Source organism: Cervus elaphus, chromosome 6 (genome assembly GCF_910594005.1).
Source record: "Cervus elaphus chromosome 6, mCerEla1.1, whole genome shotgun sequence".
NCBI classification, from domain to species: Eukaryota; Metazoa; Chordata; class Mammalia; order Artiodactyla; family Cervidae; genus Cervus; species Cervus elaphus.
Genome location: NC_057820.1, coordinates 32,421,330 through 32,526,173, shown reverse-complemented (window position 1 = coordinate 32,526,173; position 104,844 = coordinate 32,421,330). Strand labels below are relative to the sequence as shown.

General features: G+C 37.6%; 2 protein-coding genes and 1 non-coding gene across 6 annotated transcripts; 1 reads left to right on the top strand and 2 right to left on the bottom strand.

Annotated features, from left to right (window-relative positions):
* Positions 1 to 6,083: 6,083 nt before the first annotated feature.
* TMPRSS11A (transmembrane serine protease 11A) lies at positions 6,084 to 60,554 on the bottom strand. 4 transcript variants are annotated; one of them, XM_043906625.1, is made up of 10 exons: positions 60,405 to 60,554; positions 50,087 to 50,208; positions 48,280 to 48,398; positions 27,686 to 27,753; positions 25,578 to 25,738; positions 21,212 to 21,250; positions 19,093 to 19,264; positions 14,448 to 14,707; positions 10,175 to 10,317; positions 6,084 to 8,328 (listed from the first exon to the last, which is right to left on the bottom strand). In XM_043906625.1, the coding sequence occupies exons 1-10, from the start codon at positions 60,413 to 60,415 to the stop codon at positions 8,167 to 8,169; spliced, it is 1,257 nt and encodes a 418-aa protein (XP_043762560.1). In that variant the 5' UTR covers positions 60,416 to 60,554; the 3' UTR covers positions 6,084 to 8,166. The 4 variants fall into 4 exon arrangements, with proteins under 4 accessions (XP_043762560.1, XP_043762561.1, XP_043762563.1 ...); XM_043906626.1 differs by having other exon boundaries at positions 48,295 to 48,398; XM_043906628.1 differs by having other exon boundaries at positions 48,280 to 48,356.
* Positions 60,555 to 69,694: 9,140 nt separating this feature from the next.
* Positions 69,695 to 103,697, bottom strand: LOC122696179 (transmembrane protease serine 11G-like). The gene is made up of 10 exons (XM_043905858.1): positions 103,627 to 103,697; positions 85,410 to 85,531; positions 84,665 to 84,783; positions 83,306 to 83,373; positions 82,518 to 82,678; positions 78,026 to 78,064; positions 76,926 to 77,097; positions 75,690 to 75,949; positions 73,419 to 73,561; positions 69,695 to 71,274 (listed from the first exon to the last, which is right to left on the bottom strand). Exons 1-10 carry the CDS (start codon positions 103,635 to 103,637, stop codon positions 71,113 to 71,115), a joined length of 1,257 nt encoding a protein of 418 aa, XP_043761793.1. The 5' UTR covers positions 103,638 to 103,697; the 3' UTR covers positions 69,695 to 71,112.
* On the top strand, positions 85,716 to 85,822 carry LOC122696694. Its single transcript, XR_006341824.1, has one exon. It is a non-coding gene; the product is annotated as a U6 spliceosomal RNA (small nuclear RNA).
* Positions 103,698 to 104,844: the final 1,147 nt, after the last annotated feature.

Sequence of the window (104,844 nt, the reverse complement as noted above, 5' to 3'; positions counted from 1 at the left end):
TGAAGTATAGCTGATTAACAATGTCGTGATAGTTTCAGGGGCACAGTAATTGGATCCAGTCATACATATACATGTATCCATTCTCCCCCCAGCTCTCCTTCCACATGCATATATAAAACATCATGTATGTATATATAATATATATACATGCAACATTAGCATAACATAATGTTATGTTAGACTGCCACATAGCTTTTTGTTTGTTCAAGATTATTTAAACCTATATTTAACAATCCAGTTGATTTAAATTAACATCAGTGTACTAACTTTGTATGAGTAATGAACTCTTTCACCAAGCTGTGAAATATGTGGTAGGGAGGTACTTGAACAGAGTTTGAGGTCATTTGGAACCATGAAGGTGCATCATAACATCCTTTTGACACAAAGATAACAATTCTCACTTACTGTTTAAATAGCTTGTACTTGAGTTGTTTTTTTTTTTTTTTTCAGTAATACTGGTGATTTTCTACTGATTCATCCTTACTTGTTTTCCAAGGCTTTTGAACAAGAACATTTAATACTATGATCATTTTGAGGATTAGAAATAGTCTGTAGTCATGGAACAGGGAAAAGCTACCAGCTCACCTTGGAATTTAGTCTTTTTTTTTATTTGTTTGTTTTATTTGTCTGTGCTAGAATCTGTTGATCTGACTTTTCCCAGAGGCATCTAAATGAGAAGGAAATAAGGAATGTGGCTGAATTAGGAGATGGCGTAAGCATCTCCTATTTGATGGTTAGGTTCTTAAAATGACCCCATGAAAGGCAATGTGAGGGCTAGGCTGTTTTTGGAGTGGTTTTCATGAAAAGCCAGAAGAAAAGGTTGTGCCTTTGTACCAGGAGTAGTGTTCATTGCATGAGAGAGAGAGAGAGAGAGAGAGGAAACAGAACTGTGGTCAGCCGTGGTGTGACTTTTGACCTAGAATGGTCTCCATCCTACTTCCCAGTTGTCCCTCCATGAAAAGAAAGAGGAGCTTCGGGTCTTGGCTGCTGCTGCTGCTGCTAAGTCACTTCAGTCGTGTCTGACTCTGTGCGACCCCATAGACGGCAGCCCACCAGGCTCCTCCGTCCCTGGGATTCTCCAGGCAAGAACACTGGAGTGGGTTGCCATTTCCTTCTCCAGCGCATGAAAGTGAAGTCGCTCAGCCGTGTCTAACTCTTAGCGACCCCATGGACCGCAGACTACCAGGCTCCTCCGTCCATGGGATTTTCCAGGCAAGAGTACTGGAGTGGGGTGGCCATTGCCTTCTTCTCGGGTGTTGGAGGCCCAGCTAAAGGCTTGTGCTGACCTCCACTGTGCAGTGTATCGTGAGCCAGATTATATTACTGTTTATAGTACAGTTACCCACTCCAGTGTTCTTGCCTGGAGAATCCCAGGGATGGGGGAGCCTGGTGGGCTGCCGTCTATGGGGTTACACAGAGTTGGACACGACTGAAGTGACTTAGCAGCAGCAGCAGCAGAGTACAGTTTCAAGAGGAGCACTGATAGGAATCCTGAATGCTGTCTCTATCCAGACATGATCCCAGCAAGATGATTGACAACAGTTTAATATGTGGGAATCGTCAAGATTGAGTGAAAAAATTTAAGGTTCCCCAGTGAGTCATTTCATACTTTTCTGCTTTGGTCACTTAAACAAAGCAGCAATGAGCTTCTACATGGCAGATCCTCCTGAGATGATCCTGGGAGGCCCAGAGTGCAGAGGTGGTTGGTCCACTCTGTGAGGGCAGTTACCACATAATTCAATCAGAGAGGTGCTCAATCTACTGTTTTTTCTGTACCATGATGTTACCCTAATTGATCATTATAGCCCATGCAAAATATTCAACAGGTTATGCAGTAATTTTCAGGGGCCCTGTATATGACATAACATCGTCTATATGCTTTAACCCGTAACACCTGTTTCAAGGCGAAACACAGTGTAGGGTAATCTGAAGAACTGCTCTTCAGTTCTGTCTTTTTCTGACTCCTGAAGCCTACGTTTTTATCTTTGATTTTCCCTCACTTTCTAAGTGACATTTGGGATTTCTTTTCACTTTTTTTTATTGACTTCTGGTGTGGGAGGAGTCTCCTGAACCTAGAAAACAACAAAATCAGTTTAAAAATGTTAGTTTATCACTTAAATCTTGAATACTAATGGAAAGGAAAGGACAGGCATATGGATAATTAACGTTGGTGAACCAAATGTCATCTTTTTTTCCCTGAAATTCCAATCCTTTTATTTCTGTGAGCATTCAAAAGTAGATATTGTATGTGAATTTTAGTTTTATCTTTGTTATCTCTCATTGGGCAAATTCAACAAAGATGAGCCTAAACTGCAAAAATACAATCATGGAGATCTAAGGTGACCTTTTGGAAGCACCCATATTTGTGAGGTCCATGAAAGAAAAAAGATGAAAGGACAGTCCTCGTAGATCAAATAAAAACACAAAAAAGAAAATGAGAGATGTGCTTTTTAATCTTACCTCCAAATATCCCTATGGGTTTGGAATGTGCTCAGTTAAGGGAATATGGGGCAACATTTTTGATTTAGAGGGTCTCCTGAAAGGTTAGTGACTTGTCTTACTGTGTTTTAATTGCTTCTAGTATAGACAGAGAGCTGGAACTCCTTAGAAACATTCAAGAATATGCTAGATGGGGCCAGCACAGATTAGAAAGCAGTGTAAAAGAAAGTGAGCTGAGGAAAGCAGTTAGTAACTGAGAACTGAGCTGTCTTTCCTTCATAGAAATCATAATTAGCCTGTTAATTTATTCTTTCATGAACCATAATATACACAGATTATTGTCCTAAAAGCTGTAGGGAATACAAAAATGAATAAAGCAGTCTTTAGCCTAGTGGAACTTAGTATGTTTTTAGAGATAATAAATGTACATAAAAGTTATAATACAAAGTGAAGTATGAGAAAAGCTCTAGGGAAAGAAAAAAAGCATTCAAAAAAACTTTGGATGAAGAGTAATTTTTATTGGATAGTAAAGGTATTATTGATAGGGTGATATTTGAGCTAGATCTTACAGAGTGAAGAGAATCTTGCATAACCTACTATCTATGTGTTAGGAAATAAAGAGTAAAATTCAGTGTCACAAGAACATAGAACGAGTGAAACAAAATTTTACTTGGTTGTTGGCAGATTGTAAAGGGCCTTACAAGCTATGGTGATGTGGATTTATACTCTGTTTATCAGGCAAAGGGGAAGTCAGTGGATTTGAGGGCATGGGAATAGCAGTATTTTACAGGGTCATAATCTAGCTGTGATAAGTCGCTTCAATATGTCCAACTCTTTGTGACCCTATGGACCTTAGACCACCAGGCGCCTCTGTCCATGGGCTTCTCCAGGCAAGAATACTCGAGTGGGTTGCCATGCCTTTCTACAGGAGATCTTCCCAACCCAAGGATCGAACCTGAGTCTCTTATGTCTCCTGCATTGGCAGGCAGGTTCTTTACCGCTAGCACCACCTGGGAAGCCCCATAATCTAGCTACAGATTGCTAAAAATATAGTTTGAAGGTAGGGAATGTAGTGGGAACAGGTGAAATCATAACACTATGGCATTAATAATGGTGAATGATTATTCCAGAATGTGTTATAGGAACCACAGGTTAAAACCTGTTATTAATAGATTGTGAAATCAACTTAGTTGGTGGGGCAAGCATTTTTAAAAAGCAAAATAGAATATAAACATTACATTTTATTGTATTTAGTAAGAGAGGCATTGTTTTATGAATCTTGTTTCTATTTTTAATCTATATTATGTATTTTGTTACATATTTATGGAGCTGTGATATAAGATATATTTCTTACTGTGAATTGCAGTCATTGTAGAGACATTCTTACTAGAGGATGTATTCATAGAAAGCCTGTCTTCATAGCAATAGCTGATCGTGCTCTATGAATTTGCTGTAAGTGGGAGTATGAGAAACTCTCCAAGTACATTGTTTGTGAGGAGATCACTCTACATCTGAAATGGTCACTGATTAAAGTATCTGTCACTTATTCTGCCATTCCTTTTAGGAACATGATAGTGAACATACAGTTTGACCAGCAGACTATAGTTTTTGAATAACTGTAAAAATTTTCAGATTATCTCTGGCATTTTTGAAAATAATCAAATGCCTTTGGAATAATAGTTCTCAACAAGGAAGAAGTTCACCCCTTATGAGACATTTGCCAACATCTGGTGATATTTTCAGTTACCAATTTGGATGGAGTTGAGAGAAGTGTGTTTCAGATGTCTAGAAGGCAGAGGTCAGGGATGCTGCTAAAATTCTACAAGGCACAGAGTAGCCTCTCAAAACAAAGAATTATCTAGTCCAGAATGTCAGGAACGCTAAAGTTGAAAAATCCTGCTTCAGAGTGACCCAAATTCAGTTCAGTTCAGTTCAGTCGCTCAGTCGTGTCTGACTGTTTGTGACCCAATGGACTGCAGCACGCCAGGCTTCCCTGTTGATCACCAGCTCCCAGAGCCTACTCAAACTCACATCCATCGAGTTGGTGATGCCATACAACCATCTCATCCTCTGTCATCCCCTTCTCCTCCCGCCTTCAATCTTTCCCATCATCAGAGTCTTTTCCAGAGTCATTTCTTCGCATCAGGTGGCCAAAGTATGGGAGTTTCAGCTTCAGCATCAGTCCTTCCAATGAATATTCAGGACTGATTTCCTTTAGGATGGACTGTTGGATCTCCTTGCCATCCAAGGGACTCTCAAGAGTTTTCTCCAACACCACAGTTCAATACACCAAAAGCTTAGCTTTCTTTATGGTCCAACCCTCACATCCACACATGACTACTGGAAAAACTGTAGCTTTGACTAGACAGACCTTTGTTGGCAAAGTAATCTCTCTGCTTTTTGATATGCTGTTTAGGTTGGTCATAGGTTTTCTTCCAAGGAGCAAGTGTCTCTTAATTTTATGGCTGCACTCACCATCAACAGTGATTTTGGAGCCCCCCAAAATAAAGTCTGTCACTGTTTCCATTGTTTCCCTGTCTATTTGCTATGAAGTGATGGGGCTGGATGCCATAATCTTAGTTTTCTGAATGTTGAGTTTTAAGCCAACTTTTCCACTCTCCTCTTTCACTTTCATTAAGAGGCTCTTTAGTTCTTCTTTGCTTTCTGCCATAAGGGTGGTGTCATCTTCATACCTGAGGTTATTGATATTTCTCCTGGCAATCTTGATTTTAGCTTGTGCTTTATCAGCACGGTATTTTGCTTGATGCACTCTGTATACAAGTTAAATAAGCAGGGTGACAATATACAGCCTTGACGTACTCCTTTCTCGATTTGGAACCAGTCTGTTGTTCCATGTCCAGTTCTAACTGTTGCTTCTTGACTTGCATACAGATTTCTCAGGAGGCAGGTCAGGTGGTCTGGTATTCCCATCTCTGTCAGAATTTTCCACAGTTTGCTGTGATCCACACAGTCAAAGGCTTTGGCATAGTCAATAAAGCAGAAACAGATGTTTTTCTGGAATTCTCTTGTTTTTTTTGATGATCCAAAGCATGTTGGCAGTTTGATCTCTGGTCCCTCTGCCTTTTCCAATCCAGCCTGAACATCTGGAAGTTCATAGTTCATGGACTGTTGAAGCCTGGCTTGGAGAATTTTGAGCATTACTTTGCTAGCATGTGAGATGAGTGCAATTGTGCAGTAGTTTGACCATTCTTTGGGATTGCCTTTCTTTGGAATTGGGATGAAAACTGACCTTTTCCAGTCCTGTGGCCACTGCTGAGTTTTCCAGATTTTTTGCTGGCATATTGAGTGCAGCACTTTCACAGCATCATCTTTCAGGATCTTAAATAGCTCAACTGGAATTCCACCACCTCCACTAGCTTTGTTCGTAGTGTTGCTTCCTAAGGCCCACTTGACTTCACATTCGAGAATGTCTGGCTCTAGGTTGGTGATCACACCTTGTGATTATCTCGTTCATGAATATCGTTTTTGTATAGTTCTTCTGTGTATTCTTGCTACCTCTTCTTAATATCTTCTGATTCTGTTAGGTCCCAAACTAGTTTGAGTAACCGAAGCTAGTTAATTAAAAGAAATGTAATTTTAAACAAAAGTTGAAAGAAAGATTTATTCAATTGGCCTAACACAGATTCAATGATATTATTTGTAGAATGCTCTGATCACCAACTTTATTATTAGATTTTAAATGATACACCAATATTTGCTTATATGTGATCCAGGATTAAATGTTTCACAAGACTATTTAGAAACACAAAGTTATAACTCTAAGATCGTTCCTTGAATCTTAACACCAGAAATCAGAATTGTATCTTACCACCATAATATTGAACAATTTATATGCCTATGTATATCTTTATGTATGAAGAAGCAACTTTATCCTTAAGTGAGTTCTGAGAATTGGCAGCCAGCTGCCTTAGTGAATCACATCATTTAAAATTCTTGAGTTTCTTAATTTAACACAGATTCAGTAGACTCACTGAAATTTTTATACAGCTGATGATTAAATAATATAGATGATCATAAAGATACTTTGTAAGAAAAGGGTATGTGAAATTGGTGGGTCCTAGGCCTTGGGCCCTAGGCCCATTGGGGACACAAATTACCTACAGCTTCACTAAGTCATTTACTTCTCCTGGCTGCAGTTCTCTGAACTCTTAAGTGTACTGGCCTACAGGACTTGGAGTGTTTCCTGCGCTTCAAATACCATGAGTCTATCTTATGGATTAATTTCTATGGTGAATAAATTTTAAATCTCCTTTAGATTATTTTAGCATTATTTTTGTGCCTTATCAATAGCACATGAGGGGAATTATAAAATAGCTCAATTTTCTGATGGCTTGGTTTATAGTTGGGTTATATGAGTAAATGATGCATAACCCTGATGTCTAACCAGTATTGTCACACAGAGTAACAGTTTCTACAAAATCATCATCTAATTGTATTAATATTATGGAATACATGAGCGTGACTCTCTTAATATCTTCATGAGACACTTGGTGGGTTCATTGGCTATTTCAAATCACTTTGGTCATGTCTTCTGTATGGTAGGTCATCAAAATCTACATTTATTAAACTAGCAAAAAATACCTAGTATTTCATGGTTGCAATAGGCTATTGCCACAAGCCTTAGGAGACAATTGGCTACAGTAATACAAAGGAATAAACTTTTATACCGGAGTGAGTAGCCTATCCCTTCGCCAGAGGATATTCCCGACCCAGGAATTGAACCAGGGTCTCCTGCATTGCAGGCAGATTCTTTACCTGTTGAGCTACGAGGGAATCCCATGTGGAAAGATAATGCTCATTAATTCTTCAACATATTAACAGATTCTCAATTTTTTCTAGGCATTTAATCTTAACAATAATTTACAAAGCTTCCCCCTGGTGGTCAAAGCATGTAAATGCACCTATAAAATGTTCAATTTTTTTGTGCCATTGTTTTGGGACAGCTCCTGAAGTTACTATCACATTCCCCCAAATATTTGAAACAAAAATACATTTTTGACTAGCTAGTTACTGTCTATATTTATCAATCATGCTTTTCTGGGAATATCTGAAGATAGGGATATTCTGTGTGTGCACATGTGTGTGGGGTATGTGTGTGTGTTTATGTTATCTTTATCACTGAAAAAGCAGGGAGATTTCACAGCAGACAAAGGTTAGAAGATCTCTGGCTTGATTTATCACCAGACTTTGTTTCTTAGATATAACTTTTTAAAAAATTAAAATCCTTCCAATGGATTTATAAATAGAAAATATGTAAAATCTCTTTGGAAAACATGAAGAACAAGAAAAAAAGGGGAAAATAAGTATTTGTGAGCTCTGGAGAAATGATAGAAAATTATACACAGGTTTCCTAAACTCTGAGAATTTAAAAAGTTTCTTGTTTAAGAAGACATCCCTAACAAAGACACCCTAAAAATGTTATGGATTATCCTCAAAAATTTGCATTGCTTCTCTTCTATATTCTAGCTCACTGACTTAAAAAGCTCCCTATCTCTGTTGTATTTTTTAAACCAGGCTAAACTGGCTCACTACCTTATAAATTTAAATCCTTTACAAATTGGCCATGGGGTTTTTGGTTGATTAAAGTGATTTGGAAATAAATCATGTCATTTAATCTCACTTCATTGTACTACAACCACAGAATATATGGATTCTCATGCATGTATGACCTGCATACAGCTCTCAGTGTTTAAGTTTTACAGCGAATTAGAGGCCTGTTTTTGAAGTAATCCAGTTTCGGTAATAAGTCACTTTTGTGTAGACTCCAGGTTTGTTTCTTTGACCACAGTTATCTCCCCAGCTCACAATTCCAATGAGATACCAGGTATCTTTAAGGTCCTTTCCAACTAAAGGTCCCCCAGAATCACCCTGAAAAGAAAAAAAGAGAAAGAAAATGAATTAAATATGAAACTTATTACTTTAGATATTTTGATGAACCACATATTTTATTATTAGAAAGTATATTTATAGACTACCAATTATAGGATAATTCATTGAAACATGGGTTTCAGCAGTTATAAAAGCCTTAAAGTTCAATTTCCACATTAAAATTTTTTTTTCAGTTTTATAGATGTATAATTCATGAATAAAATCATATATATTCAAAGTGTACATTGTGATAATTTGACATATATACTTTGTGAAATGATTACCCTGATCAGGTTAATTAACACATCCATCACCGCACATAGTTACTTGGTGTGTATGTGTGCAAGTGTGCATGAGCGTGTGTGTGTGGTGAGAATGCTTAAGGTCTACTCTTAGCAAATTTCAAGTATACAACACAGAAAGTCAAGCTGTGGGGTTGTTTTTTCCCCTGACTCCAAGTAGGGTGCCTGGGCTTCTGTTTAAACAGATAGACCAAAGTCCTCCCCATGAACCCTAGTAGCCGTCCGTGGATTCCTGCTTCCATTGTGCCTGAGTCCCTTCCTTGATATTTCCCCAACGTTTTTATGACTAGAACTGCCTAGAGCTGCCTTATTATGCACTGCATAGTCACAAGGCAGGAATCTCACCTGTGCTCCCCAATGCAGTGAAAGCTCTTTATGACCACCAGTCTATCCAGAGACTTACCACTAAAATCACCATTCGCCTCGATTCCCATGTCCTCTGTGTTCCAGTCACCGCCTTCCACTTGTCTGTCATAGCATGCACCTCTCTGGAATCCCTGAATGCTAGCTGCCTCCCTCCACACTCTTAGTGACTGGGGCTAGATGTGAACCAGATTCTGCTCTGGCCCAGCCCATGATTTTCTGACAGAGGTGGCCTATGCGCTGTAATCTGTGGGACTCCGGGCAGGGTTTTCTGCCTCCTGATGACAATACAATTCCCATCATTTCACCATGTGGAATCACCTCCTTGGAGTTTTCAAGAACCCCCACGTGTTCTTGTAAACACTTATAAAGCAAGTGCCTACAGGATGAAACACATGTTACAAATGCATTTGTCTGAAAATGTACATGCAGGACAGATGCTGGACAGGAGGAGGGCCCTGGAAAGGGGACTAGATACAACTTGACCTCACACACCTTCTCACCGTTAACTGCTTCTCACTTCTCATCTTCCTTAGGCTGAGACCCAACAGATTACTTGCAGTTGCCTCAAATATGAATTGTAATTTCACACCTTCATAACATGGCTATGCTTTATCTCTTCTCTATAATATTCTCTGCTTATTCTATAACTGGCTGAATATTCTTTATCCTTCAGACCTCATTGAAGTATTATCTCTCTAATATTTGTTCCAAAGATGTTCCCTTCAAGCTAAAAATGTTTATTCTCCACACCTGAAACTAATACTATATTGTAAATCAACTATACTTTAAATAAAAAATTGTTCTCCATTATATAACTTATTACATCATTGTTTATTGTTCATGATTATTTCCTTTCTAGATGTTAGCTCTTTAAGGAAAGAGACTCTGCTTTATGAAACTCTGGATTTCTGGTATTAGAATTAAATTTTATTGGTTAGTTTGATAACATCAAGGAAGCTTTTTGGTTATTTTGTTTTGCTTTAATTTGTTTGTTTTGCTTAATAAAACATTAAAATGTTTGTGTTTGAAATTAGCATTTATAAATTTTTGCATGGACATAATCTCTGGATTTTACTATATTAGTAAAATATGCTCTTTATATTAAAGAGCATAGAATATTTTTGAGCCAGATAAATATTTTTGAGTTAATGACATCAAAATAATCTCTCTCCACCTACCCTGCAGGCATCATATATTCCTTCCAGATATCCAGCACACATCATTCCAAATTTTATATCACTGCCATACACATGTGGCTGCTTGCACACATCATCACTTATGATTTTCAGTCTGGCTTCTCGAAGATCATTTTGGGATTCCCCTTAAGAAAAAGCAAAGTAATTTCAGTGTTTACAACCAGTATTCTTAGCTAGAATGAAGTGCAGACCTTTTTATTTCAAGCTAAAGTTGTCAATCCTAAAAGAAATCAGTCCTGAATATTCATGGGAAGGACTAATGCTGAAGCTCCAATACTTTGGCCATCTGATGCAAAGAGCCGACTAATTAGAAAGGACTGGGAAAGATAGAAGCCCGGAGGAGAAGGGGATGACAGAGGATGAGATGGTTGAATGGCATCACTGTCTCAATGGTCGAGAGTTTGAGCAAGCTCTGGGAAACGGTGAAAAACAGGGAAGCCTGGCATGTTGCAGTCCATGGGTTTGCAAAGAGTTGGACATGACTGAGTGACTGAACATCAACAAAAATTGTTAAACAAGATGCAGTTAATATAAGCAGTTCTTAAGGAAAAAAGTTCTACTTATTCTCTGGAAAATGTAAATGAAATTTTTTTTTCTCATTTTAAATACCTATACTAGCAAGGAAAACATTTTGTTTCTTTTTTCTGGAAAGCCTTTGTACCTTTACTTAAAAACAGTCAGTTTGTATATTTAGTAAGGTATTCATTTTTTAAAATAAGTTTTTATTTGTAGATTCCAGATTGTTCCCAGAAACTTTGTAGGCCTAGATAGTTTGGGCTTGATAAAATAGCTATATATCTTTATTTTATCCTTTACATTTTATGGGGAACTCTCACACACATAATGACATGCACGTAAAGGCAATGATTTCATTATGTATTATAATTTTGAAACCCCAGGTCATAAACTAGAGCCTGAGTTACAGAAACCAATACTAATGCAGAAGACAACCATTTATGATAGAAACCAATGATCTTACAAGTATTCAGGGATTCTTTGTGTCAGCCACACGCTGATTGGGAAACTGACCCTGCAGTAGACAAAATCCTACTGTGATCCCCAAGATTCCTATGTGATCTCTTTTCCCCTAGGTCTAAGTGGGATCTGTGAATATTATGGAAGTCATTTTCATGATTAGGTTATATTCTATGGCACAGGTGAGGGAATATTGAAGATTAATTAAGATGTAGTCAGCTTGACATTGAGTTCATCAAAAGGGAAATTATCCAAGGTGGGCCTGACCTAATCGGATAAGCCCTTTTAAAAGGGATTTAGGCCTTCTGCTGAAGCTCCAATACTTTGGCCACCCGATGTGAAGAACTGACTCACTGGAAAAGGCCCTGATGATGGGAAAGATTGAAGGCAAGAGGAGAAGGGGATGACAGAGGATGAGATGGTTGGATGGCATCATGAACTCAATGGACCTGAGTTTGAGCAAGCTCCTGGAGTTGGTGATGGATGGGGAAGCCTGGAGTGCTGCAGTCCAAGGGGTTGCAAAGAATTGGACATGACTGAGCGACTGAACTGAACTGAACTAGGCTTTCCCTGAGTTCAGAGAATTTTCCCCAATGGTGTTGGAGAAAGCAAGCTGCCATAAACTCTGTAGGTGCAAGAAACTAAATTCCATCAACAACCAGTGAGCTTGGAAAAGAGTCATAGATGAGACCTCAACCCCAGCCAATACTTTGATTGCTAATTTGTGAGACGTTGAGAGGAGATGCCAGCTATGCTATGTCTGGATTTCTGACCCATAGAAACTGTGAAATAATAAATGCATTTTCTTTCAAGTTGTTAAATTTGTGACAATTTGTGACACAGCAGTAGAAAACTAATAATGGACACTATTTTCTCTAGAATATCAATTCAGGATTTTTTCTGGACAGGTATTTGCTAAAATGTTTAAAAATGCTCAAGATATTCTGTTCTTTGAGTACAATTAGTGTAATTTTTTGGACTATTACATTATCAATTAAAAATAATTCATGCCCAGTGCTGGGAAAGGTAAGATGAAATGCATATTATAGGTGACAGAGTAAATTCATAACTTTTTAATAAAACTGATTGGCAAGGAGTTATAAAAAGCTTAGCCTACAAATCCTGTACATCTCTGAACTATTTCTTAAATATCGTGATAATGCTTAATGACATTTCCCAGAAAGTATTGATCTTTTTTCAAGGAATCAGTTTTTAAATTCAATATTTTCCATTTTTAAATTTTGATTGTATTCATTGCCATTCTTACTTATATTATTTCCTTCCTCGTGTTTATTTTAGGTTTATTTTCTCCTCTTTTCTAGTGTCTTAAAAGGAGAGCTTTCTTATAATACATGCATTTTGCTATGTTTCCCTGTCTCTGTATTGTTTTAGCTGCATCCTGCATTCATTTCATTCTATTAATACTTATAATTATCTTCAAGATTTCCTCTTTTATCTACGGATTATTTAGAAGTGTGTTGTTTAATTTTTAAGCATTTAGAGATTTTCCTATTATCTCTCTGTTACTGGTTTTTAGTTTGATTGCATTATCATCAGAGAGTGTACTATATATGATTTCCATTCTTTTAAGTTTGTCAGAGACTGTTTCATAGACCTAGATATAGTGTATCTTGGAGAATGTTCCATGGGTGCTTTAAAAAAGTAGGTATCCTGTTGCTAATTATAGTGTTCTACATAAATTAGATTCTATTGCTATTCAAAAACTATTATGGCAGATATATTTCTATGCCAACCTTAGACTCCAGGTCAGAAATTATTTCTTTCCATCAAGCCAAAGGGAATCTGAGATGCTCCCCTCATCAAATGAAGAATGCAACTCTATTTTAAGAGAAGATCCATTAGAGAGAGAGAAGACATATTATTGTCAGGCTTACAGCTCCCTGGGCTTATTAAGCTATGGATAATAATTTCTGTGATTGGAAATATAACCTTAAAGAAACCACATGGGACATCTGGAGAAAAATCTAAAGACCATCAAGCCCATCATCAACCACATTAGTGAAAGGTATTCCTGGTTCTTTAGTGAAGAATAAGAATTAATGATTTATTCTTTAGAGTTTATTGTATATTAATAAATTATATAGAGCTCTGTGAATGAATTTTGTCATTCTCAAAAGATCCTTTCTTATCGTCTCAAGCCTAGAGTCAAAGAAACCCGGTCACTGTTGTTATATGTATGCGCCTGGACCAGATTTTAGAATCCAGAATGTGTCTAAGAATGTTTTGAAAACCTTAAAACATGAAGCCAATTTTATTTCTTAGGAGATTAGTATATCAAGTTAAATCATTTTAGAGAGATCAGTGGAAGCTTTATTATCAGAGATGATTTGTCTCTATACACTATTCTTACCCCTAATCACTCTTAATTAGCCTCTTTAGTTCTGAAGCAGATTTTGCTGCAATTGGAGATTATAGCTGAGCAAAGGAAACATTTTTGAGGTGACTGAGAAAAGTGAAACTAAGTGACGGAGCAAGCGAAGGGGAAGGGGAGGTGAAAAAGAGAGGAGGCTCAAAGTGAAGGCGTCAGAGTGAAGGTGGGCCTGCGCATTTTAGCATATCTAGTGTGTACCTGCATTGCATGGCACAGACAGTGGTACCTAGAGATAGACCTTAGTGTTTCTGAGGGAACCTTCTTTCCCTTGATATCTTCCTTGAGGCCTTTCCTGTTGGAGCTGTCTTTCCCTCATTACCTGTGCTTCTGACCAGGCTTCCAGTCACATATCTGCCTTTCTTTCTGTAGGCGTAAGAGTAAGAATTGAGTCAACCAGTCAGTCTGGTACCCCTGGACACAAGCTGGGCCAAAAGAGACCTTTTTCAGGGATTAACATAGATTCTGGCAAAGAGAGAGACATGTTCTTCTCTGGCATCAGCTAGGGCATGTACACGCTGAGCTGCTGTTGGCCGCCCTCACCACTATGTGGCGCTAGAATCCCTTGTAATGAAGGTGCCCCGGGGAAAACCGAACCAACCCGTGGAAAAACCCGGAGTCAGAGCCTGACGACGTCACACAAAGTCCTGAATCCACACCTATCTGAAGTCGGACTCATCTCACCTCTTGATTCCAAGTTACAAGGGCCAAATTTGCCATAATATTATTATTTTTTACTTTAGTTAGTTTGGGTGGAGTTTCTGTCACTTGCAAAACAACAGCCTTAATCCAAACTGTGTGGAAAAGTCTGACAGGATATTACTGATGGACATTAAATAACATTGCCATAAACAGAGCTTAGAGCTCCGTGATTCGTTTTTAGATACCCACCACCGTAAAAAAGTGCTCCAAATCCTGTGATATAGACAGTTGAATTTGGTTGGAAGGACGCAGAGGCTTCTGGCAAACAAATTCGACGGATGTCATCAGTAAAAGTGACTCTGGGAGAGAACTGCACAACGGCAATGTCGTTCTCTCTTGCTGGGAAGTGGTACCTCTCATGGACAATAATTCTTCTGATGTTTCTTTTCATTAACGGAGGGTTGATTTTTGTTCCAAAGCTAACAGTCCACTGATGTGGGTTTGCTTTACTGGAAAAGTTTAGATATGAACAGAATGTATGAACTGCATTACAATAATTTCATGTAGGCTATTAAAAAAGAAAATTCCACCCTAATACACTTGGATTCAATGATAGCTTTCTTTGACCATACTGCTACTATTTTGAAAGATAAAATATATACAAAGAGCATCTTTGAGCCGGAATCCAGTACAGAATTATTGAATTTTAGAACTGTAAAGCCTATAAAATGTTGTTCATTCATTTCTCCAGTAAATATTTATCGATCATCTACATGTTGAATCTTATTTGAAGTGCCAGGATTAAAGTGGTGAACAAGTCAGAAAAGCCCTTGCTGGTGGGTACATTTGATTTCAGGGAAGGAAAAAGAGCAAAACGAATGAATAGATCAATAACTTACTGCAGCGATAAGGACTGTAAATAGGGCAGTGGACTAGAGTACAAGGGGGTAGTTAAATAAGTCACTTTTGAGAACATGGCACTTGGGTTGAGACATGGTTGATGAGCAGTCAGCTTTGGGAAGATGGGATGATAAGTTTTCAGGCAAATACCTCAAAACAGACTGGCTGCAGTTCAGGACACAAAGGAAAAATGGTGGGAAATGAAGTTAGCGAGGTAGGCAGGGGCCAGATTTTAGAGTGTTTTATAGGTCAATCAAAAGATGCTTCCTCCTTGGAAGAAAAGCTATGACAAACATAGACAGCATATTAAAAAGCAGAGACATCACTTTGCCAACAAAGGTCCAGATAGTAAAAGCTATAGTTTTTCCAATAGTCATGTATGGAGAGTTGGACCATAAAGAAGGTTGAGTGTGGAAGAATTGATGCTTTAAAATTGTGGTGCTGGGGAAGACTCTTGAGAGTCCCCTGGATTGCAAGAAGATCAGACCAGTCAATACCAAAGGAAATCAACCCTGAATATTCATTGGAAGGACTGATGCTGAAGCTGAAGCTCCAAGACATTGGCCACCTGATGCAAACAGTTGACTCACTGGAAATGACCTTGATGCTGGGAAAGATTGAGGGCAGGGAGAGAAGGGGGCAACAGAGGGTGAAATGGTTGTATGGCATCATTGACTGAATGGACATGAGTTTGAGTAAACTCTGGGAGATAGCTAAGGACAGGGAAGCCTGGCATGCTGCAGTCTACGGGGTTGCAAAGAGTAGACTTAGATTTTATTCAAATAATATGGGAATTCACTGGATGATTTTAACTGAGAGACTAACCTAGATAGCATATTAAAAAGCAGAGACATAGCCAACAGAGGTTGTCTAGTCAAGGCTATGATTTTTCCAGTGGTCATGTATGGATGTGAGAGTTGGACTGTGAAGAAAGCTGAGCACTGAAGAATTGATGCTTTTGAACTGTGGTGTTGGAGAAGACTCTTGAGAGTCCCTTGGACAGCAAGGAGATCCAACCAGTCCATCCTAAAAGAGATCAGTTCTGGGTGTTCATTGGAAGGACTGATGCTGAAGCTGAAACTCCAATACTTTGGCCACCTCATGCGAAGAGTTGAGTCATTGGAAAAGACCCTGATGCTGGGAGGGATTGGGGGCAGGAGGAGAAGGGGACGACAGAGGATGAGATGGCTGGATGGTGTCACCGACTCGATGGACATGAGTTTGAGTAAACTCCGGGAATTGGTGATGGACAGGGAGGCCTGGCATGCTGCGATTCATGGGGTCGCAAAGAGTCAGACACGACTGAGCGACTGAACTGAACTGAATGTAGTCTCATTTACATTAAAAAAATCACATTGGTTCTTTCCAGAGAATAGACTGTTAGAAGGTAAAAGTGGGTTAGGTAAAGCTGTCAGAGGTCCTTTGAGAGATGATTGTGAGTGACTTCTAGCTTGTGGGCTTGAGCAGTTGGTGGATCATGGCACATACAGGGACTGGAAAGATCATCTAGTAATGAAAGGTCATCTAGTAAAGCCTTTGTTTTATACTTAAGGAAAATAGAGCCTAGATGTTTTAAATTATATGCCTAGTATCACATGTCTGTTTGCCTCTCTCTGTTCTTCATTGGATACCATCTCCCAGTAAAATCTATTATTAATAATAAGATTAAAGTTCCTTGGCAACTAACCATCTCCTTGCCTGCCTCCTGAGAAATCTGTGTGCAGGTTAAGAAGAACAGTTAGAATTGGACATGGACAACCGACTGGTTCCAAATTGGAAAAGGAGTATGTTAAGGCTGTATATTGTCACCCTGCTTATTTAACTTATATGCAGAGTGCATCATGTGAAATGCCAGGCTGGATGAAGCACAAGCTGGAATCAAGATTGCCAGGAGGAATATCAACCTCAGATATGCAGATGACACCACACTTATGGCAGAAAGCAAAGAACTAAAGAGCCTCTTAATGAAAATGAAAGAGGAGAGTGAAAAAGTTGGCTTAAAACTCAACATTGAAAAAACTAAGATCATGGCATCTAGTCCCATCACTTCATGGCAAATAGATGGGGAAACAATGGAAACAGAGAGAGACTTTATTTTCTTGGGTTCCAAAATCACTGCAGATGGTGATTGCAGCCATGAAATTAAATGACACTTGCTCCTTGGAAGAAAAACTATGACCAACCTAGAGAGCATATTACAAAGCAGAGACATTACTTTGCCAACAAAGGTCTGTCTAGTCAAGGCTATGGTGTTTCCAGTAGTCAAGTATGGATGTGAGAGTTGGACCATAAAGAAAGCTGAGTGCCAAAGACTTGATGCTTTTGAACTGTGGTGTTGGAGAAGACTCTTGAGAGTCCCTTGGACTGCAAGGATATCAAACCAGTCAATCCTAAAGGAAATCAGTCCTGACTTTTAATTGGAAGGACCGATATTGAAGTTGAAGCTACAATACTTTGGCCACCTGATGCAAAGAACTGACTCCTTAGAAAAGATCCTGCCTGATGCTGGGAAAGATTGAAGGAGGAGAAGGGGAAGACAGAGGATGAGATGGTTGGATGGCATCACCAACTTGATGGACATGAGTTTGAGCAAACTCCAGGAGTTGGTGATGGACAGGAAAGCCTGGAATGCTACAGTCCATGGGGTTGCAAAGAGTCAGATATGACTGAGTGTCTTAACTGAACTGACTCATGTTACTTAACAAATTAAGTGAACTATTAATAGCATCATTGAAGAGGAATAGGCAAAAATACAAATGCTGTGCATAGAGATACTTGTTTATCAACCTAATTATTTCTTTTTTAAAAAAAGATTGAATTATATTTGATGTGTAATATTTTGGGCTTCCCTGGTGGCTCAGACAGTAAAGAATCCACCTGCAATGCGGAACACCTGGGTTTGATCCATGGGTTGGGAAGATCCCCTGGAGGAGGATATGGCAATTCCCAGTATTCTTGCCTGGAGAATCCCCATGAACAGAGGAGCCTTGGGGGCTGTAGAGAGTCAGACACAACTGGACGACTATTACTCACTCAAAATGTTTTAGGTATGCATCAAATGATTCAGCATTTATATATATTCAGCATATATACTCTTTTTCCAGATTCTTTTACACTCTAAGTTATTACAAGTCATTGAATATAGCTCTCTGTGCTATACGGTAGGTCTTTGTTGTTTATCTATTTTGTATATGGTAGTGAGTACCTGTTAATACCAAAGTCTTAATTTATCCCTCCCCACTCTTTCCGTTTGATAGCTGTAGGTTTGTTTTCTATGTCTGTGGGTCTGCTTCTGTTTTGTAAATAAGTTCACTTGTATCTTTAAAGATTTCACATACAAGTGATATCATATGATATTTGTCTTTCTCTGACTTACTTTGCTTAGGCTGATAATCTCTAGGTCCATCTGTGTTGCTGCAAATGGCATTATTTCATTCTTTTTTATGGCTGAATACTAGTCCATTGTACATATATACTACATCTTCTTTATCCACTCATTTGTTGATAGACATTTAGGTTGCTTCCATGTCTTGGCTACTGTAAGTAGTTCTGCAATGAACATTGGGGTGCACTTATCTTTTAGAATTAGAGTTTTTTCTGAATATATGCCCAGGAGTGGGATTGCTAGATCGTGTGGCAACTCAATTTTCAGTTTTTTAAAAAGGAACTTCCATAGTGTTTTTCATACTGGCTGCACCAATTTACATTTTCACCAGCAGTGTAGGAGGGTCCCCTTATATCCAAACCTTCTCTAGCCATAATTTCTTTATTTAAAACCCTAAGGACCTGATTAGCATATACTCGGATAGTGATTACTACCCCTACGAACTTTCCAAATAAGTTCAAGTACAACACTATACTTTAGAAAAAGACGTGAAAGATGCTTTTCTTATTGTACCTCAGCAATACTTGGGGACGTTGATTATTACTCAGAAGACAATAAAACTCAGATGGTTTTTTAAGTAATAGCAGTGAGTTAACATCAATCACTTACTTCTTAAAGCAGTGCGCTGCAGTAACAAGCCAAGTATTGCTAATCAAGGTGGCCCCACACTGATGTATGTTATTATATTGAAGTGAAGCTTGCCAAGGCCAGGCAGCCTTGCCCGCGATCTCTCCGGACATTATTCTGTTGCTTACTAATGGAACAGCTCGTTTACCACAACCTGAAAGAGACGCGATCATTAATTGATAAGAAATGTCTCTATAACTCTTGGTACAGAGAAATTAGTAGAGTGCTGCCGTGCAATATTTGCATCTGTCGTCATATAAACATGTACAATATTAATATCCACCTTCTGTATTTCCTCCTCCTTGATGTTTTGCTCACTCCCTCTCTTTAGAGAATGGATATACATTGTCCACTGAAGCTATGTAAGTCTGAGAAGTATTGACATACCACAAAGTGTGTGTCTTGAGGACTTGCAGTGTCAATTATCCAGATGTTCTGGGAGCTCCTGCTAAGATTATTGTTTCCTAGTTTTAGGTGATCCCACCATGTTATTTTGACATAAAAGTCCTCAACAGAAGAACTGATCAGAGAAGTAACTGCCAATTCCTTGTAACTCCTCTCATACATTTTTCTGAGTGACTAGTTCCTAAAGGGGCATGGTTAATGCATCACGACCAGTCTCTTACTCTTTAGGGTGGAGGATTCTATGTTTCCACATAAATATCACATTCACTATAAGTGGGGATAAATAAGTACTCTATTATGTGCGTCAGATCAGAGATTAGTTTGCTGCTTAGGATTCCCGCTTAAGAATGAAGCCTGTTTAATAATAATAAATAATAATAAAATAATAAAGCATGCTGCTAATAAAGAAAATATGGTAGATTCAATTTTTATCCCAAAAAATTAGGTATCAAAGAGGAAATTCACTTTACTGGTGCTGATGACACTCCTGGGGCCAGTTGTTGAGAAATCCCCGTCACTGCCATCTCTAGTTTAGACTACTGTTTTTCTCAGAGGGAGGACTGCACCAGCTTCCCTGATCATCTCCTTAACTCCAGTGTTGCTCCTCCAATCCATTCTCCACCCTGAAACCTGGGTGGCCTTTCTGATGTGTCTAAAACCCTTTAGTGATTTTTCATTGCCCTCCAGATAAAGTTGAAATGTGTTAGCATGATTCTGGTCCTTGATGACTATTAAGCACACCCCTTTCTCATGTCCCCAACCCCCAATCCTGTATTACAGCCACACTGGCATTTTTCATTTACAAGAAGTGATCGCATTCCTGCTTTTCTAAAGACATTTTTACATACTATTCCCCCTGCCCAGGACATTCATCCCACTTGTCACTTGATTTGTGGTCCTTCCTTTCTTCTGTCTCAAGGATCACTTTCAGACCCCGCAAGACCAAGTCAGGTTAGCTGACTCTGTGGATTGACTTTCACTGCACTATCTCTGCAATAGCATTTATCATGCTCTTTTAACATTTCCTGGTTGATTTATGTCTTCCTCCAAATACAAACCCCTAATTTTAAAGGAGGAATCATGTCTTAGTGACACTTGTATTCACTTTCTGTCACTTGGTAGATTTTAAAAGGATATTTATTGAAAGAATGAGTAAAAATGTATAGTACGTTTCCAAGAGAGATGAAAATGAATGAACACCTTTGCTTGAAGTCATCACCACTTTTAAAAAATTCTTTCAAAATTTAGGTCACAGTGATATGAAGCAAATGATGATATGAAGTGAGTGGAGCTGCTGTCAACCATGAAGAAGAGTATGATCAGTAAATTGTATAGACAGTCACAAGTAAAGGGGTCTATCTCTTTCCCATTTTTCACTTTCTCATTATTTTACTTCTCAGTAGAAAGCATAATTAGTAGCATTTAAAAATTATCAAGGAAAGTCCATTTATTCCAAATCAGAAATATAAAATTTCTTCAAATTGCTCCTAGATTTCCACCATGTAAAATATTTTTGATGAAGATGACAAAATGGTTGGTTTTAGAATTAGAAAAAAAGTATTTTCATTTTTTACACAATTGTTATTCTCTCCAAAAGAAAATGGAACATGAGTGGGAAATTATGAGCTAATATTTGAAGATATTATCCTTTCTGAGATGGAAATGGAATTTGTGTTTATAAGCTAACTAGACTTACATGCTTGGACAGTTAGCTTCCCTGTTGATGAGCTCATTGCTGAAAAACAAGATAGAACAAAGAATGATAATTTGATATTCTCCTAGTTGGTCTCAATGACCAGAAATTATCAGAGAATACTCATCATAAACAGAGTCCAGAAATTTGAGCTTATGGATGAGTCAGGAAAACAGCTGATATAACAGGATATATGTATGGTTTTTGTAGAGATTTATCGGCAACCTCTAGGCTTCCCTGGTGGCTCAGATGGTAAAGAATCCATCTGCAATGTGGGAGATCTGGGTTCAGTCCCTGGGTTGGGAAGATCCCCTGGAGGAGGGCATGGCAACCCACTTCAGTATTCTTGCCTGGAGAATCCCCATGGACAGAGGAGCCTGGTGGGCTACAGTCCATGGGGTCGCAAAGAGTCGGACATGGCTGAGTGACTAAGCGCTGCACATACAGGCAGTAAGCAGTGAGTGATTAAGGCTCAAATATGTATAATCAAAACCCACAAATTGTTTGTAGTAATACGGAACAGTGGCTTTCCAATGGCTTGGGATAAATCTTTGAATTTAACTTAAGGATATAGAGAAAGTAGGGAAAGAGGGAGCAACTAATGGAGTCTTTAGGTTCAAACTCAGCCTCAACGAGAACAAGTCTGCTTTTATCTCTTCTGTTTAAGATTTCACTTAAGCCTTTCTTTGGTTCAAGGGTTTAAGGATGAAAAAAACAAACAAACAAACAAACAAACCAACTTTGAAAACTACCACACAAACTATAGTTAAAATACTTCTAAAACACAGTTCTTAAATTATCAAAATGTCCCCCCCCACCTCAAGGAATGAATGAACTACTATATATTGTTATCAAACACCTGCTGGATACTGGTAGAGGCTAATTATTGGACAGAATCTAAGATAAAATTCTGTCATTTCCGACAAAGTTGGTAACCTGATAAAGGAAATACAAACATTTAAAATTAAGTTGGTGAATGGTTGTGTGAAAAGTGGGATGGTTTTCAAAACAAAAGGGCTTAATAGGTAGAATGAGGATGGATGGTTTTACTTGTGTAAAACCATGTGTCTCAGACCCATATTCTCCACATTTAACTTCCCATTATGCACAACGAGAATGTTTCTTTCCACTTACCTTCTATAAATTTCACTTGGGAAACTAATGATTATGAACTACACAAAGTGGAAGCTTTTGAGAATATCCAATAAACTAATAAAAGGCATGCCTAAATCCTTATATAGTGAAGAATCCGTTGCTCAGTACAGATTCTCAGTCTTTATTTATAGAAGAAACTCAATTTTTGGTCAAGTGTAGTTTTAAGGTAGTAAATTTCTTGTTTTATTTTTTAAAACTATAGGCATACTTTGGAGATGTTATGGGTTCGGTTTGAGACCACTGCAATAGGCAAATATCACAATAAGAAAAGTCAAAAATTTTTTTGTTTCCCAGTGCATTTAAAAGTTTATGTTTATACCATTCTGTAGTCCATTAAGTGTGCATTATGCTTTAAAAAACAATATACATACCTTAATTAAAAAGTACTTTACTGCTAAAGCATGCTAACTATCATCTGACAACACAGGATTGCCACAAACCTTCAATTTGTAAAAAAAACCAAAAAAACACAACATCTGTGAAGTGCAATAAAGTGAAGTGAAATAAAATGAGGTTATTTGAATATGCCCCATGTTAGTAATGCATTACAATGATATAAATTTAGAATTCTTCAATTACAGCTTCTTCTGCTTAGCTTGAGCAAGATGCAACTCAGCCCTTTCCAGGAATGAGACCAGGGTACGTGTAGTATTGGGAGTTTCATTGGATTTTTGAGGAAAGAATTTTAGACAGAATGGTTATACCTGGAGGTGAACTGCCCATATACAAGTGACTGACTATTGCTAATTACCAATTTTGACAAAATGGTTTTACTTTCTACGTTTCCCACATCAACAGCCTATGGGTGAGGAGCTGCTCTTCCACAGCCATGGCATTTGCAATTCAAAGGAGTCAATATTCATTTTGTTCTGACATCACATCACAGGAAGGAGCACACCACACAGTTACTTGTCAAACCAAAACACAGATACTTGCCAGATTTTGGGTAAATCGGGGGCTGCGAGGTTATTTCTAGATTTTGTCTAGAATTTCTGCAATTTTCCATTCATTTGAAATCCCCCAAATTAAGTATTGCTGGAGAGCAGTTTTTTTGTCTACAAGGATTGCCTTGAGGATTCGAATCAGTTTTCTACTGAGTGAGCTTTTCCTAAGTGCTAGTACACGCTGCTCTTTTCATATTTGGAAATTTGGAAACCGCCAGGCTTCTAGTTTTTTCTACCACCAATTATTTGCATTAATATTTTCAGGTTTCCAAAGTATATGCACAATTTTCTAACTTTCTGATAGCCTATATGTTCAATATTATATCTTTTGTTTTCTTGTATATATTCTTGATATTTCTGTGACTTCAGGAAGAACAAATATTATCATTGCAAGATTGTAGATGAGAAAGTGGAGGAAAAGGCATGGTAGTCCTTTGGTGGACTTTGTAAATACAAGTCCTTTACAGAACTTGGGTAGTCCTGTAGTGACTCAGTGGAGTTAGAATCAGGTAACTCTCAAATCAGGTTCTTCATCAGCACGTCCTGCCCTTTAATCTACTATAGACATTAAAACAGACTACAGGTCACAGACTGAACCTATAGGAAATAAAAAGCCCAGACACCTGATGACCACCTCATGCTTCATTTCTGGTTTCAGATAGCTCAGGCTTTGAAGTTCCTTGCAAATTAACTGGTTATTTAAAATTATGTAGAATACATCTTGTAACTTATCAGAACTTCCAGTATTTCACAACCTCGATTCATTTGTTATCCATAAAGGAAAAAACAAAGAAGGCGGATTAAGCCCTTGAGAGGTTCTTCCCTCCTGGGTTGGGAGAGGTTCCCAGGTTCATTTCCTGATTAACTGACTCTTTGTCTCATCAGCAAACCCCTGCCCATCCCATTCCCACAGATTTTATTTCCTGGTCAGGTTTCCTCCTAAAGAGTCAGCCAGACCCTTGAAAGGGCAGGGCTTTCTGTTTCATGTCTGATATGAATCACACTTATTCTGATTCTCTTCTGTGACTCTTAAGTCTGGTGTCCACTGGAATGTGAAGGGGAAATCTGTACTTGTCTTTCAGGAATAGATGCTTGTGGAAGCAGCTTAATGAACAGGGGTAAACAGGTTTTCAGGTTTCACTAGGGGCTTACACAGTAAAGAATTCATCTGTGATGCAGGAGACTTGGGTTCGATCCCTGGGTTGGGAAGATCCCCTGGAGAAGGAAACAGCAACCCACTCCAATATACTGGCCTGGAGAATTCCATGGACAGAGGAGCGTGGCAGACTACAGTCCACAGGGTCGAAAAGAGTCGGACATGACTGAGTGATTTTCACTTTCACTTTCAAACAGTTTCTGTCTGGCTGGACTCCTGAGAGTTTTTGGTATGCTAATATAAGGGGTGAATTTCTAAGAGGTGAATATTGTAGATTGCATTTCTAAGAAGTGTTTGACCAAAGAACACTTTTTTCCCCCTCATAAAGCCTCTCAAGAAATTAGCAATCTATCAATAGAGTTGAATCTCTGCTCTTTTAAATTACTGGAGTCCTTAACTAAATCTTTGCCCTTTTTAGTTGCCAGAGTCCTTTCACTATAGATAGAAGGTCTAAAGCCCCTCTTTCACATCTCTAAAGATGAATTTGCCTAATTCATAAGAATAAAGAAGCTAAATGCTGCATGTAAAGGGCATAGAGAAGGACCTTGATAAAAGCTACTTCTTTTAAAGAAGCAATGATGATATAATGGTTCCTATGATTTCTAGTTTCATGATTTTTTAATTCATTACTTGTAAGATGACTTTAGTGGCTCCAAAGTTAGTTTACCGTTTTCCCAAATGCCCACAGGAAAAAGGTTAACACAAACTTCACAGTTTCACTATTCACAGAAACTATTCCTATTTCTAAAGGGCAGCAACTGGGTTTATGTTTCTGAAACAGAAAAACAGCCATTGCTTAACACTTGGTGTTTTCACTTGCTTAGTCATGGAGGCAGTGGCTGGGTCAGATGAACACTGTTAGTGGTAAAGGTTTGCTTTTATTTCAAGATGAGTGCCAGTCAATTACTATAGGAAAAGCCACTTGACTAATTTCAGATATGCTTTCATCAGAGAATAATAAAGCCTTTAAAAGCCACTTTTTTAACTTGAATATTTTTTTTCACCTGAATTCTAGCTATTATTTGGAATGGAAATAATAGTAAATAAATTTATGATTAGACATAAAAAGGACTTAATAGAGAACTTCATGTCACGTAGAAAGGTACCTACTTACCATTAACTTCAACTGATGAGGTGTTTATTGGCAAGACTCTGGTGTTCCTTATCTTCTCATCTAAGATGCTGCGGATTTTCCTACTTCTCACTGCACTTGGCTCAGCAGAGGGGAACTGAAACACCATAATGATATCTACTGTCGTCCCATCTTCCTCTGGACTATGACATAGAATAGAAATGTACTTGTTCAAAGAATACATCCAGTATTATCCTACACTCTTTTTTTGTATTTTATTCCCTTGAATTATGCTTCAATTGAAAGTGTCAACAGTTGATTATCTCATATTGCTACTCATTTATGTTACTCTGACTCAAGATTGTTTCATATATTCCCTCTTCATGTTCTCTTTTTGCGTTAAGTGAATTTTCCCATTAATTTGAAGGCTTGTTATAGTATTTGTATAAGACTCAGAAACTAAAATGTTATCAGCAAAATCATAAACCCTGAAGACTGGAAAAAAATTCAGTGGTATCTCTGACCTGTCACGCATGTGATACCTTCATCAGCTCTACAGCCTCCATGATAAGTGGTCATCTCACCCCAGCAAGTAATTAAAATGATTAGAAATTTACTTCCCTAAAGAGGCTATTTCTCTTTGGTCAGCTTTGATTTTAAGAGAATTCTTCACTTGGAGTTGAACATAGCTCCTTAAAGCTTCCACTCCATAGGCTTACGTCTACCAGTTCGGACATACATAAAACATCAGTTCTCTCTTCCATGTATAATATTTGATGACAGTGATATTCTCGGTCTCTCAGTATTCTCCAAATTAAGCATATCCAATTCCTTGAACTTTTTTCATATAAACATGTTTAAGTCCCTTCACTTGAGGGGATGAATTTTCATATATGCTTAAAGTATGAAAATCAAACAGTAAAGGTCTTGTACAAAATGGAAACCTATATGTTGATCTGCCACATCTCTTATTTTTACACTTCAAAAGATTGAAGCTATAATAAGCATGAGAGCCCTATTTTCTTGAATCCCTTGACTTTAAAAAAGAGGAAATGGTATCAATTTGAAGGGATTTTATATACTGTGGTTCATTTAGGCTCTGGAATGTGAAGATATAAATAATCAGAATTTTATGTCAAATTGGCAAATATTCCCTCCTCTTAAATCAGAGGGAAAACATTGTTTACCAGGTGGAAGGCACCCACACAAAAACTTACAAAATGATAATGACTACACATTCAAAGGAGTGCATAAGACTATGATAATTTTGCTAGGATGTTATGGCAAGTCAGAATTTGAAAATGGAGGGCATGAAATCTAGACAGTTTCAGCAAAAACACGCTTTTTCTCTCCTAGATGTATTATAAAATGTATCGAATTTATATCGTAAAATCCTTCTGGAGGTACCTAGTTACGGTAAAGGTGTAAGAAACTTGGAGTCATTCTACCAATAGGGCATTAGACTATTGATAAGAAAACTGATTATTATTTCCTTCAAATATATCCATCTGAATATTCTCATTTTTTTAAAAGAAGATGAGTCACACAGGCCCATAGGTTTGTATCTGTTACATACATGTTCTGCTATGAACTTTCCAAATAAGACAACTGAAACCTCTGAGCAATTTCTCAGCCTGTATGAGTCTCCTCCTCCACCACCACAAATGGAAATTTATTTCAACATTTATTTCAAGTTTATTTATTTGTGTTTGGGCATGCCTCCTGTCACTAGGGGTTCAATCCAGGAAAGACTTGTGACCCCATTTTGTAGTCAACTTTGGCTCCTTAATATTTTTGAAATGACATATATATTGAAAGAATACAATTTGGTGCATGCAGTGACATGCTGCTGGGTTTTCTCAAGGCCCTGGTTTCTGGCAGTCCCAGGCCTTACCATCACTTGATGGGATTTGATTCCTGTTCTGTCACTTGGGGAATTTTGAACATTTCACTTAATCTCCCAGAGTCTCAGTTTTTGCATTTACAAAATGGTGGTCACCTCTATATCTTGAGACTGTTGTTGCAATCATATTAATAAGAAATCCTGGCCAAAAGCCAGTCTTGTAGAGGCAACAGTGTATAAAGGTTCCTGTGTCCTGTGCTTTTGGTCACTCTAGACCATGAAGTCACCTTTGCCCAAGCATACATACGTCAGTTTCACTACTTGGTTCTTGATATAATGCTTGTTCAAGGCCGAATCTATAAATGTCTCATCCACCTGTTATTACAATAAAAGGAAACTATGTGTTAATAAGATATTTTATAATAAGAACACACCACTGATTAAATGTTAAAGCAATATAAAAATGTTTAGCATGAGTAATATCATTATTTAAACCAGTGGTTCTTAAATCTAACAATGCAACAGAATCATTTGCAGGAAAAAAAAAAAAAAAAAGACTTAAAGATGCTGGAGTGTCTCTGCCAGAGTTTTGGTTATAAATGATCCTGAGGAAACTTAGGCATTTGTAGTTGTAAAAATCTCCCAGGTGACTCTAATATGCTGATGCAGGTATTTGGGGTAGACATTATGTTCCTAAAACTCCATAGAAAGTGAAGCAGAACGATGCAGAGCAGAGATGAGATCTAGAGAGTGGAGAGAACCCTGGCTTAGTACTGGGTTTGCAGCCAACCTATTGTGCTACTCATGAACTGGGTGACTGTGGAAAAGTTACTGAGTCAATTTGAGCCTCAATATTCTAACATCTAAAACAAAGATATTGATATGCTACTCATAGGATTGTAAAGATTAAGCACATATAAAATGCTGGGTATATTTTGGTAGTAGCCTGTCAGTGGATCAGGTTAACCCCCATCCTGGCATTGCAGGTCTCAGATTTCTTTGCAGGTCTTTGGCTGCAGGGAAGAAGTATTAGAGATTTAGGAAAGAGCCAATGATTTTTTAATTGTTGTTGACTGTGAGCCCTAGTAGAGTGGGCAAGGGAGGAAGAAAGGGTAAGGTGGTCTTGCAGGTTTAGGTCAAAGTTGTGTTATTCAGTTTATGTCAACGGGGAAGTAGAAGGAAAGCTACTGTTTTGGGTTTATTTGAGCAGAATTTTAATCACCTGCTGAAGCATCATATTAGAACTGGACATGAAACAACTGACTGGTTCAAAATTGGGAAGGAAGATGTTAAGGCTGAATATTGTCACCCTACTTATCTAACTTATATGCATAGTACGTTATGCAAAATGCCAGGCTAGATGAATCAAAAGCTGGAATCAAGATTGTTGGGAGAAATATCAGCAACCTCAGATATGCAGGTGACACCACTCTAATGGCAGAAAATGAAGAGGAACTAAAGAGTCTCTTGATGAGAGTGAAAGAGGAGAGTGAAAAAGATCCTTTAAAACTCAACATTCAAAAAACTAAGATCATTGCATCCAGTTCCATCACTTCCATGGCAAATAGAAGGGAAAAAAGTGGAAGCAGTGACAGATTTTATTTTCTTGGGCTCCAAAATCACTGCAGACTGTGACTGTAGCCATGAAATTAAAAGATGTTTGCTCCTTGGAAGATAAGCCATGACAAACGCAGATAGCATATTAAAAAGCAGCGACATCACTTTGCTGACAAAGGTCCATACAGTGAAACCTATGGTTTTCCTAGTAGTCATGAGCAGATGTGAGAGTTGGTTCATACGAAGGTTGAGCACCAAACAATTGATGCTTTTGAATGGTGGTGCTGCAGGAGACTTTTGAGAGTCCATTGGACTGCAGAGATCAAACCAGACAATCCTAAAGGAAGTCAACCTTGAATATTCATTGGAAGGACTAACGATGAAGCTGAAGCTCCAATACTTTGGCTACTTGATATGAAGCACCGAGTCACTGGAAAAGACCCTCATGCTGGGATAGATTGAAGGCAAAAGAAAGGGGCGACAGAAGATGAGATGGTTAGATCTATCGCTGACTCATGGACATAAATTTCAGCAAACTCTGGGAGTTGGTGGAGGACAGAGGAGCCTGGCGTGCTACAATCCATAGAGTTGCAAACAATAGGACACTACTTAGCAACTGAACAACAATGATCCTGTGACTTATCACATGTAGATTTTGGCTTCCAGTATCCCCTAGTGACCAGTGTCATCTGAATTCAGTCACTGCTTTTCATATTTGATTGATGAGCCGACTGTGAAAAAACTATGTCCTAAATCCGTAAGGAGGAGACAGGAAAAGTTTAACTCTTAATGAAAATTAAAAGAAGATGATTTCAGAGATCAAGGAACAAGTTATGACTTAGCACTATCAGGCATTCGTAAAAAGTTTAATTAGGAAACAAAATATACATGATCTCCCTTACTCCTTATAATAACTATGAAATAAGAATAGTTTTGATTCTTATTTCATTTGAAGACAGAACTGATACTTGGAGACATTGTGTGAATTTCCCTAGCATCATGTGGATTAATAAATGGGACTTAAATGTAGGTTTCTGTCTTTACATTCATCTCTTATCAATCACACAACCTCCTTGTTATATATAATGTACATTTTACTTCAATTTCTATCAAAGAACATATGACAATAAGTTATAGCATAAACAGTTGATTGACTTAAAGTGTAAAACTTGTAAAGATATATTTGGTAATATATTTTTTACACTTTCCATCCAAGGCAGTATTTAGAAAACAGAGAAATTGCTTGTATCCAGAATATATACTTATTTGACTTTAGATAAGAAAAGTTTAAATGGGCTGAAGAAATGTGGGGTTCATATGTTAGAAATGAAATTGTTTGGTAAGATATGTTTTGTAAGAGCGATATTATTTTAATCATTTCTCTTGTGGTACTCAGAGCCAGTCCTGTTACTCAATATTTGGGGGAAATACAAAAGAAAAGAAAAGGCTAACCAAAATAAAAGGGGAGAAAAGTGACCAATATTAAAAGGAATAAAAGTTAATTTCTTTAGGCATTTAAAGAAGTCTGGTTTGTAGTTATCTTCTGAAATTCTACCCACAGTAAATCCCTTGGCTGTTTGTGACTTGTTGGTAAGAGTATTGGATTAAGTTTTTGACTCCAGATGACATCATTCATCTGGCAAAGCGCCCGCTGAGAAGAATATCCAGCCCCAGCATCCATTCCATCTATGAATAGTTCAGGTGTCTGAGAGGGCAAGTGATAAAAGTGATAAAAGAATAACACAGGAAGAATCTAGGTAGAAGTAATCACAGAAATATAGAAGTTTCTTCTCTATAGTTCAAATTTCAGGACCTGTCCCTGTAAAGTCTCACTGGTTGGATCTGGGGTGAAGTCCAGAATCTTAAGCGATCCATATAGCCTGGTCTGGTGTGAAGTCCAAAATCTTAAGGTGATCTATGTAGCCAGGAAAACAGTTTGAGAAATACTGGGGCACAGAGACTGGCTAAGAAGTTCCTATGCCAAAGGAATTTAAAACAGGGGAAATCAGAGAAAACATAAATGTAAACTTTATTGCTGAATAGAGTTTATATACGAACCTGCTTTCTAGAGACCCCCTAAAGATGTTTCCCTGGCAGATTAAGGCCTCTTTCATCAAATAATCTGCCAACACTTTGGCATTCTAATTCTGAATTCTCAGAAGTTTCAAAGGACACTTTTTTTTTTAAAACTGTGTGCCAGCTTGTTATGAATTTATAATTTGCATAACTTAATAGATTTAGTGATTTATAAATCTATCTTGCTCCCTTTTTGGGGACATTTGCAAAGTTTTGTAATTGGAGTTAGTCTCCTAACATTGAACAGAAGACCCTCTTTCAGGGTACTACCTCTTTATGTTTGATGATTTTGAAATACTGGAAGTTGAACTGAGATTAAGAGGGCAATTGAAGGTTAGTTGTGTGTTTAATGAAAGAGTTAGGGAGAGGCTTTCAGCTCAAACAGACACACCCAGCCATTGAGCTCTCATTCCCAAACTAACTCTGTTCACACATGTAGCCTACCTTTCATTTTAGATGCTTTCACCATCTGCCACTGAACCCCCTGCCACCCATCGGCACCACCACCATCTTTCATGCCTGGGAGCACTGTTCTCAGGCTTGGCTCTTGTTTCCCTGCATGCTTGCCTTTCTCAGACTGTTCCTTTGGTCTGTGGCTCCCTCTCTCATCCTGCTAGCTCTGCTTTTCCCAATCTTCTTCAAGGTCTATTTCAGCTAAGACCTACTTCGGGTTAATTCCTTAAACCTTGTAACCTTTCTTTTTCCTCCCTTAATTGTTCTTATCCCTATTATGTCTTTTACTCCTTAATATAGTTGCTTATGCAAATATATTATCTACTCTGAAGGCGAAAGTCACTCAATAGAGTCCAGCTCTTTCGACCTCAAGGACTATACGGTCCACGGAATTCTCCAGGCCAGAATATTGGAGTGGGTAGCCTTTCCCATCTCCAGGAGATCTTCCCAATCCAGGGATCAAACCCAGGTCTCCTGCTTGCAGGCGAATTCTTTACCAGCTGAGCCACAAGGGAAGCCCTCTACTAAACTGCAAACTCTCTATGGATAGGGACAATCAGTCTTTTCATAGTCTACAATATGTAGGAGTGCAGCATGGTTTTTTGAATGAATTAATAAAAGAAAGTGAGAATTTATTAGAAAGCCTTGCATTTACCTTGCATTTGGATCACACCTGGTGGCTCAGTGGTAAAGAATCTGCCTGCAAAGCAGGTGAATCTGTAGATGCGGGTTCAATCCCTGGGTTGGAAAGATCCTCTGGAGAAGGAAATGGCAACCCACTTCAGTATTCTTGCCTGGAAAATTCCACGGACAGAGGAGCCTGGTGGGCTACAGTCCATGGGGTCACAAAAGAGTTGGACATGACTTAGCAACTAAACAACAGTATTCCTTATTTACCAGGAAGTTTTTATTAGTATTTTTAATGAGATTTAGCCAGATCGAGATCAATACTCCTAGAGAAAAAATAAAACTGCCCATGAATATTTGAGGAGAATTTTTTCTCCTAGTTGACTTTTTCAGTAATTTGATTCCTGACGTGTACAAGCAATGGGTAATGATTACCCCTCTCCAAAGCAGTCTATATTCTTTCCCTTTAAAAATAAGGATGATAATCTTGATAGTCCTTATTGAAACCCTTTAAGGTTGCTAAGCTATCTATATAAAATCCAGACTTTTTCAAAATCCAAGATTTAAGAAACTGTGAATAATTATCCTAAGCCTGCATGGAACATGGCCAACTTGAGCGCTGGTGGTGCTCACAGTATTTTAGAGACTTATTGGTCTCTTGATCTCTTTAGCCCTCAAGGAACTAGAAAAAGAACAAACTAATCCCAAGGATAGCAGAAGGAAAAAAGTAACAAAAATCAGAACAGAAATCAATAAAATAAAGATCATAAAAACAATAGAAAAGATCAGCAAAACTAAGCTGTGTTTTTGTTTTTGTTTTTTTTTGTGGACACAACATAGATCAGTTTTATTCATTGCATGTTAGTGAAGGATTTTCCGAGAGAGTGCATGTTTTTAGTAGAAGTGCACTCTGACAAGACATCCAACCAACACTGAATAATTAATGACCTATGCAGCATCTCAGACTTCCCTGGTGGCTCAGATGGTAAAGCGTCTGCCTATAACGTGGGAGACCGGGTTCAGTCCCTGGGTCAGGGAAGATCTCCTGGAGAAAGAAATGGCAACCCACTCCAGTATTCTTGCCTGAAAAATCCCATGGACGGAAGAGCCTGGTAGGCTATAGTCCATGGGATCACAAAGAGTCGGAAACGAGAGGCAGCATCTCACAGGAAACTTAAAAGTTTTAATTTAAAATAAAACACTGTCCTTAGAAACCATTTTTTCTTCCTAAAGGTATATTGCCTTAGTTGGAGAGGTTGATGCTCAGTCAACTTCAGAACCGAGGGTTTCTTTTTTTTAAAATTTATTTATTTTAGTTGGAGGCTAATTACTTTACAATATTATAGTGGTTTTTGCCATACAGATATGAATCAGCCATGGGTTTACATGTGTTCCCCATCCTGATCTCCCCTCCCACCTCCCTCCCCATCCCATCCCTCTGGGTCTTCCCAGTGCACCAGCCCTGAGCACTTGTCTCATGCATCGAACCTGGACTGGAGATCTGTTTCATATATGACAATATACATGTTTCAATGCTATTCTCTCAGAGCATCCCACCCTCGCCTTTTCCCATGGAGTCCAAAAGACTGTTCTATACATCTGTGTCTCTTTTGCTGTCTCACATATAGGGTTATCGTTACCATCTTTTTAAATTCCATATATATGTGTTAGTATACTGTAGTGGTGTTTTTCTTTCTGGCTTACTTCACTCTGTATAATAGGCTCCAGTTTAATCCACCTTATTAGAATGGATTAAAATGTATTCTTTTTAATGGCTGAGTAATATTCCATTGTATATATGTACCACAGCTTTCTTATGCATTTGTCTTAAGCTGTGTTTTTGACAGGATAAATAGAGATGAAAAACTTTAGTGAGAATATCTAAAAGAGAGAAGGCACAAAGAAAATGAGAAATGAAAGAGCAGAAGTTATAACACAGAAATACAAAGGATCATAAAGACTACGGTAAACAGTTCAGTTCAGTCTTTCAGTTGTGTCCAACTCTGTGTGACCCCATGGACTGCAGCACACCAGGCTTCCTTGTCCATCACCAACTCCCGGAGCTTACTCAAACTGATCTCTAGTGAGCTGGTGATGCCATCCAACTATCTCATGCTCTGTCGTCCCCTTCTCCTCCCACCTTAAATCTTTCCCAGCAACAAGGTCTTTTCAAATGAGTCAGTTCTTTGCATCAGGTAGTGCAAAGAATTGGAAAGAATTGCAAAATATTGGAGTTTCAGCTTCAGCCTCAGTCCTTCCCATGAATATTCAGGACTGATTTCCTTTAGGATGGACTGGTTGGATCTCCTTGCAGTCCAAGGGACTCTCAAGAGTCTTCTCCAACACCACAGTTCAAAAGCATCAATTCTTCAGTGCTCAGCTTTTTTTATAGTCCAATTCTCACATCCATACATGACTACTGGAAAAGCCATAGCTTTGACTAGATGGACCTTTGTTGGCAAAATAATGTCTCTGCTTTGTAATATGCTATCTAGGTTGGTCATAGCTTTTCTTCCAAGGAGCAAGCGTCTTTTAATTTCATGGCTGAAGTCACCACCTGCTGTAATTTTGGAGCCCCCCAAAATAAAGTCTGTCACTGTTTCCATTTTTCCCCCATCTATTTGCCATGAAGTGATCTGACTGGATGCCATGATCTTAGTTTTCTGAATGTTGAGTTTTAAGCCAACTTCTCACTCTCCTCTTTCACTTTCATCAAGAGGCTCTTTAGTTCTTTACTTTCTGCCATAAGGGTGGTGTCATCTGCATATCTGAGGTTATTGATATTTTTCCCAGCAATCTTGATTCTAGCTTGTGCTTCGTCCAGCTTGGCATTTCGCATGATGTACTCTGCATACAAGTTAAATAAGCAGAGTCACAATATACAGTCTTGATGTACTCCTTTCCCAATTTGGAACCAGTCTGTTGTTCCATGTCCAGTTCTAATTGTTGCTTTTTGACCTGCGTACAGATTTCTCAGGAGGCAGGTCAGGTGGTCTGGTATTCCATCTCTTTAAGAATTTTCCACTGTGAACAGTTATACACCAGCAAATTGGATACTCTAGAAGAAATGGATACATTCCTCGAAAAATACAATGACGAATTGTATTTTTAATCATGTGATTGTATTTTAATCATGAAGAAATAAAAAATCTGAGACCAATGATGTGTAAGGAGATAAAGCAGTAATAAAAAAGGAAAAGCCTTTTTCTCAAAAGGAAAATCCAGGACCTGATGGTTTCTCTGGTGAATTTTACCAATCATTTAAATAAGAATTGATGACATTCCTTCTCAAACTCTTCCACAAAATCAGAGAAGAAGGAACACTCCTAAACTCAATTTGAGTGACCAGCCTTACCTTGATATCAAAGCCAGTAAGGATACTATGAGAAAAGAAAACTACAAATATTCCTGGTGCAAAAATTCTCAGTGATGTATTAAACACAATTCAACAGCATATTGGGAGAATAATACACCATAATTAAGTGAGACTTATCTCTGAGAAAAATTGATTAAACAGCCAATCCTAAGGGAAAGAAACCTTGAATACTCATTGAAGGACTGATGGTGAAGCCGAAGCTCCAGTACTTTTGCCACCTGATGTGAACAACCGATTCACTGGAAAAGACCCTGGTGCTGGGAAAGATTGAAAGCAAAAGGAGAAGAGAGTGGCAGAGGATGAGATGGTTGCATAGCATCTTCGATTCAATGGACGTGAGCTTGGGTGAACTCCAGAAGATGGTGAGAGATAAGGAAGCCTGGCATACTGTAGTCTATGGGGTCACAAAGAGTTGGACATGGCTTAGTGACTTAACAGCAACAATCTCTGGGATGTAAGTTGGTTCAACATATGCAAAACAATAAATGTGATGCAACACATCAATAGGATGAAAGGTGAAAATCATATGATCATCTCAGTAGATGCAGAAAAAGCATTTGAAAAAATACAAGGTTTTTTTAAGGATAAAAACACTAAACAAGTCACATGTAAAGGGACATAACACAATAAAAGCCATGTATGACAAAGGCACAATTTACACCAAACTCAATCACAAAAGATTGAAAAATTTCCCTCTATGATCAGGAGCTAGACAAGAAGGGTGCCCACTCTCACTACTCCTATTCACTGAGGTACTAGGAGTTCTAGCAGAGGAAACAGGCAAGAAAGATAACAAAAGCATCAAAACCAGAAAAGAAGAAGTAGAATTGCCTTATTTGCAGATAACATAATTTTACATAGAAAATCTTAAAGATGCCACCGAAAAGCTGTTGGAACTAGTCAGTGAATTCCACAAAGTTGCGTACATAGCAATGGAGAAATCAAACATATAGAATTCACCCGTAGAAATCAGTTTTGTTTTTATACACTAACAACAGAATATCTGAAGAATAAATAAAACAGTCTCATTCATAATAGCATCAAAAACAATAAAATACCTTGGGATAAATTTAACCAAGGAGGTGAAAGATCTTAACACTAAAACTGCAAGACTTTGGTGAAAGGAACCCTTGCACACTCTTTTTGGGAATGTAAATTGATATAGCCACTCTGGAAAAAAGCATGGACATTCCTCAACAAATTAAAAATAAACTACCATATGAACCAGCAATCCTCAGTTCAGTTCAGTTCAGTTGCTCAGTCATGTCTGACTCTGCGACCCCATGAACTGCAGCATGCCAGGCCTCCCTGTCCATCACCAACTCCCGGAGTTTACACAAACTCATGTCCATTGAGTCGGTGATGCCATCCAACCATCTCATCCTCTGTTGTCCCCTTCTCCTCCTGCCCTCAATCTTTCCCAGCATCAGGGTCTTTTCAAATGAGTCAACTCTTCACATCAGGTGGCCAAAGTATTAGAGTTTCAGCTTCAACATCAGTCCTTCCAAAGAACACCCAGGACTGATCTCCTTTAGGATGGACTGGTTGGATCGACTTCTGGGTATACATTCAAAGGAAATTAAAATACGATCTCAAAGAGATATTTGCACTCCTATGTTCCTCACAGCATTATTTACAATAGCTAAGATATGGAAACAGCCTAAGTGTTCATGAAAAAATAAATGGTTAAAGATATAGCTGACCCTTGAAAAATTTTGGGGCTAGGGGCGCTCAACCTCTGTGCAATTGAAAGTCCCCATAAAACAAATAGTTCACCCTACATATCCACAGTCCCCATATAAATGTTTTCTCTCTACTCATGGCTCGTCATCTATGGATTCCACCAACTATGGTTGAATCATGTAATCCTATTGAATTTGCTAATGAAAAAAAATCTGCATATAAGTGGGCCCTTGCAAATCAAACCTGCATTGTTCAAAGGTTAGCTGTACATTCTATAGCCATGAGAAAGAATGAAATTCTGCCATTTATAAAAACATGGATGGGTTTTAAGGGCATTATGCTATGTGAAATAAGTCAAACAAAGACAAATACTTTACTATGTTACTTACATGTGGAATCTAAAAAGTTGAACTCATAGAAACAGGTAGCAGAACGGTAGTTACCAAGGCTAGAGGATGGGGAAAATGGGGAAATATTGATTAGAGTACAAGCTTCTGGTTATAAAATGAATATGCTCTGGGGTCTCATGTACATTGTAGTGATTATACTTAACAACATTGTGTTATATATCTGAAAGCTGCTAGAAGAGTATATCTTAAATGTTCTCACCCAAAATAGGAAATGATAATTATGTGATATTATGGAGATGTTACAGTGGTAATCATTTTGCAATGTAAGTGTATCATATCATCAAATTTCACATCTCAAACTTACACGTTATATGTCAATTATATCTTAATAAAGATGAAAAAATTGATACAAGAAAATGAAGAAACTAAAGATGAAGACATCTTTATATAATTAGTAATGTAATCCCAATGTGTTGGCTGGGTAAAAGTGACCTAATACAACACGTCGATTTATAATATATATGGATTTAAAAATTAAATGGGAGAAGAATTGATGTAGAACTGAACTTTCTATTATAGTTGAGTCCCTTCCTGACAAGTAGTAAAATTTAGTGGACAGAGCACATGTTGGAGTTAACCTATACGCTCCAAATCTCACCTTCATGATTTACAAACTGTGGACTTTAACTTCAGGAGCTTAATTCTCTTATCTATAAAGTGTGAATAACAGTGACTCCTTTGCAATGTTTTATTGAAGATCAGATATGAAATATACAATTACCTGTTTTCTTTCAGAATTCAAATTGAACACACTGAAGGCAGAGGTTGTGATACACATTTTCCTCTATTAGTCATTCCTAATCTTCAATTACAAAATGAAGGTGAGTTTGAGCTCCCAAGTAAGAGTTCAGTTACATTCTTCATCCAATTTTTCTGAACCTCTGAACACAAAGCTTTTGTTGTTGTTCTTGTTCTTGTTTTTAAATACTCGCTGCTTATTTTCTTCTCTAGGCTTGCAAGTTCAATCACTCCTCTCCGAACAGGACCATAACCCTACACCAGGCATTGGGCCTCTTATTCCTATTACCTTATGCAACTCCAAACTTTAGATAGTCTAATACCTTTGCTAAATTTTTTACTTTGACCCGGTTGCCTTTTCTCAAGAGGAGAGCATCCTGCTTCAGAGAGCCAAGTCTCTCACTGGTTCTTCAAATCCTTTATAGAGTGTTCCTTTCTATGTTATCTCCTTACATCACTTTCTGTTTCCAAGTTCTTTGTCTCTACAACTTTAGACACATAATCTCAAGGACAGTTTGAGGATCATTTCAGGCCCTGTTGCTGGTGTTCCCGGGCACAAAGAAGATAAAATTTAGAACTACTTTGGGTACAGGAGGCATGTGGGTTTTTTTTTTTTTTTTTGAGACAACCCTAAGAAAGTCTCTAACTGTTGCCATTGTCAATTCAGATGGTGGTCACATAGTTGACCCTTGAACAACGGGGGGAGGTAGGGCAAAAATATGCATGTAGCTCATAGTTGGCCCTCTGTATCCCTGATGCTGTATCTGTGAATTCAACCAACCACTGATCATGCAGCACTATAGCTTGTATTTATTTAAAAAATCTGCATATAAGTGGGCCTGTGCAGTTCAAACCCATGTTGTTCAAGGGTCAATTATAATTGAAAGAGAAAAATATGACACGAATAATTACTTGATTTCTGGTGTTTTGTGGGATGGTAGATAGGAAATAAAATCATGCAGATGATTCTTAAAGATGACAAAAATTTATTAAGAAAATGTAATATCAAATGCTAACTACATTGCTTACTATATGAATGATCTTGGGTAAATTAACTTTGATACCTTGATTTTTCTCATCTATAAAACTGTGATAATAATTGTACCTACTTCATAAGTTTGTTTTTGAGGATTAACTAAAATAATACAGATACAGTGGTTAAGGTGCTAAGATAATTGAGAGCTTGGCATTCAACACATTAACTAATGTTATTGTTAGAATGTTACAAGTTTTTGATTTTCACATTTGTAATGATGCTATACTTTAAATCCCAAAGAAAGGCAATGCCAAAGAATGCTCAAACTACCACACATTGCACTCATCTCACACGCTAGTAAAGTGATGCTCAAAATTCTCCAAGCCAGGCTTCAGCAATACACGAACCATGAACTTCCAGATGTTCAAGCTGGTTTTCGAAAAGGCAGAGGAACCAGAGATCAAATTGCCAACATCTGCTGGATCATTGAAAAAGCAAGAGAGTTCCAGAAAAACATGTATTTCTGCTTTATTGACTATGCCAAAGCCTTTGACTGTGTGGATCACAATAAACTGTGGAAAATTTGAAAGAGATGGGAATACCAGACCACCTGACCTGCCTCTTGAGAAACCTATATGCAGGTTAGGAAGCAACAGTTAGAACTGGACATGGAACAGCAGACTAGTTCCAGATAGGAAAAGAAGTATGTCAAGGCTGTATATTGTCACCCAGCTTATTTAACTTATATGCAGAGTACATCATGAGAAATGCTGGGCTGGGAGAAGCACAAGCTGGAATCAAGATTGCCGGGAGAAATATCAATAACCTCAGATATGCAGATGATACCACCCTTATGGCAGAAAGTGAAGAGGAACTAAAATGCCTCTTGATGAAAGTGAAAGAGGAGAGTGAAAAAGTTGGCTTAAAGCTCAACATTCAGAAAACTAAGATCACGGCATCTGGTCCTATCACTTCATGGGACATAGATGGGGATACAGTGGAAGCAGTGTCAGACTTTATTTTTTTGGGCTCCAAAATCACTGCAGATAGTGATTGCAGCCATGAAATTAAAAGACGCTTACTCCTTGAAAGGAAAGTTATGACCAACCTAGATAGCATATTAAAAAGCAGAGACATTTATTTTGCCAACAAAGGTTTGTCTAATCAAGGTTATGGTTTTTCCAGTGGTCATGTATGAATGTGAGAGTTGGACTGTGAAGAAAGCTGAGCGCTGAAAAATTGATGCTTTTGAACTGTGGTGTTGGAGAAGACTCTTGAGAGTCCCTTGGACTGCAAGGAGATCCAACCAGTCCATCCTAAAGGAGATCAGTCCTGGGTGTTCACTGGAAGGACTGATGCTGAAGCTGAAACTCCAATACTTTGGCCACTTGATGTGAAGAGTTGAGTCATTGGAAAAGACCCTGATGCTGGGAGGGATTGGGGGCAGGAGGAGAAGGGGACGACAGAGGATGAGATGGCTGGATGGCATCACTGACTTGATGGACATGAGTTTGGGTAGGCTCCGGGGGTTGGTGATGGACAGGGAGGCCTGACTTGCTGTGATTCATGGGGTCGCAAAGAGTCGGACACGACTGAGCAACTGAACTGAACTGACTTGATACTTTAAAAATATTTCTGAAATATATTTCTTCAAATGAAATGCTCCCTTAGTGATCCTACTCAAATTTATAATAATAATGAAAAGACCTACCTATTTGGGAATATCACAGTGTCTGGTTACTGGAGTCTTTTCTGAAGAATAATACGAAAGATGAGATATGTCCTTGCTACTATCTAGTAACTGGAATGGATTTTAGTAGAATCTGAGCATGAACTCATTTCAGTTTTGCATCTCCATTTCCATTAAAATCAGTAAATCCCCAATTATGAGGCAGAACAAGATCTACAACCTGTCTTTCTTGACTGTCTAATTAGCACTCACATAGATCAGAGAGAAGAATCTGGTTTATTCATTGGGAGTTAGCAACAATACACAGGGGTGGCTCCGGATGAAGCCTGAACACTTCCTGGAATTCTCCTAAAGGTAAATTCATGGGGAGTGGAGGGAAAGGGACACCATCTAACTTAAACAGGGCTAAAATAATACACAGCCTTTCTTGATCATTGAACCCTAGTTGATCCTCTTTGAAGTTCTTCTGCACTTATTATCCTCAATATACAAGTTAGTCCTTAATTATATCATGTCATGCTGTTCAGTTTAGTGTGTGTTACTATTATCACTCCAAAGAGATGGAAAGGAGTTTGAAGAGGTGGATTGTGTTTCCTTTTCTGTAAGACTCAGGGGCTAAGAATTGTCATGAACTGAATAATCATATATTTCATAGATTGTTTAGTTAGTTACATTGGGAAAACTGGCTTATGACGTGGGTTCCTACCTAACATCACATTCAAAGATAGACTTAAGATGCATTTAAAAATCTTCTGTAAAGGGTAAAAGTATAAGTTTAATAGAATGAAAGCATGGTAAAATAATTTTATGACTTAAAAAGAGGAAATACATTCTTTTAAAAACTTTAAAGATACAACCATAAGGCAGACAAAACTGGTAAATATGATTACTTAAAAATTATGGACTTCTGTTTTATGAAGGACAATACGGCTTAAATTAATAAAAAATGGAATGGATAAGTGCAATATCTACTACAAAAAACTGTTCCAAATTTACAAAACATAAGAAAATCTTGCTTTGCAAGATTTTAATAATCTAATAAAACAGCTATAATAGAAAAATAGGCAAACAATAAGAACAGTTTTAAAAGTGTATTTACTTTTAAATGGAGGACAATTGGTCTACAATGTTTTGCTGGTTTCTGCCACACATCAGCATGAATCAGCCATAGGTATACATATGTCCTCTCCCTCCTGGACCTCCCTCCCATCTCCCACCCCAACCCACCCTTCTATGTTGTCACAGAGAACCAGGCTTAGCTCCCTGCTCGTTAGCAACTTCCCGTTAGCTATCTGTTTTCCACATGGTAATGTATGTATTTCAGTGCTACTCTCTCAATTCGTCCCACTTTCTCCTTCCCCTGCTGTGTCCATAAGTCTGTTCTTAATATATGAGTCTCTATTCCTGCCCTGTGAATAGGTTTATCAGTGCCATCTTCTAGATGCCATATATCTGTATGAATATATGATATTTGTCTGTCTCTTTCTGAGTAACTTCATTCTGTATAACCAGCTCCAGGTTCATCCACCTTATTAGAACTGACTCAAATTCGAAGAACTGGCAGTTTTTAGAAATGGAAGTCCGAAAGGCTGACAAGTATATGGCCATGATACACAATTGAAATATACAATAGAAAAGTGCAAATTAAACTATGAATAAGATACACTTTTAATGCCTATTACACTGGAAGTAATTAGAAAGCCAAATGTTACCAAGTGTTGACAAAGATAAGGGGACATAGGAATACTCATGCACTACAGATGGGAGTGCACCCTAATTCAGCCATTTTGAAGGGCAATCCAGCATCAATTAGTCAGATTAAGTGTATGCACACCCAATGAGCCAGTAATTCTGCTTCCAGAAGAACTGGAATGGATCCATAAAGGGATAAGTAGGAGGATGTTTAGTTCAGTCTTTCTTGAGATGATGGACAAGAGATCAGTATTGCAAATATACACTTGTTGTTTAGTTGCTAAGTCATGTCTGACTTTTTGCAACCCCATGGACTATATATAGCCCACCAGGTTTCAATGTCCATGGAATTTTTTCCCAGGCAAGAATACTGGAATAGGTTGCCATTTCCTTCTTCAGAGGATCTTCCTGACTCAAAGATTGAACCCACATTTCCTGCATTGTGGATTTCAGTGACTGTAATTATAGAGTTAGGATTCCAAAGAAAACAAGGTTTTATTGTTGTTGTTGTTTAGTCACTAAGTCATGTCTGATTCTTTGCAATCCCATTGACTGTAGCCTGCCAGGCTCCTTTGTCCATGGGATTTACCAGACAAAATACTGGAGTGGATTACCATTTCCTTCTCCAAGATATACACTATAACTCATTATATAGGAGTTAAAAGAAATGATTTAAATGTACATTTATCAATATGGATAGAGTTTAAAAAAACAGTTTAAAAAAGTATTAAACAAAAATGATGCAATGGTCAAATATTTGCTTCCTGCCCAATTCACAGAAGCCCCCTTGTGGTTCAGATGGTAAAGAGTTCCGCCTGCAATACAGAAGACCAGGGTTTGATCCCTAGGTTGGCAAGATCCCCTGGAGAAGGAAATGGCAACTCCAGTAATCTTGCCTGGAAAATCCCATGGATGGAGGAGCCTGGCAGGTACAGTCTATGGAGTCACAAAGAGTCGGACTTGACTGAGCAACTTCACTTTCACTTTTCAATTCATATGTTGAAGTTCTAACCCGCAATGTGAAGGTCTTAGAAGGTGGGGCCAGTAAGTGAGATTGGAGAAAAGATGGCAGAATAGAATGATGTGAGTTTACCTTCTCTCACAAAAACACCAAAATCACAACTAACTGCTGAATAACCATCCACAAAAAGAGTAGAATCTACCAGAAAAAATATTCTACATGCAAAGACAAAGAAAACATATCACAAGATGCTAGAAGGAGCACATTTACTATATAATCAAAGCCATATTGGCTGGGTAGGCTTCTCACAAACTGGAAAATAATTACACTGCAGAAGTTGTCCAATAGGAGTGAGAGTTCTGAGCCCCATATTATGCTCTGGGGGTCTAGCATTGAGAAGTGGAGGCCCCAGAGCATTTATCTTTGAAGGCCAGCAGGGCTTGTGTGCAGGGGCTCTGCAGGACTTGAGGAAATAGAGACTCTACTCTGGGACAGTGGACACAAATTTCCATATGAACTGGGACCCAGGGCAAAGCAGTGACTCCACAGGAGCCCATAGATCTACTTGCAAGTCTTACAGAGTCTTCTGGGGAGCCAAGTCTCAGGTGTGGCCCATTGGCAGGGCAAGGACTTTGATGATGGAGGCCCTAGGGAATATTCCTTGGTGTGTGCTCCCAAGGATTGACATTTTTGCATGGAGACCCGGCCCCACCCAACAGCCTGTAGACGCCAGTGCTGGAATACTTCAGACCAAACAACCAACAGGGTGGGATCACAGCCCCACCCATCAACAGATGGGCTTTCTAAAGCTTTCCAGAACCCACAGTCACATCTAAAGATTGACAGTAATGCAGTTATGGTGGGGGACTTTTACACCCCACTTACATCAGTGGACAGATCATCCAGGCTGAAAATCAATAAGGAAGCACAGGTCTTAAATGATGCATTAGGACAAATAGACTTAAATGATGTTTATAGAGGATTCTGTCTGAAAACAGCAGAATACACATGCTTCTCAGGTGCACATGGAACATTCTCTAGGATAAATCACATGCTGGGTCACAAGACAAGCCTTGGTAAATTTAAGAAGATTGAAATCACATCAAGCTTCATTTCCAACCACAACAGTATGAGATTAGAAATAGATCATGGCAACGCACTCCAGTATTCTTGCCTGGAGAATCCCATGGACAGAGGAGCCTGGTGGGTTATGGTTCATAGTGTCACAAAGAGTCAGACATGACTGAAGTGATTCAGCATGCACATAAGAAAAAAACTAAAAATTACAAACACATGGAGGCTAAACAATATGTTACTAAACATATTGGGGAAGTTCAATACAATATTACCTCAGGAAATAAGAAGAATCTCAAACAGCCTAATCCTACACCAAGGCAACTGGAGAAAGAAGAATAAGCAAAACCCAAAGTCAGTAGAAGGAAAGAACTCATAAAAATCAGAGTAGAAATAAATTAAATAGAGAAGAAGAAAAGAACAGAAAAGATCAATGAAACTAAAAGCTTGTCCTTTGAAAAGACAGAAGTAACTGATAAACCTTAGCCAGACTTATCAAGACAAAAAAGGAAAGGATTTAAATCAATAAAATTAGAAATATAAAAGAAGTTACACAGACACAGAAATACAAAGGATCATAAAGAGACTACCACAAGCAACTATAGGTCAATAAAATGGACAACTTAGGAGAAATGGACAAATACTGAGAAAGGTACAGTCTTCTAAGACTTAACCAGAAGGAAAAAGAAAATATGAACAGACTAATCACAAGTACTGATATTGAAACTATGATTAAAAAACTCCCAACAAACAAAGTTCAGGACCAGATGACTTCACAGGTGAATTTTATCAAATGTTTAGAGAAGATTTAACACTTATTCTTCTGAAACTATTCCAAAATTTGCAGAGGAACGAATACTCCCAAACTCATTCTTTGAGACTGGTATCACCCTGATACCAGAACCAAAGATATATTTTAAAAAAAGAAAATTACAGACTATTATCACTGATGAATATAGATACAGAAATCCTCAACAAAATACTAGCAAACTGAATCTAAGAATATACTAAAAGGATCATACACCATGATTTCATGCAGCCATGAAATTAAAAGACTTGCTCCTTGGAAGAAAAGCTATGACCAACCTAGATAGCTTATTAAAAAAACAAAAAACCTCTCCATATAGTGGGCATTTTTTTTTTTTTTTTTTGGGAAAAAAAAAAAAATCCTTTCCAGATAGTGGGCATAGAGGGAACTTAACACAATAAAGACTATGTCCAGGAGGTAGCTTTCTCTCTGGTGACTCAGATAGTAAAGAGTCAGCCTGCAATGCAGAAAACCAGGATTCGATCCCTGGGTTAGGAAGATCCCCTGGAGAAGGGAATGGCAACCCACTCCAGTATTCTTGCCTGGAGAATTCCATGAACAGAGGAGCCTGGTGGGCTACAGTTCATGGGGTCACATAGAGTTGGACCCGACTGAGCAACGAAGACTTTCATAGGAGGTGGGGTCTTTGGGAGGTGATTAGGTCATGAGTCGGATTAGTACCTTGTAAAAGATATCCCAGAGACCTCTAGCCTCCCTGCTCTCCGCCATGTATGGATACACCAAGAAGTCTGAAGTCTGCAATCTGCAAGATAATCCTTTCCAGGACCCGAGCATGTTAGCGTGCTGACTTCAGTCTTCTAGCCTCCATTACTGTGAGAAATAAATTTCTGGTGTTTGTAAGCCACTCAAGCTATGGTGCTTTTTAATAGCAGTCCAAACTGACTAAAACAAGGAATCTATAACACAATAAATTAAAAGCATGAGCTATACACAAAACAAAAACTGTACTTTTGAGAGAATTATTACAAACAAAAGAATATATGTGAAATATATTATGGTTTCCTGCAAGGGTAGGTGAATGAGAATAAAGGAGAAGAAATAAATAGTAGTGAGTAGAGAAGGAGGGCTTCCTGACAATACAGGAGATGCAGGAGACATGAGTTCAGCCTTGGGGTTGGGAAGATCATCTGGGATAGGAAATGGCAACCCACTCCCATATTCTTGCCTGGAAAACCCCATGGACAGAGGAACCTGGAGGGCCACAGTCCATGGGGCTGCAGAGTCAGACTTGACTGAACACACACGCAAACTCAAAAAAAAAAAAAAAACAAAACCCCAAAAATCAAGTAGAGAAGGGACTTGCATGCTCTCATGATTATCACCTGTTTATCACATGATTATCTCATGTTATCACCTAACAACCTTTGTATCTGAAGTTCTTTCACATCTACAAATGTATGCTTTACTGAAGTTTCGAAGTCCACTTTCTAACACTTATAGGTGAACCTCTATAGGTGCATTTCTTTCACTTTCTTTGAAAAGATCCACTGCATTCCTCTCCATTTACTTCAGTAGAAACAATGTCAGCCTAAAGCGACACCAGCAATGTTGGCTGTAAAACATAAAACAAATTTAAAATTTTCCTGATAAATTGTAACTATCTCTCAATGTTCAAAGAAATTATGTGTCTTTTTAACTAAATTAATTAATTATTAGTACTTTCACACTGAGGAGGTTTTGTGGAGTCACGCAGGGTCAGAAGAAGAAAAGGGGTACTGGGGTATATAACCAAGTTTTTTCTGGAATTCCTCAAGAAATGATTGCTAAAGCTAATTTTTAAGGTACTCTGAATCTAGAAGAATGGAGGGTATATATCAATCTATAAATGTAATTTTTGATTTGGGGGAATGAGACTGCAAGACAGAACATATATGAATAATTTAATGAGAATTGAAAATATAACTTATAAACTCCATCAATAATATTACTGTAAATATGTTGCAACTGGGTATCCACATAGACAAAGATCAAATAGTGATAGAAAAAATGAAATTGGTTTGAGAAAGAAAGGAAATGTCTTGAATAAAAAAAGATTCTTTGACTAAAACAAACCAACATACCTGACATTTCCACTCTTTTAAAATAACTCTATGCTCTGTGGCTCCTTGTCAAGGAAGTTAACTTGACCTTAGTTTTTGAGTGAGAGTTCACACACATCGTGAGCAGAGCTATTATACAAAATGAGGTCACTTTTGGGGGGATGTAGGGCTGTCCTGTATTTCAATTTTAACAAAGTTGTTGGCATTACATTTCAGTATTTCACAATGTCTATGATTTCTATCTTAATTAACATGTTTATGAGACAACATAAACATTTATAATCCTCTTTTCTTTTTTCATTCTTAAAAAATAGTTTAAATCTTAAAATGTGGTCTAAAAAAGCATGTGGTTTTACATATAACCACTTCTGGTATGATTAAGCTTTTCATTTGGGTAATATTGTGGTAGAATGGAGGAGTGATGGACTGGGATACCTTGGCCTTCTGTTCTCTCACTTTTAAGTGAGGTGGTTGAGTTCTATAAAGAGTGATTTATCAGAATCACCCATTTGCCAGATTGTAGATTCCCTTAGCCCCCTCTCCCCACCCATCCATCCCATCAGACACCGACTCAGAAGGTCTGGAGTGGGGCCTTGGAATCTGCAAGATGATTATGGTGCAAGTGGTCTTAAAATAATGTTTTAAGAAATAGTAGGGGAAAAGGCTAAGAAAAATTCCTTCCACTTGCATTATTTTATGATAGAATTTTATCTGACTTACCAGGTTTTCACTAATCTCCCGTAATTCCATAAACTGATATTGGCTATTTGGTCCAGAATTACGGTTGACTCGTAGATCTGAAATTTTAAAAGTGGCATGATAATACTCCATTTTCTCGTCTGCGATGAAAAGAAAAGTTGTGAAATTAAGTGGTTTTGAGGATAGATTTTGGGATCTAAGGCCCAACTATGATGAAGTCTTGAATATATATCTGAGATTTTACTTTAGTATAATATTAAATACAATAAAAATAATGATTAATGCTCTATGTTATTAATAGTTGTTGTTGTTCAATCACCAAGTTTAAGATTGGCATCACCTTCATTTTACATATGAAGAAAGTGAAGCAAGAGACATTGAATAACTTGCTCTGAGCTATACAACTAGTGAGTGGCTATCCAAGTTTAAACCCAGACATGTGTAGCTTTAGAGGTGGCATATTTAATTACTATATTGCTTCTTGCTGAGGTGAAATGTATACCACCTTATACCCTACTGAAAGTAGAGGTAAATGAGTATTTTTGTAAATTTTGATCTGTAATGGAAGACCAAGGGACACTAAGAAAGATGTGAAAAGAAAGGCAGGGAAAAGACGGTCTGAGGCTGCAGGTGAGAAGAGTGTGTAATAGGAATGAATCAATCAGATCTCTGCTTGTCCCTCAGGAAAGGTAAAAACTTTGACTCCTGAGGAATGTGGTAATCTTAGGAGTATGGTACCAGTGGGCAAGCAACCTGCAGAGTTCAAGACAGAGAATGGAGAACCACAGAGCTACTCTCTCCTTAGGGAGCCATGGATCTAGTTAAGAAAGGGGGCCTCAGGATGGTCTGTCTCTGAGGGACATCTCTGGACTTGGTAGCACTTTTTTTTGGCCCCTCCAATAACTAATCTACATGGTCCATCTTATAATTGAACATTATACTCATAGTGAAGGGGCTTCTATATGTTAAATGAACTGACCTGAGAATCTTTTGCCATTGGTGTAAACTATGGATAGGGTTATTATATGAGGCCCGGAACTATGCTTTTAGAAGCCCTGTAAAGTTCCTAAAAGAATCTTCACTGTTCCACCAAGTCTGGGGAAGATGACAATAGATAAGTCCATTCCAGTAAAAACTAGTTGTTTTTATCACATACGTCTGTGGGAGATTGACATTGTGGGCATTTATCCAAAGTGTTTTTGCATTCTGCAGAGTAATGAAATATAAAGAGAATTCTGAAATGAATTTTTGTGGAATTATAAATATATCTGGTAATAGAAAAATAATCCCTGAATATTGTTTTTGAAAGAGTACATATTTTTCTGTAAAAATAAGTAATCATATTGCATCACACTTATAGTTTATTAATCATTTCAAAATTCATTATCTCATTGGACATGTATTTGTTTTCCTCTAGAAATGCTAATAGACAGAAAATGCTGAGTAAAAAGGCCAATTTTAATCATCAATTCATCAAAATTTTCACTTGCATATATATGAATGACTAGAGTTTGTTATGATTATTGGTAAATTTTAGACAATTAATATTTTGATCTTTTGTGTAGACGCTCAAAAGAATACTAGATTGTGAGCTCCAAGGAGGTGAGAAATTTATCTGCTTTGCTTAATGCTGTTTCTTGGTGCCCTGAAAAATACTCGAACATAATAGACAGTCGGTGATGAAATGATTGTAAACTAAACAATTCAAAAGGTGGACATTTACTAGTGAAAGTACATTATTTTTGAATGGAATTAAATTTGCATATGTACAAATGAAGTTTTACAGAAAAAATGAATCAAACTGAGCAAAATCCATAATTTTACCTACCAGAGACTAAGAAGTGAACCAGAAGACCGATAGCCACAGCCACCACTGTCAGTAACAATACAATGAGAAGGGCAATCATCCATGGTTTCAAACCTCTGCTTCGGGTGTCAAATCCTGTTGCTCTGCAAAAAGGAAAACTCACCAGTTACTCTCATGTTGCAATGGTTACAGGCTTTCTGGTTCTTCTTGGATAAGCGCATATTGCTTTAGCCTACCTCAGCAAGAAGACAGTTGTCTTGAATTTATGTCAAGGTTGGGGTTTCCCAGGTTGTGCTAGTGGTAAAGAATCTGTCTGCTAATGGAGGAGATGTAAGGGAGGTGGGTTTGATCCCTGGGTCAGGAAGATACCCTGGAGCAGGAAATGGCAACCCACTCCAGTATTCTTGCCTGGAAAATTCCATAGACAAAGGAGCCTAGTGGGCTACAGTCCATAGGGCCATAAAGAGTTGGACACCACTGAGCAACTGAGCATTTAATCAAGGTCACCTTGGCATTAAGGGAGGTATTAAGAAGATCAGGATCTGAGAATCCATGCTACTGCTCCTAGATTCTATTTCTAGAGGCATTGGATGGATCTCTGTGGTGGCCAGTCTTAGCATGTGGTACAAAGTAGTACCTATGCTTGAGAAAGAACTATTCCTTCTTTCTCCAATAGTCTTTTTAAAAATCTCTTTATCTATCTATAGTTTTAAAGTTTACAAAGTGATTTCAAATCTATTGTCTTATTTACTTTTTAATCTTTCATGTTTATTATAAAAATTTTCAGATACAGAAATTTAGAAAAAATATTATACTAGAACATCACTTTATCAGTTGTTAAAATTTTGCTATAATGGCTTTACTCATTTTTTTCTTCTGTATTTTAATGTAAAATAGAAGATCATGATTTTTCATAATACCAAATCCATCTTCAGGTTTCCTTTTTTTTTTCAGGTTTCCTTTTTTGTCCCTATTATATTTAGAGATGGTTTGTACAAATCAAGGACCTCATAGTAGTGTGGTTGTTGTGTCTTTTGAGTCTTTTTTAATATTTGAGTACTGATCACTTTTTAATTTTTAATGACATTGACTTGTTGAAGAGATCAAGCCAATTTTCCCTTAGAATGACCAGCTTCTGGACTTCTCTGAATGTTTTCATGTGATCTCATTTAATTTGTCATTTCTTGTGAGTTTAAATTTAGATCTAAAATACTTGATTAGATTTTACTGCATTTGGCAAAATATTTCAAAACTGATACTATATATTTTATATTGCATCACCTCTGAATTAGAGGAAATTACCACAGTTTAGGAGGGAAGAAGTAAATCTTTGCTCTTCCTCTAGATATGCTCAAGAATAGTGCTAATCACATTGTATTAACTTTATTTTCATGTATATTAACCTATACTTACCTGTGAACTCCTCAATGTGTTGGGCTTCCCCAGTGGCTCAGATGGTAAAGAATCTGCCTGCAATGCAGGAGACCCAGGTTTGATCCCCGGGTGGGGAAGATCCCCTGGAGAAGGGAATGGCTACCCACTCCAATATTCTTGCCTGAAGAATTCCATGGACAGAGGAGTCTGGTGGGCTAGAGTCTGTGGGGTTGCAGAGTCAGACACACTTTCTGTGTGCTAGTTGCAAAGCAGCTAACACTTTCCTCAATGAGTTAAACTAGTCTTATTCATTTTTTTTTATTATTAAGATCTAATAAGGTATCTAGTACAAAGTGAAAATTTTATAAATCCATGAGAATCAGGCAGGTATTACATCAGCCTTACATATGAATTGAGTGAGGTTGAGAGAGAGGATATGGTATTTGTTAGAGTCAAGAGTCTTGAAAGGACATGTAACTTATTTTCTAGTGTTCCTTCTCTGCCATTTGCCATTGTAATCAATTTATCCCTTTCATTAGAATTTATCTTTTTTTGTGTGTGTATTAATAAGCTAAATTCTTTGGGGTCAGAAGCTATTTTTCATGTTTTACAAAATTTAGTGCATTGATTTACTGTAAGTAGTATATGTTGTTTAATCACTAAGCCATATCCAACTCTTTGCAACCCCATGAACTGTGTCCAGCCAGGCTCCTCTGTCCTTGAGATTTTCCAGGCAAGAATATTGGAGTGGGTTGCCATTTCCTTCTTCAGGGGATCTTCCTGAACTAGGGATCAAACTCAAGTCTCCAGTACTGCAAGCAGATTCTTTACCACTGAGCCACCAAGGAAGGCCACTGTAATAGACTTTTTAACAAATATTAATTGATTTACAGTAAGTCTTTTAAAATATAAAATATCTTCATTTATAAATGCCAGCTTTATACAAACTATTTGGATCTAAGTAGTCAGGTGATAGTTTGGGCATAAGAATTACATTTAGCCAATAAACCTAGTAGAATTTGAGGACCTGAATTCTGTTGGTTATGGAAAATACTGACAATGAACATTTGACTGATTAAAAAGAATCTAGACAACTCCCTGTGGAAAGCTCTTTCCACAAGAGCTAAGGTGCCAGAACATAAAAACAGCAGACAGAAGCTTCAAGAGAGATTACATTACTTAGCCTCTTAGTTGACTTAAAATCTAAATTCAGAAATGAAGGAAAACTTATAGACTATTTAGTACAATGCAGCACATTTCCAGTTAAGGAAGCTGAGGCCTACAGATGATTAAGCGACTTCTTCAATATAGAAGAACTAGCAATCATCTCACGCTCCTGTCTTTTAACTTCAGGGACACTATTTTTTTCTCAGTGCCAGAGTAACACTCCCCCCTCCCCAATGCTGATTGCATTTTAATACTTAACTAGATTATTATAATACACACACACACACACCCCACACACACATATATATTCATATTGGACTTCACTGGTGTATCAGATGGTAAAGAATCTGCCTGCAATGCAGGAGACCCAAGTTTGATCCCTGGGTGGGGAAGATCCCCTGGAGAAGGGAATGGCTACTCACTCCAGTATTCTTGCCTAGAGAGTTCCATGGACAGAGGAGCCTGGTGGACTATAGTCCATGAGGTCGCAAAGAGTCAGTTCATTCTTCATTTATGATCATATATGATCATTTATTTTCTTAGAGAATCTTTTTTTTTGTTATTTTTTTTTCATGTATTTTTATTAGTTGGAGGCTAATTACTTTACAATATTGTAGTGGTTTTTGCCATACATCGAATCTTATCAGTGTATCTTCACTTCATTCAAAACTAAAAATAGACCAAAGGAGAAAGACTAGATCTCAAGGAGATTCACAAACTTTCAAGTTTATCTTCCCATCATGACATAGTTCTTCTGAGTAGTACAAATGAGGAAGTAGTAGACACAGCAAGATCACACATCCTCACCATCAAGAGTTTTGCAGACTCACATTATTACAGACTATGAGAATGTTTCAACACTCTTTGGCATGCTTCTTCAAGTGCCCTGGCAGTCACGTCCCCAAATCCCATAAAAGGAGCTGTGAACATTGGGGGGCAGATGGTGGCCAACAGACAGGGATGATACATTGTCATTTAGAGCATGTCTCCTTTTTCAGAAAACCTTTGGGGTATGTATTGTGTGCACAATGCCAAACTGCGAAAGCTGCAGGATTCATAGGTTAAAGCCATAGCTACTTAATCCTATATGAATAAACTTCAACTCAATATCAACTTTGATGAATATGAACAAGAAATGCATGAAAGCAAATATACATCATCAACCACCCATTATGAAGAGGTTCTGCTAGTGATTTGCATCATATCACTTCAGATTTGAAAAGAAATATACTTCATAAAGCCTTTTGGAATCTAGCCTGTTTGTTAGTAGAGATGCTTAAGCATGTTTTTTTACCTGTTTTACCTGCACCCATTAAACAAACACTGGTGTATTAATTTTCTGTTGCTGTAACAATTACCACAAAGTTAGCAACTTAAAACAACAGTCACTTATTCACTCACAGTTCAGTACTTGGCATGGTTGAGTTCTCTGCTCAGGATCTCATGAAGGTGAAATCAAGCTGTTGTTTGGGACTGCAGTCTCATCTAACATTTGTGACCCTCCTCCAAGCTCACTTAGGTTTTAGGCAGAGCTCAGTTCCTTGACACTGAACCAGGATTCCTATTCCCTTGCTGACTGTATAGTCAGAGGCCTCTCTTGGCTCCTAGAGGTTACCCATGTTCTTTCCCATGTGGCCCACTCCATCTTCAAAGCCAGCTATGGGGAATCTTCCTCCCGTCAAATCTCTCTCACATTCTGAATCTCTTTCTCTAGGTAGAGTCTTGTTCTTTTCAAAGGTGTCATCTGATTAGGTTAGGCTTACTAACTGTCATCTCTCCATTTAAAAGTCAACTGATGGGGAATTCCCTGGTGGTCCAGTGGTTAAGAATTCACCTTGCAATGCAGGAATGTGGGTTCAATCTCTGGCTGGGGGACTAAGATCCCACACACCACAGAGCAACTAGGACTGTGTGTCTCAACTACTGAACTGGTGTGCTGTGGATTACACATGCCACAACTAGAGTCCATGCACTGCAAGGAAAAATCCTGAATGGTGCTATGAAAATCCTGCGTGCCACAATCAACCAAGACCGGATGCAGTCAAATAAACAGATGTTACCAAAAAAAAAAAAGTGATTTAAGATCTTCATTATATCTGCAAAATGCTCACTCAACAGCACCTAGGTTAATGTTTAAATATGAAGGAATACATACACAGACATATGGAAATCTTGGAGGATCTTAGAAATTTTTTTCACAATGAAAAATATAACTTTCATAAAAAGGGACAGAAATCTGCAGCCTTCAGAGGAAAGCATGTGAGACATAAAATATTCTGTAATTTTTGTGGAGTTGGGAAGAGACTATTAAAAGGGAATTTTATTTTAATGATAAATCGTAAGACTATTTTATTCAAGTAACAACTTGGGAGAATACAAAGTGAACTCTTATAAAGTAGGAAAAGAGCTGAAAGTAATCCCTAGTCGTGACCTTATTAGCACGTTGCATTCCTTTAAAGAAAGCACAAGTACAGAAGACATTTATTTAGAGTAACATAACCTATAATCTGTGTGAAATCCAGTTTATCCATTACCTTCATTAAGTTTGATTATTCATTGTTTAAAAGAGTTTATTTATGGTATGATTTTTCCAAAGATGTTATCAATAAAAACATGGTGATAATATGAATAATTTTGTGAGTTTACTTTCTGCAAATTTGAAGGCTGAAGGATATACACCTTGAAGAATATACAGAGCAGCATGAATTGTTAATGATCAGAGTTGGGATGTTCATTTTCTCAGTACCCAAACTCTAAGCTGATGACTTTTAAATATGTGAGTTCAAAGATGACTTGAGTTAGCAAAAGACATCATGAATCCCCTCATCCATTAAGATCCTCCTCCCTTCCTAAAAAGACCTCCCCTGAAGGCAGTCACTTTGGTTTATTCCACAGTCAACTACATGCCCTTTATCATTTTATCTACAAGCCCTAAATCTTTACTTTTTAGCATTAGTTTTCTGCTTTCTTGCAGTTGCATGTTATCATTATACAAATCTAGATACATGTGATCATTACACAAGTGCCAATTTACAGGCAGGTTATATTCCCATAAATCTTCATAGAGACAATTTTCTGAGGTTTAAGATACACTAAATGATTTTAAAAGGCTTATTATTGTTAACCTTTTGATTATTAGTTAGCTTCCCAGGCCAAACTATAGTCTACTTAACTCGTAACATAATTGTCAAAGGTGCTAAATGCATTGAATTCCTGGGAGCCAATTAGTATAGGAAACTTTGCTCTTCTTTTCCTAGCCTGGCACCCATCCCTGGAGGAACATTCTTATAAACCAAAGTGCCAAAATCTCCTTCCATCAATAAAAATCATCATTCCCTTTGAGCAGCTGAACTCAGTCATTTGTTACAGAAAAGTAACCTTTCATGGTGACCTAATAGGCCCTGATATGTGAGTATCTGGGTACTCTGACTATTTTAGAATGACATTTAGTACTAAAGGTGATACTATCAAGCGCTACTATTTAGCAAGTGCTGTCTACATAGAAAGTGTTGATTTTATCCTCCAAACGCCCTTGTCAGTAGAATTATTTATCTTCATTTTAGAGGTGAACAGTTTGCTCAACTCATGCAGCCAATTGCAGAGATAGTAAGTACCTAGTTCTGGCTCAACTTTTGTGGAGGAGCCTGACAAGAGCGTTTGGAGGATAAAATCAACACTTTCTATGAAGTGTTATGAAGTTTTTATAAAGTGAAGGCAGAGGGTGTTTTACTGGTCAGAGGGACGACCCGTCTCCTTTGCGGTCAAGCCTTGAATTTGTTTTTGCTTTCACATGTTCTTCCTTTCCACTGACTTTAAATGCTTGTGAACTCTCAAAGTATAATATGGTATAGAACTCTCAAACTGTACTATAGTATAATATTCCCTTTTCTTTCTCTAGAGAGTAGCAGAGGTCATCTGGAGGTAAGGAAGAGGAAACAAAGAGGGCTGTAAAAGCAGGTATGTGTGAGGAGGATTAATAATCACATTTGGGCTTATCTGGGCTCAGATGGTGAAGAATCTGTCTGTAATGCTTGAGACCCAGATTTGATCCCTGAGTCGGGAAGATCCTCTGGAGAAAGGAATGGCTACCGACTCCAGTATTCTGGCCTGGAGAATCCCATGGACAGAGGAGCCTGGCAGGCTACAGTCCATGGGGTTGCAAAAGAGTCAGACATGACCTAGAGACTAAACAACAACGACAGATGTATTTACACTGATGTGCTACTCCATGGAATGCTTCATTGTTAGAAGGTTAAGAAAAAAAAAAAGAAACGAAGAAAACTTCCAATGTTCATTCTGTATTTAATTTTCAGCTGTGAATAAAGTGAGGGCTGTGACAAAGAAGGAGGGGCAAAATTGAATAAAACATCATTGTGATTCCAGATCAAAGAAGATTGTCTGTAGAAAATAATGAAGAGATTCAAGCTGAACTGAATTCAGGTGACTCAGAAAAAAAAGTGAGAAGACCAGAAGAGGCAAGACCCTACTTCTTTACCTATTTAGGGAAATACCTTCACCCTGGTCCAAAAAAAAATGATCTCACTGACCAAAATGGAACATAACTCAGCATTTGAGTCTGGAAGAAGAAAATGTGAGCTAAAGGGATTAAGAACACCTTTCCTGGAATCCCTATGAATGTACTCATCCTCTTGGAGGGATCCTCCCACCCCTGCCTCTTCCTGGCATAGACAGTTACTCACTGCTTATCATATCTTCCTGCTGGGCTGGATTTGCTCTGAATCCTGTCTTTCCTCTAGCATCTACCCAGCCCTAATGTGTCCCTTCTAGATTTCCCTGTCCTGATTCAGTAAGGGGGATTTCTCTAGCCTTAATCTGAGAAATGACTGGCATTTAATTCTCTCACCTCTATATATAAGCAAAACAGGGAGTTTTATTGTGGTAGTTTAGCACAAAGTCTAAATAAATGGCATTGAATTTAGGTTTCAGATTAGAGGTAGAACAGAGCCACATGTTAGTTTTCATTAATGCAGCATGATTGAACCCGCGTGTACTGGCTCCAGATTGCTTAAATCCCCACTCTTCTACTCATTAGCCTGTTATGTAGGGCTAGTTACTTTTTCCTCTATAAAATGGAGGTAAAGTACTGCTTGATCAAAGAACTGTTGTGATAATTAAATGAGCTAGTATAATACAGTGCATATGTAGCACCTAGCAAGCACTATGAATTTGCTAAAAACTAACAAGACAGTAAGATTTAATTGATAATTTATACAAATTTAGTGATCAGTAAGTAACATGGAGGTTTTAGCCTGTTATTTTGACTTTAACTCTGAAGATACAGTGTTTGAGTATATTAGAGAAAGAACTTGCAAATTAACAAGTCAATTAAAATGAGTGTTCAAAATGAAATTAAAGTGTAAAACATGAATGCTTGCAAAGACTTTTCAGGTCTTTTTCTCTAAATGAGGATAATGACAAGGAGAAATCTAATTTTTGCATTTATGAGGTGATAGGAAGAGAGAAAGTTGCTCAGTCATCTCCAATCTTTGGGATCCCATGGACTATGCAGTCCATGGAATTCTCCAGGCCAGAATACTGGGGTGGGTAGCCTTATCCCTTTGTCAGGGGATCTTCCTAATCCAGGGATCGAACACAGGTCTCCCGCACTGCACGCAGATTCTTTACCAGCTGAGCCACAAGGGAAGCCCAAGAATACTGGAGTGGGTAGCCTACCCTTCTCCAGCAGATCTTCCCAACCCAGGAATTGAACTGGGGTCTCCTGCACTGCAGGCGGATTCTTTATCAACTGAGCTATGAGGGGAGCCCAGGAAGAGATGCCAGTCGTCTGGGTGCAGGACAGCAATCTCAGATGAAGAAGTCATTTGATATTTTATCTTTTATAAGAGAAATAATTGAGATTTTAAGTGACTGCATCACCCAACTAATAAATTATAGGAAAGAGTAGAGGTAAGGATATCGCTAAAGGCAAATGCAAGTGGATATTCATTGCAAAGTTGGAACACTAAGGACTATCTCTGAAAGGTCAAGAAGAAGGTGACAAAACCCACAGGAAAAAGTCCAAGATTTAACAGAAACAGCGAATATATGAATCAAGTATACTTTGACACAGTTCTACATTGAGTTTCTTGTTAGTGGAGAAGTAAGGATGGTCAGCACAATTCTAGAGCGTATTGTAGAATTTGTGTAGGTGAGGCATAGGGCGTCATAGTAATTATTTGCTTTGCCTCAATCTTTAAACCTGACTGGCCAACTCCTGCAAATCCTCCAAATCCTGGATTAATGTTCCTTGAATTTATCTTAAAGAAAATATAAAATTCAGTGTTTCTCACTGTCCCCTTTTCAAGGAGGTTCTAAATAATAGCACTGATTCCCCATATTACTCCTATAATTTACTTCCCGTAAGCTGAAAACATTCCTCTAAACACATAAATATTCATTAAAAAAGAGAATTTTTGGTGTTTATAATCATGAGACTTGATATTTTTAAAAGAATACTTTGGAGAATGTGAAATAGGAAAGATTGGAACTACTGCTTTACAATATCATGATTTCCATAGGCATGGAATATACATTTTCAAATTCAATGAATTTGAATAAGCAAAACACCAATGCTAGACATTTGCATTTGTTTATTCATTAATTTGTTCAACAAATATATGTGGAGTGCCAATTTTGTGTGAAGCACTGTAGACCCCATCTAAGGATCTCAGAGACCCTCTGACAGCTACTATTTGCTCACTAAAGAACTGATCCAAATGTGTATTTTATTAGTGAGGAAGGAAATCCAGTGAAGCTCACTGGGCTTAGGGGCTGATCTTGTCAAGCTCTCATCTTTGAAATTCCCCAGGTGGAATCCTTGCCACCTAGAGAGGTTGCAAGAGTCCAGGAGAACTGGACTTAAGGATTTGTGTGTTTGCGGTACTCGGATTCTGGTATCACAGATCTGTCGACACAGAGAAGCCCCTTAACATCTGTTTTCCTCAGATTCCTCATTTTAAAATGGTAGTTGATTTCTGTTCTGCGGATTTCACAGGGTTGGCCTGACTATTATGAAATATAGTCATACACATATAAATGAAATAATATATGTAAAAATGTTTTGGAAATGGCATACATATAAGCAATGGTGAAATATTATTGTCATCATGGATGTTTGAAACCACTATTTTAATTGTATCAAAGGTTATGCCAGTAAGCAAACCTTACTTTGAATAAAAACCTTGAAATAATTGTTTTCTTCTATCTTTAATATTTAATAGGAAAAATTTTAGGGAGTAAACATATTTTCCCCAAACTTAATTCATCTTCTTTCTCTCAGCAAGAAGTCCTAACATTTCCAGATAAAGGCAAGTGTCTCAGCAGCTTTTGACCTCCCAGTCTGCATTAGTTCCCAATGTCTGACAATAAGGTGTAAGAAAAAGCAGGTGAAGGTAAAGTGTTACAGAAGATAAGTTTAGTCAGATTGTTGAAAGGAGGCTTTTCTTAAATCAAATTAACACCTTCTTCTTCCATCCCCTCCAAAATTAGGAGCAATCAGGACACAACATAATATAGGTTTTCATTAACTTCTTCTAAAATCCCAACTATTGAATTTGGCAACATGAAATAAAGCTAGTAATGATTTTAATACAAAAATACTCATTTTAACTGTAAAGATTAATTAATCCAGCTGCTATAATAATTTCTGAACTCTTACAACATCCAGTGCAGAGTGAATCCACGGAGGACACCTTATAGGCAGTCCTCCAGAAACACCGAGAATCTAGCCATTGACAGAGTAGACAGACAAGCCATTACTAAACAAGACTGAACTTACCGATACATCATCTGCAGGAGGAAGAATATGATCTCAAGGTGTGTGCCCACTCAATCTGACCTTCTAATCAACTCTATGACATCTCTAGATATATTAGAGGTCTACGACTGGGAAGAAATAAGGAAACGAATTACAAGCTCTTGAAATGAAACTAGTTTGACAAGTCTGAACAGAGAAGCCTCAACCCATAGAACAGCTTGAAGAAAAGAGCCCAGAGAGAGCATAGTCCCAACAAGAAAGCAATATTTCTTTCTTTCTTTTCTTTTTTTTTTTTTGATATTGACTAATTTTGTTAAAGGAGAAGAAACTGGTTCCAGGGATTTGAGTGAGAAATACCTTAGGAATGCACTAGGATTAAGAGTTTAAAGAAGATTATTGGTAGGTATACAAATATCTTAAAGAAACCTTCACATAAAAAGCTCTTAATAAAAACAATCAGTTATTCTTAAAGCCTAGATTTATAATATGACTCATGAAATACTGTTAAACTTTTGTTGGACAAAAAATTGCTTCCTTCCATATGCTGGGGCTTCCCTGATAGCTCAGTGGGTAAAGAATCCACCTGCAATGTAGGAGATGTGGATTCGATCCCTGGGTTGGGAAGATCTCCTGGAGAAAGGAAAGGCTACCCACTCCAGTATTCTCAGGCTTCCCTTGTGGCTCAGTTGGTAAAGAATCTGCCTGCAATGTGGGAGACTTGGATTCGATCCCTGGGTTGGGAAGATCTCCTGGAGAAAGGAAAGGCTACCCACTCCAGTATTCTGGCCTGGAGAATTCCATGGACTGTATAGTCCTTGGGGTTGCAAAGAGTTGGATACGACTTTCACTTCACTTCACTTTCATATGCTGCCAACTTCTCTCTCACTTAGTACTCTCTTGATAAAAAGATAACCTTAGATAAATCCAACTTTTTATGATTCTACACCTGTAACTTATGCAGGTATACAAACCTGTAGAAAACACACAAATTGATAGATCTAATTTTAAATTTCTGTCTGCCATTCTAAAGTGGCTCCTACTGCTGCAGGCAGTCAATTTATAGTTCATAGGCTTTTCCCTTTCTCACACTCCTGAAGAGCGATTTTTCACCTCTCTTCTTTACTCAAATCCCTTCACTTCTCACTATTAGCTGATGACTTTGCTTCCTACATGATTATGTTAGGTTGCAGAAGCTGCTGTCACAAATTACAACAAACACAGAAATTTAATCTCTCACAGTTCAGGAGACAGAAGTCTGAAACTAAGGTGTCGTCAGAGCTGCACTCCCTCCAAAGGCTAAAGGGAGCCTTTCCTTGCCTCTTCTAGTTCTGGTGGCTCCAGGAATTCCTTGGCTTGTATCTAAAAACTCCAATCTCTGTTTCAGTCTTGACATGAATATCTTCTTTGTTCTCTTTGTGCTCCCTCCTTTTCTGTCTCTCTTTTTTAATGTGATAAAAATACAGATCACAAAATTTGCCATTTTATTTATTTTATTAAAGATGTTTTTGATGTGGATGATTTTCCAGTATTGAATGTGTTACAATATTGTTTCTGTTTTACGTTTTGATTTTTTGGCTTTAAGATGTTTGGGATCTTAACTCCCTGACCGGGGATTGAACACACATGTTCTGCAACCATCACCGTCATCCATCTCTAGAACTTTTTCATTTTCCCAAACTGAAACTCTGTACCCATTATACACTAATTTCTAATTTCCTACTTCCCCTAGACTCTGTAAACCGCTATTCTATTTTCTGTCTCTATTAATTTGATGACTCTAAGGACCTTAAAGCTACTTTATATTAGTATAATCATATAGTATGTCTTTTTGTGGCTGGTTTACTTCCCTTAACATCCTCAAGGTTCATCCATATTATAGCATGTGTCAGGATTTCCTTCCTCTTAAAACTGGAATTGTATCCCATTGTATACATACATATCACATTTTGTTTATTCATTTGTCGGTGTACTTGAGTAACTTGAGTTACTTCCACTTTTTGGTTATTGAGAATAATGATACTATGAATATGGATATACAAATATCAGTCCTTGTTTTCATTTCTTTCGGATATATACCCAGAAATAGAATCATTGTTCATATGGTAATTCTCTGTTTCATTTTTCGAGGAACCACTGGATGTGGACTGTTTGTGTCTTCTCAAAATTCATACACAGAAACACTAACCCCCATGTGATGATAAAGGAGGTAGGGCCTTTCACAGGTGATGAGGTCATGAGGGTAGCGTCATCATGAATGAGGTTAGAACCCTAATAAAAGAAACTCCAAAGAACTCTGTTTCTTCTTCTGCCATGTCAGATCACAGCAAGAAGATGGCTATCTAAGAACCAGGAAGCAAACTTTCAACAGTCATGGATTTGCCTGCACTTTGACTTTGAACTTCCCAGCCTCCATACTGTGAGGAACAAATGTTTATTAGTAAGCTACCCACTCCATGCTATTTTTGTTATAGCAGCCAGAAAGAACTAGGACATGTCATACCACGTTCCGTAACAGTTATATCATCTTATATTCCACCAACAATGAACACGTACTCTAATTTCTTCATATGTTTGCCAACACTTGCTATTTTCTGTTTTTCTTTTTTGGTATCCTGGTGGGTGTGAAGTGGTATCTCACTGTGGTTTTGATTTGAATTTCCCTAATGATTAGTGATATTGAGCAACACGTGTGTGTGCTTAGTCGCTCAGTCATGTCCAGCTCTTTGTGGTCCCATGGACTGCAGCCTGCCAGGCTCCTCTGTCCATGGGGATTCTCCTGGCGAGAATACTGGTGTGGGTTGCCAGGGGATCTTTCCAACCCAGGGATCACACTAAGGTCTCCTGCATTGCAGGTGGATTCTTTACCGACTGAGTCATCAGGGAAGCCCAAGAAAACTGGAGCAGGTAGCCTATCTCTTCTCCGGATCTTCCTGATCCAGGAATCAACCCGGGGTCTCCTGCATTGAAGGCAGATTCTTTACCAGCTGAGCTACCAGGGAAGCAACACATCATGTGCCTATTGCCATTTGTGTATCTTTAGAGAAATAGCTGTTAAAGTTTTTTGCCCAGTTTTGAACTTGGTTGGTTGTTTTTTAGTTGCTGAGTCATAGGATTTCTTTATATATTTCTGGCTATTAACCCCTTATTTGATTTTCAAATATTTACTTTCATTTCATGGGTTGCCTTTTCACTCTGTTGATAGTGTCCACTGATGTGCAAAAGTTTTACATTTTGACATAGTGCAGTTTATCCATTTTTTTCTTTTGTTGCCTGTTCTTTTGGTGTCATGTTGAAGAAATTACTGCCAAATTCATATCATGAAATTTGTCTTCCATACTTTCTAATCCACTGCCACAGATATCATCTATAAGCATCTGACCCACAAATCTCTTTAAATATTTTTTATAATTCTTCTGATTTAAAGTTCTGCTTTCTGGAATAGTTCTACATGGTATTGTTTCTGATATCTCAAATTTAAAATGCCCAAACAAGATATTGTTCTTCAATTTCCCTTCATCCATTCTCGGGTCTTCTACATCTTTTAAATTGTCATGACTTGCATCTATTCTTTTCAAAATCTCCTTCTCATTAACATAAGAATCTTTACCCTACTTCCACTCAGTCACAAAATGCTAACAAACATCCTCCTAAAACAATGAATTACAACAGTTATTTGGGGGTGGGGGAGATGAAGTAATGGAACCATTTACTCTAAACGAATTTTATGCTGAAGTTAAATACATAAGCAAATCACACTGAAGTAATTCTGGTTGAGTTGAGCAGGGCATAACTGGAACCCCACTTACTTAGCATCTCTGTCTCCTGAGAGATGGTCCCCATGAAAGCTATTGCCCTAGAGGTTTCAGAAGACTGTTTACCCTGTTCTATGTAAAAGAAAGAAAGTGACTTGGATTATAATCTATGAATGTCATTGGCATGGATATCATACTGTTTGTATCTTACATTAAGTAGAAAAAAGGAAGAAAATTTGTTAATATATTAATTTCAATCAAAATTGTGAGTTAATGCAGTTACACGTATTAGTTATAAATATAAGAATTATTAAAATTAAAAGATTAATGTTCAAAACCTTCCCTCTACTCCTTGCACCTCTGAGAGATGAAAATATGTCATTTATTTTGCATAGGATGCCAGGATCACCATTTACTGCTTACCCTAACAACCTAGGGAAATTTATTCAAAGTGAGAAAACACTCTCTCCTTCCTTCAACAATAGAGATGGGTCATCAATTTTCCAGCCTGTGGAGGCTGACAGCATTACTTGAGAATGTATGCTTTTCCTTCTGTCATAAGTCTTCTACTCTCATAGCTAAACTATTGTTAAATGAAGATTTCCTGTGTTCTTGATTTTTAGCTTGAACTTGAAATTATATGGGGAAATTAAAACTTTTCCAGGTTATCTGATCTGAAGAAAATATAGAAGGAAACAATTTGAAATTGACTTTGTGCATGATATGATATATTATAGAATTTGTGGGTCATAGGACAAGTGTATACATAATTTAACTAAGACTAACTGCGAATATCAGTAGTTCATGAAAGGTTTACATCCTTCCTTGCACTTGCCATTATTCTCCTTGCTTATTAGGTATAAAGCCATGCCTTACTTTTGCTTTAACTGTGTTTGAATAATCTGAATACCAATTATTTAAGCATTTGCTTTATATGCTTGCTTCTTTTTTATAAATTGTCATTTCATATCATTTGTTCATATTTATAATGTGGTTATTCCTTTCCTGTTGATTTGCAAGAATATTTTGTATTTTGCTAAAGATATCACTACCTTTTCAGTTTTAGACATTTTAAATATGTTTTTTTCCAGGTTATCCATGGTGTTATTTACCTAACAGGAGCAGTATACAAGCACACAGCAGGCTTATTAAGGCAAGCATGTTCTTAGAAAATGTGGGACTTCTCTGATGGTTGACTTTAATTTGAAGACTCCCCATAGGCTTGGTCAGATTTTCTTGCACCTGCACTGGCACGTGATACTTTTTTCCTAACTCTTCTTTTCCGTCTCTACTACACAAATTTTGGACCTGAACTGCATCTGGAAGGGTCTCTTTTCCTCTTCCAACATATGTCTCATTTTTTTTCACAGAAATTTACCCCTATAAATCTCTTGTGCCTTAAATCCAACTGTGGGGTCTGATTGAGTGATTTCAGAAAATCAAAGACCAAAAAACTCATTTCCCCACCTACTGGCAAAGAGGACATTCTGAGTGGCATGTGAGGCACAGATAATCCCTGGCAGGAGGTGACACCTAATTTGCTAAAGATTTTGCCAACAGTGATCTGGGAAAACTTCCTGGTGGAGGGGACATGATTGTAGGGGTGATGGTTCAGCAGTTAAGGGATGAGAAGGGGGAATGCCTACAAAGATAGTGGAATTGGCTGGTTACTGTTAAATTGTATTGTTGCCCTGCAGAGAGATAAGGAGAAACTGAAGGTTGTTGAAAATAAGTTAAAGGTTAAGCATGCCTGCCAGTGCAGGAGATGTAAGAGACGCAAGTCCTCAGAGGAGGGCAAGGCAACCCATTCCAATATTTTTGCCTGGAGCATCCCATGGACAGAGGAGCCTGGTGGGCTATAGTCCCTGGATCTCAAAGAGTCAGACACAACTGAGTGACTAACACACACACAAAGAAAACCCGGAATCTTGAAATGTAAGATGGAGACAGGTGGAAAGATACTGGTATTAGTCCTGCAGATTTCCTGAACCTCAGGAGCCAACAACAGTCTTTTAGGAGCCAACACTTCTCCCAGGCTGGAAGAGCCGCAGAGCTCTCTCCCTCACGTGCAACCAATGGCTCCTCGAGATATCCCCCCTCCTCTATTGACAACCATGCCAATAACTCAGCTAAGAATGCGCTGAGCCTGAGAAGGAGGTAAGGAGACTATGCACCGAAGAAGTTGTAAGAATTAGTGAGTATGTGCTGGCAGAGGAGTACTCCTGCTCCTGGCATTGGGTTCTGAAGTTGCTTGATGGAGGAGGGCTGAATTGAAGATGGGGTGAGTAAGAATCCATTGACCTTCTCGAGGTAGGGAATTTAACATCCTGGCAAGGACCAAGGAGATTGGGCACACTTGCGAGAGTAGATCTTAACCATCTGGAAGAAGCACAATTAAGACTGAGTGAAGCAGAAATGCCCTAGTTGGTCTGGCAGATACTTAAAAAGGCCAAGGAAAATGGCTATTCTGGAATGGGTGTTATATGAAACCAGAAGACCCACTGGTGGATATGTACCGTGGGCAGGCCCATGCCGCTTACCAGAGCCACCAGGACTGAGCTGGTGGGAGGGGCTTGGGCATAACTAAGAAGTTCAGTGTTGGCGCTCTTCTGCAGGTGAAGGCTGACCATGATGCTAATAACTACAGATCTGGGCTCTCAGAGTGAAGCAGCACTCGGAGGAAATCATGTTCTTGGACTTCAGTTCACCAGTGCTGGAGGCCTGGAGGAGTGAGGGTGAGGAAAAGAAAACCTGAAAGCATCTGATCATTTGCTATCTTTCCCAGAAGTTTCTCTCCTTTGTATGAATTTTCCTGGATACTTCCAAAATTGGTGGTTTGGGTTGCTGAGTCTAGACTGGTGTGAAAAACAGGTGAACATTGTCTCAAGGCAATATAGGGCAAGGCAGGGTCCTGGGGGACCAAGTAAAACTTAAAAAAACCTTCTTTCAACTATTTGCTCATTACATTCTAGGCTTCAAGGGCCCACCCTTCCTACATACTCTGGTTCAAGGTAGGCCTGTCTCCTGGTATCTCACTTTTGTTATGATTTCCTGGTCTAGAATTCATGTTTACTTCTTATTCTATAGTTTATCTTATTTGGTTGATTTGGAGAAGGAAGTAAGTTCCTAAGCTAGTTTACCATTTTGGTAGAAACAAAAGCCCAGATATACTCATGTGTGGGAGATTGTGTGTGTATGTATAAAATAATATCATTTTGGGGGGAAAAGGTGGGTAATTTATTTATAAGTGAACAGATATATTCATTTATATTTGTATACATAGAAAACAACATAATAGGTTGACCAGGAAGTTTGTTCAGATTTTTCCATACGCTGTAACAGAAAAACCTGAACGAACTTATTGGCCAGCCCAATAAAAGCATATATAGAACTTTAAACTTGGTTATCTTAGAAAAAAATTGGAGAGGTATTGCCAGAGTTATCTCTGTACTGCTTTATGTTTAGAAAACAGCTCCTGTAATTTTATATCTTGAAATGAAACTACAATAAAATATATTTTAAAATAACATGAACCAGGAGATGGCAGCATAGTAACATGTTTGGTCTAAGTTTCTTAGGTCCTCGCAGCGTTTGAAGGACCATAGGTGTGGGTCACAGTGATTTGTTGTTTTCATATTTTCTAGATTCATCTATAATAAATCTACATTAACAGATTGCACAATCCAATCCTTGTTTTTTTGGGTTGACTTCTTGCTTAACCTACAATTTGATATTTCTTTTCTTTGAGACTAAGTCACTCTGATACACCTCATTATTTGCTACTCTTGTTTGGTTGCCATTAACATAGCTTTTGTGTTTACAAGAAATTCCCTATTGATTTAAAAAGTAACCCCCCCCCCAAAAAAAAAAAAAAACACCTCTCTTTGATTCTTTAATATACTACTAGTTGAGGAAGTTCTAGGATCTTTATCTAAGGGAAATAGGAAAGCCCCATTTCTACCTGTGGGTCCCTGTGGACCTGCTGTAGATCATACAGATGCCCTCTCCACTAGTGGACCAGCAACCCCAGAGGAAGGAGAGTCCAAAAGTGGTCATGCTTTGCCTGCCTAACCATACTCTCCAAAGGGTCTGCTACTTTCAACAGCAGTTTTAAAAAATACTTTTGGTTCTTTATGTAGTCTTGAGCATAGGATTCAGGTTTATATACAACGGTGTACCCATTGTCTAGAATACCCAATGTCTAATGCATAGAGATTTAAGAAATATTTGTTAGATGAATAAGTGATTATGTAAGTAGTTGCATCAAATACTCTAGGTCAGTGATGTCCGATAGAACTTTCTGTGATGAAAATGATGTATATCTGTGCTATCCAAAATGGTAGCCGCCAGTCACAGGTAATGATTTTATGTTTAAATTGTGATTTGTTTATGTAGCTGATGGATACTAACATTCATGCAGTTTCACCTGGGGCTTAAGAATATTTAGATTGCATATGTGTTTTATACTCTGATTCTTATGAAGTTAAATACATGAGTGTAAAAGGGTTCAGGGTAAAGCCTTAAAACATATTTGTATCTACATCTTTCTGGTTCCAGCAGAAAGGGGATTTGAAATATGGTTCTTGTTTAATGCTTTGTTTAGAAAAAAGGAAATGACCTTAATTGTTTAAAACAATGTGATTTGTATGACTGAATAAATAAATTTTAATTGTATTAATTTAAATTAATTTATATCTAATTAGCCTCAACTGGCTTAGACAATCCAGATTTTAGTGCATAGTAATGCTACATGATTCTCTATTCTTCACTCTACAGTGTTAGTGAATGATGGTCTGAGACATTCTGCCTCAACTCATTATGTAATATTCTTTCAAATGGTATCTGTTTATACATTCCAAGGATACTTAATCGATAAAAATTGTTTAGGATTTAGTTATTTGGCATTTATGTCTCTAGATACATATTTATATCAATATCTATATAATCTCTCTATATCTCTAGATATATAGATCTATTTACGTCTATATTTATCCATTCATCCATCCACTCACCCATTTGCCCAACTAGAGATGAATTATTTGCTTGTAGCAACTCAGTCTTCAAACTGCCTCCTTTATCCAACTAGTTTCAATTCCCAAATGATCTTAATTTGGCTTGGATTGTTTAGATATGAGTGTTTAAATACCATCATGGTAAATGGCATTTTGGCATTCTCAGTGTATCAACATTAAATAAAGGATGAAAAAAAAGATATCTTTAAACTCATGTAAGGCAATTGTGGGTGCAAGATTTTTAATGATGACTCTTTTTCTCTATTGATTCCATGGCAGTGGTTCTCACCTAGGGGTGATTTTACCCCTTGGGGGACATTTGACAATGTCTGGGTACATTTTTATTTGTTACAACTTGGTAGAGTTACCACTGGCACCTAGGGTAAGAGGGAAAGAAAGCTGCTAATCATTCTACACTGTAGAAGATTCTGCCGCCCCTCAAACCTCCCCCCGCCTCCGCCCCAAGAAAGAATTACCTGACATGTCAATAGTACCAAGGTTGAGAAGCCCTGCCAAGTAGTGATGATTCAAAGATAATGAGTCTGAATTTATCATTATAAATATATTTTAATTTACAATATAATATTATGTGGGAGAAGACTCTTGATATAAAACTCAAAAAGTCTTCACATGACAGTTATTTCATTAACTAAATTAATTGTAACAGGAGGAGCCAAATAAAATTCAGATGCACAAGAAAAGTTTGAGTTTTGCTCAATACTAGTCATGTACAGTGGCACAAAATATGCATTTAAATATACATAAAATGACTGTATCATTATTAAACCATCCAAAGATACTTTCTTATTTGAATATTCTTTATAAATACAATTCTTCAAAGAATGACCACCATTTGTAACAGTAAATTTAAATATTATACAATAAAGTCTTTCCTAAACTCATATCAAACTGAATTAATTTCTAATTTTCTGTTGACTTCTTATATATTTATGAATATATAATTTATACTGGCATCTCATTCTGTGAGTCCCTTAAATATTCTGAAGTTGAAAATAAAATAGTTTAAGAAATGAACTGCATTAGTAAATAATTAAACAGAAGTGAAAAGTACAGTTAGACCAGAAGCGGAACATTTTCCATTTTTTATAGCTGGAAAGTAACTTCTCTCACTAAGTCCTTGCCTCTTCTCATTCCCCACCTGACGAAAAGGCCAAGGAACTGCTTTTATTTTCTGAATATCAAAAGTCATTTTTACATAGTTTGAAACAAAATCCTGTCCTAGGCAGTATTTCCAGTTCTCCTACTATCTGATCCAAGGATTTATTCATTGTTCTAAACTGAACATTAGTGTAGTTGTTTAAAGAGTTCAAAATCTGCACTGTTGGGTGTAAATTTAAATGTCAAGATTTTCCAAGTTTCAGAAAGAGGTTAAATGAACATCTGACGGCAAAGGGGAAAGGACTCTTGCAGTGCCATCTCTTGAGTCCTGGTTTCATGTCTAATGCCTCTCCATCATTTGCATTAGTGTCAGCCAAAATGAATCACCTGGATTTGTCTGGTGTAGTGAATCTACAGATTCTTGGTGAGGATTATTTGAGGAGGAGGCTAAAAACTATGAAGTCAGGGAAGGGCAGTATGCTGTGTCAGGAAAAAAAATTACGAATACTTAGCCAGCTGGTACTCATCTGATTAAACTGCTGGATTTCTCTAAAATGGAAAGTGTGTAGTAGAAACCAAAAGATGAGCCAGGAGGCAATCAGAGACACTTAGCAGCAACGGCAGATCTTACTGGAGTTGACACTATGGTATATGCTTGTGGTCAGTGAGACACATCAGGTGATGTAAAAGAAAGCCTTCTTTCCTCACATGTTAGAGGAGAGTTGTCAGATCAGGCTTATTTGCATCTTGAATTTGATGACAACATACATATCGGCACATACTAAACATGATTTGCCAGAGGCCACACATGGGATTTACATTTTGGATGTAGAGGTGGTTATTACATTAGATGCCAGTTTTAGACTTAATCCAGTCCCGATAATGAGTCACTTTGGTATAGACTCCAGGCTTGTTTTCTTTTCCACAGTCCATTCCCCAGCTTACTATTCCGATAAGATACCAGATGTTTCCATCACGTGCTATAACCAGAGGTCCCCCAGAATCACCCTGGCAAGTGGGAAGGAAAAAAAAGATCAATGTGATAAATAAAGGGGTGTCAGAAATACAAGTTAATCAGCATCTGGATGTCTAGTAAATTAATGTTTTAAGTTGAAATATGAAAAACAAATTCTGTTTTTACTCACCATTAATTTAATAGTTGAGATTCTTATTATCTGTTATCTGATTATCTCTGTTTACCTCTATTAATGTCTCTTTCTGGAAGGTAGTGTGACTAAAGTTAAGGTTTCAGTTTTATCCTTGTGTAGTTTTTAGTTTTGCTTGGTCTCAGCAGACAGCACAAATTGAACCTAGGTCTAAGCATCCATTTCTTACATAAATGTGACCTCAAGTGTCACTTCTGCCATGAAGCCTCTCCTAAATCTGTTAGGTAGGAATAATCTCATGCTTTGAATCTGGAATCCCCACCTTGTTCCACCAGTTGATAGGAAGGTGTCTGAGGTGTGTAGCAATAGATTTGAGAGGAGAAAGATAGGCAAAGGACATTCCAAATGAATGTGCATGATTGATTACACACAGGGTTTTGCTCCCAAGTGAACTGGTTTGAGTGTAGGAATCAAGAAGACTTCCCTGATATAGTTAAGCCTTTCACAAATGATTTTTAATTTTATCTTTTAGCAATGAGTCTATTCACTTAAAAGAAATATTATATGGAAACCCCTTCCAGATGTTAAATAAGAGAGATGATTCTGTTTGAAGTAGGCAGGGTTCTTAGAGTCTTGTGCCTTTAAACTCTCTTCCCATCACATACTTCTTAGTACACTCTCTTGCCCAGTGGACAGAGAGTAAGAGCTCTGGTCTACCAAAAGCAATTGTCCTGAGCTTCTTTCCCAAAGTCCTAAATCCTAATTTAGGTTCTTAGTATACTAGAGGTGAAGGAAGCAAGGGAACATGGACCAACAGAATGAGAACATCTGCTCTCTTATGGAATAAACTCATATACAAGTCTCTATTCAACAGATTCCTTTTTTTTTTTTTTTTTTTGTGGAGCTGAGTCTATTTCAAACATAGAATTGCTAAACCGTTGGATTCAGTTTCAAATGGTACAGGTAGAAGGTTTAATTATTTATTTTCAGTCCTTGAAATAGCCATACTTTACAATGTATTATCTTTAAATGCTTAGTGATTAAAATTAATGCTCTGTAAGGTTGAGGGAAATGCAATTTATTTAACTAGTACGTGATTTGTGAGGTAACACTTTGAAATGAATGTATAGATATTTTCTCTCCTAAGTAGTATAATTCTATGTGATGTACACTGTTTAAGTTCAGAGGTTCAAGCACTGGTGTGATGATGCTCTACTGGCCATGGAGACATCTGCAGGTCCCAGGCCACAGTGCCTTGCAATTAGAGGGATTAGATACCTAACTACAGAGTCTGACTGTGGCTTGAAGCAGTGATTGTATGTCTCTGGTTTGGTTTCTATTGTCTACAAGAAGTCCTTTTCTTTAATCAGAGCCCACCAGTTTGCAGCTGGTGATTATTCTTTACACATGGCTCTGGGCTTCCCTGGTGTCTCAAATGGTAGAGAATCCACCTGCAATGCGGGACACCTGGGTTCAATGCCTGCATTGGGAAGATCCACTGGAGGAGGGCACAGCAACCCACTCCAGTTGTCTGGCCTTGAGAGTCCCCACAGATGGAGGAGTCTGGCGGGTTACAGTCCATGGGGGTGCAAAGAGCTGGACATGCCTGAGTGAATCAGCACCGCACCAGACAATAGTAAACGAGGACTATTTCCTATGGCTCTTCTTTTCCCTGTAACTTTTCAAAAAAATTTCTAGTCATGCCTGTTTTTTAAAATTTTATTCAAATTTTTCTTATTTCAATTTTATATAGGAGTATAGTTGATCGACAATGTTGTGTTAATTTCAGATGTACAAGAAAGTTATTCAGTTATGCATATACATGTATCTATGCTTTTTCAAATTCTTTTCCTGTTTAGATTATTACAGAATATTGAGCAGTCCCCTGTGCTATATGGTGGGTCCTTGTTGGTTATCTGTTTTAAATGTAACCCTATATACTCTGCTATTTTCTCTTCTCCACAAATTTAATTTCATAGAGTCACATTGTTCAGTCAAGTTATCTCTAGTAACAGATTCATTTTGTAGATTTGAATGTATTCTTACTTCACAGGCATCTAGTTTTCCTTTCAAGAATCCAGCACATATCATTCCTGATGATACAGCTCCACCATATACATGAACTTGATTACATATATCATTACTTATGATCTCTACTTCAACTTCTCTCAGAGTATTGGGAAAGGGACCTAAAGAGAAAAAAATAAATAGATGAAAAATTTCCATATTATTGCTTATGATAGTTAATTGTTGTTTCTTGCAAATGATGAACCAGTGAGAAAACATTTTTCTAGAGATAATATCACTCTGGACTCGATGACCAGTGTTCAGATTCAAGTTTTATTTCTAGGGTATCTCCTATGTGCTAGGTACCATGCTTGGTACATTGACTCCTACTGTCTTATTTAATCCTAGCTACCGTCGTCACTCATTGGAAAAGACCCTGATGCTGGGAGGGATTGGGGGCAGGAGAAGAGCGACAGAGGATGAGATGGCTGGATGGCATCACCGACTCAATGGGCATGAGTTTGAGTAAACTCCGGGAGTTGGTGATGGACAGGGAGGCCTGGGGTGCTGCGATTCATGGGGTCACAAAGAGTCGGACACGACTGAGCGACTGAACTGAACCGTCATCAAAGATAGATGTGAGTATTCTTTTTTTCAGATGAGGAAACCAAAGCTCACCTGGTTTTGAGTCTTAGCCGTGATCACATAGTTACATGAAGGATAACGTTAGATTTAAACCCAGGGGATTCCTCACCACCTGGGATAATCTGTGACAGTTTACCTTACCTTATCTGACAATCTGCCTCATCACTTGACAAAGCACATCTCAGAGATATTGCAAGTTTGGTTCCAGACCACCACACTGAAGCTAATATCTCAATGCAGCCAGTTATACAAAGTTTTTTATTTTCCAGTACATATGGAAAGTATGTTTACACTATACTATAATAAGTGTGCAATAGCATTATGTCTAAATATATATAAATGTATATGTTAATTTAAAAATCTTATTGTTGGAAAATACTAACTGCTACCTGATAAAGACTCAGATAAAAGCTATACTTTGAGCAAGGACACAAACAAGACTGTAATGCCATTATAAGAGTCTATATTGTTGCTTGTATTTTACTCTTGTCTGAGTCTTTTGCAACCCCATGTACTAGAGCCCACCAGGTTTCTCTGTCCATTAGATGCTCTAGGCAAGAATACAGGAATAGGTTGCCATTTCCTTCTCCAGGTGATATTCTCAACCCAGGGGTGGAACTTGTATCTCCTGCATTGGCAGGCAAATTCTTTACCACTGAGCCCCCAGAGAAGCCCATAAGAGTCAGAAATTCAAGAGCAGACTAAATTATATATAATAAATCCAACCAAGAGACATGAGAACTGGAAACTCAAATCAGGCTCTAAAGTTCTATCTTTGAAGCTTATTGTATATTATTAAGTGTAGTAAAATGTCTGTCAAAATTTATAAAGTCTCAGGCTCGAAAACTCTTTCATAAATACATGGATACAAAGGGCTCCTTTAATGTTTAGCATCAAGAACACCATTCAAATTGCTTGCTTAAGGTATTTCTGTTTAACTGTATTTCTGTACATTACAGAAAGCTTGTCATTATTACTGCTCACAAATTACATACTTTAAGAATCATCAACCATAACAGTCTCTGTGTACAAAAGGCAACAACAACAAAAAAACATTATATGGAAAGTTGTTGTTTAGTCACTAAGTTGTGTCTGACTCTTCTGAGACCCCAGGGACTGTAGCCTGCTAGGCTCCTCTGTCCATGGGGTTTCTCAGGCAAGAATATTGGAGTAGGTTGCCAGTTTTTTTGAAAGGAAAGCTATAGCTACATAGATTCCAAAATACCCCATAAAGAAGATAATACATACAGGTACTGTTTAATAGTAGTTTTCATAACTTACCATTAGTTTAGTCAGTCAGTCATGTCCGACTCTTTTCGACCCCATGGACTGCAGCATGCCAGGCTTCCCTGTCCATCACCAAGGATTTATATCTTGTTTCTGCCATATTTTTCATGTGACATCTTGATTACATCTATTTTCTATATTTTGATTTTGTATCTTATATCTCTTCCAATGGGGAAGAAGATCCTCTGGAGGAGGGAATGGCAACCCACTTCAGTATTCTTGCCTGGAGAATCCCATGGGACAGAGGAGCCTGGCAGGCTAGGGTACAGAGGGTCACAAAGAGTTGGACATGACTGAAGCGACTTAGCATGCACGCACGCATTCCAGTGGAGGATGAGTTTTCTTTTTTCACTTGTACATTTTTACTGAGATACTCACCATTTGCTTTTAGAGCTCCCCATCCAGTGACAAACACTTTGCTCTTAGGCAAGGCTTCAAAAGTAGCATCCGGGAGACAGACTCTGTGCACCTCATCCGAAAATACGACAGGGGTGGAGAGCTTCACCACAGCAATGTCATCATCATGCTTATGGGACGCATAGTCTTCATGAATGACAACCGACTGCACCTCTTGTCTCATTAGTGGGGGGCTTAGAGTTGTTCCAAAGCTAGCCGTCCAGCGTTTGGGGTTTTTGTAGCTGATCACAGATTAAAAGGATTATGGTTGGTTTAGATCATTTCTGATCAGAAGTTGCCCAGGACTCTGAATGAGCATGGACATAATGGTGGGGAAGGGCAAATTGTTTAAAGTGGTAGTTGCTTGGGATCCTCCCACTTTCTTTATTTGTGGCTTCTCCCTGGGACTCCTTTTTTCATTTTGTTGATAAACCTTCCCCATTCTAAAACAGCTTAAAATTACTCTCCTTGAGGGAAAGTTTGTATTTTTTTTAAAGGAAACTTATTATCGCCAGTTTTGGTTGTAAAAGTAATTCAGATTACTTGATGAGTATACAAGTAAGTAAAAATTAGACATATGTACCCACATGTACACACACATAAGTACTCATATCTATACATATAAATGTATGTATATCTATGGAGAGAGAAAAGAGAGAGGGAAAGAGAGGTGGAGCCACTTTTATATTGTTTTCACATCCTTCCTTTTCAGTAAACATTTTTATCCAGAATATTTTCCCATTTTATATGAATTTCAATAGGTTTATTGTATCTCTTTAGTATTCTCAAGTGTTTCACATGTTAAGTCACCAAAAAGCATACAAGTAATAAAAGCACAGCACCAGATATTCATGTGGGAAAATCAGATGTAAGTTTGAGGGTTGGGATACTATTATCTGAGTTTTATTTTAAGAAATGCACAGTATATTTCAGGAAAACTGGTGTGTGTGTATGTGTTTAACTTTTGGTGATGTTAACTTGTTTTTAAAGTTGAGGTTGTTGGAGAATCTATATTCAGTTGGAATTGAAAATATTCTAATTTTTCCCTATTCTTCAGTAATTGTTACTTCTTTTAAGTCTGCTGGACAATTATGTATACCATTTTAGGGTCTAAGATGACCAGTGAAAACGGGATAACAATTACAGGGTGTGAAGGTGAGGAGATGAAATTGGTGACCTCTGTTATATATGGAGAGGCTGGCACAGGTGAGGACTTACGATTCAAAGCAATGAGCAGCAGTCAGGAGCCACACCTCACTAATCAACGTGGCTCCACAGAAATGGATGCCGTCAACCTGCAGGCTGGCTTGCCAAGGCCAATCAGCTTTCTTTGCAACACTACCATCGGCAATTCTTTCCATGGATGGGAACTCCCTCCCTAAACCGCAACCTGTCAGAGGGAATTAGACGGTTATTTCCAGAGTTATAAATGTGTGTGAGTATGCTTGGCACATTAAGATGGAAATATAACCTTGCCTCACCTTAAAAATTAATCAAAACTGCATGACAGAATAATAATTATTCACACTGAAAAAAGGATTAACTTAAAAAAATATTTGATACCTCTTACAGCAATTTCACTTTAAATTTTTTTTTCATATTTTCTGAATCACATTTTTATAGGCAGAAGTTTAAAAAAAAAAAAGAAGTTTACCTGAGTGATTTTTGACAATTTTAAGTGTGAAATTTACAGCATTTAAAGCAGAAGAATACCATTTTTACTCTTCTAAAATACTTCTCTGTTACAAAAAATCATTACACTACAACAGTATAAATGTCAAAGTTCACATATTAAAGTTAGTGGATGTCATTAAATTCTAAGCAAAATCTTCTGCTTTAACAAAATGAGCCAAATAAACTCAAATAAGATAAAATGAAAAGGGATTGTAAAAAAGAAAAGTCATCAGCAAAACTTTCTTTGTGGTAGAGCAAGTATGTTATTAATAGTAATTTTTCCCCTTGGGGAGAGTTAAATTATGTATCCATTAAAAGTTGTTATATACTTCTGGGAAAAAGTTTATATGGGAATAGTGATATTCCAAAAGTGTTTTGGGTTCTATTATTTAATTTATATGGGCTTCCCAGGTGGCTCAGTGGTAAAGAATCTGCCTGCCAATGCAGCAGATGCGGGTTAGAACCCTGGGTAGGGAAGATACTCTGGAGGAGGAAATGGCAATCCACTTCAATATTGTTGCCTGGAAAATCCCATGGACAGAGGAAACTGGTGCTACAGTCCATGGGGTCATAGAGTCAGACATGACTGAGTGCACATGTAAGCATCTGATTTATATACATCTCAATAATAATGTTGAACTTACAACTGTTCAGGATGTGCTCTGCTTGTACATTATTCATATCTGTGGGAAAAAAACAGTGATTGGTCAACAGTGGAACACTTTAAACACTCTTTCTACATGACATGAATGTTTCTATTTTGGAGGAATTGAAGAGTCAATAAATTCTTAATTTAAATAAAATTCTACAATAAGTAGAGGCCCAGACATAGATTAAACTCTTCTTCTGACTATATGTGGCCTCTGGGAAAATCCTGTTCATAATTATAAAATCATTGGCATGGGGAAGGATATTGTTTGCCATGAAGGATGACTACATCTAATTAATTAATCCCACATCAATTTATTAAAATATAAGTTAAACAGAAGAGGGTGTAGGTAGATATCACTACACACCTATCAGGAAGGCTAAAATGAAAAATAGTGATAACACCAAATTTTGGCAAAGATGCAGAGAAACTGGGTAACTCATATAATAGGAAATGCAAAATGGTACAGCCACTCTCAGAAATAGTTTGGTAGTTCCTTTCAAAACTAAAAATGTTTTTATCAACTGCAGTTGTACTCTTAGACATTTATCTCAAAGAATGAAGACATATTCATGAAGAAACTTGGACATGAATGTTTATAGCAGCTTCATTGTAGTAGGCAAAAACTTGAAACTACCCAAATGCTCTTCAGCAGATGAGTGGTTAAACAAACTGGAATGCTATGAAAACTGCCTAGCAATAACAAGGAACAAACTATTGATACAATAAGATGGATTAACCTCAAGCAAAATATGTTGAACGAAAGTGGTCAATCTCAAAAGGATACCAAGTATATAATTCTATTTATGTGAAATCTATAAAATAATGTAATTACAGAGATGAAAAATGGATTAGTGGTAGTTGGGCTAGGTATAGATAGAAGAAATAGGTGTTGCTTTAAAGAAGTAACACTAGAGAGCCTTGACATTGTACAGTTGAATATATTGATTCTGGTGGTAGTTATACAATATGTGATAAAATTGCCTAGAGCTATACATACAAATCCACACACAAATTAGTTCATATATTATTGTGGAATCTGAATAAATTCTGTGGATTGTATCCATTTGAATTTCTTGGTTTTAATGTACTGCATCAAGGAAGGCTGGGGGAAGGGTACAAGTGCATGAGATTTCTCTATAAATTTCTTTGCAACTTCATGTAAATCTATAATTATTTCAAAATAATATTTTAAAAGCCTATCAAACATGCTGATAGAAAGTCTGAATTATCTTTCTCTTTTTTTCTATAGAAAATAATATAAAAACTTTGATGTTTGAAGAGTATACAGCAAAAAAAAAAAAGGTAAGGGAAAAATAGTAAGATATTACAGAGAAACATGAAGTAACTAACAAATAAAAAAAGGGTGTTTTTAAACAGCCCAGCAAATAATGGGCTGAAGCCCTAAAAAGACATTTCTCCAAAGAAGACATACAGATGGCCAATAAACACATGAAAAGATTTTCAACATTACTTATTATTAGAGAAATGGAAATCAAAACTACAATGAGGTATCATCTCCCACCAGTCAGAATGACCATCACCAAAGAAATCTATAAACAATTAATGCTGTAGAGCATGTGGGAAAAAGGAAACTCTTGCACTGTTGGTGGTAATATAAATTAATATAGCCACTATGGAGAACAGTATGGACATTCCTTAAAAAAACAAAAAACAAAAAACTAGGAATAAAACTACCATATGACCCAGCAATTCCAGTGCTGGGCATATACCTTGAGAAAACTAAAATTTTAAAAGACTTATGTACCCCCAATATTTGGGGCTTCCCCAGTGTCTCTGGTAAAGAATCTGCCTGCAATGCAGGAGCTGCAGGTTCAATCCCTGGGTCAGGAAGATCCCCTGGAGAAGGGAAGGACAACCCACTCCAGTATTCCTGCCTGGAGAATCCAGTGGACAGAGGAGGCTGGTGAGATACAGTCCGTAGGGTCACGAAGAGTCCGTCACTGCTGAAGCAACTTAGCACACATGCACGCATGCATGCATCCCTGATGCTCACTGCTGCACTATTTACAATAGCCAGGGTATGGACACAGCCTCGATGTCCATCAACAGACGGATGGATAAGGAAGTTGTGATGCACATATACAAGGGAGTATTACTCAGCCAGGAATGAAGGAATGAATTTGAATCAGTAGAACTGATGTGGATGAACATAGAGCCTGTTATACAGAGTGAAGTAAGTCAGAAAGAGAAAGGCAAATATCATATATTAATGCATATATATGGAATCTAGAAAAGTGATTCTGATGAACCTATTTGCAAGGCAGGAAGAGAGACTCAGACATAGAGAACAGACTTGTAGACACAGTAAGGGAAGTAGAGGGTGGGACAGATTGAAAGAGTAGCATGGAAACATATACATTATCATATGTAAAACAGATAGCTAGTGGGAAGTTGTTTTGTAACACGAGGAGCTCAGCCTGGTGCTCTGTGACAACCTAGAGGGATGGGATAGGGTGAGGGGTGGGGGGGAGGTTCAGGAGAGAGGGAACATGTGTATATTTATGGCTGACTCATGTTGTTACATGGCAGAAATAAACACAGCATTGTAAAGCAATTATCCTCCAATTAAAATTGATTTTTAAAAAGCATTCTTTTTTCTGAATTACATGATATTTAGAGAGTTAATCAGCTTTTTAAAATTTTCGATTTGTTGTCACTCCTTTCCTATTCTAGCTAAATATTCATTACCCAAAACAAAACTTAGCTGGAAGCTAAACTCAAAGCTTCTCCTTGAGCTTTATCATAATCCTGTAAAAATTACCTTTAAAAAACTAAGCTTAGCAGAATTCTGCTGGACTCAAGATATTCTCAGATAACTCTTTCAATATTTGTGTTTTGGAGCCATTTGTGTGTTTAGTTTCCAAGCTCTCTTTTTTTTTTTTAAAAGACACGTTAATCAATTCTCCAACTTCTCAGGTTCAACATTGTTAAAGGTATCAGAGAAAGTCCACTTAATAATACATTACATTAATTTGCTTGTTCTTGTACTTTTCAAAATTTTTACATTTTCCTAAAGAATAAGTTTCACTTACTGTTTTCATTTTGCGAAACAGGAATTGAGACACAGAGGTCCAACAATTAATCGAAGGCTACAACTGTTACTGCTAGGACATAGGTCTTCTGGTTTCTAAGTCTTGGTTTCTTTTCACTACCACCTGCAGTCCTTCTTAGTATGTATTCCATGCATTTTCTCTTTATATTATATGTATTTAAATGAGTTCTTTTACCCTATAAAACGCAACTTTTGCTTTTTAAAGTTTATATATACAACCTCTTGCTTTCTAAAGCATAGTTGTAAAGCTCTTAAGTGAGAAAAGGAAGGATTCCAGGTTCCTCAGTGTTCCATGGTATCTGTTAATGTTAAAACACTACTTTTGTTTCATGCTCACTTTTGAGACTCTGAATTAGTTTACAGAGTTAAAGACACAGTGTTTTGCAAATACCCTGTTCCTGTCCTGTGCTGAGTTTTGTGTTAATCTTGGGAAGGTGATTATGTCTACAGAAGACACATTTCCTGTGTGTCTTACCAAAAGACTTACCACTCTTTTGCAGAGAAGTAAATTTTTAAAAATAAATATGGATTAATTTTCAAGCACCCTGATAAGGACAGAAGTGTCTCAGGATAAATTATGAATCTTAGGAGAACTTCCCATGGGAATGAGGAATGTCTTAATAGTAACTTGACAAACCTAGACAGCATATTAAAAAGGAGAGACATCACTTTGCCAACAAAGGTCCATAGAGTCAAAGCTATGGTTTTCCAGTAGTCACGTACAGATATGAGAGTTGGAACATAAAGAAGGCTGAGCGCCAAAGAATCGATCCTTTTGAATTGTGGTGCTGGGGAAGACTCTTGAGATCCCTTGGGCAGCAAGGAGGTCAAACCAGTCAATCCTAAGGGAAATCAATCCTGAATATTCACTGGAAGGACGGGTGCTAAAGCTGAAACTCCAATATTTTGGCCACCTGATGTGAAGAGCCAGCTCATTGGAAAAGACCTTGATGCTGGGAAAGATTAAGGGCAGGAGGACAAGCAGGCAGCAGAATATTAGATGGTTGGATGGCATCACAGGCTCAATGGATACGGATTTGAATAAACTCTGGAAGATAGTGAAGGACAGGGAAGACTGGCATGCTGCAGTTCATGGGGTCACAGGGAGTTGGACAAGACTTAGCAACTGAACAACAACAACAATGCCTAATTAGTTCAAACAATTCCACTAAAATCTTTTTTAAAGTGTAAGAAATACTACTATATTTGGATTATCATATTATCCTTGTTTTACAATTGTGTCCATACTAACCAAAGGAAGTGTTGTGTGGAGATTTGTTTATTATCAAGTAATTAAGAGACTTACAAATAAAAGTCATTTAATTTTATGGTTAAAAAAAGATTTCTCTGTAGAAGGAAAGACTGTTAAAATGACAAACTGTAACAAAGAAAGAAAAATGGTATTTCTTGCCTTTAAGATAGGGCAGTGAAGTATCTATCTTCAAGAAGCTTTCATTTAATTTCAACTTCTGATGCAAAATGCTATCAGCTTCTCTTTTTATTGTGTCTGCATTGTTAGAGGTAAACTGAAATTTGAGCAATACGTTTACTTTCAAACCATTATTACTTGGCCTGAAAAACAAAAATATCAGAATAAATGAGTGAGGAAGTAGCATAGTAGTTACTATTTTATAACTTATTACATAAATGTAGTTATATCTTCAAGAAAATACAACATAAATATTTTATACACTTCATTGTCATGGATGTTTTTCCTTTCTGCATCATATAGGTGTTAATACCTGAATTACTCCTAGTTTGTAAAACTTGATCATATTTAGAGAGGGGAGAGTATCTGAAAATGGTAAAATCTTTTTTTTCTGGACAAATAAAAGCACTTGTTAAATTCGTCAACCTTGTATTTTATTCTTGACTTTAAAAAATCCATTATATTTGTTTATTGTTTAAAATGTAAGTAAAATTGAGAGGAGTTTATAATGATTGTAAGAATCTTTAATTGAAATACAAAAATCTTTAAAAGGACAACCAGTAGAATATATTTTATCACTACCCAAGTTACAGCACTCTCTCCCTAAATATACTCTGTAAAGGAGAAATAACAATTAAATGTAATAATATTAAACTATTTTTACTCTCAGTATATCTTAATTTTTTACATCATATCCAGAAAGCAAATAATTGAAGAAAAACTAAATAATACAAAGTTGCCTTTTCATCAAAGTAATTAGCTATAATTACCTAACATTGAAAACATGAGACTTGATGTAATGATGATTTAAACTGGATCTTTGAAATATCTCATCTATCTGAGAAAAGAAAAAAAAAGTGTAGAACTTTGTTAAATATGAATTTTTCACATTTCAGTATATTACAAAAATGCTTGTATAAAATGTACAGTGATTCAAATAGCATTTACTTCTAAGTTTGTTTACAACTATGCCCAGAAATCTCATTTGGGCATCCTCTTATCATAAAGGTCATCTCTGTAACTGAATGTTGGTATTTGAATAAATTGTCACCTGGTCAAAGATGAATGATAAAAAGAGTCAAATGAAGTCACATATTTCAACAGCCAGTACAGAGACTGAATTTCATTGAAAACTTGCTATGAATGAACTTAACAACCACTATCATTAAAACATAATTATCATCCCCATGAGTGTGATTAAAAATAAGCTTTTTAGGCTTTGGTGAAAATTTATAGGCTGTGTTTTGAAACTGTGGTAAGTGGGGGAGAGGAGGAAAATGTATATTTTGGGGAACACTTTTTAAAAATTAATATACTTATCAAGAAAAAGGCATCAAATCTTTACCTAGAATCATATAACAAAATACTATATATTCTGCACCAATTTTTTCCCCCTAAGTATTTGCTTAGGATGTATTTTTGGAAAGGCACACCAATCCCACTCAGTTGCATCCTTTGACTCATTTCATCAGCTTCTGCTTTTGGTTGGGAAAGATCTAAAGAAGCATTTCTAAACCTGGCAAAGATCTGCCATCTTTGGTCAATGCTATACTCCGTAGAAGCTGCGTATAAACTGAAGTCTTTCACTAGCTCAGTTAAAGAGCTAGTCTGTGTGTTTCTGTGGTATATTTTCAGGAATAAAATGTTCAGTATAAGTTGCCTAATGGGAAATGTATCAGGTCATGCACACAGTAGGTGCTTACTATGTTGTATATGGTAATGTTTGTACCTAAGTTATGTCTCCAGATAAATCTAATATATATTTTTGTGTGTGTATTTGACCTACCTATTTATCTCTCGGGCTTATGTTGTTCAGCATATGGTACAATTATCCTTTGTCCAATGTACTGTTCCAATCTTCCTGAGATAGTTAGTTAGAGTCACCAGGATTAGCAAATAAAAATATAGTTAAGCTTTAATTTCAGATAAACAATGATTTTTTAGTATAAGCATGAAATATATACTCATGAGAATCTGAAATTAAAATCTAACTGGGCATTCTTTGTTTTTCTGACAACCAAAACATAACTGCAATTTTGTATGTTCTCAAATTGCCTCTTACTATAATTTAAACTCCTTCACAATAATATTGTCAGGGTAGGAATGATGGCAGGAAAGCTCAGGCTTACCTCATTACTGATTTTTTGTTTCAGGTCTGTCCTATTTTTTGAATGGTCCACTGAAAAATCAGGATTGTATTTAATACTAGGGATCCGGAAGGAAGTTTGGTAATAATGAACCTTCTGATCTGGAAGGGAAAGCAAAAATGGATTGTTTGAGTTGTATAACTATCAGAAGGGATGATATGCAGAAAACTCCTGTAACTGACAAATTGTTGGGAATTAAACACAACAGCTGTAGCCAACACGGCCTTTAACCCTTTATTAAGATCACACATTCTCATGGTCACAAGGCTGTCAGCTGTATCCTGACACAATTACCACCTGTTAGTGGTAATTTATCAATTTAAGCTGTTAATTAAATAATAATAGGAGAATGTATTATATTCAAAAAGCTGACCTCAAAGTTAGAATTGCTACTAAAATAATATTTTGCTCTCAGTACATTAAATATTATTAAACCATACAATAACATATGACTCCACTGAACTGTTTGAGAGAAAATATTATATGAACCAAGTCAAATTTTAAACGCTAGAAGTAATTTTTACACATAAATTTTTACATTTGCCAATGTAGACACATTTATACAAATAAATATTGAATTATACAAAGTATGTATACATCTATATAAACTATTATTGCAATGAAAATTACATCTTAAAATGTTGGAAAAGGGTTTCTAAAATGTTAAGATTTTAAAACCAATTGTCTAGATCTTTGAATTTTCAAAATAATGCAATCAGATTCTTACCGAATACCAAAAAATAAACAGGGAGACCGATGATTGCTGCTAGAACCAGGACGACAGCTGTAGTAACAAGGGCGATCGCCCATGGCTTCCGTGAATGTGCTCTTCTACCCAGGATAGACGGCCTTTTGAGAAAGAGTTGTATGTCACAAACAAACAGGACTTAAACACTGGAATCTCAATTTCCCATAGCTTTGGTATAGAATATTTTTTTTCTGGATTTCATAGTTAGCCCTTACAGCACTTAGTAACATTTAAATGTATTTTTCTATAAAAAATGACAAAAAGTGCCATTAAAAATCTCATTGGGTGCTGGCTTCGGCAGCACATATACTAAAATTGGAACGATACAGAGAAGATTAGCATGGCCCCTGCGCAAGGATGACACGCAAATTCGTGAAGCGTTCCATATTTTTTTTAAAAGAAAAAAGAAAAAAAAAAAAGAAGAAAAAAAAAAAGTCTCATTGGCATTTGACTCCACACTTTTATTTTAAAAAGTCAGAATTGTACTATAGTTGACTACTATCACCTTTGTTTCTGGTTCACTATACTGCTGCTGCTGCTGCTGCTAAGTCACTTCAGTCGTGTCCGACTCTCTGTGACCCCATAGACGGCAGCCCACCAGGCTCCCCCGTCCCTGGGATTCTCCAGGCAAGAACACTGGGGTGGGCTGCCATTTCCTTCTCCAGTGCAGGAAAGTGAAAAGTGAAAGTGATGTCGCTCAGTCGTGTGGGACTCTTAGCGACCCCATGGACTGCAGCCTACCAGGCTCCTCGGTCCATGGGATTTTCCAGGCAAGAGTACTGGAGTGGGGTACCATTGCCTTCTCCATCACTATACTAAATGTTCTGAAATATTTTTGTTTTTGTAAATGAACTAGTACCTTATATTTGGTTTATGTGCCTCATATCATACGAGCCTCAAAGAGTGAGGGCTTCTGGGACACTCCTCTAGTTCTAGCATAAACAGTCAGACTCAGAGAGATTACTAAATCCTCAAAGTTGGATATTGGAGGAATTGGCACTAGGACATGGGTTTTGGGACTCTTTCACACTTCTTAAACCCATAATCCCTATTCATAAAACAAGTAATCTATAATGCCAGAGAAGGCAATGGCACCCCACTCCAGTACTCTTGCCTGGAAAATCCCATGGACAGAGGAGCCTGGTAGGCTGCGGTCCATGGGGTCTCGAAGAGTCAGACACGACTGAGCGACTTCACTTTCACTTTTCACTTTCATGCATTGGAGAAGAAATGGCAGCCCACTCCAGTGTTCTTGCCTGGAGAATCCCAAGGATGGGGGAGCCTGGTGGGCTGCCGTCAAAGGGGTCCGCACAGAGTCGGACACGACTGAAGCGACTTAGCAGCAGCAGCAATCTATAATGCACACGAAGAGCATCTGAAATAGGACAGGTTGAAGAAGAGAAAACAGAATGGAACTATAAGGAAAAAATAATATGCAAACCAAAATGGTATCATTAATATGATAAACAAACAAATAGTGATAGCTTGGCATTTTGGACCAAGGAACTATGTGGTGTGAGAACCACTGGTATTATATAATAAACTATTTTATAAGACGGTAAGATTTTAAACTTGTGACTTTTATAGGTGATGTTGCACAGGATAAGGACAGATTTCTTTGAATAAATAATCGATTTAAAGAAAAATATTATGATTGAAATATATTGAAAATATAATGGAAAGAATGAAAGTAGAATGCAAATGACTGACTTTTTTTTTTTCATTTATTTTTATTAGTTGGAGGCTAATTACTTTACAATATTGTAGTGGTTTTTGTCATACATTGACATGAATCAGCCATGGATTTACACTCTGGACCCTGAGAAAATTTGAGAAAATTTTGTGGAAGCGGGAAAATGTGGCAAAGCCTGTCTCCTTCCTAATGTCAGGGCCCAGAGTCTAAAGACTAACTGAACAATGACAGAGTTGTGATGAACATGGATTGTCTGGGAGGATTTAATCTATGGGAGGACTTAACAGAAATATCCTTTAGAAAGTTAAAGGTACCAATTCTTGTTCTGTTAAAAATTACACATGGAAAAGAAGAATAAGGAATTTTCTTCCCTGGAGTTAGTAGCTGGTGGAAAATAGGCCCCAGCTAAAAAATTAAAGATATTAACTGAGGTGTGCTTTTTGACATCAGTGATCTGGAAGGATTAGGGATGCTTGATGCTTTTGAACTGTGGTGCTGGAAAAGTCTCTTGAGAGTCACTTGGACTGCAAAGAGATCAAACCAGTCAATCCTAAAGGAAATCAATCCTGAATATTCACTGGAAGGACTGGTGCTGAAGCTGAAGCTCCAAAATTTTGACCACCTGATGTGAAGGGCTGACTCGCTGGAAAAGACCCTGATGCTGGGAAAGACTGAGGGCAGGAAGAGGGGGTGGCAGAAAATAAGATGGTTAGATAGCATCACCGACTCAAGATCATGAATTTGTGCAAACTCCGGGAGGTAGTGGAGGACAGAGGAGGCTGGTGGGCTGCAGTCTATGGGGTTGTAAAGAGTTGGACACGACTTAGTGACTGAAAAACAATAGCAACAATGCATCTTTGTATCTGGGCAAGAAGATAGAGGCAGTTTCCCCACTCAGGACCATCGACCTGACCTCTTCTAAGTATCTCAGGGAGCACCAAATCTGAGTTCTTCTGTGTTTCTGGAAGGATCCAATGTTAAAGTTACTCTGGCCTTCTACTCTTTGGTTGGTGGGAAGAATATTACATCTGCAAACATTTGAAGTATCTATAAAAGAGCTGGGATCCTGCTTGGGCCCAGGCAAGTGCTGGTGAATGTATTCATCACGTTTATTAACAGAAGATCATGGGTAATCATGAACTCAGTTGAGATTTGCTGAGTTTCTTCTGTGTGCCACTTTCTGCTTGAGACTCAAGATTGAATAATATATAGGTTCCCATTTTCAAAGAATGTGTGATCTAGAAACATATTAAGTAACTACCGTAATAGAAATGATAAATGTCATGATGGAATTATGCCTGATTTGCTATGGAAGCTGAGTGGATACATGGTTTTGCCTTAGAGAAGTTGTCTTGTGAACTGCTTCTTGAAGGCTAAGAGGGAAGAATTGGCAAGAATGGATGTATCACAGGCAGAAGGGATAGTATAAATTAAGGTGACATGAGACAAGGACAAGAATGTCTCAAGAACATACTTGAGAAAGTAGAGTTCATAAATGAGAATGGAGGTGAAGTTAATGAGGAGAGAGCAATTAGTTAGCTTGGTGGATATTTATTGAGCAGTACTATGTATGGAAATGGCTACCCACTCCTGTATTCTTGCCTGGGAAATCCCATGGACTGAGGAGCCTGGAGGGCTATAGTCCATGGAGTTGCAAAGAGTCAGACATGACTGAGTGACTAACACTTATTTACGTATCTATGAAATGCAGGGGAACATAGAAAAGAATCTTCAATATTCCCCTCCAGGAACGTACAGTATTTTAGAGGATGAGCACAGTGTAACACATTGTACCAGGTTTGCAGAGCATTTCTAATAGAGTTTCAGAGAAGAACTAACGATTTCTCCTTGGAGGAAATAATGGCTGAAAAATAATGATACTTTTTTAAAACTTGAAAATGCCAGATCCATCTTCTCATTCTTTCCCCCTTTGTATTAGATATAGAAAACCATTCATAAAGAGGGAGATTGTTTTGCAACAAAATTCTCATCATCAAAATGATCTGGTTTCTTGTTGGACTGTTTGAACTCCAGAAAATCACTGTGACTTCCTCACCATTTTATGTAAGGGTCATAAGTGAAAAATGGTTTGAGTTTGTTTCCTTAACCATGCAGAAAGTGGAAGTGTTAGTTTCTCAGTTGTGTCTGATTCTTTGTGACCCTATGGACTATAACCCACCAGGCTCCCCTGTCCATGGAATTCTCCAGGCAAGAACACTGGAGTGGGTTGCCATTCTCTTCTCCAGGGAATCTTCCCAACCTAGGGATCAAACCCGGGTTTCCCTCATTGCAGGCAGATTCTTTACTGTCTGAGCTACCAGGAAACTATGCTGACATGCTCTCAAATATTTATTAATATATGTTTTTGTTTTAAATAAAACAATGCTTTATTCCTGATTTATTTTAGTTCTAACCCAATTTTATCTTAAACATTGACTAATTTCAATGACTAATTTCAGTGGTTGTTCAATATTGGTAGAGATTATACCTCATAGATTCTCAGTAGATATTTGTTTACTAAATAAAATATTGTGTTATTTTATTTAACCCTAAACTACTTGCAACAGAAAAACTATTTTTAGTAGAGAGTTTTGCTAGAGATGAATTACTTCAAACATGGCAGGAGGAAAAATCAGATTAAGCACTTATTTGGAATCAAGATACAATTGTACATTTTGTACTTAAAAATTGCTAATGGGCAGCTTTCTCCTCTTCCCTTCTTGGTTTCTCCTTCCCCCTAACCCTTCAGATACAAAGAATTTCATTTTGGTCAGACTGTTACAATAAGATGACTAAACAGGTTCACTGTAGTTAGGAAAATCCAACCAGAGGGATCGGGTAGAGAGGGAGGTGGGAGGGGGGATCGGGATGGGGAATACATGTAAATCCATGGCTGATTCATGTCAATGTATGACAAAAACCACTACAATATTGTAAAGTAATTAGCCTCCAACTAATAAAAATAAATGAAAAAAAAAAAAAAAAGAAAAGCCTTTGACATCCAAACAAAAGAAAAATTTAAGTGACCTCACCTTTGAGGCATTCACATCAAAGTGAAGATGAGCAGTGACAAAAGCTATCCTTTCAGCAGGCTTTAGAAAGCCTTTCACAAAGAGTCAAAATATTTTTGAAAAGTGTCATCCTTTTAATCCCTCCTCTTGTTGTTCAGTCATCCAGTCGTGTCCGACTCCTTGCGACCCCATGAACTGCAGTGTGCTAGGCCTCCCTGTCCCTCACCACCTCCCAGAGTTTTCCCAAGTTCATGTTCATTACATCGGTGATGCCGTCCAGCCATCTCATCCTTTGACGCTCTCTACTTTTGTTTAAATTCTGAGGGGGCTTATCATCCAGACTGGCTTCCCATGTGACACTAGTGGTAAAGAATCTGCCTACCAATTCAGGAGAGACAGGTTTGATCCCTGGGTCACGAAGATCCCCTGGAGGAGAAAATGGCAACACACTCCAATGTTCTTGCCTGGGAAATCCCATGGACAGAGGAGCCTGGTGGGCTATAGTCCATAGGGTTGCAAAGAGTCAGTTGTGACTTAGCACTCACAAACACATTATCCAGACTATCTCATGGGTAGGTATTCAACCAAACCTCAGAATAGAAAGAACTTATCCTTCTCTTTTCATTATCAACCATTCCCTTTCAATGTACAACCTTTACTAAGGTACATCTTCAGGTTATTTCACCTTACGTGGCTCTCTGAGCATCTGTTATTTTCCCTGGAGCTTTTTCAAATGCTTTATTTAATCAAAATGTTGTCAGTCAGTGAATCAATGTGCATGCATGAGAAGTCACTTCAGTTGTGTCCTACTCTTTGTGACCCCATAGACTGTAAGTCTCCAGGCTCCTCTGTCCATGGGATTCTCTAGGCAAAAATACTGGAGTGGGTTGCCATGCCTTCCTCCAGGGGATCTTCCTGATCCTGGGTTCGAACCCACCTATCTCTCTTATATCTCCTGCACTGGCAGGTGGGTTCTTTATCACTTGCACCGTGTGGGAAGCCCAGTAATTCAAACATGAGGAATAAAGTGATTTTGCTGCACAGCAGCCACCACATGATTTGAAGGGCTTCTGGTCTCTGAAAGAGGTTGCCCAGCAGAGCAGTTAAGAGTGTAGTTTCTGCAGCCAGCCGACCTGAGTTTTCATCCTGACTCTTCACTGCAGGACCTTGGACAGTCATTCAACTTCTTTGTGCCTCAGCTTCCTTATGGTAAGATGAAAGTAATAATACCCACCTTGTGGGATTTATTGAAAATATTAAATGAGTTAATGTATGAAAGGGCACTTAGAACTGTATCTAAAACAAGGTGAGGACTTAGAAGTTTGGATTATTCTCTTATTTTTATTATCGAAAGCAACTGAAAATGTTAGCAAGGAGTTTGTACATAAATGGAGTGGAGTGAGCTGGTGGAAAGTTTATACTAGATGGTGGATGTGCTGTTCATGAAAGAAAAAGGTGAGAACTGGTGTCCAGGACATCAGAATCTGAGTGACGACACTAGGCACAAAATATACAGAGATAGGGAAGCAGCTTGGGAGACTAGCATAGCAAAGCCCTGATTTTCCCCGTGGAGAGTTCCAGAAGGTAGAATCATTCTATCTGGGTTGAGGAAGGACTTCAGAGCCTTCAAGAGAAATCATAGGATTCAGAAGTAGACATTATGTGGTGAACATATTTTGATGCTCACATGGTGAGCATCCATGAGGAAAGAATTACTGAGCAAAAATAATGGGTATGGGAAAATTCAAGGCAAAACAATATAAATGAATCATCTAGCTGGGGTTTTAATTCATCACCTGAGGAAGACGGAATAACTCTGGAAGAAAGTTGTTATGCAAGTATCAGTAGGAAGTGGAGTTATTACTCATAATAACAGTGGCTGAACAATGATGATGATCATCATTTCAATTGTACCACCGGATATTATGAGACTTTCATTAAATCTGTGATGTAGACAGACTTATTCAAGGTTGTGTAAAAGATTAAGTGATTTGTGCTTTCTTTTATGCTTCATGTTTGGCAAGCTGTGTGTATTGTTTATATAACCCCACATAACACAAATAAGAGAGATATAATGTTTCATAAATAAAAAGTTGATGGATGTCATAATTAAAATGTAATTAAAATAATTAGTGTTTTAGTTGATAAGAGTTCAAAAAGAAATAAACACAGTCAGAGAGTGTTACTCTTCAGAGCTCTGCTCATTAATGCAAATTTACATAGTGAATTTCTATGAGAAGCTGTTCCTTGAAGGGAATTTTAGAACCCTGAGGTCATTAAAGCCTGATGAAAACCAAAAAGAGGACATATGCCATTGACCTGGGCTGTTGAAGAAGATCAGCTGGCGGAGTACTTCCCACCCACTATGGCTTCAATTTTTTCGGTACATTTTCCTGATTTCCTACTAATGTTTTCAATTAAGCATCATTTATCTTTAATCAGGTCTCTTCCTACTGATATTTACCAACAAATTTTGACCTCCACAAGGACACAGGGCTTCTCTAAACATTGAAATATGTCCTAATGTGTTAGCTACAAATCCTTCCTAATGAAAGAGTTCTGTCACTATATCTGAGCATTGGGAGATAGTTTTATTTGAAAAAATAAAGTTTAAAACATGAGAAGACAATTAACTGAGGATTTGAGTCATAAAGAATTACTGAAGGAACTGTTTGATACTGCTGGAGAGGTCTCCTGAATGCCAAATTGGAGGATGGTGAGAGGCAGGTACCTGGCAGCTTCAGTGAACAATAGCTCTCAGGAGCTTTTATACTTAATGAAAACACCCTTTGGAGCTTCTAGAATTTTTTGGTGTCTTCCGGCCTTCTTTCTTGTCATCTCTTTCCTTCCTTTATTTCTTTAACAGCTTTATTGAGATGTAATTCACATACGATACAGTTCACTCACTTAAAGTACGCAGTTCAACTTTGTCTCAGTGTGTTCACAAAAGTTGTGCAACCATCATCGCAATCAATTTTCAAACATTTCATCACCCCAAACAGAAACTCCATACCCATTCATAGTCATTCTCTGTTTTCCCCTAACCCCGTCACTCTAGACAACCACTAATCTACTTTCTGTCTCTGTGGATTTGTTTATTATGGATATTTCACATAAATAAAATCATATGAAGTCTTTGTTATCTATCTTCTTTCACTTAATGTAGTATTTTCAAAATTCATCAATGTGGTAGCATGTATCACCTCCATACGGTTTTCCATAATGAAAGGTAAAACTTCATTTCTTTTTATTGTCAAATAGTATTCCATTTTATGGATATTTGGCTTCCCTGGTGGCTCAGACGGTAAATCATCTGCCTACAGTGCGGGAGACCTGGGTTCGATCCCTGGGTTGGGAAGATCCCCTGGAGAAGGAAATGGCAACCCGCTCCAGTACTCTTGCCTGGAAAATTCATGGACAGAGGAGCCTGGTAGGCTACAGTCCATGGGGTTGCAAAGAGTCAGACAGGATTGAGCGACATCACTTTATGGATATACTATGATTTATTTATGTATTCATCAGCTGATGGACATTTGAATTGTTTCTACTTTTGGCTATTATAAATAATGGTTCTATGAACATTAATGCCCAAAGTTTGTATGCACATGTTTTCATTTCTTTGCATATATATCAAAGAGTTGAATATGGTCATATTTTCTTTGCTGTGCTGTAGTGGTTTTGGGGTTTCCCTGGGGGGCTCATTGGTAAAGAATCCACCTTCAATGCTGGAGGCCTGGGTTCTATCCCTGGGTTGGGAAAAGCCCCTGGAGGACGGCATGGCAACCCACTCCAGTGTTCTAGTCTGGAGAAGACATGGACAGAGCCGTAGACAGAGGAGCCTGGAGAGCCACAGTCCACCGGGTCACAGAGAGTCAGACACAACTGAGTGACTCAGCACAGCACAGTGGTTTTTATCTTTTCTACCTTCTAGTTTCTTCTGACTCATTCTTATATCACTCTTTTTCCACTTGAGTTTGTTCATTTCTTATTCCCATCACCTTTTACTTCCCTTTACCTTTTAACCACATAAAGAAAGCAAATATATGTATTAACTATTATTCACAGTTTTCTAGATTACCCATTCTCTGAAACCTGAAATCACAGACATCTTCCTCTCAATAACTCCTTTACCTCATCAGTCACTGCTGAATTGTCTTTCCTATTTGTCTTTTTCCCATTTGCTTAATACCATCCAACCTTAGGCATTCATTGTGTCTTATCTGAACAAGCACAGTGGCCATTAATAGATCTCTTTATCTCCAAATGATTTCCTACCAAATATTTACATTCTACAGTGTTACAGTGAGAACTGTCTTCTAAATATACAGCTCTACTAATGTGATCCCCTTGTATAAAAACTCTCAGATGTTTATCATTATGTAGACTGTACTCTTTAGATTAATATTCATTCATTCATTCAAGAAATACTTAAACAAGCCAAAGAGTAAGATTCAACTCATGAAAGTAAAACACACTGATGAATATCGAGTGACTGGAAGCAAGGGGGGAGAGGGTGTTTAAGGAATCATCACTAAAGAGATGCCCTTTGAGCTAAGACGTAAATAGTGAGGAAACATCTAGAAGAACTGGGCAAAGAGCAACCAGGTGGTAACAAGTTCCTAGAGCTGGAACAGGAGTGAGTTTGTTGAGCTCCAGGGAGAAATGAACATAGTGTGTTGGATCACAGTGGGTCCAGGGAAATGTAGAAAAGGTTCAGGTAGATAGACAAGCAAGGACCAAATCATGGGGTCCCTGAAGTCCATGGCAAGGTGTTATTAATTCTGAGGGTTTATAGTAACCCAGTGGGCAGTAATATGGGAGGGATGTTGATACGCTTTACATTTTTCTAAAAAAAATGTTTTTCATTTGCTGTGTCTAACTCACTTTTGGGTTCTCCCCCTCCTCCCCCAATTATTTTTATTAGTTGGAGGCTGATTACTTTACAATATTGTAGTGGTTTTTGCCATATATTGACATGAATCAGCCATGGATTTACATGTGTTCCCCATCCCGATCCCCCCTCCCACCTCCCTCCCCATCCCATTCCTCTGTGTCATCCCAGTGCACCAGCCCCGAGCACTTGTCTCATGCATCCAACCTGGACAGGCGATCTGTTTCACACTTGATAATATACATGTTTCGATGCTGTTCTCTCAGCACTTTTGGGTTCTTAATGCACAGTACTTCCCTTCACATGTGCTATTCTCTTTCTTACAGCCACACACCCCTGTTCTACTCACAGCATCCCCTCTGCCTAAAATATCCCCTCTCCCTCTGTGTTTCTAACCTCCTTTTCTCCAGTGACTGACATTTCCGTTTGTTTCTTTTTCAAGTTTAAAAAGATTTTTGATGACCAATTTTAAAGTTTTTATTGAATTTGTTGCAATATTACTTCTGGGTTTTTTGTTTGTTTGTTTGTTTGTTTTTGTTTTTTGGCCCCGAGGTATGTGCAATCTTAGCTCCCTGACCAGGGGTTGACCCCACGGCCCCTGCATTGGAAGCTGAAGTCTTAATCACTGAGCCTCCAGGGAAATCCCTGGTGTTTCCATTTCTGAAAACCTTGTATTGTACTGCTCTAAAGCCTTCTATAAGGGCCAAATCTATTAATCTGTTCACAGCTATCCTACTCAGTTAACAGCTACCTTGATGCTTCCTATCCTGCTTTGTTGCTATTTTGTTATAGTGATCATGTCCTATTTTATATTCTGGCTTTTTGTGCCAGTGACCTTGTCCTTCTCTCTACCTTAGCTGCCCACCTGCATACTCAAACTCTTTATCTTGTCATTACCAAGAGCTTCGATTTCTCCATAAACTAAATTTTAATTTAGCCATCAAACTCTTCAATTGTCATGACATATCCTTCTAGTTCACTGCCTTAGTACCCTGACTTCAATCCCACTGAGATTTATAATCCACAGAACCTACCATCTTTTCAGTCACTCTCATGTTGACATTGGCCTCTAACCTTCCATAATCTTTTGTTGCTGTTCAGTCACTAAATTGTGTCCAACTCTTTGTGACCACATGGACTGCAGCATACCAGGCTTCCCTGTCCTTCATTGTCTCTTGGAGTTTGTTCAGATTCATGTCCATTGAGTTGGTGATGCTGTCTAACCATCTCATCCTCTGCCACCCTATTCTCCTTTTGCCTTTGGTCTTCCCCAGCATCAAGGTCTTTTCCAATGAGTCAGCCCTTAACATCAGGGGGCCAAAGTATTGCAGCTTCAGACATCAGTCCTTCCAGTGAATATTCAGGGTTGATCTCCTTGTCCAAGGGACTCTCAAGAGTCTTCTCCAGCATCACAATTTGAAGCCATCAATTCTTTGGCACTCAGCCTTCTTTATGGTTGAACTCTCACATCCATACATGACCACTGGAAAAACCATAGTTTCTTGACTATATGGATTTTTGTTGATAAGGTGATATTCCTGCCTTTTCATATGCTATCTAGGTTCATCAGAACTTTTCTTCCAAGAGTAAGCATCTTTTAATTTCATGGCTGCAATCACCACCTGCAGTGATTTTGGAGCTCAAGAAAAGAAAATCTGTCATTGTTTCCACTTTTCCCCCTTCGCCTTACTGTGAAGTGATGGGACAAGATGCCATGGTCTTAGTTTTTTGAATGTTGAGTTTTAAGTCAGCTTTTTCACTCTCCTCTTTCACCCTCTTCTAGAGGCTCTTTAGTTCCTCTTCACTCTCTAATGAAGATAAGTGTGATATGATAACAAAGGATAAAAGATATTCAAGGAGAAATTGATCCAAGTTGTCCAATGTGGTTAGGAAATCAAACATGATAACAGTTTAGAATAACCAATGGATTAAATAATAGTGGATCATGGTGACTGCAACAGGTGAAGGAACAGAGTAGCAAAGTTGCAAACCAAAATGTCAAGGGTTTGAGGAATAACTGGAAGAAAGTAAATGAAACAATGAATATCAACAATTTTTTATAAGTTGAATTATAAATTGGAAGAGAGAGAAGTTATGGGGTTGATGGAAGATTTTTTTTCTTATGAATATGTAAGTTTTGAGTATACTTGAAAAGTGAAAATGAGAATATTAGTTGCTTAGTCATGTCCGACTCTTTGGGATCACATAGATTGTAGCCCACCGGGCCCTTCTGTCCATGCAATTCTCCAGGCAAGAATACTGGTGTGGGTAGCCATTCTCTTCTCCAGGAGATCTTCTGGACACAGGGATCAGACGCAGGTCTCCTGAATTACAGGCAAAGTCTTTACCATCTGAGCCACCAGGGAGCTTGTAGAGACGCTGAAGTTTGGAGGAGGAATGAGTTGACAGCACAGCTGAAGGATCATGAATTCTGAACTATTAAGTTCACACATATAAAATTGCCATTTGTGTAGGACAAAAGTGGTAATATATTGGCAACTTCATATGCTTCAATCTAATAGATTGGAGAACTTGAATAAACTGCAGGCATCGTCTTGAGAGTATGAATGGATATAGGTAGGTTGGTTTGAGGAAAGGAAGCTGAAGGCATTCTCGTCTAATTGATCATCAAAATATATCTTAGAAATAGAAACATGAGAGGACAAGTGGTGAGAACTGGCATTTTGAGGAGGCTAGAGAAATTGAAAATAGTAATTATGGAAAATGAGAGCATAGAGTAAGGGAATGTAATGATGAGAGCTGAGGGCGCAGATGAACAGGCATTTCATACACATTTGTTGCGTTCCCAGTGTTCTGTCTTGGCAGAGGTGAACCATTGTTCAGAGTTATATTCTCTCTAGAATTTATCCAGGTATAAATGGTGAAGGAAAATACGTGGCAAGAGAATTTAGTGGTGTTTAAGACATTGAAAAATTTGTTCCATTGATGAATTTAAGGATGACAAGAGAAACCAAGAGGAGTGTGTGTATGTGTGTGGTGTGTGTTTGGTTGAGGTGGCAAGCTGAAGGGTAGGAAGAATTCATAGACTGGGAAAACCAATGAATAATAATTTTTAAAAAGTGGATGCTTTATACACTAGAAGTAACTAAGACTGTAAGAAGGAAGGTTAGGATAGTGATAGTTGTCCAAAAGTATGATTCAGAGAGTCATGACAAAGTCTAGGGTGTGGAATGAGAGTAATATTTGCAGAGAAGGTTACAGTGATGAGACAAGGAAATGAATGAGTAGGATTTCAAGGTCAATCAGCATGGGCACTGAGGCTACTTAGGGTGAGTGTAGGACCTGGAGTAAAGAATGATATAGGGAAGCAAGTGTCAGCCTTTAGTAAATAAAAGGCATTATCATGGGTCCATGAGGACAAAGATGAGGAAGGAAAGGCATGCGAGCAGAACTGCGTGAGCCTCAAAAGAATAAGGTGGTTCACAGGGATGTGGAAAGGAATGATCTGAGGTGGCATTAAGAGGTGAGGACAAGACAAAATCTTCAATAGTAAACTCTTACTTGAGAGGGCTGGAAACAATGCTGTGTCCTGAAGAGCAATTATATTTCAGTTTTACAGGGACATAGGCAATATTCAGAGAAAAAAATTATTTGGGAAATGGAGTAGTTTGGTAATTATGGGATGGTACTCCAGAAATTGTGCCAGTGCAGAAAATAACTTATTCTAAGGAAACAATTTTGAATGTATGCAAAAATTAGCCAGAGGGTTGTTCATTATTGTGGTGTTTCTTATAAAATGGGTGTCAACTATTCCAAGATTAAAAACATTTTAAAACAGAAGAGGTTTAAATTATGGATAATCTATCATGATATTTTCCTGCAAAAAATACACAATAGATAAAAAGATATGTTTGTTTCTTAACTCATTTTTAAAAATGTCTATTATAAAAAAGACGATACATATATATATGTGTGTTTATGTTCTGATAAAGTTTTACATGCATTTTTGAACTTGAAAGAAGCATCAGAGATATTAATTATTCATTTTAGGGGCCATTGATCATCTCACCTTTTTGACATCTATTCCTAGTACTACACTGACAATGCTGAACTCCTAGGACATAAGGTACTATTACAGAAGCAGAGGGAAGACTCTCATTTAAAATCAAGTTTGGTTTTTAAATTAAAATCATTAGGCCCTGATTTCTACATTGATATGTTTTCACTTGACAGAGTTCTTTTATGCCTATTGGTATAAAACATAAACCTCATTTAAACAATCATTGTGGAAAGTAAAATTCACTGATGGGTGTTACCACATGAAAAGAGATTCTAGGTGGTTGCCAGAAATAGGGGTTGGATGGGTGAAATGGGTGAAGGGGATCAAAAGGTACAAACTTCTAGTTATAAAATAATTAAGTTATGAGGATGTAATGTACAGCAAAATTAATAATAACATATTTTGTATCTGAAAATTACTAAAGTACATCTTAAAAGTTTTCATCACAAGAAAAAAAATGTAACTATATATGATGACAGATGTTAACTAAACATTGTGGTGATCATTTCACAAGATATATTAATACTAATATTACATCATTACATCACACACCTGAAACTGTAAGGTTATATGTCAACTGTACCTTAAATTTATTTAAAAAAGGAAAGAGACTCTAATATTTCTGTGTGGGGTAAAGAGGAATGTAATATTACTCAGAACTTCACTGTAAGAATGCAATAATCTGGGAATCTAGTTCATAGATACTCATTTTTAGGAAAGAAAAAAGGACTAACTATTAGAAATATATTTATGCCTCTCTCTCTGTCTCTGTCTCTCTGTCTCTCTCTCTCTATATATATATATATCACTATGGGGCTTGCCTGGTAGAGACCCTGGTTCAGTTCCTGAATTGAGAAGATCCCCTGGAGAATGGATAGGCTACCCACTCCAGTATTCATGGGCTTCTCTTGTGGCTCAGTGGTAAAGAATCCACCTGCAATGCTGGAGACCTTGGTTCAATCCCTGGGTAGGGAAGATTCCCTGGAGGAGGGCATGGCAACCCATTCCAGTATTCTTGCCTGCAGAATCCCCATGGACAGAGGAGCCTGGTGGGCTGCAGTCCAGGGGGTCGTGGAGTCGGACACAACTGAGCGACTAAGCACAGCACATATGTCACTATATCTAAATACAGAGTGGCTCATTAGACAAGTAAACAAAATATTTCTGTATACAAAGGAGTCTTTAAAAGTAGTATGAAATCCAAGTAAGTGGATATTAAGATAACAGAGAATATTCAAACAACCAGTAGCTGATGAGTTGTTAGTTGGAAATTGGTCCCAAATCAATTTGAAGAATGATTAATGGTTCAACTAACATGTCCTAAGCATTCTATTTGGTACTGGCATGCACAAGGTGAAATAAGATATGTTTTCTTCATATTGGCCATGGGTGAGAAAAACCGAACAACTAAACGTTTGTTTGGGTATTCCAAATGGAAAAATCCTCTGAGACTTAATTACTCTGGAGCCTGGATCATCAATGGAAAGAGTAGAGACAGCTTTTCAACAACAGCTCTTCCAACTTTTCCCAGGACCCTCATCCTTTACTATTCCTGTGAGACACAAAGCCAAAGAAGGCCAAGGCTAATATGGCAAAAATCTGTAAAGCGGGCATACTGACTTATCTGAATAGTGGATGGGACTGTCAAATTTTTAAGGATTTTGGTCCTGGAGGTGAATATTTTGAAAACCTTGAAAATGGAAAGTAATAAGAATGGAGGGATCTAAATGGTTTGTTAGTCTGTTAACCAGATGTAGGTCTTTTGCTTTTCTCTGATTTTTACTTCAGTCTATTTTTTTTTTTTGTCTCTTTACATCACTTTCATTTCTCTCCTTACCTTTCTGGTAGATTTCTTTTTCTATTAACCAGCTATAACATTTAACCAGAATTGAAATTTACATGTCTTAAAAGAAGTTGAATAAAAACTGTAGGTTTAACTCTTAGAGGAAAACATAGGTAGAACACTCAATGACACAAACCAAGCAAGATCCTCTGTGACCCACCTCCTAGAATAATGGAAATAAAATCAAAAGAAAACAAGTGGGAGCGGATTAAACTTCAAAGCTTTTGCAAAGCAAAGGAGACTACAAGCAAGGTGAAAATACAACCCTCAGAATGGGAGAAAATAATAACAAATGAAGCAACTGACAAAGGATTAATTTCCAAAATATACAAGCAGCTCATACAACTCAATACCAGAAAAACAAACAACCCAATCAAAAAGTGGGAAAAAAACCTAAACAGACATTTCTCTAAAGAAAGCATATGGATGGCTAACAAACACATGAAAAGATGCTCAATATCATTCATTATTAGAGAAATGCAAATCAAAACTACAATGAGATATCACCTCACACTGGTCAGAATGGCCATCATCAAAAAGTACAAAAAATAAATGCTGGAGAGGGTGTGAAGAAAAGGGGACACTTTTGCACTATTGGTGGGAATGTAAATTTATACAGACACTATGGAAGATGGGGAGATTCCTTAAAAAACTAGGAATAAAATCACCGTATGACCCAGCAACCCCACTCCTAGGCACCCTGAGGAAACCAAAATTGAAAAAGAAACATGTATCCCATTGTTCATTGCAGCACTATTTATAATGGCTAGAATATGGAAGCAACCTAGATGTCCATCAATAGATGAATGGATACAGAAGTTGTGGTACATGTACACCATGAAACATTACTCAGCCATAAAAAGGAAAACATTTGAGTCAATTCTAATGAGGTGGATGAACCTAGAGTCTATTATAGACTGAAGTAAGTCAGAAAGAGAAAGATAAATATTGTATACTAACGCATATATACAAAATCTGGAAAAATGGTACTGAAGAATTAATTTTCACAGCAGCAATGGAGAAACAGACTTAGAGAATAGACTTATGGACATGGGGAGAAGTGAGGAGAGGGTGAGATGTATGAAAAGAGTAACATGGAAAATTACATTACCATATGTAAAGTGGATAGTCAATGGGAATTTACTGTATGTCTCAGGAAACTCAAACAGGGGCTCTGTATCAACCTAGAGTTGTGGGATGGGGAGGGAGATGGGAGGGAGGTTCAAAAGGGAGGGGATATATGTGTACCTATGGCTGACTCATGTTGAGGTTTGACAGAAAACAACAAAATTCTGTAAAGCAATTATCCTTCAAATAAAAAATAAATAAATTAAAAAAAAACTTTCTGTTTATTTATTCCCGTCTTTTCAATACCAAAAAATGGTGCATAGCAAATAGGTCTTGCATAAATACATGACAGTTAAATATACTGAAGAGCAAAAAATAATTTGATTAATTGAATTATCATTATTAGTATAGAATCATCATATTTCCCTACAGATTAGAAATACTTTGAAGTAAAAATAAAAATATTGTTATATTAATATTATAGTATCATCACTATGTTTAGTATAGTATCATCACTATGTTATTATGATATTAATAGTATCATCACTATGTTTATATTACTGTCCATTTGAAAAGAAAATCTTAGTGTGTGTCTGTTCTAGAGAGAAGATCAATTAAGTGTGAAAAGTTGTTTTTATTTGTTTAATTTGTTTTATTTTTTTAACCACCTAAACCCTAATTTGTGTCTCTAAGGTGAGCAAGGAGAAAGGGGAACATTTTGAGTGATTGTAAATAGTTTGTTGGGGGGATTGTGGTCCATGTATTTGAGTTTTATAGACATTATTCTATTATTACCAATGAAGACAAGAGTGCAACTCCAGTTAAAACTCATTGGAAAAGACATCTGTAATTCCTTTATTGCCTTGAGCAGTTTGTACTTATTGACATCATATTTGTGTAGGAAGAATTAATGTTCCAAATGAAACGTTTGGAAAATGTAGAAAAATGAAGAATAGATCAGACAGGGAAATGGAGGTTAAGACATTTAAGCTTTATTTCTGTAGATTTCTTTCTAAATCTACTAAAGAACAAAATCTTAGGATTATTTATTCACTCCTCACTATTTTTTGCTTTTCACTTTTTATAGGCATATGTATAAATTATTCTTATATTGTTCTTTAATTTTTTATTTTAAAAGACAAAGAATTTATCAAAGGACATTAAAGTTCTTATTTGCTTTTTGAAGTTTTAATAATATTTATCAATTGCAGAAGAAGGGCTATAACATGATACTTCCTATACTACTTATATATTTCTTCTATTTTCAGTGTATCTATTAAATGCATAATTTAGAAAGATCACAAACAGCATTCTAAACTGGGATGAGAAAACACTTTACTACTTTCTCCCTCTTTCCATGCCTGAAAACTTCCACAATTTTACCTCAGGCTCTGTGTTTTTCCTCCCTTTCTCTGTTATCATGTCATTTTTACATTAAATTTAAATTTCCCAATTAAAATCCAACATGTGGAATTTTCAGGTTAAAAAAAATTGTTAGCATGATTTCCTGAAATAAAGAGTTTTAACATTACTATGTTACTATTTTCTCCAGCAGTAGAGGAAAAAAAAAAAAAACAAAACTATTAAATTCACAAATCCGAATAATTCCTGAATTGGAAGCCACAAATTTGAAACATATCTTTTAAACATGAAATAAAATTAAACTTACTGATACATCATCCACTGTCGAGAATGCAAACTCTTCCACCTCTGTGCTGCTTTGTGATTTCTCGTCAAATGAGTGGCACTCTGGGCATTCTTTCAGCTGACTAAAGAAAGGATACTTAAAGGATTTAAAATAAACTAGTTGAACAAGTTGGGATGGGTAAACTTTAACCAATAGTGTGACTTGAGGTGAAGAATCACTTGATAACCTTTGTCATAGCAAGTAAGAATTTCCTGGTCTGGCTAATTAAATGAGAAAATGTTGTGTCCAAAACCTAAGCAACACCCTTAATACTTGGAGCGGTTTTGTGTTTGTCTTTCAAGAGATGTTACTCTTTGTTCTGAGTCAGGACAGTCTGGTCTTCAGGCCCTGCCCTTTTCCCTTTTAGAGACTGGTGTGAAGCAAAATCAGAAGATCAACCTTTGAACAAGATCAACCTTTTTCATAAAAGGTTGGATAGCTGTTCACTTGATTTTGTTGGTGCAGTAGTCTAAGAAATGTCTGGATCTGGCCCAGTAATTCTCTGATGTCTGCTTAAAGAGGGATCCAACTTTAAGACGGGAAAGTGAAAACATATTGATGTTTGTGCCAATTGTCATTTTCAAGGGCTCTCCCAAATCATCTTGTGATTTTCTTTGTAGCTAAAATAGCACCTGGGCTTCCTAGATAGCTCAGTGGTAAAGAAACTGCCTGAAATGCAGGAGATGCGTGCAGGAGATGTGGGTTTGATCCTTTAGTCAGGAAGATCTTCTAAGAAGGGAATGGCTACCCACTCCAGTATTCTTGTCTGGAAAACCTCATGGACAGAGGAGCCTGGTGGACTCAGTCCGTGGTGTCGCAAAAGGGTCAGTCATGGCTAACAGCATTAGCATGTACTTTCATTGACTTAGAGTTTTCTTTTCTGTAGATCAGATCCTTTTTTCCCCATTGTGTCTTTGCCCATATACCTAAAATATTGTTTCCCCTCTTTGCAGTATAGTTCTCAACTAAAACCCCACCTCACTGTAAGATTCAAGTCATTTAGTTAGAATCTGACTACACAGGGTCCCTAGACTGTGAGAGCCTATGCTCCCCCCAGGATGTTTTCTCCTAATTTCCCCACTGTCCAAATAGCGCTTGACCCATGTTTTCCCATCAAGCAGGCATCTAGTTTTAGTTTTGCTTATTTTCAAAATATTTGTTCTGTTAGATAATGAAAGATTTGAGGCCAGAAATTGTGAT

What these genes read in the sequence shown, in the direction of transcription:
- TMPRSS11A (XM_043906625.1), bottom strand. An exon ending in GAAGCTAACTGTCCAAGCAT is followed by an intron (nt 19,265 to 21,211) that starts GTAAGTCTAGTT and finishes CGTCTCTTTCAG; the next exon opens with GTTGTGGTAAACGAGCTGTT. An exon ending in GCAGCGCACTGCTTTAAGAA is followed by an intron (nt 14,708 to 19,092) that starts GTAAGTGATTGA and finishes AAACTTTTCCAG; the next exon opens with TAAAGCAAACCCACATCAGT.
- LOC122696179 (XM_043905858.1), bottom strand. An exon ending in TCTCATGTTTTCAATGTTAG is followed by an intron (nt 82,679 to 83,305) that starts GTAATTATAGCT and finishes TTTGTTTTTCAG; the next exon opens with GCCAAGTAATAATGGTTTGA. An exon ending in GAAAACTAGATGCCTGTGAA is followed by an intron (nt 71,275 to 73,418) that starts GTAAGAATACAT and finishes CCCACTTGCCAG; the next exon opens with GGTGATTCTGGGGGACCTCT.